Raw genomic sequence first — 141,119 nt, 5'->3', positions numbered from 1 at the left:
ACTTTTTCCTTTTTTTTTTCTTTGTGTCTGTACTCATTTCAACTTCTAATCTGTACACTTTAAAAATAAAATTTTTTATATAGGAACTCATTATCACTGTTCTAAAGTAGTTTTAAATTTGGAGCAATTTCGTTCCTGTCCCTGTTTCGGGTTCTAATACTAATTTTACCCCTTATTTTTAGGGTTTTCGTATTTGCCCCTGCATTTTTGAATTGAACGAACCGATTGTCCCTCCTTTGGATGGAAGGGCTAACGGTGTTAACTCACATGTTAAATGACTATTTTACTCTTTCTCGAGAATTTCATTTTTATTCCTATTTTTTTAGTTATTTGTGTCGTTACCCTCCATTCTAAATTATAGCAATATTACTGTTAATTCATATTCAGTTTTAAAACTTTTAATTTTTTCCTAAAAAATTGATAGAGCTCTTGTATTCTTTATTTACCAACAGCATTTGCTTCTGTTGTAATTGTAGCAAAAGCTCATATACACTTTTCTGCATAATTTAGAATAGAATCCAATGAAAATTGATAATGGCATCATAGCCACAGCTAAAATCAACCTTAGCAGAAAATGTCTCTATCCAACAGAGTCACTACTAAATTACCGTGCATTGCGCATATAAATCACAGTATTTCAAAGGCTAAATCATGCAGTAAATCTTTAGAGGTAATAGTAATGCCTTCAAGAATTATTGCGTGACCCCGATCAGTCAAGTCAGCTAATCAGATACTATGCATAAAAATTATCTAGACCAGCAGAACTAGAGCTTATTGCCATATTGGGTGATTCAAGATGATAACCAGTGCTTAAGCTTGAGACTCGTGAAAAAAAAAACAACAATGTGATCAAGAAATGCATCTTATTATACACCTGCTCAATCGAATTGCAATTCAATCAAGGAACGCACAAATGCTGCATCCTCGATCTAAGGGCATAATAATAACAGAAAAAAAGACGAACCCTTTCCACCGCTCGGGATGAATCGAGCGAGCTTGGCCACGAGCGCCTCGGCCTCCTCCTTGGGAAGCCCGGAGCGCACCACGACCGTCGCTTGAATCAGCCGCCGCCGAGACCCCTCCCAGTCGCCGCCATCTCCCCTGCCCAGCCACTTCCGCCCCAGCAACCGCTTCCGTCGCGCGCCCCTCCCTTCCGCCGCTGGCGCCGCCGAGCCCCGTGAGCACCGCCGCTGACGCCGCGCCCGCCTCCCAGCCGCCGCCAACCCGACGCTGCGCCCTTCCCAGTGCTCACATTCAGAAATTTCCCCTCTCTAGTTGTAACAGGGGCAAAATTGTCCTTTATAGTTTTGGAAATTAAGTTTCTTTTTTTTTAACAGAATATATTTGACAAGTAACAGTCTTCATAACTTTCATAGAAATAGGGGCAACCAGTTAATTCAATTTTAAAAAATAAGGACAAATACGAAAATCCTAAAAATGAGAGGTAAATCAGTATTAGACTTTAAAATAAAGGTAAAAACGAAATTGTCCCTTTAAATTTTTATTAGTTAATTCAATGTTTATAACATTAAAATAGGAAACATTTTTCATCATCTATACAGCAGGTAGTATCGCTACATTTGATAATCAATTATAACACTTACAAAATCGTTTATTAGCTAGTTCAATGCACCGTTATAAGATCAAATACTATGATATAAAAAAAGAAATTTAAAAAGAAAAGTTGTTTTTATACGTGACAACCGCGGAGAGTTAACTCTTACGGTGGCGGATTCCGATCCAAGGGCTAGGAGACTAGTTATCTTTCTTCTTCCTCATCCTGTTTTTCCTTCTCCTCTCTCCTATATTTTTCACTCGGAATCCAGCGTATAGGGGCTGAAGCCCTACTATCCTCCCGTTGGATCCCTCGTCTCTTAGCATTTTTTTAAAAAAACTTCGATGCGTAATTAGGGATATAAATGAAAAGACTTGGTGAAAAATATTTTATGATACGTTTCCAATATAAGACTTTTTAGTCTTGTTTTTATTCATATGAATACTAATGAATCTAGACATAAATATAAATTATATATATTTATCAATGGATGAATATGAAACGGAGATAGTATTAATTAACAGACCATGTCGGAACCATACGGAGTACATCGGCCGCGTTCGTTTAACCCAGATCCCTTCTCCGCGCGCACGCTTCCTCGTGATGAGGGGCTCTAGCTAGCTCGTCGTTTACCAGAGAGCAGCACATCGGCGATGAGCCTCTCAAGATTGGCGAGCGACGGGCCCCTCGATCGAGCGGCGGCCTCCTTCCACTCCGCCGCCCTCCTCCTCATCTCCGCGCCCTTCCCGCCGCCGCCCATCGCCTCCCTGATCCTCCCCTCCACCGCATCCCGCCGCACGTTGTCGCCCACCTCCATCGCCACGCCCCACTCCACGCACTTGTACCGGCAGTTGGTCTGCTGCTCCGCGAAGAACGGCCAGCACAGCATCGGCACGCCGCTGCACAGCGACTCCAGCGTCGAGTTCCACCCGCTGTGCGTCAGGAACACGCCCACCGCCGGGTGCCGCAGCACCGCCTCCTGGTCGCACCAGCTCGCCAGGAGGCCCCTGCCCCTGGTCTCCTCCGTGAACTCTAGGGGCAGCGCCGCGGCGCCGGCGGTGGCGGCGGCGGCGGCGGCGGCGGCGGCGTCGCTCCTCACGACGTCCGGCCTGATGATCCAGAGGAAGTCGTGGCCGCTTCCGGCGAGCCCCCACGCGAACTCCTCCAGCTCCTGCCCGCTCATCACCGTCACGCTCCCGAAGTTCACGTACACCACCGACCGGGGTTTCCTCCCGTCGAGCCAGCCGAGGCAGGCGCCGTCTTCCATCCAGAGGCTAGAGCTTACCGCGTCGAGGGGTCCGCCGGGCGCGATCTGCTCCGTGAGGAACGCGAGTGGGCCGATGGTGTAGACGGCCGGGGTGATGGCGCGCATGGCGTCGAGCGCCGGCTGCTCCAGCTCGTCGAACGTGTTGAGGATCACGGCGTCCGCCTCCTCCGCGCGCTCCACCTGGCGCAGCTGGAACGTCATCAGGATGTCGTCGCGGTCCGTCGTGCGGAGGAAGGTCGGGAAGTCCCTGAGCCGCATGTGCTTGCTCATCCCCGGCGCCCAGTCCACCGCCATGTCCATGAACCCGTTCGTCAGCTGCTCTTCCTCTGCTTTCCAACCAAAACATCCGATGAATCGATGGCGATTCGCAGTTACAACATTTCAGAAAAATGGGCATACCTTTGAAGGGGATGATGCCCATGTCGATGAGCGGACGGAAGTTGCGGTAGCCCATGTAGCCGCAGGCGCTGGCCGTCCAGAAGAGCGCGCACGGCACGCCGAGCTCCGCCGCGGCGTCGAGGCTGAAGCCCATGAGGTTGTCGGCCACGACGCAGGTGACCGGCGGCACGGCGTCGACGTCAGGCGCCGCCGAGCGGCTGGCGTGGTCGGCGAGCAGCCTCCTGAAGTGCGGGAGGCAGGCGGTCATGGTGGAGTAGCTGAGCGACGCCGGGTCCTGCGTGGCGTCGGCGTCGGACGCCGGCAGGCCGTCCGGGATGGTGGCGAAGCGGAACCCCGGGAGGCCCGCGACGGCGGCCGCGCCGCGGGAGCGGACGAGGCGGCGGTGGTTGTACTCGGTGCTGACGAAGGTGACGTGGAATCCCCTGGAGTGGAGCACCTTGGCCAGCTTCATCATCGGCGTGATGTGCCCCTGCGCCGGGAACGGCAGGCACACCGCGTGCGGCGGCTTCTCGCCGGCGGCGACGCCCGCGCTCATCTCTGCTGCTTCGTCTACTGTGTTTGACAAGAGTGGATATGGATCAGATTTTGGTCACCTCCAAGAGAGAGAGAGAGAGAGAGAGAGAGAGAGAGCTAGTTTATGGAAGAAAGCAACAACGGAGAATTTCGTGCCAGATCGTTGACTGGTTCCAAGATTTTGGGGTGTTTAATTATTGCCACGTCGCAAGGTCATCGAATCAGCGCACACTTCACCTGAATTTTGGATAAACAAAATGGCGCAAGAGTCAGCAAATTTGGCGATATTCAAAAGGGTCTTACCCACCGCATCACAAGCGACATTTGAATTGATGACCAGATCAGCATTTACGGCTTGAACCAAACAAAAAAAGTTTAAAAAACAAGCAACGGAAAGAAATCGATCTTTTGCAAATTTATCACTATTTTTTCTATATTATAAAGATGTCAGTATGATAATAGTTTTAGTGCTAGTTTTGTATTAGTGATTCAATGAGTTTGAGAAACACCAGTGGTCTTCTGGCTGAGCTAGTCAGTTTGGGTTCAAAGTGTCACTTCTACCTATTTATTTGTTATTAGGACCTTGTCTAATATCTAAGTTTTGATTCAGTGAGTTTGCAATTACTCCAAAGAAATAGAGCTCCTCCCACTGGCCATTCCTTGGGATCAACGGTACTGTAACCCAGCCGACTCTAGATCGTGGGAAGCAAATCCTGTGCCACTGCAACTATATAAGTTATACTGTTGCGAATAGTAGTATAGCTTCCTACTAGCTCTAATAGCAAGTTCCATAATATAGTTAACTACTAGTTCTAAGAGCAAGCTTAATAGTATAGCCAACTACTAGCTTTAACTTATCTATAGTCAATCTAATAGCCAATTCATATAATAGTTACCTATAAAACATCAATACGTGGCTTCACATGTCATACACATTTTTTGACTTGGACCTCTCTTCTCTCTTCCCTTTATCTCTTTAAAATATGCTTATAGCTAGCTTATAGCCTACTATTGTATCTACTCTAATTCATCTATAGTCAGTCTAATAACCAATTCATATAATAATTATCTACAAAACATCAATACATGGTCCCATATGTCATACACACATTTTATCTTAAAGCTCGTGCTGCAGCTGGCTACACATCCCTTCTCTCTTCCCCTTATCTCTTTAAAATATGCTTATAACTGGCTTATAGCCTGCTATTGTATCTGCTCTTAGAGCATCTCTAACAAATAGCCTAAATTAGACTCTCCAAATGACTATTTTGTCACTCTCCATTTAATTTGGCCACTTAAATTCATCTTTTACTCCATCAGTCTCTCCATCCACCCTCTCTATTCCGAGTCAATGACAGCTGAACCCCACATGTCATCCTCTTTATTTCTTCTCTCCCTCTCCATCAATCCATCTCTTTCTCTCCCTTTTTCTTTCTTTCTCTCCATCAATCCAGCTCTCTCTCCTTCTCCCTCTTTATTTCTTTCTCTCCGTTGCGGCAGAGGCAAGCGATGGCCAAGCCGACGGCGCAGCGCGGGGAGGCTGCGGCACCGGCGACCGCACGGCCTCCGCGAGCGACGGCGGCGACGGCGACGGCGTGGCCTCGTGTGGCTGCAACAACGGCGACGACGGCGACCGCGCGTCCTCACGCGGCGGCGACTACGGCGAGCGTGTCCTCCGCGGCGGCGGCGACCGCGCGGCCTCGCGCGGTAGCGGCGACAGCGACGGCGCGGCCTCACGCGGCGACGATGACGGTGAGCGCGGCCTCCGCGGCGGCGGCGACAGCGCGGCGGTCGTCCCTAGCGGCGTCGTCCCGGCAATCGTCCCCGGCGGTGTCGTCCTGGCGGAGGCTTGCGGCGGCGTCATCCTGGGTGGTCGCACTGGTACTTCCCATGCGGGACCCACGTTTGGCCACTCCCAGTGAGTTTGGCCAGCCGAATGATTTGGTCATGAAGTATAAATTTTAGATAAAATTTTAGGTAGAATGGTCAAATTTTAGTTTAGAGAGTCAAATAGCCATGCTATTAGAGATGCTCTTATATGAATGACCAGGATTTGTTTCGATCCTGCTCCAACTCACAGGATAAAAATAATCAAAGCACGAGTGGTGAACAAAGACAAACCAACACCGGTATTAATTATTAACCCACTCTGTTCCACTCTGTTTTATGTTAGAAGTTGTTTGACTTTTTTTCAAAGTCAAACTTCTTTAATTTAACTAATTTTATAGAAAAAATATTATTATATTTTTAGCAGAAGACCAATACGGAGTATATTATAAATATTTAATGTTAGATTTAATAAAACCAATTTAATATTTTAAGTGTTGCTAATTTTTTATATGAACTTGATTAAACTTATCAAAGTTTGAATAGAAAAAAAAAGTCAAATGATTGATAATATGAAATGGGCCGCGTCTGGTACTAGGTAAGTTAACTTACACCGCACGAAAAGCGAAGTAACAGATTAGTACATGATTAATTAATTATTAATTATTAAAAAATATATAATATATTAATATGATTTTTAGAACATTTTTTCTATAGAGATTTTTTTGAAAAAAATATACCGTTCAGCAGTACGGGAAACATGCGCGTGAAAACTGATAAAACTAAGTTAACTTACCTATGCTGGCTAACACAGCCATAGAGGGAGTAGTAGTTATCTAGGATACAGATAGGTAGAAGTAGATTTTTAGATTAGATAAGCGGCTAGACTGGGAAGGGAAGCATCGAAGTAGGAGGTCGTCGAAATCACAGAAATTAGAGCATGAGATTAGGTAGTACCTCGTAACGCTGCTGCTTTGTAACGCTATTATTGTCTCTGTTGGGGCTCGAGCTAGCCCCACAAAGTAGTGAATTTTTTTATTTTTTAAACCCTTTTTAAGAAATAATTTTATTATTAAATCTCCGGGAAAAATATTTTTACCGTATGAACCTTTTGGCCACGCCACCAATATTGGCGTGATAACATTGTCTTGCCACACCAGGCATACCATGCCATACCGATTAGGCTGCGTTGCATCGTTGTTTTGCCACGCCATTGTTACTGGCATGGTCAAAAAGTTCAGTTTTTTAAAAAAATTGCCCAGAGGTTTAGTAATAAAATCATTTCTTAAAAATATTTATTTAATAAAAAAATTTCTCAGCCAACTTGACAGGCCTACGTCCATAACAGGATGGAAAATGTGTACTATGCCTCTAATTGTTACCCAAATCAATTTCGCTCCTTCACCTGTAATGGTAGAGCACCTCTTTCAACTATCAATACCGATTCAATTTGCCTCCTAAAGCAGTTTTGATGGTTGTTTTGTTCTAAGTGGCAATAACGTGGCATGACAATTTGGTAAAGAGAATATAGTAGGGCGTACTTGGCAGTGGGTCTTCTCCTTTGTTCCACCCTCTTCGCTCTTCATCCCGTGAGCATGATTGCATGGTGTTGGTACGTGAGGCTCCACCAATTCGAGGAGCAGCTCCCTATCCCCAAGCGGTGGTTGTGGTGGTGGAAGCCTGGCGGCGCCGTTCAAACCTGAGGTAGTTACTAGGGGTGGTAGCTCGATGGAGAGGCCTTGTTCATCTAGATCTTGGCTAGCAACCTAGGAAGGGGAAGCAATGGAGAAATCAACATGGTCCCAGTGAGCCGCAAAGGCCAGAGAGAGCGCTACCCATAACTTATATTGTGTTCCTGCTAGATTTTGCCAATAGTGACAAGCTCCACATGCTGCCACTGTGCACACGTGTTCCACACGAAGTGCATTGACGTCAGGCTTCGCGTAGGGTGATTGCCTATTATATTATGTTGCTGGAGGTGTGGAGCTTCTCCTCCGACCATCCTTAGCAAAATAATCAGTGAACTCTTACCGATGGAGAATTGGCTCCAGGGAGACAACAGTGATGATGGAGCCTCCCAACTGATGACTGATTATGATGAGAAACTCAACCTCATCCGCGATTGTCTCTACCGCCAACAAGCTTGTCACCGCCTCAGCCTCCTGATATGGGGGTGCGCCCAACCTTCATGGCATAGAATCAAAGATATTTGTGAAACCTAACGAATCTTGTGTGGCCAACCATTGCATGTATATCCAACAAGCTGCAGTACGGAATTCACCCAACCTCACACTCAACCAAGTCAAGTGGATTACAATCCTCAATCACTAAGAGCTTACAAGAACAACAGGAAGGAAATGCATAGTCTTAGAGATGATTTAGCATGTGACTAGAATACTCAATAAAATGCTTAATATGACATAATTGTTTCAATCTAAAAACAATCACCCTTGTACATATTTAGAAAGATCCTATTAGAAAGGATGGAAAGACAGATGGAGAGGTGTCCACATATGATCAGAACGTTTTTCATTGCATTAAGCCAATTAGTACGCATCACCCTAATTAAGGCAAAATAAATGTTGACAGTTTTTGTCTCCTTATTAATTAGATGATATTCTCTGGTCTGCTAGAATTATTGAATGGGGCCAGATCCATTGGAAAGCTTGTGAGATAAGCTTACCAAGTAGTGGTCGAACACATTTATTGGATTTTAGATGCAGTTTATATGAGCATTTTACTCTCAGTTGATCACTAGTACCCGAAATGGTCTTCATGACATTCATTGCCTGATTGATGGTTGTTGATGAATTAGTGTTGATCCTTGGTCTCTCTTTCAAGTTTTCATAAATGAGGACAATTATATTATAGGCATTATATATCAATTGATTTTCATGTGTAATGTTGTTCTTGTGTAGGAGCGAGTTTACCTATTGATTTATTTGCTTTGCCGAGCATGGGTTATTGCTACTTCAAAATGATTTGGAATATCTTGATCAGTAGAGGAAGGAAATGACGATGATGGTAGGTTTGCCCGTATCACCTTCAATACATCTTTTCACTTTAAATCGAGTTAATTTACTATTGTTTTGGTTTAGACCACCCTTGATTACATTTTTAGCCATGTGTAACTTCCCTTTTGGCAAATTCATGGACTATGTATAGATGTAAGTTAATCGGTATACGAAAATGGATTTTGTTTCAGGGCATTGATCTATGCCAAAAAAAAAAAGGTTGTTCATATGGTCCAAACCACAATAATTGCAAATCTATCTAGTGCAAAGTGAAAAATATAGGTTTAAGAATAGTCCAAAGTAAAACATGAGCAGGAAAATATGGTCCAATTTGCAATCTTATTAAATGTATATATTCAATATTTCTTTTAAAATAAACCATCCTAAAACTTATTTATGAAATATGCATCATCTTATCGTGCTAGCCTTGCCGTGTGTGAGAATACAACGCTGCTACACTAGTCCCACTATAGTGACCGCACTGTCTTGGCACCTTAGTCGCATTGTCTTGCCATGCATAGAACTATCGTGGCAAAGGTTTGCCAGCCAATGGAACCAGCATGGTTAGAAACACTGCCATACCAATAAATTATGGTCCAACAAAGATATATTGCCACATCAAGTGATATTGCAAAGTCAAACGGTGCAAAAATTGAAAGTTACCTTTTAGCATGATTTTTTTATAAATAAATATTAAAAATATGCATTTAATAAAAAAATCACAAGGCACGACAGTTCTACGTAGGGAGAGGATTTGATTTGCCAAATGGTGGGATGCTGAGCTGAGTCTTAACTCTCACTCTCCTCTTTTCATTTCTACTTATGCTTATAAGCCAAATTTTAAATTTTTTTAACCTTAAATTTGGAGGTGATTTTGGGTTTTTCGTTGTAGTTTATTTTTCAGTCTTGGCTTTTAGATCGCTAAGAACACGTATAGAATAGTTTTATTCACAAATTATTTTTCATTTGTAAATATGTCAAACGAAGCTCGTCGTAAATCGGAATAACCCGAAGATTCAACCGGTACATAAACACATGGTTTGATTCTAATATGAACTCTATCAAATTATATTAGTGTAACAATATTTTATATTAGCAACATACAGAAACTCATGCTTTTTATAGAAGCATTCGGTTCCTTTATTTTTATTTTAATTTCTATTAGTTCCCATGCACCGATCATTCAATGGAAAAGCCTAAAATAATTTAGTGATCAATTTTAGACCGCCTTAGAAGATGCTCGTACATTTCTAAAGCAATTATTCGGCTGCCAGAGTGTTAGACTGCCGTTTTTAGCTAGGAAAACTGACATTAAAGAAACCGAATGGACATCCTACTTGACACGACAGGCCCGGCCCGACCAACGTAGCACGCGAAGCACGAGACATGATCCACGACAGCGCCATGCAGACAGGCGACAGCAAGGCCGGCCTAGCACAGGCAGGGGGGATTTTTTTAAAACTTTTTAAAATGTAATTTTATAAATATTTTATCATCTGAATATTTTTGGTTCCGTTATTTATCTTGGGCGTGGCAAAATATCTATCACGTCACGCATCACTGCGACCTGACATAGCGAGATAATGTTGTTAAGCTAACTACTTCACATAACAGTATTATCCTATCACGACAGCCAGGGTAGCATGGCTAAAAAAATCGCTGGCAACCTTCGATGTTTAGTGATAAAGTTACTTATTAAAACTATTTTAAAATAAAAAATCTCAGGAAGGCCAGCCAATCCTTTTGTTTTTAGTACTCGAGAGAGTCGCTGAAACACGCACGCAAAAATGCCAAAGACAACAGACAGCAAACGCAACCAAAATTAAGCACATCAATATACATAAGAGCATGTTCAATAGTATAGCCAAATGCTAGCTCCAATTCATCTATAACCAATCTAATAGTCAATTTATAGTACTAACTCTGTCCCCTAGCTCTCTGTTTGATATAATACAGGTGTAGATCCTCTCCCCCGGTGAAAATTAGAAAAAGAATACTTAAATTCATATAATAGCTATTTACAAAATATATACTACACTGTCCTAACTATCATACACACATTATGTCTTAGAGTTAATGGTACGTACCTTCTCTAATTCTATACCGACATCGAGAAGAAGAAGAAGAGACTGCTGTGAGCAGGGCCGGCTGACATGGGATCTGTCGATTGACCGATGGATGGCGCTGGAGAAGAGAAACATAACGGACCTGGTGGCTTTGGGGCCGTTTAGTTGCATGCACCGAATCTGGCTCGTACCTGTAGATGCAAATTTTCATTGTTGGGGCTGCCTGTATCTCCCTCCTAGCCAGGCCCTGTGCATGCAAAAAAAAAATCCCAGCCAAGCCGAGCGGTAACGCTGGATTCGAACATCACATCCCAAAAAAGGCAATTTTAATATAATTTGAGTAATTTGGAGTTAGACAATATTTCTATACATACTATTTGTGAGTTTGGTGGCAATCTTACCATCGATACCTGAACTCATATCTCGTGCATTCAACCACACGATATCTCCAGTGTACGGGTGTCTACATATCTTTCTATTCAGGTTCATGGAATGCAAGTAACAACATATCTCGTTGCATCGTTCTATCCTGGCTAAACTTAGACTATATGAGAGATATGGGCCAGGCTGAGGATATCCAAGTAACCAAACAAACCCTTTGTGGTTAGTGCCAACATTTTACGTAGATGTGAGAACTATCAACTATGGTATCATGAGATTGTGTGTAGCTCAGGTGAAACTCTAGGGTCTCAAACACGTTTCACGTAAAGAATCATAGTTTACGTGAGATGTAACAACCATATAATTTATTTAGGTCTAGCTAACACCACACTGTATTACTATTCATGTGACCTACTAAAGATCTTGACTGAGACCAGTAGTTAAAATTTCTTGGGTTGAGGATGCGCTTACATTGGCAGACGACAAATTTGAAACCTCGGCGTCGTTTTAAATGTGGGAGCCTAGGAAAAAAAGAAACATATGTATATCTTGGTTTTGGATTATTTCTCTTTTTTACACGTACACTATCCGAACTAATTAAGAAATAATGTAGGGTAGATTTTTTACTTTTATATTAATTAATTTTATTATTTATACTATTAAATAAACATCAGAAAATCAAATAACATTTTATCTTTCATTCTCGTTGAACAAAGAACGCAGCCTCAACTCACTAATTATTTCTGCTATGCTTTTGTCAAGGCCAAATTATGGAAAACAGAGTGTGAGATACTGGAAATGTTGGGATCAAACTCTAAACCGATCCACGACGATAGATCGACGAGCTGACAAACTCTGATTGGTCTGTGTCTGGAGCGTCGCTGGAAATTTGTTGCCGAGTTCTTTGCGTCAGTGGATCTCCTGCATGATAGTAACCTGAAGGTGGTACATATATTTTTTGTCGGTTTTCGATCGCTGGCCTGTGTGTAGTTATCCCCGTCTCAGCGTCATGAACCTGAAGGTGTTCGATGGAACCTGACGCATTCAGGGGACTATAATAGGATATTGATATCGACGTGTTAACTTTGGCAGCCAAAGACGCATTTTCTGCAGAAGGTCCGAGTCCTAGACATGGCACTGTTGCGGTGCCCACTATCGTGTAAGTATATGTGCATATGTGTGCTAGTTGTGCGGCGTGTCTGAACAAGTTTACCCATGTTTAGGTCTTGTTTAGTTCTCAAAAAATTTTTCCACGAACATTACATCGAATTTTTAGACACCTAAATAAAACATTAAAGATAGATGAACTAAAAAACTAATTGTACAGTTATGGAAGAAATCTTGAGACGAATCTTTTAAGCCTAATTAGTCCATGATTAGCCATAAGTGCTACAGTAACCAACATATGCTAATGACGGATTAATTAGGCTCAAAAGATTCGTCTCGCGGTTTCTAGGCTAGCCGTGAAATTCGTTTTTTCATTAATGTCCGAAAACCCCTTCCAACATCCGGTCAAACGTTCGATATGATGTTTTTGCCAAAGAATTTTGGCAACTAAACACCACCTTAGCTTGCTCTAACAGTTTCATGTGCATGGAGAAGATACCTATGTATGTAAATTATATATATATATATATATATATATATATATATATATATATATATATATATATATATAAGCCTCAGGTTATAAAATATTTTGATTTTTATGAATTTATATTAATACTAATGAATCTAAATAAATACTCAAACATAAATACACGTATGCGCATATTTTATTTATATATATACATGTGTTTGTGTGTTTGAGTATATTGGTTCATTGCTGAATTTTAGGAAAGCCTGAACATTTTATAGGGAGTACAAGCGTGCGTATTTAGTATTTGTATTCCATTGCACCCTTGAAATTGTAATTTGACTAAGTTATAGAATATATGTGTAGCAAATTTGCATTTTAGTTTGTGACTCCCTCGGAATATATTGAAAATTTCCCCAATTCCTAAGAAAACTAAATATGAATCGTGCGGTTCTTTTGAAATTTCTGCAAAATTTCTTTGTCCGAAAGGAGGCCTCAGCTTTTCTCTTGTTTTTGTGTAGTACATGATCTTACCAATACTTGTCTCCAATTCTGAACATATCTGTCATCCTGTTTCGCAATTGTGCATTCCTTCGCCAAGTTTAAATATTCAATCCAACAACGGATAGATTTATCATTTTACGTAGAACTGAGGGTAACGGATCATCATTTTAATAATTAGTTGCAATTTATCTTAAAGCAAATACCGGGGTTCTCTTCTATAAGCATAGAAGTATTATTGATCTTCTCTGAAAGAAAGAGAAAGAGGTGCAGATAGATTTTTATAAATCGATTGAACATCCACCAATTTCTTGCATGTCACATATAGAGTTATTAAAATTTTGAGGAAAAATAATGATTTAAGGTATGTAGATCGCTCCAGAAACGTGCAAGCTCAAATTCGAATTATACAAGTTGTAAAAAAATTAGAATAAAAAGGTATGTATAAGTCGAATTATTAGTTTTGTTACAGCCCGTAGAAGTTAAATTTAAACTTGTATATGTTCTCGTATTGATTTATCTTGTTAATATCTTTAAAAAATAATAAATATTTAAATGATATGCATAAAAATAGGTATCCACCGGAGCTATGATAATAAAGACATGACTCGAATTCCAATAGATAAACAGGGGATTACGAAGATAGCATGACCCCACATAATTAATCCACTCCAATCTCCCGGTAATCACCTGCTTCCAAGCAGGTAGTAGCATTATTACTCATTTATTCTAGCAGAAATCCATAAGTAAAATACAGTAAACATTTTTCCCCCGGAAGCAAACCAACCATGCCCGCGTAGGCCTTTTTTACACTTGTTTTTTACTGGGGAGCAAGACTTCCGCGATGAGTTTGTCCAGGTTGACCAACGACCTTCCGCCACGTCGCGTTGACCGTGCGCTTAGCTCCATCCACTCCGCCGCCCTCCGCTTCATCTCCTTCCCCTGCTCCCCTCCCATGGCCTCCCTGATCGTCGCCGCCACCGCCTCGCGCCGCACGCTGCCGCCGACCTCCACCCCGATCCCCCACTCGGCGCACGAGTAGCGCGAGTTGGTCTGCTGCTCGGCGAAGAAGGGCCAGCACAGCATCGGCACCCCGGCGCTGATGCTCTCCATCGTCGAGTTCCAGCCGCAGTGGGTCAGGAACGCGCCGACCGCCTGGTGGCGCAGCACGGCCTCCTGCTCGCACCAGCTCGCCAGGAGGCCCCTCCCTTCCGTCGCCTCCAGGAACTCCCGGGGCAGCACGGCGGAGTCGCCCCTGACGAGGTCCGGCCGGACGATCCACAGGAAGCCGTAGCCGCAGCTGGCGAGCCCCCACGCGAACTCCGCCAGCTTGTCTCTGGACATGGTCGTGATGCTCCCGTAGTTGACGAACACCACCGAGTGGGGCTCCCTGCCGTCGAGCCACGCCAGGCAGGCGTGGTCCTCCCTCCACAGGCTGGGGCGGATCGCGCTGGCCGGCGCGTCGTCGGTGACGATCTGGTCGGCGAGGCTGCCGAGCGGGCCGATGGTGTAGACGGCCGGGAGGATGGCGCGCATGGCGTCGAGCGCCGGCTGCTCGAGCTCCTCGAACGTGTTGACGATGACGGCCGCCGCGCGGTCCGCGCGCTCCACCTCGTGCATCAGGAAGTTGAGCAGGATCTCGCCGCGGTCCGTCGTCCAGATGAAGCTCGGGAAGTCCCGGAAGCGCATGTGCTTGCTCATCCCGCGCGGCGGCCGCGCCACCGGCGTGTCCAGGAACCCGTTCGTCAGCTGCTCTTCATCTGCTCGTCGAACAACACGCCACAAAATGCATGCGAACGATTGAACTAGTTGTCGTTACAGTATCTAGCAAGCTTCTGCCACCATGCATGGCAGAGCAAGGTAAGAACTGTAGATGAGATGCATGGCCATGGACGACGGAGTGCCATGGTGATCGATCGCGTACCTACCTTTGAGAGGGGAAAGGCCTTCGTCCAAGAAGAAGCGGAAGTGGCGGTAGCCCATGTAGCCGCAGGCGCTGGCCGTCCAGAACAGCGCGCACGGCGCGCCGATCTCCTTGGCGGCGTCGACGGCGAAGCCCATGGCGGCGTCCGCCACGACGCACGTCACGGGAGGAAGCCCAGGGGCGCGGTTGAGCTCCTCGAGGAGCCTCGTGAAGTGGGGGAGGCAGGTGGTCATGGTGGAGTAGCAGAGCGACGCCGGGTCCTGCGTGGCGTCGGCGTCGGACGGCGGCAGGCCGTCGGGGATGGTGGCGAAGCGGAAGCCCGGGAGGCCCGCCACGGCGCCGGCGCCGCGGGAGCGGACGAGGCGGCGGTGGTTGTACTCGGTGTTGACGAAGGTGACGTGGAAGCCCCTGCAGTGGAGGACCTTGGCCAGCTTCATCATCGGCGTGATGTGCCCCTGCGCCGGGAACGGCAGGCACACCGCGTGCGGCTTCTCGTCGGCGGCGACCATGGCGTCGTCGACGACTGGTGATGGAAACAAAGCTTGGATTTTTTTTCTTTTTTTGTTAATTTTTCGCGTGCGTAGCCGTGTAGTTTAGCGGTATAGGTGATGCAGCATCTCCCTGCTCGCAGCACTGCACATATATACGAGCAAAGAAAGTCAATTTACTAGTTATAAACTTATATTATGATTAACACATATAATAGATTAGCTATAAGATTGAGTATAACTTTTATCTCTTATGTCTTTCTCTTACATTTGCATTTAATGTATTTTTATGGAGTTATTGTATATCTAACTCTTGCATGAGAGTCAACCCCACTCCTTTTTTATTACCTTTTTTCTCCGCATCAGCTTATAGCCAACTACTGTTATACTCGCTCTACCGCTGCCTCTCTAGCGTTAGTTGGTAAACTCCCTCCCTTTCCATTTTACATAGTGTAATTGCCTTTATTATTTATTTTATTTAAAATTATAATCTAAATATAAAATTATAAGTCATACTTAAATCCTGTAATAATAAATTATATTATAATAAAATAATTAATAATTATATTTTTTTAATAAGATGAATCGTTAAATATGAATATAAAAACCAACGACTCCATATAAAAATATATATATAAAGTAAGTATGCATTATCCTCCTATATTTGTAGTAGCTCTTCAGCTTTTTCCTAAAAAGACATCAGTTTTTCTTTGCCAAAAATCAAGTTGTTTCTTTTATTAAACTTCACCACGAATTTGTTAAATTTGCTTCGAAGGTGATTATGGAACAGAGGCAGTACCTCTCTTATCCATATCATCGTTAACTAAATGGGTGTCTGACGAGTGATATTACCTAAAATTTTATTGATTCCCCAACTTCTTGTACGTAAGCTCATTTCCTTGGCCCATGGGTCTCTGACGAATGATGTTGCCTCAAATTTTATTATGCATTATTAATTGTGTACATGCAAAAACCAGTGTCCTCATCTTTTGGCTTATTGGCTTGTCCATATGCTTAAAAGCCAAAAATTGAATTGTTAACCTTAAATTTATAGTTAATTTTATAATTTTTTATTATAGTTTGTATTTCACTTGACTTTTGATCACCAAAAACATATATATATATAAGTTTTATTAATAAAATATTTTTTGTTTGTAGTTATATAGTTTGGCTTTTTTTTCCCTTGAACACCAAGACATGACCCCGTAAGTTCGTTTGAAAGCGATTTTTGAGTGGTTTATCAATGCAGGTTGTTTAGTTGATTAATGTGATGGATTAATGTTTTGAAAAAGGCTACCTCACTAATACCTTTCGGAAATCTTATTTTTAAAAAGCCTGAAACAAACAGTTGTTTCAAAAATTTAGAAAATAATCAGAAAACAGGCCATATGTTTAAAAATGATTCGTTTCGCTCCCTCGAGCTATGTTTTATTGAATCATTTAACAGTGATTTTATCCCTACACTATTGAAAATGGATCACCTTCTTTTAATGCCATTTATCTATTTTCTCTCTCTTTACCCATGTCATATTTTAAGCTAATTTTTGTAAGCAATAGATGACATCATTATAAATATTTCAAAAAAGTTGTTTATGACCGTTTGTTTGACTTTAAAATTTGATGTTTAAATCAGTCTTACGTGCTTCCAACATATGTAAATAATAATAATAAATTATAAAAAATATTGGGACCAACTTTAAAGTGACGATCCCCTAAACACCCTCCAAACTACCGGTGACTAGTGTCTCCCAGTTTCCCTGACGTAATGGCGTGCACAGGGATTTACACGACCCTATTTAACCCTTAAAATTTTGTGCTAAAAAATCTATAGAAAAATCAACTCATTCTATTTTGACCTAACCGTAAAATTTGAAGGAAAAAAATTTAAATCAATTACCCCTTTAGACGCTCATCGACTGGGGGCTACTTTAGTTCCCAAAAAGTTTTTCTTTAAAAACATCACATCAAATCTTTAAATATTTAAATGAAGCATTAAACATAGATGACAAAAAACTAATTATATAGTTAGCGGGGAAATCGTGAGACGAATCTTTTGAGTCTAATTAGTATATGATTAGGCAGAAGTGCTACAGTAATCCACACATGCTAATGTCAGATTAATTAGTCTCAAAAGGTTCGCCTCGCGGTTTCCAAACGAGCTATAAAATTCGTTTTTTTATTCATGTCTGAAATCCGTCCTAATATCCGATCAAACATTCGATGTGACACTAAAAATTTTTCTTTTCACGATATCGGCCGTCGCTTTCCCGTTTGATACTTGGTGAGGAAGACCGAGGCTGAATGGTGTTACAACAAGCACGCAGCACGGCAGCAGGGGCAAGTGACAGATGCAACGGCAGATTTGGCAGCACCACCAGCATAGCTAGCATTGCCCCTACACACAGTTTCAGCGAAGAAGGTGACAGATCGTGGTCGAGGGCCAGCCCGCCCCATCCCAATTGCATGCGGGGCCGTCTCACCGTTAGGTGTGGCTTTCTCATGCTTTTTCAAAGGGAGCACGTGGATGTGAAAGCCATCTATATAATATTTAAACGTGTCTATATATGCATGAGATTTAAAGGTGTTTACGTTTTCTGTCAGATAAGAGTAAAAATATGTACAAAAGTGTTTATGCATATTAGACGTGAAAGAAGTAAGTACACCTAATAGTATATCTAGTAGTAGGATCAAATTTTCATATATATATATATATATATATATATATATATATATATATATATAAAGGCTCACACCAAGTCACTCATCCTACTGTTAAGTTTAAAAACATACTTAAAGCATGAAAACAGACATAACACATCCCTAATATTGCAAAACCGTTTAAATGAGGCCCTTTGACAGATTGGATGCATGAATTTGCTGACAAGCATCCTATCCATGAATCTCACTCTCTCTCCAGCTCACCTTCTCTCCTCTATATCACCTCTACCCACACATGACAGTTACTATGGTCTCCTTATATCACTCCTCCATTCGCTCGCCTCATCCTCGCCCTGCCAACAATCACCTCCTCCACAACCATCATCTATCTCTGATGCCATCATTCACCACCACGCGTGTCCCCCCTCCCCTCCCCTTCCCCCCCTCCCACACACGTGTCTCTCAAAGCCCATGTCCAAAGCATCCTCAAACATGACACCGTAGCTCACACGGGTTGGATCTTCGATCGAGCTCACAGCCACCGCCTCATACAACAAGGTCGAGTTGAGAGACACCGCATCAATAGCTTATCCCCTGCCTTCCTCCTCCATGATGACAACCACATTAGATATGGCATGTCCTCCATTGTCATGCCCTCCACACACACCCCTCCTCATAGTGTGACTCTCGACCTCAAAGGATATGCCACAATACCACCGAGCTACCAACCAACATCGACATTGTAGGAAAATATGGTGGTCATGATCGGCGAAGGGCAGCAAGCTAAGGGCCTAGGCAGTAGATAACTCGCCATGGAGGGTTGGGCCCATGGAACATCATGGTGGCAGTGGGGAGGGTGTTTTGACAACATGGTGGACATGAATATTGTGTTAGCCTCGAGCTTGCCACGGTCTGTGCTGCAGCCCAAGCCAGTGTTTCGTGAAACTGATCTATCCAGGTGCATCATTGTCCCAATGAGAACGACTAGCCAGTGAAGATGATGGAGGAAGAGGTAAGAGACTAAGAGAGAGAGTTAGGATGATCGGTTGTCCACTGACACTGCGTCCTTTATGTGCCCAAGCTAAAGAAGGCTTGTCGACCACCACTTCCTCACTGGAGCTCTAGGAGAGAGGATGGAGACAAAGGAAAGGAGAGGGAGAGGTGAGAAAGTGTGAGAATGGCATGCATGTGGGCCTACATTTATTTTTGCAACATAGGCGGTTAGTCAGCACGAGTAGAACTCCGGTCTACTTTGCCATGCTAGTGAATCCAGCTATACATACTATCGGAGGACCTAATTTAACCTGGTTTTGCAGTTTGGGTGTTCAAGATTTCATGTGTGTGCAAGTGTAACCAAACAGAAGTTTATCTTGTCCAAACAGCAAAGTGAACAGTGGGAAAGGATGACCCCGCCTTCGGTAAGAAAAGCTGGCCCATACACTGTAATTCAGTCATTCGTAATATTTATATCTTTTGTTCTCTTAAAAATAATTATCGTTTTGCTATGTCTCGGTAGATGCGTACTATTCTCTCTACTTATTTTTATTTGATATCATTGTTTTTTAAGGGCTTCTTCGTTTCACATGAATTTTACCGGAATTTCAGAGGAAAAAGTTTAATTCCTCTAATTTTCCTGTAAAAATCCTTTAAAACGAAGAGGCCTAAGTCTATATTTAACCATTTGTCTTATTAAAAAATGATATACTTATTAATTATTTTTGTTAAGATTTGATTCATTATTAAAAACACAATATAAGCATGACTTATAATTTTGCATAGAGATTTTGAATGAAATAAACTATCAAATATGGGTCCGCCTATTGATCAAATGTTTGAAAATTTTAATTTTATCAATCAAATCCGGTCACTTCCATTGGATGATAATTTAAAGGCATACATACAAATCAAAAATCTCATACACATATTTCCCTCAATCTCCCGCAGCATTGCGCGTGTGTTTGACGAAAAAAAATCAAACGTTTGATTAATAGCAAAAGTGATCAAATATAGATCTAAGATTCAACACCGTTAAATAAAAAAGATAGAAGGAGTGCTATTATGATTGTATTCATATTTTACGGTGTTGCAGTTTCTGAATTTTATTGGCAACGGATCATAAATAAGATAAATGATCTAACATAAATTTAAAATTCAATGATGTCAAATAAAAAAATTAGAGATAGTGCTATTACGACTGTTCATATTTCAGGGCGTGCAGTTTCTGAATTTTATCGGCAACAAATCAACCCAATGCATTCTTCCTTCCCTAATCCCTCCTGCCAGAGAGCAGCACGTCTTTGATCAGCGAGTCCAGGTTGCCAAACGAGCTGCCACCGCGTCGTGTTTTTTTTAGTTGTTGTTGTTGAAACAAAGCCAGCTTTGGCTGGTGTTATATTAAAGGAGGCAGCAGTATGTACAAAGGGCGCGTTCGAGAGAGCTTATCCGGTATAATAACTACATATTTTTTTACACGTACGCTTCTTTAAACTATAAAACGGTATGTCTTTCGCTAAAAAGTTTATGTAAAAGTTATTTTAAAAATCATATTAATCTATTTTTATAGTTTATAATAGCTAATACTTAATTAATCATATGCTAATGGCTTTTCTCGTTTTGCGTGAACCATTAATTCCTAACTCCAACCTCTCCTTTCGAACACGCCCAAAAGCGAGAAAACTTGAGAGAAAAAAGGAAAAGCCAGCCGAAGCTAATTCGGCTCTCTGCTCACGAAAAGAGCAGCTCCAGGATGATGCTTTAACTGTCTATTCTCATTAGGTGTTTTGCGCCGCACTGTGCCCACATTCGAATCATGTCTTGAATCATTGCCACCATTTGCTGTTTATCTCGGAATTCACCTTGGAAGATTCTCCTGTTGCGTTCACTCCATAGTTCCCAAGCCAACAGAAGTTGCAGCGATCTCACGGCCTTGGACAGTCGCTTCGTCTGCTGGGAACCAGCCTTCTCCCACCATGGTAGCAGTCCTCCATCGGTCACCTGGTCGTCTGTAGCACTTGTGTAGCCAATACTCGGCGACAGTGCAGTCCAGAGCTCCTTTGTAATCGGGCACTCCTTGAAAAGATGTTGCGTCGTTTCTAAACTTCTAAAACATAGTTGGCAGAAGTAGTTGTTTGGCCATTCTTTGATTTGGAGTCTATCGGCTGTCCAGATCCTATTCTATAAGAGAAGCCATGCGAAAATTTTGCATTTCGACTATGCGCAGGCCTTGCAGCGTCGTGTTGCTCGTGCGGCGCTGTCGCTCCACTCCGCTGCCCGCTTCCTCATCGCGCCCCCCTTCTCCCCGGCCATTGCCTCCCGTATCTTCGCCTCCACCGCCTCCCGCCGCACGTCGTCGCCGACCTCCATGGCCACGCCCCACTCCACGTGCTTGTACAGGGAGTTGGTCGGCTGCTCCGCGATGTAGGGCCACGACAGCATCGGCACCCCGCCGGACAGGCTCCAACGTCGAGTTCCACCCGCTGTGCGTCAGGAACAACCCCACCGCCTCCTGCGGGCACCAGCTCGCCAGGAGGCCCCTCTCCCCGGTCGCCTCCAGGAACTTTGGCGGTAGCGCGGCGGCCTCGCCGGTGGTCACCACCAGGTCAGGCCGCACGACCCACAGGAAGGCGTAGCCGCTGCCGGCGAGCCCCCACGCGAACTCCAACAGCTGCTGTTTTGTCATCACGGCGATGCTCCCGTAGTTCACGTACACGACGGACGGGGGCGCCCTGCCGTCGAGCCAGCCGAGGCAGGCGCCGTCCTCTCTCCAGAGGTTGGAGCCCAGCGCGTCGAGTGGCCCACCGCCCGCCGGCAAGACGCTGTCGGCCAGCAGGTTGAGCGGGCCGACCGTGTAGACGGTCGGCGGGAGCGCGGCGCGTAGGTCGTCGAGCGCCGGCTGCTCAAGCTCGTCGAAGGTGTTGTAGATGATGGCGTCCGCGTCCGCCATGTGGTCCGTCTCGCCGAGCACGTAGTTGAGCATGGCGTCGCTGGGGTCTATCATGCGGAGGAAGCTCGGGAAGCCCCTGATCCGCGCGTGCTTGCTCATCCCGGTCGCCCAGTCCACCGGCGTGTCCAGGAACCCGTTAGTCAACTGCTCTGTATCTGATCGCCACGACACCAATACAGCCATTGTCGATCATGCAATGCAACTGGATCGCCATGAACGAAGAACTGAGATAGAAAAGAAGACGATACCTTTGAGCGGGACAAGGCCCTTGTCGATGAAGAGGCGGCAGTGGGCCTAGTGGCGGTAGCCGAGCGAGCTGCAGGCGCTGACCGTCCAGAGCAGCGCACGCGGCACGCAGAGATCCGTCGCCGCGTAGACGCCGAAGGTGAGTCCAGCGCGGGTCACCACGCACGTCACCGGCTCGGTCTAGTCTTCGAACAGCCGATCCTTAAGAGCTTCTTCGGTTCGGACGAATTTTACGGGAATTTTGAATGAATTGAACTGTTTTCTCTAAAATTCTTGTAATCCGAAGAAACCTTAAATATTTTGTTGTTTTTTTTCTTTTTATATGAGTGTGTTTTGGTTGTGTGTACTTTCATGGTACAGAGATCGGAAGTGTTTTCGACCAAAGTATCGTTAATATAACTGACTGAGATCAATGAAATCTTTAAAAAAAAAAAAGAGTATCCCAGCACAGTCGCAGTAACACAAGATGAGGCGGTTCCCCTTTCCAAATAAGATCAGCACCGTCCATCGCTCGAACCGGCGGCCCACGGGCTCTCGGCCCGTACCATTGCAAATGCCCGCTTCGACGAGCAGTGCCAGTCGATAACGCATCCGGGAGCCTTCTCGGTGAACTCCGGCCTCCGTCCTCTTCCACTTCCTCTCCTCCCCCAAAACCCAGGGAGACATCCACCACCGCGATGCTCGCCGCCAGCACGCGCCTCCCGCCTCCGCCCGCCACCTCGACACCTCCCGCCCGCGCCGGCGGCGGCGGCAGCGGAGGCGGAGGCGGAGGAGTGGAGTTCCGCCGCAAGCTCCACTTCCTCTCGGCGGAGCTCCACCTCGACCCGTTCCCTCTCCTCGCCCTCCACCCGCCGCTCCGCTCCGCGCCGCTGCCGCAGCTCCGCGCCTCCCTCAGCCTCCTCCTCTCGCACGGACTCACCGCCGGGGACGCGGCCCGCGTCTTCCAGGCCTTCCCGTCGCTGCTCACCTCACCTCCCGACGAGCCCCTCCGGTTCCTCTCCGCCGACGCGCCGCTGCCGCCCCCGCTCCTCCGCGCCGCGGCCGTACGGTCCCCGCGCCTCCTCGCGGCGTCCGTCCCGGAGACCCTCCGCCCCGCGCTGCGATTCCTCCGTCGCCGGGTGGCCCTCCGCCGGAGGCCCCTACCGCTCGCCGCCGCGCTGCTCCTCGCCTTCTCCGTCGACCGCACCCTCCTCCCCAAGCTCCTCTTCCTCCACGATGTCACGGGGCTGCCCGACCCGGCCGTCTGTGCCATCCTCAGACGCGCCCCGGCCATCCTCTCGTACGGGATCGAGACCAATCTCACGCCTAAGCTCCAGTTCCTCGCCGACCGCATGGGGAGGGACCCCGCCGTCGAGCTCCCCGAGTTTCCCCACTACTTTGCCTTCAGCTTAGAAGGGAGGATCAGACCAAGGCACGAGGCATTGAGGGAGAGGAGAGTTCAGATGTCGCTCAAGGACATGTTGACAAGTAGCGATGACGAGTTCAGAGAACGGCTGGTCGATGCGGCACTCTCTGCTGCCAGGTAGAGATGGTGTGCCAACTTGAAAGCATGATATGCATTGACAGAAAGATAGCTGCAGTACTCTGGGTACAGGAATATCAGCGCTTGAATTCATATTTGATGAAGAAGATTACTTTCCGGCTGGATCAATGGCATCAGCAATAGTTTGAAGAATAAAATGGATTTCTTGTGTTACTCTGGGTTCAGCATAAGGCTTAAATGCTAGGAAGGGATATATGAAGTTCACAGGGTTATTAGAGATCATTGGGATTGAGAGCCGCAATGGATATTATTTTGGTATTGTCTACGCATCATTGTAGGAAGTAAAAAAACGTTCAATAATTAGAAAAATGATCCTGCTGCTAAGGTCATGATGGGTTTACAGTTCACCTCATAGCCTTGTAAAAAATGGTGCTAGAGCATGAGCTGTTCGAGGAGAGGGAATTTCAGAATTGATGACGAAGATGCAAGGTCTCCTCAAGGTTAGGTGCGTGGTAACCAACCAAAAATGTTTAGTGATAGCATCACACATCACTGTTTTATGTGCAAATACTTTATGGAATGGTGTGAATTTTATCATTGACCCAGTGAATATGCTAATTAACTTTGCTAGTATTTTGAGATCATGAAGGACATGTGATCATGTCATGAGTCGTTTTTTTATTCACCTTATGGCATCGAACAATTGGAAAATCTGAATTAGAAAATTCTGATTGTCTTTTAAACAACCAGCTCCTTTAAGATTAGCCACACTGGAAAATCAGGAATCTAGAAGGACATCCTTAGCTTAGTTCTGGGATTAAGAATTTAGCTTGGCTGTATCGTTGTTGTGTGGGTGGGTGGGGGATTAATCGGAAACAGTTAGCTGTAGACCTCTAGTATTTAAGGTTGGCGTTTACCTTGTTTACCACTTCTTAGAGGACTACAATACTTGAGATAATCAGTTGCGTGGCACCTTGTGCCCTTACTGTGTATAATTATTGTATTCAAACTCTTCTCTTCTAGATCAAGCCACCTAGTATCCTACTATGCTAGTAGTTAATACACCTGGCTGGATCCCCAAATTTTTCTCCAGTTAGTGCAGAAGGTTTGATCTAGCATTGAGAACAAGTTGTGGAAGATAATGATTTGCATCTGTATAAATTCAAACATATTTTACAACAGTGTGGACACTACCTACTGCCTCTGTTACATGTTAGAGCCGCCTCTATGTTACATGTTAAAGCTAATCCATTATCAATGGTGGCAACCAATAGCATCATAAAATTCTGGCCAACTAGATCCCACTCCTTTGATGGCCCTTTTGACATCGATGAATGCCCTGATAGCCAAAGATAAAAGTGATGCTCGAGGCATGTACATTCTTTCACATCAGTCAGTTGCAGGCTTGCAGCATGTTGCTTGATTTGTCCTCAGGAGTTTCTCCCACATGCATAGCATGTGCCTTGGCTCTTGGTAGTGAGCAACAATATAACCATCCATGCATCCTTCACTGTTAATTCTTTCTTCTGTTTTGTATTGGACAAGTAGCCCATCTTTCTTCATTTCATCAATCCATATGCCCATTGCCACATCTTCTAGTTTGAACATCTGCATCAGTCAAAGGTTGCAAACAACATCTGGTTTATCTTTCCTAAACTTGCTCCTGGTAGTAGAGAAAAATCAGGCAAGTGAAAGCTAAGCTTTTAGAAACTGTAATAATTTGCTATGAGCTTGCTGGACTGCATGCTAGACTAGATAAGACCTTGCTGCAGTTTCCATAGCAGATTTTCAAGCTACATTTAGCATGAAAGTTCAGAGCCACAGCTATATGTCTACATTAAATACCTTTAGATGACCTCTTTCGTACCAACTATTGATTGTGCTTGCAATGTCTTGTGATACCACATATCCTGGTCCATGTGCCCATGGTGGGTATTTCTCTTTAGGCCATTCCTGCAGAGAGCAAATCATAATTCATAATGAGCACTTGCATGTCTTGACAAGCCAAGTGTATCATCTATGGCCCCCTTTGTGTTTTACTTAGTATGGCGACTGGTTGAAAATTTGATTCGGTATAAACATCCTTGGACAGATTGTAGCTTGATTTTGATGTATTTGGATTTTTTTTGTTTTAAAAAGAAAATGATGAGTTCAGATTGAAAAGGTTTACAATATATATATATATATATATATATATATATATATATATATATTTTTTTTTTTTTTCAGGTAGGGAATTAGAAATTTGATGGAAGAGAACCCACTTTTGTCCAGACATTACCTCTGGGCTTATGTACCATTTGCTTTCAGGATTTCTGTGTGGACCTGAGTCAGAATTGATACGTCCATAAAGTAGCCCATGACTGACATTAAGTTGTTTTACTGAGGAGTGGATCTCATCCACACGGACAAAAGCATCATCGTCTGTTTTCATCAGATATTTCGCTGATACAGCACTGGTCTGTTCTTGGGGAAAACACTGTTAAGTGCCAAGCAAGGAAATAGAATTGGGGAATAGGTAGAACGTGAACGTTTACCCCGTATATGCATATCGCCAGCGTCTTCCATGTTATCAGACTGTAGTAATCAACAAAGGGCAGCACTTGAATGTCGCCATATGTGCGTGCTTCATCCCAGAGTTCCTTGTTTACCAGGAGATTTGTATGCTTTTAAAACAAACAAAAAATTGTCATATCATGTGAATGTTAAGATGAGGCAGTAAAAAAAAACTTCTCAACAATTGTCAGTTAATTATATTTCTTGTTTTGTTTTATTACCAGGCCAACAAAAAATCGGACCACTACTAGTCCTTCGTGCACAGCATCATATTGCATCCATGTCCGCCGGATCACCATCCTCCGCTTGAAGTTGTTTGCTGTTGAAAAGATACCAATCAGAAGGTCAACATCTTTGCCCTCCGGAATAGGTGATGACTTCAACATTGCCAGGTCGAAACTTTTCTCCAAGTCTTCTGATGTGGGCAGGCCACTTGCAATTGCACTCACTAGCTTGAAATCACCAGAAACTCTTACTTCAGTAGCGAACCATGGTTCCAAGCCCTATGAACAAAAGCATCTATGGTAAGGAATTAAAGAAGTGAGTATATGTTGGATTTATCATGGTCCACATAGAAGAAGGTTACCGCTCTATATGCAAATGAGGTAATATGTTTTCCATCCACTGTCATATGAATCCCTTCTTGCCCTATCCGAAGAGTTGAGATAGCAAGGTATCCCTGCTTAAATGGAAAATTTGTGCTTGGGTTATCACCTTTCTTGGTATTCAGGTGCTGTTTTGAGTTTATAGCACTCTTTTCTTCTCTACCCACCATGGAATTACACCGCTCCAAATCATCCACTGAAATATATCAGATAGCTACTGTAACAGGCCACAAGAAGAAGCAATAAAGAAGCAAGTTGAAAGTACCTTCAGTTGCATTATTACAGTTATGGCAGGGACATCTATCCTCATAACCCCACCCATTACTTGCAGTGAAAGCATTCTGCACTATGACCGGATCTCCAGTAAGTTCATCACTGGTTAGACGAACATTGTAGTGCAGTACGATGGGTTTTCCAGATTCCCCTGGCAATTCTGTCCCAACAAGATCAATCCTGAAGTTACCGGATAGGGTACCTGGAGTGCCAATAATAGTTATTGAAGAACCTACAATCAGCCCACAAGGTATAGTAATGGTAAAAGCTCCATTGTCTGGCTTGGAAGCATTCATTCTGCGTATAGAATATGGACACTGCCTCTCTCTTTCAATCTGTTTAGAACCTGAACTATGAACTGATATCGTCAGGTTTTCCCATGCAGTTCTTGCATTGTCTATAGACTCATTTGCGTGAGGAAGGCCATTGGAGATGTTTGCCAACCGCTTCATGTGATTCCATGTATGTACCCACTGAAATCCTTCGAGAGAGGAATTTCCAGAATCCGAGCCGCTTGAAGCTGAAGCATCTATTTGTATCACTTCTTCTGGTGTGTTTTCTGGATTTTGATCTACTGGTTTTCCCAATGAGTCAATGAACCATGAAAGGGGATCGGCATGTGGGACTTGGTACTGAGATAACCCTGATGCTGGGCTAATCACTATCAGATAATGCACAATCAGCGCAGAGAAGAGGGTGATCAGAACTGCAATTCCGAGTCGCTTTGTCACCATCTGCATAGTTGTTTCCATCAGTTATCATCAATCATGGGAGTTTAATGGGTAAAAAGCCCTGAGTATTCAGTCCAAGCTTCTGACGGAGGTCACCTGTCAATGCAATTGATGCTACTGCTTCTCAGGAGCTAGCACTACAATCTGTGAATTTCTACTCAAGACATAATTTTGATAAACAGGTTAAGTTAATGACATGCAATGTTTATAGTAGAGTTCTCCAGAACCCCTTCTCTTCAAGAAGAGCACATAGACTGGAAGTGGTTTTGACTTGACTGAAAAAAGGTAGTTGCTGCTCTTTCTGTGCATGATAATGACCATGTCAAATCCGACAGCCTTTACGAAAGCGCACCAGGAATTGTCAAGCATACCATGCACCGTAGCGGAACAGGCATCCCCAAGCCACAGTCAAGTCCTGCACATGTCGTTGCTTCGTCTTTGAATTTGAACCCGTGTGTGACATTCTGACTGACAATTCTAATCTACAGTACGGGTTGCTATTTTCTTCTCAAGATGATTTACTCCTGCTCTCATGTGATCTTTGCTCTTCACCAGAGCATGACCAGCTGTTTCTTGAGGTAGCAAAGCTACGAACTGCCCAAGACTTACATCTAGCAAATTTTTGACCAAAAAATGGATGCTCGTGATATAATGGAAGGGAAATATCTGGTTATCTATATCATATGGAATTTCTGGAAGGAGAGAAATCGACGAATTTTATAGCATATCATCACAACGGTGTCAGAAGGGAGCAAGTGGTCACTAGCGGTATAGTTCATTTTCTTTCCTTCTATGATTAAAACCTTCATTGTAACTTGCTACAAAACCCCAAGTGAGTTGGGTCATTGTAACACTGGCCACCCATTTTTCTTTGAAAAAAGAGTTCTGCATCGGCAAAACCGCACTGCTATGTTACCAACGGTGACAACAAGACGGTGGGGATGAAAACTAAGCCTGCCAGTGGATTGTAATCCAATCTAAATCCGCTCCAATCCATTTCATTTCTTTGCTAATTAGTCTACCAAATTAACCCGTACCAATTATTCTTCATTGGGATCCAATCCAAACCAATCCAACTTTGATTTTAGCCCAACCCGCACCGACCCATTTGGTTAAAATAGATTCAACCCACTCTTATAAAATGGATGCACCATTTGATATGTATAAACTTGGACCTAAAATTTTAAAACTCGCATTCACACTATAAAAGTTTATCAAATTTAACTGAAATTTAGTGGGATGATCTATTATGTATAAAAGCAACTTTGTGCAAATTTTGGTCGATTTCTACATGTGGGCTTCACGTATGTCTATTATCTTATCCATTAGCTATCCAATTAAAGGATCTATTTACCGTCCACTGGTTAAATCTATTTAGAACCTAAAATAACCTAACCAAATCCAGTGCATACCAATCCATTTGTCTCTTTAACCCAATCCAATTCAGACCATTTGAAGTTACAATCCATTTGCACCCAATCAAACACAATCCAAATTAAAACCAACCCATTTAACCTATTTTCATCCAACCATTAGCAGGTCTAATGAAAACTAGCAAATGAAATACGAACTAGCATGATTGCTGGATCAACCACAGGGGTTAAAGCTATATGAATTCTGAAATCAACGAAAAACCAAGGAATACTCGAATCAAGTCCATGGAGATGTCAGATGGAGATTAACGAAGTGCTCCAGGCAGACACAGAGGAAAACGAACATCAATGATCTCACACACACACAGACAAGAAAAAGATCATCACACACAGAGAGGCAGACAAAGATATGCTTTACCTAGGTAGATACGACGATCATCCAGGAGAGTAGAGGAGAGAAGACGACGGGGAGGAGCAAAACACAAAAACGAGAGGGGCAAAAAGCGCTGCAGCGCACACACTGCAAAGGGCGGCAACCGGCGCACGTTGTTGGCCTGGTCGTCGATCGTTTCCCCAGGTCGTTTTGTTTTTTTGAGAGAGGAGATGCACAAGCTCCAACCAAATGCGAGGAAATTGATGCATCATCAGTCAGTATCTTCTCCTCGTTGACCATCTCGAATCGAATCGAATCAAGGACCAGCCGGCCTTTCGATTATACAACAAGTTACACGACCAAGCTAGCAGCTAGTTGAAGTAGCTTCGGTTTAGTTGACGCGCGCCCACGTACTTACGCCCGCCACCGTCGACCACGTCGCCGTTTGGGACGGCACTAACCGCGCGCGGCCGGCCTGGCATCCAACGTTCGGAGCAACAGATTATGGGTGGCATCACGTCCCGGCAAGAGCCCACCACGGTACAGGCCTCATGTGGGCGGTGGGCCGGAGGCCACCACGGTTTGCGCTCATCGTCCACAGATCGAAACGGTTTTTTTTTTTTTTTTGAGGTGGGCTCGGAACGGGCATTCCCACCGCTTCGATGGGCCACGCTGCGGCCTCTACCAGACTACTATTAGGGGAATTTTTGAATTTATTTATTAAATAATTTACAGATTCAATTTTGTATTTTAAAAAAATCACAAAACTAACCCCCCGTCGCCCTCCAGTAGGGCGGAAAGATGACGTGACAAACAGCCACTGATCCATGAGTGACGGCGCCCGAGCTCTTTTGTATTTAGCCCCTTGTCATCCTGGGAAAATGAAAAAAGCGCAGCCTAGCTAAGAGGTGAGGGAGGGAGGGGGTATTTCGTAAAAACCCCCTTTTCGCCCTTACAGATGGTGGAAAGGGGCTAAACGTAAAATCGCTGAGTCACCGTTATCGTCCGTTCCTGCCGTTCGCCTTATCATATGCCACATAGGCTTTCTGCCCTCCTAGAGTGTCACGTAGGCTTTTGGTCCTCCTAGAGGTTGTAAATTATTTAATAAATAAATTCAAAAATTCAAAAAAAATACTATTAGTGCAATGGATGAATGCTCTGAATGTCCGCTAACTGGTTTTAGATGTATAGAAAGTTTATCACCCCTATTTTTTAGCTTTTGCTCAATCTTATATAGGTTAATTTTGAGTTTCTTTCATAGTAGTTTATTTTTAACTTTAGCTTCTAGATCGTTATAAACATGTATATAAATTTTTTTATTCAAGAATTATTTTCTGTTTGCAAATATGTCATTTGACTTTTTTTTTAAAAAAAGCCAAAAGATATCCCTATATATATATATATATATATATTTGTATGTCTAAAATTTGCCTTTTTACATATGAAAAAGATTATACATAGACATACATTTATTATATAAAATATATAATAGAAAAATATCTACACTAAAAATATCATCGTACAAATAGGTGTTTGTAACAATTATACATTCAAATTATATATATAAAAATTTTATATAGGGAGTCGGATTAACAGACGTGTGGTAGATGGAAAAAGGTTAACCTTCTCGTACCATCATCACCACTACCATAACATTCACCGCTTTGTTTACGCCGGAGAGTTGCGTCCTGCCGGCGGCCGGAACCACGACGATCGGCCGGCGACCACACACCACACGCCGCAAACGCCCGTCAACTAATTGGAGATTACACCTCGTTGTACCAAACCCTGATAGGTCCATCGAGCTTAATTGGTCTCTCCAAGATTTCGCTTAATGCCATAATCATTCATCGTGGCACATGCATGTTCTCCTCTTTTCAACACGTCGTCAAAGCTACTGGGTCTAACTATACTTTATTGTTAGAACAAGTACCGCTACTATTCTTCAAAAAAAAAAATTAAAGCCAATGGTGAAAGGGTCTACAATTACGTGTAATGTCTGGTCTTGGGATTAATCAAGCGTGTTTGTATTGGAATTGGATAATCTTGTTCCACGCCTTGTGGCGTTTTTAACATGTCAAATGCATGACCTATCAGAAAACTATACGCATACGATCTGATCGAAGCCGCATGACTTATCGGCGTCAGTTAAGTCAAAGTTTGAAAAACATCACGGACAGCAATTTATTTGGGGGTAATTCACTATATGCGCCCTCTTTAATTGCCATACAAGCATGCGTAATTTATAGAGTTTAAATAAATACCCACAAGGAGTAGGTTAAACACTACCTTTGCCACATCCTCAAGACCGTTGGAAAATGAACAAATCTAGGGTCGGTCTAAATGTTTGAAAATTTTAATTCCACCCATCAAATCCGGTTAATGCTATTTGATGATAATCTGAAGATGTACGCGCACGTTAAAAAGCGCATACACGTTCTCTCTCAGTCCTCATGCATTGCCCACGTGCTTAGCAGAAGAAAAAAAAATCAAACGTATGCTCAGTAGCAAAAATGACAAATTTATATCTATAACTATTAATCAATGTTTCTTCACATGGTTATCTGATAATAGAAGTGGCAGTAGCATAAGCAAATTCGCAACTTCATCGGTCCCAGTGTATCAGTTGATGGTTGATGACAGCTTGGCAAAGTTACAATTCGCCAATCACTATGGCCACATATGCATTCTCCACGTTATTTCCTGTTTCTAAACACGTCGCCTCCTAATTTAGCCTCACCTCTTCAACATTCTACGACCGAACCTATCAACCTCTCCTGAGCAAGTTTGATTAGCATCAAGTGTCTCCTTTGGAGATAATCTCCCTCTTCCCAATTCTATGCTTCTCCCACCCATGTCCTAAAATCAAAACCCAACTCAGCATCTATTGGAGTTTACGGCGATAGAGCATAAGATCAATGGAAGAGGAGACTTTTCACTTTCACCGTGTTAACTGCTACTAAAACTAAAAAATACCATTTAGAAATTAAGTAGCGAAATATCTTAATTTTGTATATTAAATACCATTTAAAAATTAAAAAAAATAAAGTCAGTAAGAAATATTGTTATTATAATTCGCCTTTGCCTAATTCAGGGTCCATTGCCTTCATGGTGTTAACTGCTATTAAAAGACTAGGTTTAATAATAAAAGGCTATCAGGAGCAGGGTTCACTTACCAGTAACCACATGGCAACCCACCGAATTCAAACATTTTCTTAAAAGTATTATTTTATATATATTTATGCGTTTTTAATGATTAGGTTATCGCTGGTCTCGTCCCAACAGGAGGGTTAACCTTGGACATTTATTTTGGCATTGAGTAATGGTGACCATTACAACGTACCGCTAGCAAATATGTTCTGCATCGATTAATAGATTCTGGAATCTGGATAAAATGTCCTAACTACACGGAATAATAAGAATCCGAAAACGACCGTTCTTAATCCAAAAAAAAAAGTAACAAAAATGGCAGCGCAACACCAGCTATAATTATCCAACCTAATCCTGACTGACGCGTTGGCCCCACATATCAGTTACAGCGCGGACAACACCTTTGATGGCGAGCCGCGGACCACCACGACCCGTCAGGGTTTAGACGGCGCCTGCCCGGTGAACCGACGGCGTCGTCACGGCGGAGCCGCCTCCCGTCACGCTCTCACGCGGCGAGAGAAAAAGAGAGAGAGCGAGCGATAAAAGCGCCGCGCGTTTCGTCGCGAGAAGAAACGCAAAGACGAGAAGAGAGAGAGAGAGAGAGAGAGAGAGAGAGAGAGAGAGGTGGAGATATTTCGAGGAGGAGGTAAAAAAAAAAAGCGCCTCCTCCCTGCCTTTCCTCTCCATTTGGGCGGAATCAATCGCGGGCGGCAATCCGCGGGGGGGCGGCCGTCCGTCTCGTCGTGTTCCACGACGCGGGGGGAGCTGCGGTTTTGGCCCAGGAATCGCGCCCGAATCCCGCCTGGATTTCAGGTTTTTTTTTTCTAGGGTTTTAGCCGGCTGGTGCTTCCCCCCAATCCGTTTTGGTTTCCGTGGGAGTTCGGCTTTTTTGACGATTCGGAGGGTTTGTTGGATTGCAGGTCGTAGGAGATACATACTTTTTAATTGTTGTGTGTGATTTGCTGAATGGGGGATCATGTTGCGGTGGATGTTGTGGGGATCATGGAGCCCCGGGCTGGCGCCGGGGAGGGAGCGGGCGAGGAGGTAACGGAGGCGCTGATTGGGATGGTGGAATGCCGCATTTGCCAGGAGGAGGACCTGGCCAAGAACCTCGAGAGCCCCTGCGCTTGTAGCGGTAGCCTCAAGGTATGGTGTTCATTCTGTCCAAGCAAGGAGTTCTTGTTCCGTTACATATTAATAGCATTCTTTTTCCACAATTTCATGCGATCATGTTGATATATAATGATCTCTAGTGTGACAAAGAATGTCAAGGCCGGAAACCATACAAAAGCATGTGTATAGGACAAGATGTGTTACCCGCCCAAGTTATGCTTTGAGGCTAAAGCCACTATTTAGGACAAATAGCTTAGCAGTTGGACTCATGCTGATTGGTACCTCAACATCCCATAAACAAGATATTACTCGGGTATTTGATATGACTTTCAATCACATCCGTGTATTTGTTGGGTCTCTAGTGTTTTGGGTACAATCTTTTCTGGTGCTGTGGCTACTGATGTTCTCAGGAAAAGTAGCTCCATAAAGTGATTCTAGTATATGAGTAAATAGATGCATGCTCGCGTTATCATCATTGTTGCTTAAAGAGCTGGGCATCCTTTTTTATTAGTGGTAGCTACTTGAGGCAAGCTTATGGATGAAGTGATAATGGCTAGATATCTTTGTTGAACTGCCTTCAATTTAAGGCACCCAAATCACTGTCATGATCTAACTGCTCACCAAAATTTACTTTTATAGCATTTTATTTAAGGATTTTTTGTTTAAACGTCTTGTCTGTTTTGCTACATGTTGATCTACAATATTTTATTGTGCAGTACGCTCATAGAGAATGTGTTCAAAGATGGTGCAATGAGAAAGGAGACATAGTCTGTGAAATATGCCATGTGGTAAGTAATTGTTGCATTCTTCAGTTCCTTGTGCCGTAACAAGACCACAGCACATCCTGTTCTTTTGTTCCTTCTACTCCCTCTGTTTTTTATGACTTTGGGTTTGTCCTAATACAAATCTTTTCAAGTTTGACGAAGTTTATAGAAACATGTACTAGCATTCACAACACCAAGTTAATTTACCTAAATCCATCATTGAATATACTTTTGTATTATATTTATTTTGTGCTGAAAGTGTTGGTATGTTTTTCTATAAAGTTATTCGAAATTGAAGATGATTGACTTAGGACAAACCCAAATCAACTTATAATATGAAACTGAGGGAGTATTTAACAATAGAGTCATGGGTGAATTGAAGAGCCTCCTAAGTGCTAATTGTTGATTTACTCAATCCTATTGCGAATAATTCTTTTGGCATACGAATATTAGTAAGAAAAGCTTTACTTCGTCCCCCCTTGAAGTATGCTATGTGGTAAGTACATCCTTTACTCAAGTTTCTCTTGCTCAGTAGCATCTTGTCAGGACTCCGACATTTAGTCTTTTGACCCCTTAAAAAATGTTTGGTAGTTTGAATGTGTGGAACTTATTTAGTTATTTTCATATTCTAATGCATCATATTCATTTGCCAAATATCCTTATTAGGATTATTTTTTGAAACGTGATGTCTTATGGAAGTGCTAGGGACTACCATTAGTAAAGTGTGGTCATGCATCTACATGACAACTGATGCTAAACTTTTTAAAGCCTGGATCAATTTGGAGAATTACATGATTTCATATGCATTAAATGGTAACGATTGTATTAAATATTTTTCTATGTGTACGTATTCATGCTTTCTTGCGATTCAAGTCAGTTAACTGTGAGCTTTCTTGCTGTAAATCAGATTATGAGTTTTTCTTCTCTGTTGTTCAGTCATACAAGCCTGGTTATACTGCCCCACCACAGGTACATCATGATGAGACTACTATAGAGATCAGGTTGGAATCTTTGTTCATGGAACTCTTTTTTTCCTATGCTGGTATTTTTTTATGAATAAATTTCTGAGTGAATATAAAATAATCCCTAAGCACATGATTCTTATTTTCTCATGTCTCTGTCCTGTCCTATCCTCCAGCAGTGGAGATTGGTCCATCTCTGGCAATCGGCTGGATCTACATGATCCTAGAATCTTGGCTATGGCTGCTGCTCAACACCGTTTACTTGAAGATGAGTATGATGAATATACTGCAACGAACAATAATGCTGCTGCCTTTTGCCGCTCCATATTTCTGATTGTAAGTCTTAAAAGGGTTGCTAGTTTATATTCTAGAAAACATGCAATATTTTAGCTTCTATTAATGTAAATTCATGATCATTAAAGAGGACAATCTTATGCAATTGAATTCCTTTATGTTGGAACAGCTAAAGTTTTTTTTCTTGTCCAACGCTGTCATTGCACAAAATTTTATATTGGATTGGATGATAATTGACGTGTCCTTTCTCTGTCTATATCCAGCTAATGGCTCTTCTACTCTTAAGGCATACACTAACCATTACTAGTAGTGATGATGAAGATGATGCATCCGCTATTTTCTCGGTAAGTTATATTTTTTTAATGCAGTCATCTGCTGCTTTCAGTTCACATTTTAGCTTGGCGACACTTAAATTCAGCAAGTTATGACTCTGTGCAGTTCTAGTGTTTGGTCAACATCGGTTGTATTTATTTAGTTGCTCCATCATTGTACATTTCACTAATTGCTGATCTTTAACAGTTGTTTCTTTTGCGGGCTGCTGGATTTTTGCTGCCATGCTACATCATGGCTTGGGCTATTAGTATCATGCAACGTCAAAGACAAAGACAGGTTGGTGACTATTGGAAGTAGTTTTGTTCTTTTATGTATATCCACGATCCTCAGGCAACATATTCCAGGTTATCTACAGCTCATCAGTTTGCACTTTTCATGAACATACCGTGATATAAAACATACTAATCAATCAAAGTTTCCTGCACACCATGCATGATCACTTGGGACCTGGTAATTGGGTTGAATCTAAATACTGCCTGAACATGAGTTGCTATGTCAGAAAATTTTGTCTTGGTTTGTTTTAAGTAATCTCCTATCCATCAGCTGCGCTGAGCAGGTTGGATATGCTGTTTATTCCGATTTTCTAATGAGCAAAGTATACAATTTATTTGAGCATGTGAATCAATCATTATCACAGGATATCTCCTTTTCACCTGTTTATTAATAGCTTACATTACTTACTTTGGTGAATCAGGAAGAGGCAATGCTATTACCGACTGAAGTGGCGATTATACTACACCGAAATGGAAGGACAATGCAATTTGCCGTAGCACCAGAATCTCCTACCGCGCCTCATCCAGAACAAGGGCAATAGAATTTGCCAGCAACAGGCACATCTTGTGAGGGCATACAAGATACCCTTGAGCCTTCTACATCCGTGGTTAAGGTGAAAGCGTAAAACTACCAGTACACTGCAAGCCTGTTGCACCAGCCACTTTTAATGGCCAAATTGCAGTAAAAATTGCGTGTCTACCTCAGAGATTTGCATAAACTTTGCAGCTGGGCTTGAATGCTTTTGTGATTGGCTTCCAGCTTCTGTACATAAAGAGATTCGTTCAATAAATGAATATAAGCTAAATTGACAAAAAAAGAAGAAAAACTGCGCCAGTTTGGTTTACTAATTTCAATTGTGTCCAGAATTCCCTCTTCTTTTATTTAAATGAAACGTCATTTAAATGATGGACGGAGTATCTATTTGGAATGGAACTAAATTTTGGCAAAGCCTAAGAAATAGGCCACTTCAATAGTTAATTTGGTCTATTTTGGCTTTAATCTAAACACAGTGTTGCCTTGTCAAAAAAGGACATTCCAAAACTTCCCAATATTTAAGTATCGGTAAAAATGGCCATTTCAAATCTTCCCAATATTTAAGTATCGGTAAAAATGGTAAAGTTAATTTTAGCGTTCAAACCAAACCGGCCCCTTGTTCAAGAGTAACGCATTCCAACAATTTATCTAAATTTGGTTCCAACAATTTATCTAAATTTGGTTTGTCCATATCTTATTTTGATGATCATCAGCAATATACTCGTGCTAACGCTACAGTGTCATAATATTTTCATTCATACATTATTTGATTTTTTGATAGTTAAATTATTTTTACCAAAATATGTCTAATTGCAACTTAATTCGATTTAACTCATGTATCAAACATATATGTGCTAACGTAGGGTGATATTTGATAATAAAAATCAAAGTATTGAAATAAAGTTTTTGTTTCAGAAATTGCACACTAAGCTCTCGACATACATAAGAGACACTAGTACACTTATTCCATTCTAAGCTCTCCTCACCTCACATTGCTCCACGCTCTAACAGCTCCCATCTGAATGTTGGTGCTGCATAAACCTTGGGGCTGGTGTGGAGTAGTATGCCGACGCAGACGCAGATCACGGCTCCCATCTCATTATTTCATATTGTCAACCCGATCGTGTGTGTCTATATATATATATATATATATATATATATATATATATATATATATATATATATATATATATATATATATATATATATATATATATATATATATATATATACACACATATATATATATACACATATAAATATAAATATATATATATATACACATATAAATATATATATTTTATCAATTTGATATAAATACATATATATACATATAAATATATAAATATATATATGTACATATATATATATATTATTTATCAATTTGATTCATTATTATTACTGTACGAATGACGTATAATATTATATGTTTCCAAAAAACTTTGAAAAAGACAAACGATTAAGTGATGATTCAAAATCAAGTGTTGTGATATAAAAATAATGAGGGAAAAATATAAATATCGCTGTGTGCAAAATAGCTCTCATTATTCCTTGTTTGTCAAACCAAACATATATTAAATTTTAGATTATATATAATATATTTTCTTAATTAATATCCGGTCTATTTTTGATTTAACGCAGTTGATTTGGGGTCTAAGGGTGATCATTCATGTTGATATATACATATAAATATATATATTTTTAGATAATGGATTATATATGTACACATATATTATATATGTATATGTATACCTATATATATATTATGTAATTAATTATCTCTTTATGACTTTGATTTATTACCCTTTCAAAAAAATATTCATGTATGATGGCTAATTGCGATGGATGTGCTAGATAGATCAATGGCTGTCATTCATTTTTCATCAATTTGGGTTAGTTAGCATGCACGGCAAGTTTTCTGCATGCATGTAGGATTTGTGTGCATGATTTGCATGCATGCATGATCTGGCAGAAAAGTTGGAAAGTAAATGGTATCAATTTCATATATGATCTGAGTCGTTCGTTTGATACAGACGATTCTGTCCGTTGGATTTGTCTCATGAGTTATGAGTCTTTTGTGTTGGTATACTATAGGATAGATTAGTTTTATCCTTCATATCTCTTTGTACCTCACTAGATCATCCATATATGACATCCTCTGTATCTGTTTAGAGGATGAAGAGAGATCATCTAAATACAAAGGTTCTCTCTAATCTCTCTTAATATAGATGATATTTAAAATTAGATGATAGAATAGTCGTTCTGTTAGAGCTCAATTTGTAGTCTCCATCCTCCTCTATTTCTAGGATAGAGAATAGGATAGATGAGTTGTTGACTCTAATGACTTCATGCTATGACGGACTATCTACAGTTCCTACAAATATGATCTTGCTTACGAAACTGGATCCTGTGATTGGTGTGGGAAGCCATTGACTTTTAGTTTTATATCTGAATATACAAAATTATAAGATATATTTAAAGTTACTACAATAATATATTATATTATAATTAAATAATTAGTAATTATATTTTTTTAATAATATAAAGGATTAAACGTGAATCTAAAAGTTAACGACGCCATGTAAAAAAGGGAGTATTTTTTATGTCTTGGTCCGTCAACCAAATACTTTTGTTTTGAGTACCATATTGCGTCTACTAGAAAACCAACCGAAGACGATTTGACTTCCTTATCTTTAAATTTTTATACTTATGCTTATAAACTAAATTTAAATTTTTAATGTTAAATTTACAATTTGGTTTGGAGGTTTATTTTTTAGTCAAAGCTTTTATATCGCTAAAAAATATATATAAAAAAGTTTATTCATAAATTATGTTTTGTTTATAAATAGGAGCATACCGTTTGGTTTTTTTCCAAAGAAAACAAACAATCGCCCCCTGAATCTGATGGCAATGTACACAGGAGGGGCAATACCATACAGCGATAAGCGGGATACTTTCCTGAATCCTGATGTATCGGTTAGCGACGAACAAGGAACACGCAGTCCATAATAGATGTTCAGTGAGGTTGAGAGTTAGATTAGATAAAGCATCAGTGACTCGAGGTATGGCACGTCAAGATGGCCGAGTTGGTCTAAGGCGCCAGTTTCAGGTACTGGTCCGAAAGGGCATGGGTTCGAATCCCATTCTTGACAACACTTTTTTATGTGAAATTGTTTCTTCTGTCACTTTTGTTTTTCTTAACCAGAAGCTCGATGAGAGTTGATACAGCAAACAACCAATACCAGTTATTACTTTGATGATTGCCTGCCCTTGACCTTCTGGATCTTAAGATTCTTCTTCACAATCCCCTGCTCTTCCACAGAGAAAACTAGAATGATCCTGCACCACATTTCATCTCTAAGATGTAATACAGTATGTTTCACAGTTTATCTAAACCCAAAAGCTTCACAGATCAAAGGCATAAAAACAAAGTTCTTGGATGAACTGGTGAGTGCACACTCCAGGCTTCTTGAACATATACCTACATCTACATGCTACATAGAGAAGTCTCAGAGTTGAGACTTGAAACAGGACACAGATCTTCATCTTCACGAACCAGAGGATCATTTCTCCTGCAGGTCTCATATCGATGCAAAAGCTCTTGTTTATTTTGATTTACATCGCCGGTGTATACATATTGCCTCAACCTTTTTCTTTTGAGGGACATATTTGCCTCAAACTTGTTACAGCCTTGCACACCCTTCCCTCGACTATACAAGTAATCCTATAATAAGAATTTCAGGGAACAACTGAACAAGTGAACCCAAAACACCCCAAAAAACACACGACTTGATATCTGAAAGATCATCCAACTTAGCATTTGTTGTGAATCGGATCGGATCCTCTTCGGACACGCCGCTTGCTCATCCTGTCGGGATCGAACACCGTCGAAGGGGAGGAAGAGCCCGTCGCCGCTGTGTTCGTCTTCTCCGTCGACGTATCAAATCTTGCAGCTGCAGCAGCAGCAGAGACAGAAGCATTGCCCTCTGCGAGCTCTCGCGGTTGCTCTGCCGGTGAGGCGTTTGCGCTGCTTGTCCGTGCAGAAATGCCCAGGCTTCGGACGGCAAGAACCTCCGGTGAAGAAGAGGCCAAAAGAACAAGCACGACAAGAATGGCTAGCTGATGGCAACAAGCCCCCATTCTCATCTCAATTTCTTGTGAAGTTGTGATCTAGCACTAGAAGAAAGCAGTAGTTTTTGTGTCGATGTGATGCTGTGCTTATCTGAACTCGAGAGTTTTGAGACAGAAATATGCAGACTGGAAGCTCAAGGAACATCCTGGTACTCTGAGCTGTTTGTGTCTGTAGATATAGGGCTTCTTGGATTGCATCCATGATAGTGAAGGGCGAGAGATCTTGGTCCAAAAGAGTAAAGCTCAAAGCGATCGGCCCCAAGAGATCGCTTTATACCATTACTAACATGGCCATTGTGGCAAGCAACAAGGGATTATTCTCCAAAGCGAAAGAAAACTGCTCTCTATACAAACTGAAGGCTGTTTTTGTAGATTCTGGTTCTGCTGGAGTTTCTCCAAAAAGAGAAGGTGTCACAACTCATAATACAGCCTTAGAAGCCCCAAGTTCATACTATTTGAAAAACGAAACTATAATGCTTTCTGCTCCATCAGCTAGGGATATCATTTTTTGTTTGATCTTTGGAAGCTTCTCTCTGAAGCAAGGCAACAAACACGCTTCTCCATGCAAAAACAGCAACAGGAGAACACACATCTCGTTCTGTGCTTTAAGGCCCCCGCAAAATTTTTTGGGATGGGTCACATCGAATGTTTGATCGGATGTCGGAAGGAGTTTTCGAACACGAACGAAAAAACGAATTTCACAGCTCGGCTGGAAACCGCGAAACGAACTTTTTGAGTCTAATTAAGCCATCATTAGTACATGTTAGTTACTGTAGCACTTATGGCTAATCATGGACTAATTAGGCTTAAAAGATTAGTCTCAAGATTACCGGCCGGATAGTGCAGTTTATTGTTCTGTAGCTGTTGCTTTGTGGCCCTTTTGTTCTTTTATCATTCCTGGCTTGTTCTGTGCTGCCATCTCCTTTTGCTGTGTGGATTTAGTGGGGTCCCAAAGCAGCCAGCACCCCCGTTCAAAGATCCAAAGAAGCAGCCACAATCGAAAGGATCCTGCCGATAGTAAATCTAAGCAACATTCCTTATTCTTATTCCTGCTCTTTACCTTTGTTCACGACATGGATGGATATATGATCCTTAATTTTGTTAAGCCTAAAGCTAAGCTAAAATCCAATGTGGCATGGCAATCTTATTAAGTGATAAGTAAGACCAGAGATTTTTTTTTTACAACAGCATCACAATGACAGATAAAACGTAGCTTAACGAGAGGATTCCATGTTAGCTGCTGCTCCTGTTTCCCCATCCGCTGATATTCTGGACTTGTGATTGGTAAGTTCAGAGGGCAACAAAAACAGATAAATTTGACACATTCTTCGTTGGCCAATTGTTTATATTGACACTCATGAGTATGATATGTAGGATCATCTGAGTTAATGATAGATCAGGATGTCAAATAATCAAATCTCAATCTTATGGGTGTCAAAACTTCAAATCCCTCAAGCCTCAACAAAAACACAACGGATGCCCTGCAAGTTGGTGCGAATCGACAAGTTGTCAATCACGTGCTAGATGCCTATGCGACCAAGAAGTATCCTGATTATGTTGATGTTCAGCTTAAACAATTCTACATTTGAATGCAGAAGTAATGCCGTGAGCTTTGTTCAGTTGAATTCTAAATACGTGTTTTATGCTAAAGTCGTGATATATTTTCAGTCTTGATCATGCAAGTTCAGTTCATAACAGTGATACATGACATACTTTTGGAATGATGGCTTTAGGATGTCGAGATCATTTATACAAGGCTCCCGTTTTTCTCGATAAAGCATATTGACATTATATAAGATGCGATGTAGGATAAAAATAAATTAGCCTAATTTTCATATGTGAGATATTAGAAGTAGTAAAAATTATTCACTTGTTTATAATGTTGAGTGTGAGAAATTCTTATACCAAATCCATATAGATTAATTTGTCGCAGACTGAACATCAATTAGTTGATACCTATAGAATCAACATCAAATACGGAAATGTAGATTGAATCAACAAAATCTACCTAAGCAATCTAGATTAACAATTCAAACAATTTACATCTCTCAACATTGGTTGAGATTTTGATTTTGACACACACATTGTACTGCACCATTTGCGCCATTCAACAAGAGGTCGCCTCTTGCAGAGTGCTAATTTGGTTAGAAATTTCTATCAAAATGAGTTACAATTTAGAAACCCTCCACCGTTGCTTTATTAATGATGTAGTATTGCTTATTCAAATAGTGTGAATCAACTATTCGGAATGGAGTTATAATTCAGAAACTCTCTAACATTGCTTTATGAGTACGTAGTACTACATATTCAAACGGTGTGAATCAATCATTTGAAATAGATTTATTTTGAAAGATACTTGCAAGATTTTGCAAATATCGACACAAACTGTATTTACACTTGTGCTATACTTAACAGAGTCAAATACTGATACTTATTTGTAAATACAATGGTTAGACGGGATGGTCATGAATTCATGATAACAATTGGTAACCGTGTGGTAAGTGATAATAACTGTATAGTAACAAGAGGAATGCAGGAGGCTAGTGTCAGTGATATGTTTTTGGGAAAACTAAAAACTGGCGGAAACTAAGAAAAGGTAGGAAAAAGATCAAGAAAATTGTATATAATTTCTGAAAAAAAAACCCAGGAAGAATTTAGAAAATACAGAAGACTTTGTGTGTAGTGCATGACCTTTGTTATATTATGGACCCTAAAACAAAGTATGAATGGCATTTTCCCCTTAAGTGGGCCTAAATGGCTTCATGAATAGTGCTCACTATTGGCCTATCATATATTTTTTTCATTTGTAGTTTTAATTTTGGTTTGGCTGCAAAATATGATGTTAACCTTGTGTTTTTCACAAAATATTTCACCAAATAGCACCAGAAAATACATATGACTTGTAGAATTTTTTCATCTTTCTCAAATATGAATTTACCCAAATTTCATCACACCCTACTAGTGATTTCCGCTACCCCGCGTGAATTAATGAGTTGGGTGTGTCATACTAGATGCCTACGAGATTAAGGGATGTGATCTGATTATGGTGATGTTAGATAAGCAATTGCAACAAATTCAACCTTTTTTTTTGTTTTGTTGAATGCCAAATGCATGTTGTATGGTAAAGTTATGATATACACCCAACCCTAGTCATGCAAATTTAGCTTATAACATAGCTTTGAAATCATGTCTACACCTTACCTCATTCAAATCCCTATCTAAGGCTCTTTCTTTTCCGCATACATATAAAGTTATAGAGTCCCTTGTAAGTGCTAGAGTGATCAAATGACAGAATTAATGTATTTTTTCTATATTTGAAAGATTATTCTATTCTCAATGGAATCTTTGGATGTGACAGAGCCTCATTACAAACAATGTGAACATCAAATAATAGATACAGTTCTTCACACATATAATACATTAATAGAGATAATTCAATATAACTATGATTTCTACATCATTTTATATAATAGGCTAGTGTAGTTTATGCAAGGTATTTATCATGGCATATGTCACTATTCTACATTTTTGTGATTGGTATATATGTGGAATATCACCCGACCCAATCTAATTAGAAGTTTATACAAAAATATCAGAATAAGTACTCCCTTGACGTTTAGAGTTTCTTTTTTGCAATGATTAGTGTCGAGATGAGTGATGCTTGGGATGCAGTGTGGGATATAATGGATAAATTAGATGTGCGAGAAATTTCAAACTTAGATGTCCTCTTTTTGGATAAAGTGAGTACATATGACATGGCATTGTGGTTGGAAAATACCATCTAATATTGCAAATACATTAGTGATTATTTACAATTATTTCGATTAACTATAGTAAAATGGTAGTGTATTAGTACTTCGACAATGCCATAATATTGCGATAATTTGTCGATTTGTTAGAATAGGAATTGGCGTTCTTGTTGTGTTGAAAAAATTATGTTAATATTCAACACTGAAACTTACACGTGACTCAACTAGACAACTACTAAAGTGATATATTACCAATGATGAGTGATAGCTGAGAGCTTGTTTAGGAAAAGTATCACAACGCTGTTAAAATAACAAAATCACCAAGATTTGCCAATATATTGGGAGAGAATGGTGAATTGAAAAATCAAAAAAAAGGAGTTGATGGTTTCAGTTAGTTGCAACCACAGGTGGAAGAAATGCCTATACAATTGTATTACAAGACTAAGAGATGCAAGAATTTATATCGTTTGAGAGTTCCCTATTGCACATGCTCTTAATTATTACAAATGTTACAATGGCGATGCTTAGTGATTGAGATGAACATGTTTGGGGTTAGGGTTGGCAACGGGGTGGGTCGGAGCCAGGTTGGGAAAGAATAGCCTCGACCCCGATCGGGGCCCCCGCGGATGGAAGGCGAGGCGGAGGACACATTGTGGTGTCGACGACCCTAGAGGCAGCAGTTGTCGGCAATGGACGGGGCGACAGTTGCGGAGACCGTGCCGACAGTGATGGGGACGAGGATGGGCAGGGCGACAGACGTGAAAACAGGCGTGGAGGCAGCGCCGACGGCGATGAGCATGGTGATGGGCGGCGACGACAGAGAGGCGATGTGGTTGCAGCTGCAGAGAGGTGAGGAGTGAGGAGATGGCGGATTGGTGGATGGTGACGAAATCTGAGTAGAGAGGAGTAGGGATTGATTGGAAAATTAGGGTTAGCATTTATATATGCATTAGTATTGGGCCTATTGGGCTGATTGCTTAGTGGGCTACGGTATTTCGAGTCCCTACGGGGGAATTTTTTGCACATCCTCGGGTCCGTCAGGACAGGGCCCAGGCAAATCCCTGGCCCCGACGGGGGAATTGACATCCCTACTTGGGGTATAAGTACCATTCGAAACTTTATAAATAAAACGTGGTTGTTCACCAACGAGGTATGTATAGGACAAAAATAGTGGAGGAAATTCTTGGTTGACCTAGTATGGTTTCTGTAAAAGTGGAATTGTTTGCGATTCTAGCCATAGTATAACAATTGATTCTTTTCTTTTTTACTTTATGTCAACATCATATTAAAGTCACCACTAAATAATTAAATTGGTGAATATAGAAAATTCCCAGTTGACCTCCCGAAGAGCTATATACTCTTTTTGCTGATCGAGGACGATCACAACGTCAGGCAACCTCGTCATATATTTGATCCCGCCGAGATATCTTTGCAAGGTAGATAATTTTCTCTTCAAGATTGCCACATCTCTTTTTGGGAGATGGTGGAATTTTTCCATCTTTTCAAGAACTAATTTCCTTAGAAGTGATATTGCTCATGTCCATTTTTATTTGCAGTTAATATCTGATCGTTCCTTTTTTTTCTATGGAGGTGTTCTAGGGTCATAAAGAATCGATGATTATTCCAACATCTTCATAGGTTTGCTGTGGCGATTGATGAATGATGATACATTGGTCTACAATACTTGTAAAATGTCTACCATATTCAGTCCATGATTGTCCTTAGGCCAACATGTCTGTCTACCATCATATTCAATGCATGCTAACCCAATCAAATATAGTCATAATCAGATTGTATCAACAACTAGTGTGTTATTAGTTCCTCGAGCATGGTCCCTTCTTGTCGGTTTCAACTTTGAACATTGCAACTTCTTATCATTGAACATCTAAACTCCCTAATCACGTCCGCGATCATCTAACTAGCACGAGCATGTCATCCTAGAGCCCTAAAGCCCTCCACTACAACGAAGCCACATGAAGTAGCCATACACACTCTACTTCCAAATATGAATTCTCCTTAACCTTTGTCATTTTTATTATGGATGTGAGGACAGAGAGGAAGAGCAATATGAAAAAGGAGAAAGAGGGGGCATAAATAACATATAATATTCTCTAAAAACAATTTATTATAAAAAAATCAATGTATTATTGATGCCTTAATGAGCACAACGTACTACGGAAGATTCATGGACATTTTTCCTCAAATGCATGTACTATAGCAAAGAGCACTATTGTATGACACGACTTCGACTTGAAAAAAAGTCCCATGATAAAAAAATTTTTTGTAAGGAAAAAATAACTTAACTTTATTTGATGTGTAGCAAATTCATCCTTTCTCCCCTTTCATTAAACATAGAAAAATGCGTTAAAAACTAACTACCAATACACTTCTTATCATAAAAATATTATAATTGTCACCATCTAGTTATGCTTGAGGAAACAACAAGTCTAGGCCGTCCATTGCCATCCTAACAATCTAACGGTGAGCTAAGCATGGAGCCATGCAGATATTTACCTTCTACGATTAAGCTCCATACATCAGACGGAGTGGTTTCATCTGAGTTGGAATGTGCGTGTCATTTATATAAAGACGTAGGACTATCTTACAAAATAGCTAACATGGTGTGTGGTATTCTCACCTGCCTACAACATTGAAAAATAGATTAATAAACTTACTAATATGTTTAACATTGACTTGAATTGCTTATCCTTTCATCTAAAAAAGTAGTCGGTTTTATCGCACACTAGCTTTTAGACGAAACCGACATTTTCTATCACTAATACTGTAATTTCTTTGACCCACTTAATACAGCGAAACAATAACAGTTAAACCTATATATATATATATATATATATATATATATATATATATATATTTCAATACAAATCCACTGTAAAAGCCATGTGCACGGGTCCAATTCCAGCCTCCAGCCGGCCCAAGCCTCTCAACACCAAACGCAGTGGCGCGTGCCGGGGGGGGGGGGGGGGGGGGCCGAGCTCCGCCGCGACGCGAGACGCACGCGGCCGGTTCTTAGGGTTAGGGTTTTAGGAGAGAAAAAACCTCCCACCCGGCGCGTGGATAGGCCCACACGCCCGATCCGACGGCCCACCCCTCCTCCAAATCGCCTCAACGGCTCACCCCCTGAGCCGGCGCGAATCTCCGCGCTGGCCCGCTATAAAATGCGCCCCCCATCCTCTTCCTCGCCGCTCTCCTCCTCCGCCTCCCCCACTCCGCTCCTGACGCGCGCGCGCGCGCGCAAGCACACGCACGCCTCTCCCTCTCGGCTCGCCTCGCGGGGAGGACGAAGGCTAAAACCCTAGCGAGCGAGGCGGTGGTTTGCTTTGTGTCGGGGAGGCGATGACGGCGCCGGCGGACAAGGGGAAGAAGGCCAAGACCGACGCCGACGGCGCCGAGGAGAACGAGCAGATCGACGGCGCCCTCGTCCTCTCCATCGAGAAGCTCCAGGAGATCCAGGACGAGCTCGAGAAGGTGAGCCGCCACTCCCTCTGCTGGGCTGCCCCCCTTCGTGTTTGGGAGCTATTGTGGGTGCCGTGGGCACGTGGGTTTCGGCAGCGGGCTAGGGGTTGTGAGTCCGAATTTGGGTGGAATTCAGCGGTGGAGTGAGCTGTTGTGGTTGGGTGGAATTGCTTTGGTACGGTGTTGTCGCGGGATTACCATGAGGTGCGGAACATTGGGGTATTGGGGCTCACAAAAAGGTTTGATGCAGGGTGAATTCTCTTCTATTAGGAAGTTATAGAATTAAAGTGCGATGTTGCATTATAGAGTACGTAGAGTCGCGCTAGTTCATGCTTTGAATTGGTAAGCACACTATATTGAAATATACTTATAGATGCTATCATCAATTCATGGGAACAGAGTTTTATATGTTAGGCAGCATCTTCCTATAAGAGACAAATATGAGATCTTCTTTTGTCGAATAGCGGCACAGCGCCGGTCTTGTTTGGCATCATAAAAACCCAGTAATACCTTGTCCTACTTGTTGAAAGCTTGTTAATTTGTTAACAATCTGATTTTTTGGACAACTCAATAGTTTAGTGATTTTTCAGCTCAAGCTCACATGTAAAAGATACTAAGGAAAATCATCAGTCATGTGGCTCACTACAATTTCACCTTTGAAACAATGCGTTTGAATCCTGAGGGGTCTTTTCATTAGAACTGTGTAATATCCCAAATTGACTTTTTTTTTTACCATCTTCAACCTAATATGGAGCTTTCCTGTGTTTTTATCTATATACTCCTACACCTTTTTTTTTCCTTTGCATTGTGTTTTTATCTTTATTTCCTACAGCTGTTTCCCTTTGCATTGTGCTCTAATTGTAATGCTCTAATTGTAGTGACTTCTTTCACTGTCATGGCATGTGGGCCGTCTAGAATATGAATATTTTAAGAGAAGGTAATGAATCATGCTTATGCTAATTTTGTATATTGTTTACAGGTTAATGAAGAAGCTAGCGACAAGGTTTTGGAGGTCGAGCAGAAATACAGTGAGATTCGCAGACCTGTCTATCTTCGAAGGAGTGATGTTATCCAAACGATCCCTGACTTCTGGCTGACAGCGGTTTGTGAACACATCGTTTCCATAATAACTAAAAGGACTGTTTTTTGAAGCCTTGGTCAAACAAGGTCACATTCTTATAACCTTACTTATTTTTGTTATGATCTGATTACAGTTTCTGAGCCATCCTCTACTTAGTGAGCTTTTGACTGAAGATGATCAAAAGGTACCTTACTTCTTTATTGTTAGTATTACTTGTTTGTATGACCACATAGTACAATTGGAGAATATTTTCCCATTTTTTGGATGCATTTAACTTAGAAGTTTCTCTGTTGCCTTATTGCAGATGTTCAAGTACTTGGAGTCTGTTGATGTGGATGATTCTAAAGATGTTAAGTCAGGCTACTCCATAACTCTTGTAAGTATCATTGCACGCATGTATGGTCTTATTTTTTATTGTTTTGCTTGTGCTTACAAACATATATGAACTGGCAGACATTCTCTGAGAATCCATACTTCGAAGACAAAGAGCTCACGAAGACATATGCTTTTGCTGATGATGGAACAACCACAATAAATGCTACTAGCATTAAGTGGAAGGAAGGAATGGTATTATGCTCTTTTAGAAGTTGCTTCTCAGTGGTTGTCGAGAAATTGCAAATCTAATGTCTTTTGGAATAATACACAGGAAATTGCAAATGGAAACGCCAAAAAGAAAGGAAGCAAGCGGCCATTGGTTGAGGAAAGGTGAGTTTCCTCTGTTCATCTCTTGCCTCTAGCAGTATTGGGGATAATTGTTCCCAGAGTAATTCAAAACAATTTATTGCTTTCAGTTTACTTCTTTTTTATTGTATGCTGATGTTAATGTATTAGACATTTGTATTTTCTATTTGTACTTTGTTGCTTTGCGCCTCTGCCATTAATCTGCTGGGTTGTTATTCCAGGCTAACATAACTGTAAACAATCAGTACCTTTACTTTCATATAGCTATCTGTAATAAATACACAGTTATATCATGTTCATCCTCTAGTAATTTGTGAAAAGATAATGGGACTTGTGACTTGTGAGCAGTCCTGTTAGATTCTATGCTACTGAAATCATTCACATTTTATCAAGATTTGCACCAACTTTTCGAAAGGTGCCATATCACTTAAGCAGCACAGATGCTTGAATTGTACATGGGTATAAAAGTGGGTCTGATGCTTCAATTATGCATGGGTGTAAAATTGGGTTGGTATTTGCATTAGAAGACTCTGCACGTCTTGATTTTGCACTCTGTTCTTCATGCTGTATATATACTGTATTCTGGTCTTTGTCTTAGTACAATTTTTCTTGTTAATTCACAATAGGGCCCTATTTTTGCAATTCTATTATGGGCTGCAATAATGTTCTATGAACAGTAACTTTGTGCACCATCACCATTGATTGAGACTAGAATAATTAGTTTCTATTTAGATATTTCCTTTAAGTTAACTGCTACCTTTCAGTTTTCCCTTAATTAGTTTGGCCGTTGTTACCATCATTAGGAAAGAAAGAATCAATATAACTGCCCAGTAATGTTCTCTCTGGTCTAACAAGATAGTGCAGCCTGGCCATCTCCTGGCTGTGTTCAATGTTTTCAAATCATAAAGTCGAGGCTAGTCATAAGGGGTCTGATCAGACGATTAGTCGTCGATCAGGTTCGATTAGTTAGGGCTAGTTGGTGTCTAGACGTCCTACCCAGGACATGTGTGTATATTTATAGTTGTATACTAGTAACTACTATACTGTATAAATGTATAGTACTATAGTATGTATACATAAGTATAACTATACATTACATTACTCCTATACTAGACAAGTACATTGTAAAAATGTGTAAATAAAACTAGTATAAAGCATTTTTTGGTGGCTACTTTGAGGTCTCTTTCAGTTGTCCACCTAATTGCATGACTAACCATGATTAATCGATGACTAATTGGATGACTAGTTTCCTGGTCGAGCTGATTGCCTTGAGGTGCATGATTGAGGCACAGATTCCAACTAGGCTGACTAATCATGATTAATCATGACTAATAGGACAACTTAATAACATCATCGATGCTATGCGTACGAATGCAGCTGTACGACCGTGGTACGATCACGGCGCTCGCCTGTCCGCGCCCGCTCGTTCTGTCCGCGCCGTTCGTCCTCCGTCCGTGCTCAGTGCGGCAGTGCTCCGTCCGCGCCGTGATCGTACACGGGTCGTACAGCTGCAGTTATACGTGAAGCATTATTGTAATAATATTGGCTGTGTTTGCACCATATTGTCAAGGCTGATAGCACAATTCGCTTAAAAGATTATTCCTAGGACCAACAAAATAATGGCTTGCTTTATTGTTAACCATTTAATTTATGGCCAATTGTTCTTTTGCCCCCTTTTCAGTTGTAGTTGTGATTTTGTCTTACATTTATGTTCATTCAGCTTTTGTAATGATGTATAGACATTAATGCTAATCTCATTACTGTGGTCATGTGCGGAGTCCTTGCTGCCAAACAGCAACTATTGGACGCCTTATTGCATGCTTGATACTATAAAAAACCCTATATCAGAAAAGAGTTCTGAAAATTTCTTCTGCTTTTCTTGCAGTTTCTTCACCTGGTTTACTGATACGGAGCACAAGAGTCTTGCTGATGGCGTGCAAGATGAGGTAACATACTTGTGTCTAACCTTTCTTTTTAAGAAAAATCTTTTGCGATGTTCTTCTATTCCTCTAGCATGTTTTTCATAGCTTTTATTCTTGCAGGTGGCTGAGATCATCAAGGAAGACCTGTGGCCCAATCCATTGAAGTATTTTAACAATGTTAGTGACTGTTTTTATGAATAATTTCATTCTGTATACTTTGTTTGGGCCTTATGTATCTGTCATTGCAGGAGGCGGAAGAGTTAGGAGAGGATGAAGATGAGGAGGTAATATTTCTCAATGCAACATGATGGCGTTCTTATGATTCCAGGACGAGAAATCCCTATGATTGGGTTTATTTGCATATGGATGTTGTAGCCCCACATTTCCTTAAATCTAAACACTGGCTACTTGAGTGAATTTAACCAGTCACATACTCACATGCAAGACAATTTGGTAATTCGGATTGAAGGATGTTAACCTTATTTCTACCATTTTACTTGTTCGTTTGCAGTTGTCTGAAGGCGATGAGGGTGAAGAGGATGAGGAAGAGGAAAACTGATCAAGCGGTTGTCACCAGTTTGTGGATGCTGTCACTCCGAAGGGCGAAGTTCCGTGACCCTCTTTCTTTCTTTTTTTGACTTAGCTGGAACCCTTAGGAACTGCTTAATGCCTTATGGAGTCCGTCGTATTTTCGACTCAAAGGAGACCTCTATGTCATAATCTGGTTATAACCATGAAGACATTTTAACCTGCTGATGTGATCCCCGGCTCACCGCGCTGACTCTGTTGTCGCTGCTCTTTCGGTTGACTCTTTTGGCTCGTTGCATTAGTCTCAATGTTTCTGTTTGCTTTCTGCCTGAACTTCTTGTGAATGATCAACTCTCCTCTGTTTTATTCTGATTTATCGGATCCAACATGTGTTGGTTTCAGAGATCGTATTTAGAGTTGCCGCTCATGGCCTCATAGGCTTTGGCTAGTGATTGGTGAATATTCCATCCAAAGGTGATGGCCCGGGATGATGGCTTATCTTCTGCCGGTACTGTAGCATAGTCAGTCATCACTCTGCTGTGTCACTGTCATACAGATCACTCGTGTCACGCTTTTTTTTCTTTGCTAATATCATACAGGGAAAGTAACGTGCTTTCTTTCTTTTTTGCGCTGGAGTATTGGAGGGATGATAATGGCGCATGTGTGGTTTGGTACACATCAAGAAAATAGGGTTGCTAACCTAATCTTTAGGTCCAAACGATAGTTTTTGCACGAAATTCTTGGTTTCTAAAGTTAACTCTAATATATTATATATTTGTAATGCTTTAAAAAAATAATTCCATACTAATTTTATACCTGATATATATATATTAAGTCAATTTTATACCCAATCTATATTTAAGGTACTTAATATTTTGGAAAGCTTGAAGCACAAACTAGAATGTGAGCTTAAAAGAGCACAATTGAAAATAGATGGTAGAACATGTCACTCAACTGCAAATACAATAACAAGAAAGTTGAGAAATGCCAAGTTTTATTTTGCTAAAATCAATCTAATCCTATTCGTCACTGTAATAGGTATAAATCTTACTTGATATGAAAACATCTATAAAATCATACTTCTACTCGATATAAACACATCCATACGGGTACTTGATATAAATACATCTATACGGATATTGTTTAATCAACCGTGGATATAAATATATCCATATAATCTAGATCATATAATCTAGATATAGTAGTATGTACCCGCAATCAATACCATAGCCTGAGTAAATGCCATGATTAATTCTATCCAAAAATTTATCCATGACATGGAAGCAAACAAAAGGATATGGCCGTCCTAACTTCAAGCCACAGTTCCCCAGACCGATAAAAGAAACCATTTAACCATAGGCACGAACAGAACAAAAAAACAAAAACACACACAAAAAAAACCACCCCCCGTTCCTGTGCCACTGCCCGGTGGGCCACACGCCATCAACCACCCCACACCAGACGCCTCAGCTCTCTTTAAAACCCCACGCTGCGGCCTCGCTCGCTCTCCGAATCAAATCCTCCCTCCTCCTCGCGCTGCGAATCCGCGCGCGCGTGCTCGCCTTCCTCTTCCTCTTCCTCCTCCCGCTTTCATTCTCTGGCTGGCTTGGCTTCGCTGTCCGTGTTTCTCACTCTCGTCGAGGTCAGGACGAGTGGACGACGTACGACAATGGAGGAAGGCCGCGGCGACCGCGAGAAGTGCACGGACGGCGGGTGGACGGCGCAGCGTGCCAGTAACGGGGGCGTCGTCGTCGGCGGGAATGGCGACGGCGACGGTGACGACGCCGGCAAGAGCCTCCGGAGGATCGTGCGGCTGTTCTTCGCGTGCATGGTGGCCGGCGGCATCCAGTACGGCTGGGCGCTGCAGCTGTCCCTCCTCTCGCCCTACTCGCAGGTTATACGGCGGTGTGGTTGCTTCCGTGCTTACACACTCTCTCTCTCTTGCTCTTCTTCTACCTTGGATTTGCTCCTCCATTGGAGCATACATTCAGCTCGTGTTCTTGGCTTCTTGCTGTATTTTTTTCTTATCATTTTTCTTTCGCTAATTAATCTTGTTTGACTGCAGACTCTTGGGATTTCGCACTCCTACGTCTCCCTGACCTGGATCTGCGGACCAATCGCTGGATTTGTGGTGCGTGTTTTCCATACAAGTTCATCACGCCAAAAAACACACAAAAAAAATCCCATTTTTAAGGGCACCGTCATAAAAATGGAATAGCAGGGAGTATATAAATAGCCAGGAGGAACAAAAAGGGCAACGAGCCGTTTCATATCTACATTTTTGTTCTCTCTTCCTTATCCAAATCCACAGTAAATGCATCGGATTCTCCGTATATTTTCTCCTCTTCTCCAAGTCATAAATGCAGATTTTGATGAAAAATAGGTATGCGATAAACGTGCTCACGCATTGATTTTTAGGTGCAACCCATCGTCGGTTACTATAGTGACAGATGCACCATGAAGATGGGCCGGAGGAGGCCCTTCATCCTCGTTGGCTGCCTCATCATCTGCATCTCTGTAATTAAGCAGCTTCATCTTCTCTTGTTTTTGTGTTAGTAGTACAAAATAGCTTGTTTTCACTCTGAATTTTTTGTGTTTTGTTCTTTGTCGATCGATTTTGATTGGTCAGGTCATGGTCATCGGTTTCTCGGCGGACATTGGACGGCACCTCGGCGACACCAAGGAGCACTGCAGGTCTGCCTTTTATCTTTTGCCTTGTCTAGGTGATTGCAAGCGTGTGTAATTTAGCATGTTTACACGAATAGAAATGATCATGCAATGCTAAGAAATCTGAATGTTTTTGTTGTGTACAGTACGTATAATGGCCCTCGCTGGTCAGCAGCCATGGTGTACATTGTTGGCTTCTGGTTCCTTGACTTCGCTAACAACACTGTTCAGGTAGCCTAGCTATTAATCTCTCTGAAATTTGTAATCAAACATGAGTGTGCACGTAGCTTGCTGATCATAATTTTTTTTTGCTGAATCTCAGGGCCCGGCTCGCGCCATGATGGCAGATTTGTCAGGTGAGCTATTTACCGGCACACCCGTGGACTGAAGCTTTGCGAGATGCTCTCGTGCTAATTCGATCCATCTCTGCAGCGGGACGCCATGGCCCCAACGTCGGCCAGTCGATCTTCTCGCTGTGGATGGCCATCGGCAGCGTCGTCGGCTACCTGTCCGGCGCCAACGGGAAATGGCACGAGTGAGTCGTCAAAAAAATTGAAGTTTTCCCCTCTGTAATTCTCAAGCATTTGTGCTGTGTGGATAACTGGTGTTCGCGCCGTTCGTTCGTTCGTCAGGTGGTTCCCCTCGCTGAAGACCGCGGCGTGCTGCGATGCCTGCGCGAACCTCAAGGGCGCCTTCTTCACCGCCGTGGTGAGTGAGGCACTGAGCACGACGGCATTTGTGATTTCGTGGTTCGTTCCATTCGATCGACGGTTGGATTCATGGTTCTTGACATGTACTCCTATGTTTTACTTCTTGGTGGTTTTTAGCTGCTTATCGTCGTCAGCATGTCGGTGACAATGTACCTCGCCGACGAGGTGGCGCTCGACAAGCAGGACGTTGGCGCCTCCTCCGGCTCCGGCGGCGGCGGGTGCGCCGTGTTCGTCGACCTCTTCAAGAGCCTCAAGAACCTTCCTCCCACCATGTTCAGAGTGCTCGCCGTCACGGCCATCACCTGGGTACGTTCACTTTACGTTGCCGCCGCCTCGTCGCCTGTTCCTGTTCGATCATGCACATGCGATGCGAAAGTCGCTGATCAATTTTCTGTTTTGTCGCCGCAGCTCTCGTGGTTCCCCTTCATCCAGTACAACACCGATTGGATGGGGCGGGAGATCTACCACGGCGACCCGCAGGGCACGGCGGCGGCGGCCGACGTGTACGACGCCGGCGTCCGCGAGGGGGCCATGGGCCTGCTCTTCTGCTCCGTCGCGCTCGGCGCCACCTCCTTCGCCATCCCCAAGCTGTGCCGCAAGCTGACGTCCAAGGTGGTCTGGTCCATCAGCAGCTTCCTCGTGTTCGCGCTCATGGCGGTGATGGTCGTCGTCGGCACGGTGTCCATGCGGGGCTACAGGCCGTCCCTTGCCGCCGGCCTCACCGGGCCGGACCCCACGCTCAAGGGCGTCGCGCTCGCCGTCTTCGCGCTCATCGGCATCCCCCAGGCCGTATGTGTTACTTCATGTCTGAATTTCTTTTGCTCATTGTTTCTTCGTGGATTGCTTGCTGCTTTGCTGAATTCTTGAATCTTGCAGGTGCTGTTCAGTGTTCCATGGGCCGTCGCGTCTGAAGTTACTGCTGAGGAGGGTGGTGGACAAGGTACGTAATCTCTTCATCTAATTACTCTGAATTTTGTGGCACTTTTGCCTCATTATCGAAGAACTGACGATCCTGGCGTTCTTGGATTGATTGCTCAGGTCTCGCCATTGGTGTCCTCAACATTGCCATTGTCGTCCCACAGGTAAAGAAAATTTGCTCTTTTTTTTCCCCTTCACATATGGCATTGTCTTGTACTAATTCATGTTTCACCGTTGCTCTCGTCATCAGCTGGTGATCGCGCTCACCGCCGGCCCGATCGACGGCGCCTTCAACAAGGGGAACACGCCGGCGTTCGGTGTCGGCGGCGCCTTCGCCTTCATCTGTGGAGTCCTTGCGCTCATCTGGCTACCCAAGACAAGGGGTGTCTCCAATGCCGCTGTCGTCGCCGGCGGGCACTGACCGTCAAGCACGGCCGGCACATCGCCGGGGTCGCTCTCGAGAGGAAGAAATTTGGACTACAAAACTTAATTATGTTGATCGATTTTTACTGTGTTTGTCCTTTGTTTTCGTTCTCGTTTCTGTCCATTTGAGACGTACTGTTCAGCGGTAGAGGACAAGAGGGATTCTTCCTGGCTGCGATGTTTGGCAGCAGATCAGGAAACCCAAATGTGTTAAGATGAACAATAGTTCTCTCTGCTGTAAATTGGTAGCAGCTTCTGAACAGCTAAAAGAATAACATGTGCATGGCAGCTTGTTACTTTGTCTTGTCCAGTGATTTGGATATTAGGACTAGATCATTAACACCTTTTTTACCCATTACTGATAATAATATACTCAAGGTAAAGTTCTGTGGAAAGTCAAAGGGTAAATAAAAAACAAAGAAATGATGTGACTTCTTGTCGCTGACAAGCTTGACTGTGGGCCTCTTTGGTTGATGGCTAACTTTTCAGATTAAATTGCAAGCATTCTTTCGAGATTGAATTGCAATAACTTATGCCGTGTTCTATAACTAATTCATATTCTCTCATTTTTCGCATATACGATTTCTAAAATATGTTTTATGTGAAAACTTTGGATATAAAAGTTGATTTCATAAAAACATAACAATCCATTTTTTAAGTTTGTTATAATTATTAATTAATTAATTATATATTAATCTACTGTTATATTTTTCGCGTCAATTACTTGCCCCCCTAAAGAACATATCTTAGTATCAAGTCTATGACTTGGACCTGGGTGGTCAAATTCTATCCGCCGAACATAACCGAATTATATCGAGGTACCATATTTTTTAGCGTAAAAATTTAGTATCTTAAGCTACAATATATTTTAAAGTAATAGAATTTTACACTAAAATTTTAATATCTTAAAGTACTTTTCAAGAATGATAAATACCCTAACGAGCTTTAATACACTAACATTGTCTTGGGTAAAGTTTTTTGCGAGGCATGCCTGTTACATTCATATTTCAAAGCTCTATTTGAAATTTGGCTTTATCATCTCACCCAATTACAACGGCTGAAAAAATGTACCAATAACTGAACTCATACATAGACTTGATACGCATTAGGGACACACCAATGGAGAGAGATTGGCAACTATTATCTATTTATCTGCTTGATTTAATGAATGGTCATTTCTTCTATATCCTGCATGCCATGCACGGTATTATCCAGCTGATCTGTCAATTTTGAATTTGCGTTATCCTTGTTTGTTCTTGACACACTTTAATACATATTGAATTGCTCATAAATGAGTAATCTTGCTTTGATACCAAAAGTAGACTATATAAACTTGTCGCATGAGCATCCAATCGAATTATACACTTCTGCGGCACATACATGCTTGTAAGGCTAATCTCAATGCATAGTTTCATGACATAGTTACCAAGACTGTAAACTATGTAACCGAGCCAGATAAGTTTTATGGGAATGAAACTCCTCTCTTATCTCATGAAACTCCCTCGTTTAGTGATCCTGTCAAGTTAGCAATTTTGCTGACATCTTATTTAATATTGATGATATCCCCATAAAATATGCATTGAGACTTGCCTAAAGGCTCTACGTATACTTATAGGGCACCAAGATTTGGATCCTTTATAGTGGCAATTGTAGATGTTTCACTGGCTCAAATCATTATTATGAAAATATCAATAGAAATTATAAATATATCACCAGAACTCTCATTCAGGTAATATTCTAGCACAATAGACAAACCTCGTGGCAAATTGCAAATACTCCCTGCTGCAAAGGCTACGGTATGTACACTAATATGAGTTTTTCACAACGGCTAAATGCCATGAACAATACCGGACACTAGGGATGTGTATTCAGTCTACTCAGTTAATTCAATTCGGTCGTCGAGGAAATTCAATTATCTAAAACTCAAGATCAAGTTATTGCAAAAGAAAAAAAGATACTCTCAGAACAAGCAGTTTTGTTTCGATTAGTTCGATTCGGTCTTCGGTTTGAGGAGATAAAAATCAAGGAAATTAAAATAAAATTTTAGTGACACTTCTATTCTTTATGACATGTTTTGTAAATTAAATAGCACATGAGACTAACAAACGATATATCAAATAGAACAATTTTATCATCCTTGAAAATGTACCATGATATACCATACCTTAAGATATCAAATTTTACATAGAAAACAGTGGCATCATATAGTATCTTCTAAGAATGGAAAAAATGCTCTAATAACACGCAGCAGGAAGAATTTTGGTTAGTGAAAAAGGCTAACGAATTTTTTTTTCTGTCTCGGTCCAAGGTAGTTTGGTTTGGCTTCTCATTTTTGTCCACCCCTACTAAACACTCTGGTTTTTCAAATAAGACACAGTAGGAAGAATCCTGCTTTTTATTGAGTGATTACAACTCACTCATCGATTCACGCTTGAAAGTTGGCATAGGGTAAACATACGTACATATTGTCAAACATTTTTTTACGATATCACAGTATATGTATATATGGTGTTGATACATGGTTTCTACTTGCACGTGCTGATGTAGTCAAGGGCGGATCTAGCGTGGGGGGCTATGAGAGTTCCAACCCCCTCCATGCTAGATCTTTCATAAAAAATAGGAAAAATGCGAGAGGAAGAAGAGAGTAGGAATAAGAAGATAACTAACCTCCAACCTTTACATTCTGGATTTACCATTGGGTATATTGTTATATATGTGTATACAGCTCAATGGCATACGTATCATATTTTTCCAAGTATAAAATTGATACCTATAGATTCTCAAGATTCTCCTGTAAAATATCTCACAGGGCCTGCATAATGCCCGAAGAAGTATCAAATTAATTGGGAGCATGCATCGAGATATACATGTCGATTTGATAGGGACAACAATAGGGTAAATATATGGCAATTACATTTACTCCCTGGCAAAAGTCTTGATCATATCTCATATCCTGGCATGTATGGTATATCCAGCTGCCAAATTTATCCTTCTAATTATGTGCTATCCTGGTTTGATTTATTCTTGGCACACTTTAATGTACGTTTTGATTCATCGATAATTGAGTAATAATTGGTGGACAAAGAAGTAATCTCTGCTTTGATATGTAAACTAGCCTCTATAAAGTTCTAGAGGATATCATCCAATCAAACTATAAACTAGCTGCTGCATGCTAAGCAGAATACTACGAGAGGAGATTAGTGATCGACAGTTCAACACCCAAAGCAAAGCAGAAGGCATGGCAATGGCTTCCAAGATCGTCGGTGCCCTCGTGCTGGTGCTCCTGCTGCTCGCCGCCGTGAGCGAAGGCCAGGTCTTGCCGACTCCCTGCTGCCGCATCGACTGCTGCGACGGCCAGCCCGAGTGCTGCGATCCCGGTGCCGCCGCCGACGTGTCCACGGCTGTCACCTTGCAGGCGGCCGTGGCCTCCATCGCCGGCGCTAAAGCACGGCCAGCGACGACGGCCGGCACCATGGCTCGTGAGGTTTCTGCCGGAAATTAGTGAGGTGTTAAGAAATGAATGAGACTAGCTCACTCTTTGGGATGTTTAGATGTTTCTGGCACCATTGAAGTTGAAATCCTCTTGGAGTCAGCCTTACCATCCTTCAAATTTTCTTCTTCTTCTTCTTCTTCTTCTTCTTCTTTTTTTTTTTTAAACTTGGACAAAAGAAACTGGTGAGCAGATGAGCCCAGGTGTGGTTACTGCTTGCATTGTTGCAGGTGTTCTCGCTAAGTTTACCTTGATTTACACGGTAGCTAAGTAAATTTGCGCGTTGGTTATGCGTGTTATCTTCAATTTTATTCTGATCTTTCGTTGACAGTAAATATTTACTTTGGTTATATATCATACACTATGTTTTGGACACAATAATTTGAAGAAATTCTGCCCAAATTAAAACATGAACAAATCCTTGAAGTTTACTCATCTAAATCCAATTATGGCTTTTGAGCTATTTGGTTGACCTTTGGCAAAAGCAAAATCAAAAGCAGATTAAAAACCCAACCTAAGGCATCATTAGACTTGCGTCATAGCTCTTGGCAACGTTAGCTTTAAAACTAGGCCTAAAAACTGCTGGGCCAAGCAAGGCCCATAACCCCAATTGAACTTCACCCACTTGAGACTAACTTGGAAGCGTGACAGAGTCTTATAATACTAAATTAAATTAGTAATGATAAAATATTATACATATCATTTTTTGTTGGAAAATTTAATACATTCCAAAGATAATAAGAGTTAAAAGATTTTACACCAATAATTTTAGTACGAATGCAAAATTTCTCTACTATGCCAGTCTAGTGCAGACCATCTTCAATACATCAATAAGAAGAATGTGGAATTCATTTTTCTAGATTATTACAAGGGAAAAAAAGAAAGTAACTAATTCATCCATGATGAAAACAAATAATTCGGAAGTTTTTTTTTTGTGTAAATCAATAATTAACATAGAAACTAATGCTGTTCAACTGCAACAAGAAATTAACAAAAGAACCGCCGTTACACAATATCTGGCAACGGATATCCTCTAAACGGATCAACAAATTAAACTGAATCCAATACATTAATTATCCTTCAAGTTCAACAACACATGAATTGTTTGTGGTTTTTTCCTATACCATATATATTTCTACTGCCGTTAGGAAAGTGGCACAAGATTAACTAATCTCCTATGCCAGTTTTCCTCTAAAACTGGTTGTCTTTTTTTCCCCTTAAATAATGGAATTTAGGGGGCTTTTGCATTAAAGAAGCCACAACCAACATATTACCTTCTAGAACCCACCTTGGAGTTGGATAATCTATCAAATGTTGGGTAAGTGTCAGTGTGGAGTATATAAATTGTTTAAGAAAAGAGAACTATTGGTGTTTTTTATAGTCATTTCTTTTTTTATTAATTGTGGCAATTCCTCTCCCCCTTAACAAGAGAAAAGTTGCATGCATGAGAAGATCCATCTCATATTTGAGAGAGAGAGCGCGTGAGGAGGAGGGGGCGAGGGGGGGGGGGGGGGGGGGGGGGAGTTATTTGAACTATGGATTGGTCGGTTGTGGTCTCTTTCAGAGAGAAATTTAAGATATATATCTTATATAGCGAGAGAAGTCAATTACGGTTTTCTTTTATAAGCGACAATAAAACCATTTATACAAACTTCAACGTATGCGACAAACTATGGTCTAAAATGTATATGATTCTCTGAAGGAAAGCTGTAATATAGCCATTTATGCAAACTCCAACGCATGCGACAAACTATGGTCTAAAATGTATACGATTCTCCGAAAAAAATGACAATATAGCCATTTATGAAAACTCCAACATATACGAAAAAATATGGTCTAAATGTATACAATTCTCCGAAGGAAAACGACAATATAGCCATTTATGCAAACTTCAGCGCATATGACAAACTATGGTCTAAAATGTATACGATTCTCCGAAGGAAAACGACAAAGCATGTAACGGTATTTGCCATACCCTTCTTGAGACCGCAACATAAACTGTGCAATTTACCTATTGTGTGGAAGAGTCATCTTACATATCACATTACAAGCAATGTACTTTTTCCCCTGTACTCCAGTAGCAGTACATTTGATCTCACATTTTGTTACATTTTATGACCCCCCCCCCCCCCCCCATCTCCAAAACAGAAACACACATGAATCACACATCGCTGCTAGCTTTAACAAAAGGGTGGCACGGCCATCAGGACTGAGAACAAAAAACTGAACGCCATGCATGCGCCCCCACGCCGACGTGCCTTGCTGGTACACACATCCTTACCCATCCAGGTCGGAAAGTAATAAAAATTAAGCGCGCATCGTCACTACACACACCCCAACACACACCAGCCGCCGGTTTTGCTGCATCGAGCTGCAGGGCATGCACTACACGACCGGCCGGCCGGTTCACTTCGTCCTCCGCACGGCACGCACCCACGAGCAATACCTCGCGCACAGCACAGCACAGCACAGCCGGCAAATTGGCGTAATTGCAGGCGAGGCGAGCCGAGCTGCTACTTACGTTAACGACGTACGTCGATTTACAGCTTAGCAGAGAGACACGCCGCGCCGCGCCGGGCGCGTGATCCGTCCGGCCGTGGCGTCGACGTGGCCTCCTCCTGCTCCCGGGGCGCTTGCTTACAAAAGGCAACACCCCCTCTGGGCTAGCTAGCTACTCGTCTGATCGATCTGTTCCTTTTGGCAATCGATCTTCCGGCTGGCCGGTGTGTTGATTTTGTAGGGGAGGTTGGGGAGAGGTTGAGATGGCGTCCTTCGGTGGTGGCGGCGGTGGTAGGCAGCAGGGCCCGTCCGACGACGGCGGCGGCGTCCCTGCCAAGCCGTCGATCAACGGCGGCCGCCTTGGGTTGCCGCCCCCTCTTACCCCCGCGCAGTTGGAATGGATTAGGGTACGGTACATGCACGGCCTCCACATATATACACATGTGCAAACTTATAATTTGGGTCGTTCTAGATATTTACGAGTAGTATAGTTTGTGTACTTGCAGTATACACCAATATCGATCTGCTCATCTGCATGCAACCAAAATTTTCATGTATATGTCAATTTTTCTTTCGCTTATAGTTAATTAGTTAATTCTTAATTTCGTCGTCGTCACGACTCATGAACGATTATGCGTGTGTGTCGGCCGTCGGCTAGCGCACCAATCTAACTAGCTCGGTTATATTTCTGCCCAGAGTTTTTTTTATAGTTCTTGATTAGTATACCAAAAAAATTTAGTACGAAATTTTAGTATCTCAAGATACTAAACTTTTATATTAAAACATATGATATCTTAGAGATACCTTTTTAAGAATGGTAAAAAAACCCCTGGCTTCCAAATATGGTTAACACCGTGTGAACAGTTCAATTTATCTGATCGACTCTTAAATCTTAATCCGTTCACTGGATGCATGCAGGAAATGTATATCAAGACACTCACCTCGCCTCAGCCCCGCGTCAATCACCTGGTACAACTACCGGCGACGCCATGAAAATTAATAGCATATCCGTCCAAGTGTTTGCACCCTCTCGAGAAAAAAAACGACAAGATGTTCATCGAATAATAAGAAATTAATGCTCACTTGTACAACACAATTCCAAATTTTATTCAATTCAAGGAATATTTTTACATTTTGCTCGTAGACGAAATAGAGTACCTATTACATTCTAATTAATTCTGATTACACAAAAAAGGTTAAGCTTACTATTTACTAATGAACAATTTAGGTATATCTGCGTACATACATTTTGTGTGAGGTTTCTGTTTCTCTGATTGGCATGCATGCACAGGGCCCATACCCAGCTGGAGGAGGCGTCGTCATCCCTGCTGACGAGTACGAGGTGGCGGGGGCAGCGAGAGCAGCGAAGAGGATGAAGCATGGTGAGAGCTCCGGTGAAAACAAGCAGCAGGAGGAGGCAAACACCACAGCGCCGAAGAAGTGAAAAGTGATCGATGCATATATATGTGCATCACGGCATGCACCGATCCGGCCGTCGTGTGCGTCTCCTCGATCTGTCTCTCCTGCGTGCAGGCAACCAGCGATCGAGTGATGAAAGAATAAGCAGGGGCGCCTCGATCTGAGAGCGTTTCCCCAGCTCCTCCTACCTTAGCTAATGTAGTTTTGGTTTTGTCAAGTTCAGCGTTAAGATCGATCATATCGACTCTAGAACTCGGTTCCAGTAAGTGTGGTGTGGTCCTATTGGGGTGTGTATTTCTGGACTCTGGTAGTATGGTTGTGGCTTCTATATAGGTTTGGCAATGGCTGGTTATGATTAATGATGGCTAGTGGTGTAAGCTGACGTGTTTCTTTTTTTCCTTGTTATAGCATTCTAGTGTTACAGTCATGCAATTTGTTTGCCGCTGAGATGTTGCATCTGTATGATACGTAATGTTTAATTCCCTTTTAGTTATGACGATATTCTTGCCTTTCCCCTTGACACCATCAAAGCCAGCCAGGTCAAACTTTGTTAGTAGCTTGAAATAATAATGGCCTAAAAATACGCTGGCCTAGCAAGGTATAGTTGACCCAATTTGAGTTAACTAGCCCCATGATAACAAACCCACAATCCTAATGTTTTGATGTTAACTGTGAGGCTACACTTCACACTGGATGCTCTAGCTTAGAGCATCAACAATGTGTAAGTTTAAGGGATGCTAATTAAGGAAATCTTTCTCATGTAATCTGGTCATGTACATTGTACAACATAGGACTTGCACAAAACATAAATTAAATGAGTTTTCTGTTGGACTCATGCTTCACACTAGAATAATACTACTTTTGACCATCTATAAGAGGAGAGAAGAGACGGGAGACTAGAAAAGGATTGAGCTATATTTTTAGGAAGAGAATATAGAAAGAGAACTAATATATCTCTATAGTTTTAGTACATGCATGTCTAGTGTATCTTTTAGGGAAGGCATCCACGTGAATGACATTCCTTTGCTGAAGACTACTTCAGTGTGTAGAATCTACAAACATCTATGGTGGGGTCTAGCTAAATAAATAACCTTTGTGAATCTTTTCTCTCCATCTAATTATTTCTAGCATTGTTCTGACAAGGGACACATGTGTCCTATGGAGCCCAGCTCTTTGCATAGTCTTCGACACTATGTCAAAATCAGTTAAGAAAGCATGTGCAATGTATGAAACCGGTCCTATCTCCCTCTCTCTCCTGTTAGGACCCCTCAAAATACAATAATCTAGATGCTCTATTACCCCCATAGTGAAATCTTAGCATCATGAAGGTAGTCCTAAGCAAGGTAGGCTTCAACTTTACTATGCCAACCAATACCACCCATGTTTGATGCAATAACAAGAAGAAGGGCTCATCATTCCCTGCTCTCCCCAACCCCTCCGTACCTCTCTCAGGGACAACACTCCCTTTGTAAATATTGCTTCTTCTTCTTAATATAACACCAATTCGGTTGGCTTTGCTTCAAAAAAGGGTGGAATTAAATTTCTAGATTATTGCACAAAAGCAATTTACTTACCCATGAGGAATGTTGCATGAATGTGCACCAACTAATTTAATAAAGATACGTATAAAAACTGGCATTATCCAACTGTAACAGAAAGCGAGAAAGTAACGACGGTTACATAATCTCTGTCAACAAGTACCCTCCAAATGAAACCGATAAATTAACGAACTTATGGAAACACACTCTTTTATGAGGATGACAAAGAAAAACCCAATAACCTATTTGCTTTGAAGGAAAACAACAAAGCATGACTTGTTTATGACCTTTTCTCTTAAACGGATAGATTGTTGCCGTGAGGCTAGATTGCGGTACAACAATAGCTACCACTGGATGATCTCTTATATGAGTGATCGGCCAACGGTTTTCTCATAAAGAAGCTAACAATGTAAGAATTAATGCAACACATTTTGTGTGTTACAAGTAGCATCTTCTACGGAAGTAAAGCCATAGTTTTGCTCACTAAAAAAATGACATAAACAACCAACTATGACCTAATCTAAAATGTCTACGATTCTTTAAAAGAAAATGTCATATAATAGTATTTAGGATGCTCATAGGACGCCTAGAACATATATAAACCATGCAAATTATATATTTCGTGGGAGAAACTTATTTTATACGTATTTTCTTACAACAGTTATATGGCTAGGGTAACATTAGATCCTCATTTTTTTTCCTTGAACCGTATTTTCCCAATGTCACTGCTAGCTTTTCAAGAAAAAGACAAAAGGCTGCCTGTCCGTCCGGTTTCAGGGGTGAGAACAGCAATACAACATATTGAGAGAGAACAACAACCGCATGCATACGCCGTGTGCTGGTGTGAGGTGTCCTTTAGCCATCGAGGTAGGAAGCCAAAAAATAAGCACGCAAATGTCACACCGGCCGGAAGAAGGTACTCTGCATGCCTAGCTTCCGTTATGCATGGCTTGTTGTTGCCTGCATCGAGTGTCGCGGAGCAGCTACTGCAGTACGTGTACGTGCATCCGGCGCCACGTACTTTCCTACAGGCAGCAAACACACGTACCGCCACTACTCTAGCACTCCAATAACCACACGGTTGGTTCACCCTCCACGTACGCGCCCAGTCACCAGCAATCACACGGCGTCGTGTGCGTGCGTGGTTAATGGCGGCTAGCTACCCAGCTCGCTCGCTCACACCACGCAGTATACGCGCGAGTTTGTCCGGCTCTGAGCCGCGCCGTGCCGTGCAGTGTGCAGGGTGCGGATGCTGCTGCCGCGTGCCGCGTGGTACGTGTTGCCCGAATGTACCAATCCAATGCGCATCCGGGCGTCTGCCGCGCCGGCCGCGTGGGGACTAGACTCCTCTCGCGTGGCGCGCGTCGTCTGCACGCTGCTCTCGATCGATCGGGCGCTTACAAAAGGGCCCGGCCGGCCAGTGCTCTTAATTAGCCGCTACCAACCGCGAGTCCACGTGCAAGCGGTACGTCGCTGCGCCGTTGAGTTGTGCAGGGTGAAATTTGGTCGAGCCGTCGAGCTAGGCCTGGTCCGGTTAATTTTCTAGGGGAACTGAGACCGATGGCGTCCTCTGATAGCGGTGGTGGTAGTGGTAAGCAGCGCGGCCCGTCCGACGGCCACGAGGGCGGCGTTCCCCGGTCGTTGGTGAGGGGCCGCATCCTGCAGGAGGAGATGAAGCTTAGTGCCACACAGATGCACACCCTTAGGGTACCACACTTTGATTTATGGGTTGGCGCATTTTGTATTATATCTAATTGCTATAATTAATATTTATAGGCCGTTTAGCATAGATTAAGGAAATACCAAAAATAAATAAATTTTAATCACTTCGGTAGCTAATTTTTGAATTTTGAAATGATTAAATTTTCTTTCTAAGCAAGTGATTGGCTCCAGAATCATTAGAATGATTGAAATAGTGAGAATCATTACTTAGATGCTTATATTGTGGTATAAAATTAATATGCTAGAAATGCTTATATTTTAGAATGGGTGGAGTAGAATCCTAGAGTCTTTATATAGGGAGAGTATTTTCATCGCTCGGTTAGATATCCACTAATTATTTTATATCATCTAAATAGTCATTAAAATTTTAACAATATAGATTAATATGATATATTTCTCTCTATAAACATATAAGTTCAAATTTGACTTCTACTAGTTATAACAAAAATAAAAGATATAATTTTAAATATGTGCATACTAGTTTTAGTTTATTTTATTTTTGTTATAATTTATAAAAGTTAAATTTAAAATTACATGTTTTGGAGTGATATATCTAATATTAATTGATCTTGTTAGTTCTTTTAGAGTATTTTTATAACTATCTAGGTAACATGTCATAAGTGAGTGATATTCAACGGAGTGATGAAAAACCATCTCCCAGTATATATGTGTTTGTTGAGCACCAAGATAGCTGAGCTCAACCATATTTACATAAGGAAGTAGTCTCACTAGATAGGGGTCCATGGTTTTAATCTTGTCGCACCTTATTTTATTCTCAAGAAAGTCATATCTTATTCTTCATTTTTCAACACCATCACACCAAATTCTTTCCTTGATTGTCTAGGGTATATATTTTCTTTTAATCGATCACTCTATGCAGACGCAGGTAGAATATCTCGTGGCTGTCACGAAGATGCGGCAGCAAACCTACGGAAACGAGGTTGTGAGTCTATCCATGTTCATCGAATACTTCCTCCGGTCATAAGAACACGTTATTTTAAAATATATATAATTAACATGAGTATTTTTTTTAATGTAAAACACAGTACAAAGGTGCTCAGAGCAAAATTTACGGTAGAGATCGCTATCACCTCTAAGACATAAACTCCAACACCATTTTATTTGTTTACTCGCACGCTAATCTTTATAATTTTTTTGCACTTGTTTAAAGGTTGTCTCTGAATGAGAGGGGGTTCACCCTCTTTATCCTTACTTCTTTAAGCCAATCAGACGAACACTTTTAAATATAAATCATAGGCTTGTAGTACTTGCTCTAAGGCAGTATGCTCACCCCATTAATACACACATACATAAGTATCCCTCTATCAACAGGTACGTCACCAATCATAAAAAAATTAACTATAAATACAAATACCGTGTCAAGTCTAAGACTTGAAGTTAGGTGAGCAGTTTTTATCATAAGGAGTATAACCAGTTGAGCTATGTTACACCCTATTAGATCCCCTAAAATAGGATCATCCCCAAATTACACTCACAGCCCCCAATGTAGGTGTCATGCATTTGTGGATGTGCTTTATGTGTTTCATGTGAGGAAGAGAATTGAAAAAGAAGTTGATAGAGTGTCTATTCTCTAATTGAATGTAGTCGGTGTACATTGAAATAGAAAAAAGAGAAGAAGGGGGTAAGAAATGAGGGGCATTGCTAGAGTTGGACATAGTTTTAGGATCTTGAAAAAAAAGAGGGCGGACCCATTTTCTGAAAAAGAAGATATTGCTAGAGATGCTCCACGTTCACTAAAACGAGTTAAATTTGATAATAAATACCATTAAAAAAATACTAGCCGATCGATTGCTTTCCAATGGATTTAAAAACATTGGCATTAACCCATTTTTACCCACTCATTTATATTTCTCATCTATTTATTTTATAAAATTTAGGTAATGAGCCCCCAAAGCTTCCTTATTTTCCCATGACAATGAAATTGGTGATGTGGCTGGTGGCATATTCACCGTATACCTTCACCAACGTTTGTTCCTTAAGAAAGTATTACGAATGGTTTTTTTTACTATCCTTTGTGAGAAGTAATTTGAGTTACCAAAAATTTTAATGCAAAATTCTGATATATAAGATACTAAGTTTCTACATTAAAAATTATGGTACCTCAATGTATTTTTTTAAGGATGATAAAAAAAACTCATTACAGACAGGTTTAAGTATATGATACGATGTATTCAAGTTTTTTTTTCATAGCAACGACTTAGCTTGTAATATTATGGACCGGTTATGTAACTTCTTTTCAAAAGGATTGGATAATCAAAGCTTATAACGTTGATTTTGTAATGTCCAAAATAACTTATTTTTAACAACCTGATAAAATATTTAACTACATTTAATTTTGTTCCCATAACTGACATATGGACATACATGCTTTGATTATCCAATACTTTATCGTAGACATAAGGAGTGGTAAATTCATAAATGAGCCGCTTGATGCAATCGATACGACATGAGTGTATGAGCTTTTGTTTATAATCGATTTCGAAAAGAAATGTATTCGGTCCTAAGGAAGGTAAATTAAAAAAAAAAGAAAGACTAGTTCTTCTTTTTTTATCACTTAGGAGTTATGGAAGATAAAAGTCTCATACACGGTTTTGTATGAGAGAAAAAAAAACGAGAAATCTTCTTTTCGACTTTGACTTCGCCACTCCTCTCATTGTTCTTTTAGTTACTTCGAAAGTTGTTGCTTCGGCTTAAGCCATACGATTTCTCGATAGTATTTAACTTCATTTAATTTTGTTCCCATAACTAGCATATGGACATACAGGCTTTACTTATGAAGATCTATCGCTCAGCGTGTATCATATTTTGTTTACATGTACGTGGATACGTTGATTGGCATGCACATTTTTTCACAGGGCGCAAAACCTGCACTGGCCATCCCTGAGATGTCGGCGGCAGCGGCGGTCCGCGCGGCGGCAGCGGCAGAGAGAGTGTGAGCGAAGCTGAAAATTCCGGTGAAAACAAGGAGGCGGCGGTGACCACCGCGCCTGCTGCACCGGAGGAGTGATCGAACAAGCAACCAGGGCACCTTCGGAGCGTTCCTCTTTATGTATATCTCGTAATAGTGCAGTTAGCTTATTTTGTGCTCAGCGTTAAGAGTGCGTGTGTGCGTGTGTGTTGTGGTGGAGTGGATATCGGTTAATTGGCTCCGCGTGATCGACGCTCGAATGGATCGATGCCGGGCCGGCATGCTGCGGATGACGGGCCACCTATGTTTTTGTGGTTTCAGATGGCTTGATGTCTGTGTGATAAACTGTAGCTAATTAATTATTAAAATGTTATTTATCTGTTATATGTAGTTATATTTTAGGATGGAACTTTCAGTTTTTTTAAAAGTATCTTAAGGTACCATTTTTTTATATAAAAAGTGTGATATTTTGAGATACATTGTATCTTGAGGTATCAAAAATTTGTACTAAAATTCTTGATATCTTGAGATACTTTTTATGATGGTAAAAAAACCCTAGAACAAATATTTTGTTTGCTTTCGTTCATTTGTTTGGGATTCTCTTTTTGGTGGTTTCGGTTGCTTCACTCTTAACTAATGCTGCATAAGTAATCAGCCCCCCGGCACTTTGTTACATGTAGCAGTTTTGCATGAGAATATCTTAAAAGTTTCCATAAGTCTTTGAGAAGAAAATATTCTAATATTAATATAGCATAATTATAGTAACTACGTTGTAACTATATTTTAACTTCGGGTACATAAGTTGTAGAAAAAATGTGTCTTATGATTTTTCTTCTTTTCTCTCTATACAAATTTTGACGTAATCTATAATTTTTTTCCTATGTGCCACGGAAATCTAAATGTGATGTGATGGTTTTAAAAAGTAAGATTATATATGTTATATTGGGGGTGGATGCAGAAAAAGTAATAGTGGAGTTGAATATCTCTTCTTCAATCTTTAGAAAAAAAAGTTTTTTTTCCATCCTTAAGAAGCTATCAGGAGATATCATTTTTTTTCTATATAACATTTGATATCTTCTAGTACCTAAGGTATCAAGAGGTACCAAATTTTACGTAGAAAACAGTGGTACCTCTTGATACCTACTCAAGGATGATAAAATTGTTTTTAGAAAGAACTCTTGCTTCTCTTTCTATAAACCTATGAATGAAAATTTAGTGGAGACTTAGGCCTTATTTAGTTCTCAAATTTTTTTTCCAAAAACATCACATCAAATTTTTGGACACCTAAATAAAGTATTAAACATAGATGAACCAAAACTAATTGCACAGTTATGGAAGAAATCTTCAGATGAATCTTTTGAGCCTAATTAGCCCATGATTAACCATAAGTGCTACAGTAACCAACATGTGCTAATGACAGATTAATTAGGCTCAAAAGATTCGTCTCGCGGTTTCTAGGCTAGCTGTGAAATTCATTTTTTCATTCATGTCCGAAAACCCCTTCCGATATTCGGTCAAACATTTAACGTGACACTTCTCCTAAAAATTTTCTCAATCTAAACACCACCTTAATTAGAAGGATCTTTATAAGTGGGGGCTAGAGACCCTAGCGTGCACGCATGGCAGATTTGCCACTGGCTATATTATAGTAATACTATTATGGCCTCGTTTGGCAGTGGATTGGGTGAGGGTTAGTTATCCGGCGCATAAAACGTAGTAATAGATTAATACATGATTAATTAATTATTAAAAAGATATGAAATAGATTAATATGATTTTTTAAAATAACTTTCTTATAGAAAATTTTTTTAAAAAATATAACGTTTAGCAATTCGAGAAGCGTGTGCGTGGAAAACGAGATGAGTTAGATATGTAACTTGCTACGTCGAACGTGGCCTATATCATATAGTAACATTATGTTGAAAGTTTAAGTTTTCCATTTAAAGATGTTTTTGGAATTTCATGTTTTTAACGTCGGTATGAATAATACGATGGAGAAGTTTTTTTTCCCACTACTGGAGAGCAAGACCAAGCGACGATATCAAGAGAGTTTCCAAAACACCTTCAATTGTTGACTGAAGTCAAGGAGGACGAAGCACAGAAACATGCGCGTGCTATTATTATTCTTCATTTCTTCTAGCAAAAACTCTCAACGTGACAGTGCATCCGGCGAGCCGGATGCATGCATATGACTAGCGCTATAGCTTAGCTAGAAGAAGGAGAACCTGAACACCATGTTGTGCTCGTACACCTGCCCCGGCCGGACGATCTGCGACGGGAAGCTCGGGTGGTTCACGGCGTCGGGGAACCCCTGCGTCTCCAGGCACAGCGCGCCGTACCGGCCGTACACCCTGCCGTCCTTGCCGCGCACGCCGGCGAGCCCGTTGCCCGTGTAGAACTGCACGCCGGGCTGGTCGGCCCACAGCTCCATCGCCCGCCCCGTCGCGCCGTCCCGGACGACCGCCACGGGCCGTAGCCGCCGCTGATGACCGCCCGCGCCGGCGCCGTCCACGGCGTAGTTGGTGTCGTACCCGGAGACGCCGCCGGGGACGCCGACGCGCGAGCCCACGCGCGCCGCCGCCCCGCGGCGGAAGTCGTAGGGCGTGCCGGCGACGGGCGCGAGCCGCCCCGTCGGGATGAGCGCGGCGTCCACGGGCGTGTACCGGGACGCGAAGAGCTGCACCGTCTCGTCGAGGACGGTGCCGCTGCCGTGGCCGCCGAGGTTCCAGTAGGCGTGGTGCGCGAGGTTCACCGGGGTGGCCTTGCCCCGCGCCGTCGCGTTCATGCGCACGGCCAGCACGTACGGGCTCCGCAGCTCGTACGTCACGTACACGTCCAGGTCGCCCGGAAAACCTGGCTAACCGATGTTAGTTTATCTTACACTAAGGTTACTGTATTAAATTTAAATCTAATTATGTAACTTTATAAGTATGTTAAACATTTTATTTGAATCTTTGATAATATATATTACCAATTTATTTATTTTAACATAATATATAACACACAAATTTATCACGATGTTATATATTTTACTTTCAATTTTACCATTATAAAATTTCTACTGCACGCGTAGTAACGCTCACAATTAAAATTTTAAAATTTTTGAAATGTTGGTTTATAAATTGAATTGATCCCTCACATTTATCTTTTTCCTCTTTCTTATGTCTGCAAAATTTTCAGAACGTGCGATGATATTGTACACTCTAACATCACTATTGTTTTCAAGATTTTTGTCCATAGTGCACTTGATAGGTTGATTAGGTTCTCTGAATAAAATGAGGTGCATGCATGTACTAGTATATGCATATTGCAGTAGTGCTCTGCTGCTTTTCTGTCCTCAATTTCTTTTTTATCCTCCAGAAATGTTTGCCATGATGCCTCTAGTAGTGTATAGTGTGCCTGTGTGCGCATGAAGCTCGCTGTACCGCTGCTGCACATCGTGGGGGTTTAGCAAGCTTTTCCACGATGAAAAAGGAGAAAAGCGCGTTGCATATGCAGGGAAATATATCCCACTTCCGCTACAGGGGAAACTATTTTATACCATCGAGTGGATATCCACTCGTTTATTGCATGCTATCTATAGTCATTAAAAAATTTTAAAAAAATCATAAAGATAGATCAATATAAGATATATCACTACACAAACATGCAAGTTCAAATATAACTTCTATAATCCACAAAAAAAATAACAAATATAGATTGCAGAAGTCATATTTGACCTTGCATGTTTGTGTAATGATATATCTTATTTAATCTATCTTCACAATTTTTTTTTAAATTTTTTAATGACTATTTAGATAGCATGCAATAAATGAAGGGACGTGGACGCAGAGCAGGATGCCGTTGGCATGCAGTGCTTGGCTGCTTGCTAATATATACCAAAGTTAAAAATGCACAGCAAGCTTGTTTGATTTCTTAAAGAAATGGAATACAAAGCATTTCATCGTTAGGCTATCACGAAAATCATCGGTGGCTATTACCTTGCTCACCGTCGAAGCTGTGGTAGAACAGCGTGATGCACGGCGAGGCGCCGCCGCCGACGTGCTCTCTGACCGTCCACACGACCTTGCTGAATCCACGGTGACCGCCTGAGCAAGCGAGAGCAAAGACGAAGCGTGAACGACGAGTTGGTAACAGAGACAGAGTTAGCCGGCGATCGATCGGAGCAACACGGAAGGAGGAGGAAACGCTGCGTGCGTGCGTGCATACTACCGTGGAGCGAGTTGTTCCCGTCGTTGCGGAACAGCCGATAGGTCTTCCCGTCCAGCGTGAACCGCGCGTTGGCGACCCTGTTGGCGACGCGGCCGATCAGTCCTCCGAAGTAGGCAGTGCCGTTCTGAAACGAAAAACAGTTCATGGATTTAAGTTCTGTTGATCTATATATACAGCCAAGGTACTAGTATCTCACGGGTACCAAATCATTTCTGATCGTTAGATCTAACCGTGCACATCTTACTTAGCTAGATCTAATGGTAAAAAATAATTTGGTATCTCCAAGTACCGGTACCTCAAAATACTTTTTATTGGAACAGAACAAATCTTATGCAGTATAGTAGTATACTGCACAATGATACATCACTTAACAAGGGGAAACTGTTTTAAGCTCTCAGCGGACGTCCCCTCGTCTATTGTATACTATTTAAATAGTTATAAAAAATTTGTGAGGATAGATTAATATGTAATATATCACTACACAAACATACAAGTTAAAATATAACTTCTGTAATCCATAGCAAAAATAACAAATATATGATTGTGAGTATGTGTATACTATTCGCAGTTTAATTTGTTATTTTTGTTATAAATTGTAAAAGTCATATTTGAATTTGAATGTTTGTACAGTGACTTATCACATATTAATCTATCTTCATAATTTTTTTATGTTTTTTATAACTATTTAAATAGCATGCAATAAAAAAAACCGAAAAGGGGACGTTCCTCGAGAGCTTAGAATCCACGCTTCTCAACAAGAGAGAAGAGGATGGAGAAACAGAGGGGAGGGCTATGATCTTACAACATATTCAGCAACCGTATCATAGCCCAGCACTACATCACCCAAGTTGCCTGCAAGGAAATTCGGGATGTGATATAAAAAAAACAGTCCAACTGTGCAAATCAAAACCTGAAATACAGCCTCTACCTCTCTAAAAAAATGTGAAATACAGAGGGAAAAAGAACATACCATTGGAGTCAGGAAGAACCACAGACATGAGAGTAGCTCCCCAGTTGGTGACCCTGATGGAGAAGTCCCCCTTCTTCAGCTCATACACGCCGACCATCTTCCTCCCGGCCGCTGCATCGGCACCGGCGCGGCTGGAGAAGACGAGCGCCGCAAGGCACAATGCAAGAACAGTCAGTGGAAGCACGGCTCTCGCCATGTTGACAAAATGACAGGCCTAGCTTTGCTATGCAAGTCCTCTGCACAGTGGACACCTGCTACTTATGCAGACGCAAAGGCAACGGGGATGTCTCAGGATTTATGCCCCTTGCCAAATTTTGAATTTTTAAACTTAAAAATTTAGAGTTGATTTTAAAATTTTTTTATCGTTGTTTGTTTTACCATCTTTTAGATCGATAAAAACATGTATATAAATATTTTATTTATAAATTATTTTTGTTTATAATTATGTCGTTTGTTAACACCCTTTAGAGTGAAAGCCATCTTGGTTTGTGAGACCTACGGTTCCTTCCATTCTCGAGGTTTTCTGCGTGAGAGGATACGGTGGTCCGTCCAGCGCCTCGTGCTGCGCATTTTCGCCGTCTGCTTCCGGTGCCTAATCTATCTAGCGTGCATGCAGGCTAGTGCGGTTGCCAATTCATGCGTTTGCCTGATCTGCTATAGTGTTTGCGCTGTCGCGCACCTGTGTTAGCTGTGTACTGACCCGTCCAAAAAAGTGGATTTCTGGGTTTTTTAGTCGAGCGGTTGATCATCTGTTTTATTTAAAAATTTATTAAAAAATTAAAAAATTAGTCACACGTAAAGTGCTATTCATATTTTATCATGTAGTAACAATAAAAATATTAATCATAAAAAAATTTCAAATAAAATGAAGAGTCAAAAATTCTAAAAAAAACACAGAAATTCGTTTATTTTGAGACGGAGGTGGTACCGAAGATCTCTGGCTTGTGCACTTGCTACAGTGCTACCAACACCTGTTGCTAGTTGGGATGCTGCAATTGCAATGTATGGGACTAGTTGTTTCAACATTGCAACGCAATTTGATTTTGCAAAAAACAATGATTCGACAAACATTAAAATTCTTATCAGCAACGAAGCCATCGGCATAGAGAAGCGCAAATAAAATGGTTTTAGATATCAAAGACATGCAAACCAGTTTTCACGGTGGTCTCTGCTTGTAATATTTTCCAATAAGTATTATCATGTTCAGTTAGACTATCGGGGGTTTGAAGTTAAAAGGGTCAGGATTGGTCTTGCTGCCAGTATAGCCTATGTAAAATTGGCGGCGAAAAGGGGGCTTGCAAAAATAGCCATGGATAATAAATGCTCTATTTATGGGGGACTTATGATAGCTGATACTCATAGAATATCAGTTTTCCCTAATAGTATAGATTCTCACTCAAATCACGAGATTAAGTAAAATACATAATGGAGAATGAACTAATAGCAGTTTTCCCAAATAGTATAGATTCTCATTCAAATCACGAGATTAAGTAAATACATAATGGAGAATGAACTAATAGCAAGTAGATAACCCTAGGCCGCGTTCGTTGTGAGGGTTGGTAAGTTAATTTAACTGGCACGGAAAATATAGTAATAGATTAGTATATGATTAATTAATTATTAAAAAAATATAAAATAGATTAATAAGATTTTTAAATAACTCTTTTAAAGAAAATTTTTACAAAAAATACACCGTAACAGTTCGGAAAACATGCGCGCGGAAAACGATAGAGAAAATTAACTTATATGGGGGCAACGAACGCGGCCTAGTTTCTCCAATTCCCAAGTGCATGTGTTTCTTCGTGTTTAGATCCAATTCCCCTAAAGAAGGGCATTTGTTTCTTCGTGTTTAGATCATGAGCAATTTTACAATCAAACAAAAAGTAACAAAAAGTGCCTCACGATACTAAATCATTTTTTATCGTTGGATCTAACAGCACACATCCTACTCAGCTAATCCAATGGTGAGAAATGATTTGATACCTCGAGTTACAGGTATCTTGAGGTACTTTTTGTTGAGCATACTCCGTACACAGTATGTGTTGTCTAATTCTTTTAGAATTTTTCATAACTACTCAGGCCGTAAACAAGAAACATGATAGTAGCATTTAAAATCCATTTCCAGAAGACATATCACTCACCACAAATTCATCTTTATCTTTATTCATGAGAATCATCAGCTAGATGATTGCTATGCTTATCGTAGCACAAAGAAATGTCTGATTATTACTGCATTTACATTTTGTTCACAAGAACAGCAGCGTACGTAAAAGCCTATTCCATCCGAAACTCCCCTGACAAATTCATGTCGATGTCGTCGAAATTAACATATGAAATGCCCCCCTGACAAATCCATGTCTGCATGCATTTTGTTCACAACGAACTCAAAACATATGAAATCCCCCAGAGAAGTTCATGTCCCGAGTCTTGAATCTTGACATAATAACATCAAAAACAACCTATGAATCGTAGTTCCATACCAGTCTAACATCTATATAAAGCTTATAGAATTTGTCTTTTTTTACTCTTCAGTTTTTTTTCCCATTTTTTGAAGAACAGCTATAGTAGAACTGTAGAAACTGACATTGATTTTAACGAGTGGTGCTGCTTCAGAGCTTGTCGACGTCGACGTTCCTGAAACTCCCGCCAAGAAGCGACAGGAGGCCGCCGCCGTGCACCCTCCCCTCGGGAACGGCGATCCCTCCTCTCTCTCTGCCCCTGCCCGACGACGACGGCGGCGGCGGCGGTGGCGGCGCCGACGAGCAAGACGACTTCATAGAGTTGGGAACCAGCACCTGAGGAGGTATCAGCTCGGGCATCGTCGTGGCCACCGGAGTGACGTCGCAGTCTGACTCTGACACCGTGCTGACGCCGGAGGAGGAGTACCCGTTGTTCATGGCGACGAGGCCGTGGAAGAGGCCAGGACCGATCATGCTCCCACCACTGCCGCCGCCGCCGCCGCCGCGACGCTGCTGTGCGGCCATCAGCGTGCCGTGCGCGGCGCAGAGGCCGCTCCTCCCGCGGGCGAACTTCTCGCAGCCGGTGGCCCACGTGCACCGCTTGCCGCCGCCGTGGGCCTTGCAGAACTCGGTGCTGCCCTGCGCGCTCTTGGCGCAGCCGTCGACCTTGCAGCGCTTGCCGCCGCCGTGCTTCACGCAGCAGTTGGTGCGCCCGCGGGCGCTCTTGGTGCAGCCGGCCACCGTGCACCGCTTCCCGCCGCCGTGCGCCACGCAGAAGCTGGTGCCCCCGTGGACGCTCTTGGGGCAGAGGCCGCCGCCTTCGAACATGCACCGCTTCCCGCCGCCGTGCGCCTTGCACAGCGGCGTGCTGCCCTCCGCGCCCTTCATGCATCCGTCGAACACGCACCTCTTGCCGCCGCCGTGCGCCTTGCAGTAGAGCGTGCTGCCCTGCGCCCCCTTGCGGCAGTCCGGGAACTGGCACCGCCGGCCGCCGCCATGGGAGATGCAGAGCCCGACCCTCCCCTCGGCGCTCCGGATGCAACCCTCCACCGAACACCTCTTCCCTCCGCCGTGCTTGATGCACCTCCCGGACTTGCCCCGCGCGGCTTTCGGGCAGCCTTGGTGCCCGCACCGGCGGCCGCCGCCGTGGGCGATGCAGTGATCCGTCTTCCCCTCGGCGCTCTTGGTGCAGCCGAGCTGCATGCACCGGCGGCCACCTCCATGGGCCTTGCAGTAGGCCGTGCGGCTCTCGGCGCCCTTGTGGCACCCGGGCTTCTGGCACCTCTGCCCGCCGCCATGGGCGATGCACAGCCCCGACGCACCTCTCGCGCCCTTGGAGCACCCTTTGAACCTGCACTTCTTCGGATGCCGCCGCTGCGGTTGCGCCGCCGGCTGCACAGGATTGGTTGCCACCGTGACCACATCGGAGCTCACACCAAACGAGCTCTCCGTCATGGTCGCCGAAGGCTCAGGGCTGAGCTGAAGGCGACGCCGCGCATGGTAAGCGCCACCACTGACGGTGTTGTCCGTGTGATCTACCAGATCATGCGCCTCTTCAGGAGCAGACAGGCTGGGCCGAGGCGCGAAGAGCAGCGACGGCATGTACCCACCGGAGCTCCTCCTCGCCGACGTCGAGCCTTCGTCGACCGCGGTGGCGGCAGCAGCGAAGGAGATGATGTTGCCAGCAGGCGCTTCCAGGTGCTGAATCGTCCCACCATTACCTCCCCGATGAAGCCCAAGGCTCAGCATCCCTGGCTCGGTGAAGGAGAAGCTCTGCCTGAACAACGTCGCCGGCGGCGCTTTCGACCTGCGCGCCGGCGCAGCGTTGCCAGTGTCCGGCGACGGACTCAATCCAAGAACCAGCCCGCAGCCGTCATCTTTCGCAGACACCCCATGGTTCGACCTCCGGTTACCTCTCCTTCCATGGATACTGTTCTGCATCGATGAATCCAGGTGGTCCATGCAAGACGAGCTCTGTCCATGGCTGTCCAAAGTGTAGCTTGCTACAGAGTGTCCCATTATCACAACCACAGAACTATCCATCAGAGGCTGGTTTCCACGCCGAATGATTTCAGCAAAACCGTTGTTCATCTAGGCTATCTACGTGCTTCACCGCAGTGTGTAAAAGGTGGAAGAAACAACAGAAAGATCAGGGCTTTCTGATCTTCTTCTATATGTGCACCGGAGAGTAGACGAAGTGAAAGAATATCAGCAGGAGTGAAGTGCAGTTGAGTCCACCACTGACAAAACCCGATGTGTCAGCCCTGTCCATGAATTTACTATCTCTGGTTTCAGGAAAAAAATTGAGCCAAAATGTACTTCAACTCTGAAAGGCTAGACCATCTGAGACAGTGATGTTCTTTGGTAGCTGAGCATCAAGTGGAAGCAGGTAGAGCCAGATAAATGCTAGTGTCTGCTGGAAAATTCACCAGACTGAAAAGTCCTGCAATACAATGGAAATGATAAGCCAGCTACAGATCATATGCTCCAAAGAAGGACTAAAAATTAATTAGTGGAAAAAAATTCATATAGACTTGAGGGTAACTAGGCGAAACAGAACGATGCCAACTATGAAGCTGAAGGGATGATAGTTAGAAAAAGATGTATAGACTTCTTTGCACAGGAATCTTCAGGAAGAATAAATCATCAGGAATGGTTGAAACTGAAGACTTTAGGAGCTACAGGTTTTATGTGCTTCTAATTTCATTTGTGAAATAGTGCTCATGAAATCTCTGTTTCTTTGACTGATTATCGGGATCCCCTGAAACTTTAACTACATAATCTTCCCAAAATTTTCAAGTTAAAACTTAGTTGCAATCAGTTAGTCCCAGTGACTAGTTTCGTTGAACAAAACAACGAAATAATCATCAAAAGAAGCTTTATTTTGGTAGACTGACTAATGTATTTGGTAGAGTGCTATAAAATTTTAAAAGTTTTACTTATTTTCGTAGTCAAACCAATTATTTCATTCATCAAGAGGGGAGTTAAACACAATAGTCAGATACAATTAAAGCAAGTCCCAAGTTTTCACGCAATAAAATAATCACTACATGTTTGTTCTATCTAATTTTAGTTTTAGCTCATAATTACCTATACTTTCTGAATATTTAAGGAATAGAAAGGCGTGTCAAATACATAATAAAAGTCAAAACTTCCCCAGAGCCACATATCAATTGAGACCGCCATCATTTTACTTGACAAAAATGGGTTGGCTAGCAGCTTGACTGAAATTTTGCCTTTCCAAACGTCAAGCTAATTAAGTTGCTAACTATGTTGACAATTGAGAAGAACTGAATCTCATAAGCCTCATGCTGCAAATTATGGATGAATCAGTGCAATTAATCCTCACCTTCTTATAGGATTACTACTTAATATTAATTTAGATTTGTTCATGTCGCACCTAACATAGCAACTGTGCCAGATCATTTCTTCACGGTACAAACAGCACGCTACCATGAGCAGATTTTTATTTTTAGGACAACTATAACCGCTGGTTCAGTTGACTAGGCAATCAATCGGTAACCGACGAAAAGAACATCACAAGCATGAGATGCTACCTGTGCATGTGATGGTTTATTGGATTCAACACAAAATTCATACATATGACTAAGCGAACAGCTAACTGACCAACCGTGACCACAAACATAAGCGTCACCTTGAGCCTCTTGGCTTACATGAGACAGCTGAACAGCTTGCTGGTATTCATTCTAGTAGGACCCATACCTGTGAAAACCATTTCAGATTTACGTGCAAAAAATACCTGAACCAACCTAAACCGCATCAACTCGGACACAAATCCTAGTATATATGTGTTATACACGTCCTGGAAGATTTTCTAAGGTGTTCTCCGACATGGAACCAGGCAAAAATCCTTCCTTTTTTGAGATGAAAAAAAAAAGAACTGATTAAGGAACAGTATCAGTTCATGCAGCAAGCGACAAAGTGGAAGATACCAAAAAACAAATTCACATACATAGAAATTCCCTACAAACATGCAACTCAAGAGAGCTACTGAACTTTGTCCAACATCTGTCACAAACTGTAAACAGTACATGTACATGTCGCAGGCCATATCTGGCAGCTCAAATTTCCGAGCATACCGAAGTTTCTTACCGCGAAGCAAAACCTGAGGGAAAACAAAGAGAAGAAATTCCCGAGATTTTGTTTATACTCATACAGCACCGATCGAGACTCGAGAAACCCAGCAAAAAGACGCTCGTGAATTCGATCTCACAAACCAAACCAAACAGCAAGAACAGGGCACAGGCAGATCTACCCAAACCGCGCAAACAATTCTCTAACCGAGGAAATCCATGGCCGGGCAGCGAGCTGAACAATCGGTACAGGGAATGAAGAACACACCAAACACACATGCAGGTCTCACCGATACACCGGATACACACATACCAGGACACAGCAACAGATGGGATGAGAGAGCGAGCGAGGAAGAAGAACCAACAGCCAAAGATTTCGCCCGAGGAGGAAGAAGAGGGAGAAGAAGAAGAAGCCAGAGGACGGGAATCACCTAGAATCTCATCTCAGAATCTCGAAACGGAGAGGGAGAGGAAGAGAAGAAGAGAGAGAGAGAGAGAGATTTGATTAGAGAGAGGCGAGAGAGTATTTATGGCCGTCAAGCCGAGCCGATCGATCGATGGGTGGCGTCTTGCGGTGGCTCGGCTCGCTGCCCGCGCCGACGTCAGTTGCTGCAGCTGCCTGCGTGGCATGGCTATTGGATCGGCTCGAGCCGATAAGCCGATGGAGCCGGCTCTCGCTGTGGTTGCGGCGCGTGGGGAGGTGGGGGTGGGACTTTTCTTCCTCCGCCGCGAGTGGTCACTGGATACTTTTGTTCAACCGTGACAGCATTATTTTCGAACGGAAGTTGGATCGCGATATTGGTGTTTAGCGCCTCGTTTGTTCTCACAGTTTTTGCAGAGTAGAAATAATTAAAAGGACTATTTGCTGCATCATCCGTCGACGCATACATACATGGTGTCGTAGGAAAATCAAGTGGAGGTTAAGATGTCAGCGACACGAAGTTGTCATGTTTACATAAAAAAGAAAAAAATCTTTAAAATATAGTGTCAGTAAAGCTGTGTTCTTCATTCAAGATTTTTTCTTGATTTTCATGTGCATGCTTTCTGAACTACTAAACTAATACATTTTTCAAAAAACAAATCTATATAGAACTCCAATTATCTTATCTTTGTAAAATTTATACTAGCTAATTTCATCATTTACATCATTAAATAGCAATAACAAAAAATTAAATAATCTTTTATTTTTAATAAAAAAATATCCAAAATAAACACTGCCTAAATGTTTAGAGGTTCCAACTACATCAATTTCCCGCGACAAAATAAGATGTAGCATCAGCTTGAAAGATCTTGATCGATCTGCAAAACTTTTGCTACTAAAGCTTTAAAAATGGCACGAGTCCGAGGTTTGCCTCTTACAATCTCTTCCCATTTTCTTTTCTCCCACGGCTCATATCCAAAGGGTACATGTTTGAATAAACAGTCGAAAGAGTATAAGACAACACAAGCAAAAAAGAAACAAAAATGCAGCGATCCGGCCAAGCAAATTGATCAGGTGAGGTGAGAATGCTTGAAAAACGGCAGAAATGTGTCAAGAAAAACTCTGGTCCGTTCGTGCCCGTGCCGTCGTCCCTTTCAGCAAAAAGTAGACCGGGGCCACGGCGAAAAGTCCTCCGCAGCGACACGACGATGCGATTGGGCGCGCCATTACGTGCCCAGGCTGCATCTCCCAGGGCCTCTCGTTGGGTTCTTTGGATCTTTTCGAACCGAGCTGTGAATTTTGGTTTGGTTGGTAGCCAGATTCTTGCCCACTGGACCATCTCTCCCAATTATTGTTGCCCGCCGTGTCCACCTGCATCAATATATACTCCCTCGGCTTCTTTTTTATTAACATTATTAACTTTTGGATCTATTTTTAATTATTTGTCTTATTAAAAAATGTATAGTTATTGATTATTTTGTTATGATTTAATTTGTTTTTAAAAAATTTAAATATGACTTATAATTTTGTATATTTACGTAAATATTCTGAATAAGATATATGATCAATCGTAAATCGAAAAGTCAATAGCGCCAAATTAAAAATAAACACGATGAGAGTACTATAGTTGTACATCACTGATGTTTAGGTGTGTTACTATGTAGGAGTATTATACTGTGTGTTATGTGACTGCTATTAATTACATGTGTTCACATTTGGACCATTGCATGCTTATAGTTATGTGTTGATGGCTTAAATTGGATGTGAATTGTTCGTTGGCCTGGATCTCTTTGCTGTTGTATATATGTGAATGGGTGTGGTGGATGGATGGGAATTTTAGTACATGCATATGGTTTGGATTCACTTGGTTGCTGATGATATAAAAATGTTAACTATAGCGTGTTAAATTCTAATGGTATTTTCATAACAACTATATCCAATCTTGTCAAAGGCAAAGTCTAACTAAACAACAAAAGAGCACTGGCCTTTGTGATTTCCCATAATGTTTCCCTTTCCTCAATGCTTTTAAATCAGTTATTTGCATTAATGCAGACTTTTCTTAAGGGAATACATCATGACGGACGTGGTTTTCCATACCACACAGTTACCATGGTAACAGCATCTTCGAGAGTTTTGTAATTTTTGTTTTTCAAGTCCTGTGTTTTGGCCAGGTATGTAAACATTATGACAAACGAAGATAAGATTTGTCTCCAAGAGTTAGGGATAATCCACTTGCCAAAAAAAAACTTCACAAGCTGTTGCTAAATTTGGAAAAGTCATTTGGCAAACTATTGAAGGGTGTTTTCTTTTCAGATTTGCCAAAAAACAAGGATAGAGAGTTGATATAGCAAACTCTTGGAGATGCTCTTAAACGGTGCTTGTTGTCAGGTACAGTAATGGTAAAAGCCCAGAAACACCCCCACCAAGTACAAAAGAAATCTGAACAAAACTTTACTTTTTGGTAATTTCATCTAGCTTTTGCAGTTGTGTTCACCACAGTAAGGATAGTTACCATGGCGATTATGCTTACCACCCAATTGTGGTAACCCTTCCTCCTCAGGCCCTGTACGGTAAACCCTAGTAGGGACTAGGGACTGGATCATTCTCTCTCATAATAGAGTAAGGAAATTATCATCTGCAAGGCTCTACTAGGCAATATGGTGGGTTATCATACTCTGTGTGACCTTTTTATATTAATGTTTATATAACCATAGTTTCACTCATATCTTTTCACTTATGGTTATGTTCATATGTTAAAATTTAAATCTTTAACCTAAATTTAGAGTTGATTTTAGAGTTTTTTCACTGAAATTTATTTTCCAGCATTGACTTTTAGATCGATAAGAATACATATATAAAGGTATATTCATAAAATATTTTTCTTTTCAAATATGTAATATGTTTTTTATAAAAAAGACAAACAATCACCCATTTGATTCCTCAAAACACACACGCACAAGATTAACTTGTTTATGTATCTTCAAAGCTGCTAAAATGGATTGAGCACACCAGCTGCAAAATATCGACATGCATATTATATTATCATGTAGAAGATAAAAGGCAGTGTTTCATATAGCTGAGATTGAATGGTTGAAAGATGATATGAATTTCATAATAGCTACTTAAGGATATAAATGACTGAATTAATTAATGCAATGTTAAAAATCTTACTTTAGAAAGGTAAGACAAATACTTTCATATATGAATCTTTTGCATAAAAAGTACTGTTTAGAATATTAGAAATAGTGCCCATGAAAAATCCAAAATCGATTAGAGAAAAACAAACTGCTCCAAAATGCATGTAACTGTATAAAGTTTGGTGCACATATAATTGATTATCCTTAATTAATTATGTTGTAAATCCTCCAAATTACTTAGTTCCCTTTAAGATCAAATCCCCTACGGCCAAACAGCCCCATAGAAGTTCCTTTCCTAGGATTAACTCCATTTTTGTCCAAACATCCTTTCTCCCAAATGATGCCCCCAAATATTTCAATACAACTTTTCCTAGGAAAAGGTAGGCAAAGCCACCTCACCTACAGTGACACACAAGCACACACAACAAAGAAAACTCTGTTCATGCTCTCCTAAGATCCTATCCCATGCGTATATACTCGTTCCGTCCTAAAATAAACTAATCATTCACTTTTTACCTATCATTTTTAACTCTCTGTGTTATTTAAAAAAATTTAAAATTAACATTTTTATTTTTATTAGATGATAAATTATGAATAGTACTTTAAATGTGACTATCTTTTTTAAAAAAATTTTAAATAAAATTAATGGTCAAATACTGGACATGGAAAGTTACCTTATCCTGGCTGGGACGAGGGAGTTGCAGTATTGAACAGAAACCCGGATTGGGCAGTAGGATTGCTAGTTTGCTACTGACACAGTATCGCCCACTTCTCCCATAATTTTCTCCTCTGGCCGCGCAAACGCACGGATGGAAGCGTCCCAAAAACGATGAAATCATGGTGCCGCAAATAATTGCAGCGCTTGCTTGGCCCCATCCGTGCTCCCTCTCCAGAAAGAGCCGCGGCGCATCGACGGCTTCACGGCTCGGCTCACTTGGGTGTGGGGGAGCGGCTCCGGCTTTGGACGTGCCGTTCACGCGCCCGAGGCGCTCCCCCGGTTAGAAAAATACCGGAGCGCGCCCTCCCGCTGCCACCGACATGGGTGGCCCACGCGACGCCGTGCCCCCACGCGTCGGCGACGGTGGTGGAATCTCTCCGCTGGGATTCCAGGTGAACCCTCCTCCCTCCGGTGGGGCGCGTGGAGCGCCGCCATTCGCCTCCGCTGTCACCGGCGGTGGGGCCCGCCCGGCGCGGGCCCGAGCTCTCGACTCGACCGGTGGAGTCGTTCGGCCGGGGCGGACCGTACGGCGGGTGGAGGGGGTTGGTGGTGGAGGGTGACGTCAGGGGCGGGGGAATCGTCGGCGGGTGGGGTGGACGGGGCGGAGACGCGGGCGCCGCCGTTCGCTTTCGATCGCGGGCTCGCGGCTCTGCCTCTCGCCGGAAAAATGCTTGATTAGTTAGTGATACTCCTTCCGATTTTTAATTGACGCTGTTGACTTTTACATCTACGCATGATTTATTCTAATTAAGAAATTTATATAATTATCAATTATTTCATTATGATTTGATTTATTATTAGAGTAGATTTAAATACAACTTGTAATTTTACATATTTGGACATATTTTTTAATAAGACGAATGGACCAACGTAAATCCAAAAGTCAATTACGTTAATTAAAAAAATAGAGGGAGTATATTTTTGATTTCCACCCTTAATTTTGTCGTGTTAAATTAAGACTCTGTTGTATAGGGATTTTTGGAGGATTTCTCTTTCTTGCAATTAATTGTTCGGTGGATTTCTTTTTTTTTTTCTAAATGATCCTTTCAAACAACGGAATGGGCACTACTTCATCATATGAAATTTATATAGAATATTTTAACACGGGTAAGTTTTGGAGGAAAACCAACATTAGGTTAGAACATGAGACCTAATCTCGCATAAATTTTAATCTTTGTTTCTCCTATGGTCATTGCTATATTGTTCTTCATGTTTTATGATTCTATTTTAATTTTACATTTTCCTACCCATTTTTTCTATATTTATCTGTTTTCTCGATCCTGCATTACACATGAAAGAGAGAGGGAGCGAAGAGGATGTCATAGATGGACTGAGATTCTTTGATGTTCCTATTTAAAGTATTTTTTTCATCTTTGAAAAGGTACCATGAGCTACCACTATGATACTACTGTTTTTCATTTCATGTATTACCTCCCCAAGAATAGAAAAAAAAATGCTCCACCATTTATCATCATAATAAAACCCATATATCAGTTGCCATATCACCAAAAAATCAAGTTAGAACTTAGAAGAGCCGCGTGTGGATGGTTAGTAGTTGTTGCCGTGTGGCTTTGCTGCTCTGCTCCATCTGACCGTCCAATCGGGGCGAGGTGATCGGGTGGTGCGGGTCAACACGTAATTAGGCCTGGAAAAATATACGAGTGCTAGCTAATACTGCTCTAAGCCGGCGCCCAATGATTGGTTTATCTTTTGTCAGGGTTCAGCAAGGTTGGTGATCGATAATGAGGCCGTTTACTTGCGGCACAAAAAAAAAATCAAAAAATCAAACGAACGAATTCATGGTCGCCGTAACGTATTAATTTGCACATCAAATGCAAATCTTTTCACGTGTTTTTGTGGTTTTACCGGCTCGGAGGCCCTGGCCAATGAAGATCGATCGAGATCCAGTATGCACACGGTCAGTTCGATGGAAATTTGTTCTTTCTTTACAATATTTATTGGAAAGCAATGAATTAAGTTCGTCACTTTGCTTTATGTGTCACAAAAATTCACCAGAATCTCGTTCATTTGCTATGAAAATTGACTCCCTTTTTTTTGTCATATCCCTCTCCTTCTTCTGTCTTATCTATCTACAGGTTATGAAAGCGGCGAGAAGATGACCATGAGCAGCTCGAGTGGAGAAGATAGGAGGATGAAAAAGGAGCCATAATTCTCTCCTAGAGTAAAATGGTTGGATCGGTAAACACGTGAATTATCAATGAGTTTTATATACAGTTTTAATTAAAAATGCTTATATACTGCTCCATCTGTTATGATATAACTTTATTTTTTGCTTACCTCACACGTACCCATACAAAAACTAAAAGGCTTAATATTTTCTACTTTATTAAATCTCAGTGCATTTATCTCTTACTTTATTTAGTTTCAGTGTATTTGTTCTTGACTTTTGTAAATTCTAATGGAGTGATGGTTTTGAAAAAATATTTGGTGACAAATAAGAGTGACAAAGATGATCTTATTTTAAAACGGGTGAAATATTTATTATTTGAGTATGTGAGCTAACTATCATGCGTTGGCATGCGCATCCAGTTTCATACCATTGCCCATTTACTGCATCAACAATAGAAGGTGCTTAGAACCTGTTCTACAAATTACCACTAAGATACTACTATGTCTCTAATATAAAGGATTCTATAAATAAATCTAAATAAATCTAGATAAACCATTATATTCTAGGACAGGGGACCGGGATAATGTTTCTCTACCTTCATATAACTTCCTTCATATAACTTTGTCACTGTTAAGTGAGTCTAATAAACCATGAGCCCACATTCTAGTGATAAATGTATGGTGTTTTTCAAGACATAGAGCTCAATTCTTAGGATGGAGAGAGTACTTGTTTGTCTTTCAAAAAGATTGCAGCGTCTCTCGTAGCACGTCATATCCGAGGGCACCTCCAACGTAGATTGCTTAGTGAGGTGCTTAACAACATGATTAAGCTAAACACTATACTTAAGTAGCTCACTTAAGTATAGTGATTAGATTAATTATGTTGTTAAGCACCTCACACTTAAGTATAGTGTTTAGCTTAATCATGTTGTTAAGCATCTCACTAAACAATCTGTATTCTGTATTGGAGGTGACCTAAGAGAATGGAAGGCAAATGAGGAAATAAAGACCTAAAAATAATTTACTAAATAAGGCAGTAGCAATTTCTCAAGCAGCCACGAAAGTAGTGGAGGCCTGGTACGTAGGTATTGGTTGATGATGGTAGTGGCCACTAATCCATGATTAAATGCCGATTCCTTTGCCGTGCTTTAACCAATAAATACCTGTGACTGACGTGATATGCCACTAGGCCACTGCAGGGTGCAAAAGGCATACTACCATTTCTGAATACACTAAACCCTTGATCTACACCTGCCGGGCTCCATGCCCCGTTCTAAACTACTAAATAAACAAGATCAGGTACTCTCTTGATATCATTTATTATGTTTTTCAAACTGTTAAATGGTATGGTTAGTATGAAAATTATCTGTAATACGAGTTTTTTTAAAGAAATCAAATGCATGCATTTTATATTTCTCAATAGTTAATTCTCAGTTAATTATATGCCTATTACATTTCTCGTTTTGCGGGAGATCAATTGGTTAAATCTAACATTATTAGATCCTTCCCTTAATTTACTAGCGCTGGCTGTACCAGATGTCTGCACCAAAAGAAACCGCTTGTGCAAACTGGACACTTGATCCAGTGGTCTAAATAGTATTAATTAGTAGCATGCACCTGTGCTTGATCTGCTTGTTTCAGAGTAGCATAGATGCAATGTTGCCCTGTTGATTTTATTTAGTGACAAGTGTGCAACTTGAGTTACCAATAATGTCCAACTATAAAGCTCTTAGCAAAAAAAAAAAAACCTACAATAGCAAGTTGGAAATTTTGAGTTCAGAAAAATCAACACAACAGGTTGGAAGATTAAACTGCAATTCAGCAATTTCCTGCGTATTCCTACAGCACAAAAGCTAGTAGCTCAGTGACAGACACTCACTCAGCTAGGGCTAACCATTTTCTCGGCACTGTCATTAGCTTCAATAGCTGACGCTAATTAAGTTGTGGTTTAACGCGACATTAGTTTTATACCAGCTCATTTAGTTAGTGCCACCCCGATTTATTAAGAAACGGATGCACTGTCATCATGATCTTTTGGACTGAACCATTGGGACGAAGGATTCTTCCAGATTCAAAAGGACAAGTTTGCTTCTACACACATGCCGATTAAAATAAAACCCGGGAGCAAATTAATTAAGATAATCACCCTACTTGCGAGTCTGTGACGCAAGCAGCAGCCATTGGCCCGGCACAAAGTTTTCCCTGAATATATAAGCTCCTGCTCAACTATCAACGCTTGCAGATTTCTCTAACAATTTAAGCATCCAAAAATGCTCCGTGTACACATGAATCACACAGAGTTGTCATGAATCTATGTGCCCTGAGTTAACATCACTGACACAGTGGACATGTTAGGTGTAACAGATCTTACACACATCAGGCATGCATGGATGGCCCACATGTCAGAGAGTGATTAAGGATGATTTATTTAGCTGACACATGACAGCTTAATTAACTTGTAGGCATGGCAATTAGCATGCAGCTGCCACAGTATAATACTAGGGCCCAAGATGTTTGTATTGGTGGTGGTGTTTCATGCAACGAGATGTGCGATTACACGCACACCTAGATCGATTAATTAGCTTAATTAGCTAGCTAGCTGCCTAATCATACATGGGGCATGTTACCCAGCGGGAAACCATCGGAATCGGCGGTTTCGGTGGCGAGAGAATTAATTAAACAAATCCAATGGCAGAGAGTGATGGATCAGTGACGTAGGGTTTGGTACATATGATTAATTAATTAACCAATTAATTAATCAATCATCGGTTAATTTGTGCTGCTAGGACAACTAAACAAGTTGCAATCCACGTAATTAACAGGTCATCGCATGCTCGAGGAAAACGGGAGACGAGCACCACTACGAACACACGTAATGACGGAGCTATTTAGTTGGCGATTAATTAGTAGATAATCGTCTCTCTCCTTTTTTTTTTCGGATGAAGAATTTAAGTATATATGTAATCTCTCATCACGTAAGTTTGATTAAATGAATTATTAAGCCAGTATATGTGTGGTTCTAATGTGTGTACGTTGGCGACGGCGGAAAGGCGCGGCGAGCGCCAGGTTTTTGGCTTTTGGTGATAAGCAAAAGGGTAGGAAACGGTGCGCTGCATAAGAGAGACGAGCTTTTGCTTGGATTTGGTCTGGTTTTGTTTTGTTTTGATTTAGTTTTTGATTCTTTTTTGGGACAGATTGGCTTATCACAGTGCTTGCGAGGCAACACGCCAGATTTCCTAGTCGATTAAATCGTGCAACAGGAAGGGTGTTACAGCGACATCCAATCATGGAGATTAATTTAGGATAATGGTGTGTCCCTTTATTAGCTTATTTAGGGCAAAAAATTTTTTTGCTGAGTTGGCGGTGACAATTTTCTCCCCTGCAGGCCATCACACTCTGATAGGGTGAGGAATTGTTTGTTTTTCGATTCTGTGGGCAAAATAACTCTTCCGTTTCGGAAGGAGTAGTTTTGCTCAGTTAGTTTTTTTTTTTCTTCTATGGAGAGTTGGTTCGATCGAAAGCTCTGTATAATTTTGGTACGTAGCGTGTGTGTTTTTGAATGATTGTTTTATTATCTTGAAAACGAGAGATTTGATTTCTGTTTGGCATAGGTTGAACTTCTCGCCGGAAAGAAAAACAACAGAGGAGTAGCTGGTTTATTGAATCAATCTCGTCCCAGACAAAACAAAACATGCGTTGTTTTTCTTTTTCTTTTTTTCCTTTTTTGTTGCCCTACCAGGGAAGGTTAATCCACGAATTAGTTCAACTAATTGATGAGCTCAGGTGAAGGGATGCAACTATAACAGACTAATGACTTAGCTGGAGATAGTTCTTCTTCAGATAATCAAAATTTATTATAGCTTTTGCTTCAAATTATTACGGAGCTTACGTGAGAAATGACGATAAATTATAAAATCACATCTTGATTAACCACAAGAATACTTAAAATGCCACCCTACAGGAAGATAGATAGTGCTGCTAAGATTGTTTTTTTTTATCTGGACTCAAATAATAGAAGGTACGTGTTATTTGGCCGCTAAAACTGACACTGTAGATCCAACTCTGCTTTTCAATTTCAACAGCTATGGACTCGCTCTTGCTTTTGCTCGACAAAGGGCATGATACAAGTAACCATGAAACATGGTCGAGCCAAACAATCCCTATTACGTCACCTGCCCTAGTTTTGCTGCAATAAAAATGTCCAAGATCCCAGGTGCATGCACCGGCATGAATTGATTAATGTTGGAAGTAGCCAATGATAGTGAACACTGGGTCAAATTTAGTTTAGTATAGAGCTGAAGATTCCTCCCCGTCGACTAGAATCCAGCTCCTCTAATTAACTATTCTTGCCGCTGGACTCCTTTTCTTTTTTCAGGACATCACATCACAAACTAAGCACAGCGCAGCAGTTAGCTTAGCCAGCATTTTTACTATTTTAAGCATCCGTTCAGGAGTATAAATCATAAAGTTTGGGCCGGTACGGACGTGCCTCCGTTCGGGCTGGGCCGCAAATTTGATGCGTGAAAGAAAGGAACTACCTACACCTGAGGAGAGATTGAAGATTGAATTACAGCCACAAAAGCAGCTTGACACCTCAGTGAATGTCTATTGTACACTATATGTATGTACATTTGCATCTATTAACCGCATCTACATATACATACAATTATTGTACACGGATGGCTATGCTACAACGTGAGGGAGGGGCTAAAATTTGGACACAAAGAAAACGGGGAATATATATATATATATATATAGCCGCTGTGGATGACACCAAAAAATCACGGGTCAGCTCTCACCAGTTTTGTCTAAACTCAAGCAGTGCCGGTTATCAATCTCTCCTGTTGATCCAACTTCTTGACCTTGATAAGGCCGACCAGGACTTGCAGGCCGAAGAACGCGCAGAGAGAGTATGCTATGGTCGCTGGAAACTGCAGTGGATGATTGAAAGGTGCAGTGAAATGGCTGTGCAAGAGTAATATGCGATGAAGGGTGAATCCGGCTTCTTTGGAAACTTGTAACTTACCCGGATTGAATTGAGGTAGAGAACGGTAGCGAGGTTTACCAAACTACCTGCAGCAACTCCCTGCGTGATACACAAGCAGATTTCACTATTTCAGGACAAACCATAAACACATATGCATTACTCAAGAAGATATCATACAAACGCATGTGCATTACTCAAAAAGATATTATACAAACGCATATACCTTACTCAAAACGCCAAAATAATTTTATTCCAGAAACAAGAATTCATCTTAATAGAATAGGCAGAGCTCATGTCAAACTTTCAAAAGGAAAAAAACAGAAGGATCCAAAATTTATGACTGGCTTATTATAATTTATAGGCAGTTCCTCTTTAAACAGAAGCACCCTGCATTAATAATGCTTCTAATCTCTAAAAAGGTTTTAGCTCAAAATTTATTATCTACATCAATTCCGACTAACTCGGTCCTAGAAAAACCTTGCTGTTTACCCGAAGCAGCATAACGACATACAAAGAGCAAACGAATCGTTAATATAATTCTGAACTCACATATCCAATTGTTTTCTGTACAGCTGCAACTCTTTTGAATGCTCTTTCTGACTCCAATGTTCTGACACGAAGCTTGAGATCACCTTGCTCCTATAAACGCAGAAAAACAGCTAATTGTCTAAGACAATTCTACAAACAAAAGCATCAAACTGCAGAAAATAATGGAGAAAAGAGGTGCTTTTACCAAACGCTCAATGATTTGCGCAAGCTTTTCAACTCGGTCAGGCTGGCGAAATAAATTATAGAATGCACGGGACTGCCTTTCCCATCTCTTCTTCGCATCCTGAGGTAAAATAAAATCAAGATCGCTTCTTAACATGCATAGTCATATTACAAGACGTGCCATCAAATAAGGGGATTAAATTATGGACCAAAGTTCAAACTTGCCTTGACAATTACTTCAACTCCAGCTTCATTAAATTTTAGCAACTCCATGGCATATCTAGCAATTCATTATGTATCAAGTCATAACCCAAAATCACGACTTGAAACTTAAAGTTAATTAAGAAAGTAAAATTCTAGTGAAGGAGAAAAGCACTCACGGTTTAGCAATCTCTGTGATATCAAATCTAGGATCAAGGCCCTTCCCGATACCATCTAGTACTGCACATAGAGTGAAGAATGAGGAACCATAGCATTACATCACAACCACATTTCTTGGACACGAATCATTGCATATCAGACCTGAGAATGCTCTGACCACAAAAGTGAAGGTGGCAGGAAATCGAAATGGTTGATCAGCAGCTATTGCCAAAAGATCCTCTCCTGCAAAATTTTAATTCGAGTAAACAAAAGGAAAACCGGCCAAAATACATACACCTTGACATGTTTACTTGTATCCTGTCCTCTAATAGGCAGTAGAATATATTGATGCATTACCGATAGCAGCAAGCCTTTGCTTCTTCTTTTCAAACTTCTCCTCCTTAGTCAACTGCTTCTTAAATCCAAGTTGTTCAGTCGCCATCTCTCTTTCTTTCCTTTGTGCTGCCAGACGCTCTTCGAAGCTATAAAGTAGATATACACAACAAAATGAAACCAGGTGTTACTACCTGCAAAACTTGATGTATAAGCAATTTCGAAAAAATATCCTCTCAGACAGAAGTTACTACCTATCAAGGAAAAATTGAGCTGTTCTTCTGACGGCCGTCATATCCCCAGTAGGAACAAGGACACCCATTTGTATCATTGATTGAAGCACCTGCAGGAAATGTTATTGGATGTTTTGCAGAACTTACAGTATTGAAGTTATTGTTTGAAGGTTATGCCCAGAGAAACATACTCTATCAGGATCTTTTTCATAAACTCCATAGAAAGCTTCAAGCAACCCTTCCCGGATATTTGAACTAATACTGAAAGTAAGACGAATGAAGGTCAGATTAAACTTTCTGCAACTCTGTAACTACTTCAAGGAAAATATACTATTGAACAAAATTTAACTGAATGAAAGCTTATGGAAACAAAGATATGAGATGCAACCTTCCCATCATTCCAAAGTCATAGAAGATAAGCCTCCCACCGTTGACATCATCAACAGCAATATTTCCTGGATGCTGTAAACAAATCACTATTAGATTTCTAGAAGTTGCTATTCTTTTTTAAAGATGGTGCCTTAAGGAGCATCACAGCTGCATTTAACTGAGATTTTTTTGAGACAACAATTAATTTAGTAAAAAGGAGGAAAATGACAAGAATGGTTGTGTCATGAAATTAGTAACACTGGAGGCAATAGCGTATTGATCTTTAAGCCTATCATTGATACGCATGTAGCTGCAGCAAGTACAACTGAGGTTACATAACACCTTGCAAAAGATTCAATAGCAGCGCAGATCTCAAAACTACAATGATATAACTTTCTCTTAGTGTAGAATCATCTTCATGATTCATTTGCACGGTATAGTGCAAGAACAGAACGTTGTAAAAATTATAAGTAACCATAACAGGATAAACAAATATAACATTGCTTTTGGAATATGTACAATAAAACTAACCGGATCAGCATGGAAAAATCCATGAGATAGGATCTGCTCCAGGTAGGACTCAACAGCATACCGACCCAACCTGAGAGGGGTTCGAGGGATAATAAACAACCAATGACAATTGGTAAAGCAAATTGAAGCTATGGCTCACCAGTATATAGCACATACCTTTTCCGATCAACTCCTAATTTATCTAGTTGCTTTATCCTATTTATTTTGATTCCTGGGACGTATTCCATTGTTAAAACCTGCATAGAGGACAGAAACATAGTGTTGTACTCTATTCTATGTTACTCAAGGTTCTTTTTTACAAGTTTTCTGAAGAGTAGGAACCTGAGGTGTAGTGTACTCCCACAAAATCTCTGGAACCTTAACATAATCCATATTTTTGAAGTTTTCAGAAAATTTTTCAGCATTAAATGCTTCCTTTGTATAGTCTATTTCCTGAAAACCACAATTCCATGAGCCGGTTAGGGCATAACTTCTGTACACAGAAATACCCAAAGGTCAAATAGCTGACCTATAAGAATTTATCTAACATAATCTGACATACATGTCAACGTGAAGAGCTCAGGGTCAGAGAGAGCATGATGAAATGCATTGTCGTACAGAACAATGCCAATTCAAGAAATGCATATTCTGAATTCATGGCTGAGCCTCACATTAATTTATTGTCAATGGCAGCAAATTAGGAATACACTTTTTTGTTTTTGATTAATTCATAATATGCTACAAAAATCATATGGTTAATACCTGATACAAAACAGATGCACACTCGTCATAGATGGCAACCCAGTCCCTCTTGGCACCATCTGACTTTGGGTCCACTTTCTGAAGGTATTCTGCTATTACCTAGAATAGACCAGTTGACTCATCAACAGATGGTATCAAAATAATCATATTTGAATTAACAGTAATGCTATTCCAAGCTGTGCATGTAATAAATAACAACAGTGTTACAATGTTAGAAAAATACAGAAGAAAAATTAAATTACTTACTCTTAAGTTCTTCAGATCAATATCAAAAAGGTCCTTCAGACCAGGCCTTTGTACTTTGATGACAACTTCTTTCCCATTCAAGCATGCCCGATGAACCTGGCCTGCCAAAAATGGATATATTGCAATATCAAGTCGCTTACCAAAATGGTTTAGTTTTAGTTAAGTAGTAATTATATCATGTCAGCTTGTTACCGAGGCTAGCAGCAGCTATTGGTTCAAAGTCAAATCGATCAAAAATCTTATTCACAGATGCCCCTAGCTCTTCCTCAATAATTGACACCGCTGTCTCTGAAGGAAATGGAGGAACTTGGTCCTGCAGATGAAAGAAAGGTTCCAGTATTCCAGCAGAAAATGAATATAAACAGATCTGTTTAGTGTCAATTTGCAAGAGTCTAGAAAAATGTCGAGCACGAGCAAATTTTGAACTATATTACACAACAGAGCTGCAATTTGTTCCTAAAGCTACGGTACCCAAATATAACTGAGCTTTCAATATGGTAAATCCTAATAGGAAAGAGCAGAATTAATATAGCAGCAGATTTGCAGCTAACCAATTGCTACCACAGCTGTTATAGGATCTGGCTGGTCTAAATCGAGAACGTGTTGAAGCACATCTATAAGGTTCAACATACAGACCTGTAATTCAGATAACTGATCCACATATTCCTGTGGAAGAATGTCCACTCTGGTGGAGAACTGCTGCCCAATTTTGATAAATGTGGGACCTAATCTCAAAATACTCTCCTTAAGCCACTTGGCGAGAACTTTCCTCCTCAGTACCCTTTTCTCTTCCGTCATCCCTCCTGAAAAATATTATTCTAAATGTTTGACGGGAGAGTACACAATGTTGTCACAAACATGTAGGTGATAATTCTATGTGATCAAGTTATGTATTATGCACGTGATTTTACACTGAACATATAGAAGATTTCAGGACTTAAATAAACATCATTGGTTGAGAAGTAAATAGTCCATGCATATGCAACATACACTAATTTATGGTTTGATGAATTTTATTGAAGTGCAATATATCTATGAGTTTCTCAAAATGTCTTTTCCTGTGATCATAGTAGCTAAAGTAAATCTGATTACACTGCACCATGAGAATCATTGGCTTGTCTGTTCTTTTCCACAAGTAAAAGAAAATATTCTTCTTTTTTTTTTGCAAGGAACCAAAAACATTCTGAACTTGCCTCAACTCTTTAATTTTTTCCCCTAGCACATATACAAAGATAGAAATCAGGACCCCGGCTTTGTTGTATATATTCATACTATAGAAGTATCACTTTTGTTGTTTTGACAAATCACTGACCTCGATAAGTGAACTTCTGGTTATTGAGCCAAGCTCTGAATATAAACTTAAAAACAAAGCCCCATATTTCCAACGTCCTTTGAATTGTCGAATAGGTTTTAAACCGATTCCAGCGACCACCAGGAGCAACGGACACCTGCAAGATTTAGATGTTCAACCCGAAAAGGAAAAACAATAATGATGACACAGTAACTTTTTCACTAAAAAATGATACTACAAAATAACTGTTATTTGCTTCATCTGGTTGAAATGAACAGCTGTATTCCATAAGATAAAACAAACAACAGTAGTTACACAAACAATTGAAGGCCCCGTCGCTAACCTATATAAAACTCAGAAAAAAATAGTTTTATATTGGAATTGGGAAAAAATTGCAACCATAGTCTCAAAATCCAAATGCAAATAAGTTCCATATAAAATTATTTTCAATATGACACAATACATTAGCAATAAGCCAAGTCATCAATACCCCTTGTTAGTTTTCTCCCACTAAACATCAACTCTGCCACGCTGCTTATGATGGGTTTTTTTTTTCTGGAAACAAATGTAAGCCACCACTCATTGCTCGTCCATGCATTTGATTACATCCAAACTTGAAAAAAAAAACACAAACAAACGCCTAAAGTAAAACTGAACTCTTGCTTTAGTCAAGGCAACATCCAACTCCAGCTAATTTTAGTGGCTACTTAGCATTTGCCACATGTTAAAAATGGTACAAATGCATGATCGTACTCACAAACGAAAGGTCATACTCCATCCTCTTATTCTATCAGGAGCTGGTAAACATTCGCATATCTCAAATATGGCACAGCCCTATGATCACACAGTTACAACTGGAGCTGAACAACGCATGGAGCTGACAAGCAAAATAACAATTCACCTCGGGCATGGACTCCCCGCCGCCCTGCTTGAACCAAGCGTCCTCCCTGCCGATCTCCTCCACCCGCTCTTTCCTCCTCCTCTCATCATCCCCCGGCGCCGCGGAGGCGGAGACCAGCACGGCGCTGGTCTGTGACTCCGCGGGCGGCTTCATCGCCGCACCGTTCCCTCTCCCGTTGCCGTTGGACCCGAGGTACGCCTCCACGGCGGCATCGTCGTACCCGACCCCGCTCGCGCTCCCGTTGAGCCCGTACCTCCTCGCCTCCTCCTCCGGCGAGGCGGAGGCGGCGCGGTCCTCCTGCAGGACGGCGAGAACGAAGCGGCTGCGGCGGCGGTGGCGGTCGCCCCGCAGGAGCTGCGTCGGCTGCGCCGTTGGCGGCGGGCGCGGGTGGAGGCGGAAGCGGCGTAGGCGGAGGTGGTCGGGCACGGACAGCGACGCGGAGGTGGCGACGAGGGAGACCGCCCCGGCCGCGGCCGAGGCCGACATGGCGACGGGTGACTCGTAGGGTTTGGGCCTGCCGCGTGGGTTCGTGCGGCGGCGACCGGTGAGAAGCGGAAGCGAGAGGAGGAGGCGGCGGAGGAGAGAGAGATTCAGAGAGAGAGAGTGGTGGTGGAGAAGCGGGAAGAGGGGGAGGTGGTGGGAGAGGAGCCACGTGGGAGAGCACGGGGGATGAGGCGATCCGACGTGGCGGGAAAGCATTGGGTGCCAGGGGAGGCGGTGGGGCCCACGTGGCGGGGAGAGCACCGAGGCCTCAAGTTTTTTCTAAAGTATTTTTTGTATTCGTTTGTTTTTTTATTATCTATTTTTTGGTCGCTTTTTGTGAGCTTTTTTGGTTGGGGGTTCGTGTTGCGATGGGGACGGGGACGCCCGTGTCTTGGATTTTGGTCTGCTCCAAGTGCCAAGTGGGGGTGTGGTGGATTGGCAGTATTTGCCAAGCACCCGAGCGCGACGAGTATATTTTACAAGTGTGCGTGCGTGTCATGCATGGAAAACACCTTCGGAAACATTAAGGCATTATTCGTTTTAAAGAAATTACAAAAGAAAAAAATTGTAAGAATATGAAATCATGTGAACTGTATACTTTAGCAACGTTCGTTTCAAAGGAATGCATTTAAGGAAAACTATAGGAAAATTTCATATCTCTCCACTATTGTGGGCAAAAACATAGGAAAAAAGAATCCACTCTAACCTCATTTCGTAATACTAGAGGAAAAATTTCTTCTTTCTGAATCCTATAGATTTGCGCATGTATTTCTATTATATTTATCCTATGAACTGAATAAGCTAATAAGTACTTTGTTTTGTGCGCTTCATCACGGCCGGATCCGTGGCGCAATGGTAGCGCGTCTGACTCCAGATCAGAAGGTTGCGTGTTCGATTCACGTCGGGTTCAAACCCCCGATCCTAATCCGCATCATTTTTTAAAAATATTTCTGCTGTATTTTTTACGCTCTATATCATACCATTTGTTTTTTTCGTAAACTAATGAAAGCCGATTTTTTTTTTTAAAAAAAAAGTCTCTTGATTCCTGTCAATGAAGACAAGAAGCACTCCCTTTTGATAATCCAACGAGACTGCGAGACACGGGAATTTTTTGAATTTTTAATTTTATTTATTAAATAATTTACAAATTTAATTTTGTATTTTAAAAATTACAAAACTAACCTTCTGCCGCTCTCTGGGAGGGCGGAAAGATGACGTGGCAAACGGCCACTCGGTCACCTAAATGCAAAATTTGCTGTGCCACCGTTTCGGACCTTTCATTGCGACTAAGTGACCGTTTGCCACGTCACCTTTTCGTCCTCTTAGAGGGCGGCAGGAGGTTAGTTTTGTGATTTTTTAAAATACAAAATTAAATTGGTAAATTATTTAATAAATAAAATTAAAAATTCCAAAAATTCCGAGGCACGGATGGCAAAAATACACCCAAAGTTTGGGTTTGTTGCCGTGTACTTTGGCTGTCGGCCTATACGGTCGGTGGGCTGGCAAGCCCAAGGTGCTGGACTGCTGGCCATCGTTATGTCTCTGGGCCCTAGGACGAAAGGAGATAGTACTAGAATTGGCCCATCCAACCTCATCCGGCCTGGCCTGCTATTTTGATATTTTACCCCCTTCTATAAAACTATAATTAGAAGTACCAGGCCTCGAGCAGAGGTTCAACGTCTGAGCACCATCATGATTCCTCGCATTAATATTTGTGATAGATGAATCAATTTTAGCAAGTTCAATAGTATAGCTATATGTCGGGTCCAAATCGTTTATAGTCAATTTAATAGTAATTCATATGATAGTTATCTATAAACATATACTACATAATTAATATCCGGTTCCATCTGTCATACACACGTATATTTTGGAGTCCGCGCTACAGCTAACTATAAATCTATAGCATGTTGCTCTTCTCTCTTGTCTTCTTAAAATATGTTTATAGTTGTTTTATAGTCTGCTATTGTACATGCTCTAATGCAATAGGCTCAAGCCCAAATGCCCAATCAACAAGCAAACTATGTGTAGTTTAGTGACAACTATTATTATTTTATTTAAAAATTAGTCATATTTAAAATATATTTAATGATAAAATTAATCAAAATGAAATTAATAATGCTTACGTAGTTGTTTTTTATAAGATGAGTGATCAAACTCCATATCTAAAACATCAAGAATGTCATTTATCTGAAAACGGAAGGAGCATATAAGTATACAGTAGTAGCTAAAACCACTTCTAGAATCTTAACATGCATGCACAGTGATTTCGACAGCGGCGGAGGACCATGTGGCAAGGTCCGGCACTCGGCATACCTTGCCGAGGCCATCAAACACGGCTTCCTCTTTTCCTCACAATTAATTACTAATAAATATAGCTTTTGCTCACCATCCAAAACTGTCAGCAACAAGCTGCTACAATGCAAAAGGTCACTCTAGTGATAGAAGAACGACAATGCCACAAAGCTCTATCAGCAAAATCATCAAACGGCATTGGAATTCTATCTCATCATAAAGCATCTCTACAGACGCACCACACAAGAATTGTCATGGGGCACTTAAAAAAAAGAAGTATGCTTAGCTTCCTCGTGGCTATTACATAACTGAAGAAAGATCAGAGCCCTCCCAGCCTATTTTTTTACTCTTTTACAATTATCTGTTTTGTATCCATATTCATGTCGAAATCATGTTTTTTTCGTTAATTTCTCCTTTTTGTCATTTTAATTAGAAGAAAGACGCGTACGTACCTCAGCGCCGCCTGGTTGGGCCCACACGCCGATCCGGGGCGAAGAGACGAGTACTCCTACCCGACACGCATGATCCAAGTCAAGCGATGAATGAGCATATACCAAACGGCATTGCCGCCAGTGCGTGCAAAAAAACCCCCCAGCTAGAAACGCAGGCGCTTGATGGCGGGAATGGACATCTCGATCATTTCCGTAATACTTGTAATCTGGTGGGAATCCAAACGCAACCTAAAAAATGCTTAGATTAAATATAGCGTATTTTTTGTTATCGTTAAGAAAATACTTCGAATTACTAAAATTCACACTTAAAATTAAATTTAGATACGTTGAGATACAAAATAAACTAAAGCTATTAAATTTTGATACTATATACATGAATTGAATATTTTTTAAGTACGATAAAATTGCTTTTAATATATATGGCCGCCGACGAGGGCCTATACAGTGCCCTACCCCCCAAAAGGTTCTTCCCAGCAGACAACGCCATGCATGGAATGGATCGCACGCACGCGATGGCGATCGACTAACCATCGATCGCTGTTGGTTACGTGCGTTTCGTGATTTCTTTCCGAGCCTTATTAATGGAGGTGGTGGCCTAAGTTTTGGAGTAGTTGCGCTCGATGGAGTCATGGATGAGGAGGAGGGACGGCGGTGGTGACAAGCGCCAACCGCGGATTTATGGCGCGAAGAGGACGTACGCGCCGCCGTAATGGCGGGAGTGACGACCGATCCACGCTCCAGGAGTCGTCGTCGTCGTCGTCTTCTCCTTCTCGTCCACGTCCAGGTTCCTTGGCGGTTGGGGCGGGAGGCGCTGAGGCGTGCCGCGTCGCGCGCGAGCGAGCTCTCGCCTTTAAATACTCTCCCCCACCTCCGCTGGCTCAGCCACACGCACACCCACACACGCAACGATCGGTTGATCGGCGGCGATGGTCGCCGCGGAGGAGAACCCGGAGTCCTTCTTCGCCGCGGCGCCGCCGCTGCGCGACGCCGACGCCTTCGCCGCGAGGCTGGCGGAGTTCCTCGCCCGCAACTCTGCAGGTATACGAGGTCGGGCCGCGCGCGCGCGTTAGATGTTCGACGAAATGACCGGCCCGGCGGGCCGTTGACGGTTTAGCGGGTTGTGCTGTGCAGAGGGCGGCCGTCGGCGGATCGTGTGCGTGACGTCGGGCGGGACGACGGTGCCGCTCGAGCAGCGCTGCGTGCGGTACATCGACAACTTCAGCTCCGGCCACCGCGGCGCAGCCTCCACCGAGTAATTAACACGCACTTCCACTCTACTGTTCTTTTCACCTGAAAAAATGCATGCTCGATAAGTCGATCTGTATATGCGTTACTGCTCTTTTCGCCTGAATGTATGTTCGATCAGTCGATCTTTACATGCGCTTCTGTTGCGATCGTGGCAAGGACCAGAGAGGCAGAGAACATTTCCATCCTGAACACTCCAGCTGTACTGTAACTCCATGTTGGCACACAAAAGCATTTCCTTAGATCACAAGTACCTTCATGCATTAAATTTGTATAAGTACTCAATAGTAAGCTGGTCCCATGAAAATGCGACGTACACTAGGACGGTAGGACCACTCATGCAGCATGTTTCAGAATTCTTTAATGACTTCTTTTAGAGCAGTGAATAGTTTTTTTCTCACTTGACCAGTTTGAAGTCTGTACATAATGCTAGTATGTGTTCTTGTGACAAAATGCAGGTATTTTTTGAAGGCTGGCTATGCAGTAATCTTCCTCAATCGACGGTACATGCAAACAAATGTCTTCCCGCAAAGAAATCGAACCTGTTTATCCCCTTTCAGTTTTTGTCAATTCATTTGTGTCTACGCAGTGTTAAGAGATTTTTAGTTATTCATAAGCAGATTTGGGCTATCTTCTCACTGTGAAATAACCTGTATTTTTTGCTGCTTGAAAATGTGTGCAGGGGGAGCTGCCAACCTTACTGTAGGTTCCTCCCCGATGATTCATTCCTCAAATTCTTTGATGTCGATGCAGAATCGAAGGTTCAAGGTTGGTAACCTACATTCCTAGTGTAAGTAGGAAAGGTAATGTTTTCCTTTTGTGAAATTTTAACTTTAATGTGCTTACTATATCAGTGGCGGAGTGCCACGCGCCGGTGGTCAAGAAAGCAATTGGAGACTATTGCAAGGTATGGCATGTACTGGCAGTACTGCTCATCAGCAGTGGCATGCTGCTTATGCAAAAATTGGCTGACAATTGAACTCCTTACAGGCAATTGAAGGTGGCTCTCTGCTGAAAGTCCCATTCACTACAATATTTGAATACCTTCAGGTCATTTATCTTTGACTTCTTGACCAGAATTAGATGTTATCTAAAACAATTTTGAAAATCATAACGCAGTATGTGATGACAGCTATTGAAGCTGGTCGCTACATCTATAAGCTCGATTGGGCCACGCGGAATGTTCTATCTTGCTGCAGCTGTGTCTGATTTTTATGTCCCTTGGGATAGTATGGTATGATTTTAACAAAAGAATGCTATGATTGAGAAATTCAAGTGTATCCTTTGTATTAAGTCTTAAAATATTGAATAAAAAAACACTCATCACAATACCGATGCTTTGATGGATATTCCTTGCATGATCAATGGAACCTTCTTTTTTACTATTCTGCAGGCCAAACATAAGATTCAGTCAGGTGGAGGTCCTCTGGACATGAGACTTAGTCAAGTCCCAAAAATGCTTTCAATGTTGCGGAACCAGTGGGCCCCCTTGGCATTCTGTATATCATTCAAGGTAAGCTAATTTCCAGGACCACGGAAGAATGAAAGCGTTCAACACTCAATAATGCTGCCTTTGTGCACACTCCTGCCACTTTTATTTAACTCCTTGTAAAATAAAAATGTCAGTTGGAGACAGATCCAGACATCCTTATTCAGAAAGCAGATATGGCTCTGAACAAGTACAAGATGAACATCGTTGTGGCCAATTTGCTTGCGACGTACAAAGAGGAAGTCATCATTGTAACAGACAAAGAAAGGAGTACTATTCGGAAGATCAACAAAGACGAGGATTTGGAAATGCAGATGATCAAGATTCTATCACAGAATCACTCGAAGTACATATGTGGCATCACAAACGAGTGCAACCAGAGTCCAGATTGAAATGCCACAATCTGTACTGTACCGTTTCACATTAGATTTTCATTTACAAATACTAAAAGCGTTTGTTTGTTTTCTGGGCGTTGGGATGAAACGGAAGCCCTGCGAGGAATGAGAAGTCAGTATGTGTTACTAGTAAATCGGTAATGATGCTGATAGGTACATCAACAGCTAGCGTCATCAACAATTTTAGTTCCATATTTGGAATTTCCGAAAAGAAGGTGAAATTAACAGTGATAGCCCAAATATAAAGGGCTTATTGTATTTCGATCAAAATTAATATACCATGATAATGTTTTTAATTATTTAAGTTCAGAATTTCTTCATGGGACTTTTTTTTTTGAAGATGAGGCAGGAGCGCTGCCAATAAATTAATAGAAGGAGAGAAATAAAATGTACAGCCCCTAGGAAGCAGGCATGGTTACTTAGAATTTAGCAAAAGCTAAGTGTCTCTCGTCATATAATTCTCACGCTTTCTGGGCCACATCCCTCGGTCTCGCATAATATGCGTGATTGAAAATTTTATTGTTCCTTTCTAACCAAATTGACCAAGATGTGTAGACAACAAGGCTGTCAAAGGCTTTTCTCACTTCCTGTGGTATTATTCACCTACACTCTTTTTATCAGTGCATGAATTCTCCCTGCGCGGGTAAGGGAAGGGGTGCTGAGAGCCGTAGTCATTGGAATACCTGACGTATGCGCAAAACTACATGTTCCGATGAGATGATCAGTTGTCTCGTTATAAATGCCGCAAAGTGGGCAAAGGACATTGTTTGGCCAGTTCCTAGGTGAAGTTTGTCTGCGTCAAGATCTTTTCGTGTGCTACTAGCCAGTTGAAGAACCTGCATTTTCCCTCTGCTAGGGCTTTCCAAATGTAGAGGAATCAGTTGTCTGGAAAGCCTGCGAATTGCATTTTGTATGCTAAAGCTGTCGAGCATGGCTCGTTTGCAGTCCAGTTCCACCTAACCTGGTCCCTGACCTGAGTTTGAATGTTGATCTGCCTAATTGTTGTCCAAAGACCTAGGAATCCTGGGACTTGGTTATATATATATATAATTAGATCCTACTACTAGGTTTAGGTGTAGCTACTCCCTGCACGTCCATGATGAAAAATATTTTTATAACTGTTTCTGCTCCCACTCAACAGGAAGTATAGACACTATTAAATCTCATGTGAATGATACAACTATATGTATAGAGTTTGTACTTTCTGTTAGAAGAGAGAAGAAATATATATATAGGTGTTTCTGCACCTTAGACGTGAAAAGAGTAGCTACACCTGGTAGTATGATCTAATTTTCATATATATATATTCTGAGAATGACCCGTTTGAATCCAATAAAAAAATTTGGATTTTTATAAACACGCTTTCCAACCTTCTAATCAGTATGATATGTACAAAACAAAAGTTACTATAGAGTGGATTTTCAATTTTATACTAGTTAAATTAATTGTTTATCCCCTTAAATAGTTATAAAAATCAGACAATATTTTAATCACAGTTATATAAAAACTCTACATCTTCATCTCATGCGTCTCTCTCTAAGATCTATCGCTGTCGCCGGATAACACACGAAAGAACACAGAAACCCGAGTTTCAATCGCTTTAACCGGCGTTACATAGCTTCAACCCGAAATTGACGAAGGGTTTTCCCCCAAACCAGCAGAGCGGCAACATCAACATTCAACAACAACAAAATCGCCTTTTCGTTTTCCCTTCTCACTTTTCAACGTGCATGCATTTGATGCACACATGACACATGTAGTACTACCAACCAACCAAGCGTACGTGCTATGAACGATTGAACAATCGACGAAACTACGACGAGCACTCGGTTGCAGCTTGTGTGTGTGTGTGGGCTCTCAGGCACTTGTGTAGTTCGAAAAACGGCACATCGAATCTTTGTCTAAATAAAACATTAAATATACATGAACATTAAAACTAACTATACAGTTATAGGAAAAATCATAAGATGAATCTTTTTAGCCTAATTAGGATATGATTAGCCATAAGTGCTATATTAATCAACATGTGCTAATGATAGATTAATTATACTTAAAAGATTCGTCTTGCGATTTTCAAGCGGAATCTAAAATTTCTTTTGTAATTAGACTACGTTTAATATTTTAAATGTACGTTCAAAGATTTGGGGCCTCTTCGTTTCAAAGTATTTTTACAGGAAAACGGAAGGAATTGAACTGTTTCCTTTAAAATTTCTATAAAATTTCTGTGAAATGAAGAGGCTCTTCATGTGATGTTTTTGTAAAAATTTTTGCACCAAGGCCTCAGCTGCATAGCCACTCATCCTGTCATCCATCACAGACAAACGCACACGTTTACTTCGCTTGACCACACGCTTTTGCTAATTCTTACTTTGGTGGTACTAGCTGCCCATCTTCCTCACCATTTCCCTCGCACTTCCACGTGCCCAACCTCAAAGGCCCAAACAGCAAAAAGAAAAGAAAACATATACTCACTCGGTTCCCAAAATATAAACATATTTTGGTTATTTTAGATTTATTATCATTAGTATAAATCTAGTGAAAACTAAAACATGTTATACTATAAAATAAAATAGAGGTAATTTCACAATATAAATTTTCCTATGTTGATTGCTATAATTATATTTATTCTAAGAGTTCTAATTATCCTTCAACAAATCAGGTGCTTGAAAAGTGAAGTTAACCAATTCAAAATTTAATCATTAAAGTGACTTAAACACATCTTTTAACTAAATCTTAGTAATTACTAGTAAAAGAAAGATCTAGATATGCTTATACTACTCCTTTTTTTAATTTATGATTGTTGACTTTTAAATCTATGTTTGACAATTTGTCTTATTTAAATTTTTTATCCAAATATAAAAATTATAAGTTCCTACAGTAATAAATAAAATCATAAAAAAATAATAATTATATAAATAATCTTTTAGATAACGAGTGGTTAATCATAAACCTAAAAGTTAACGACGTCAAATAAAGAAAAGAATGAAATAGTATTTTGGAATTGATATATTAAGGAGGTGATTCTATGGTTTCTCGCATATTTGTAAATATAAATAATTTATGAATAAAACTTTTATATGCACATTTACGGTAATTTAAAAGCCAACACTAAAAAATAAACTACAGTAAAAAAGCTAAAATACACTCTAAATCTAAGACTGAAAATTAAAAGGTTTATAAGCATAAGCCGAAGTGACGAGACGGGGCTATAAGTACAGACGAATCGGACGGCCTGCTGGCCGCCACGTGCGCAACTCACAGCCACAGATCGATCGATCGGCGCGTGCGTGCACCCACCGGCCGGGCCGCCTACTAGTCAAAACAGCACGGCCGTCGCCGTCGCGAGAGCCACCGCCACCGTGTGCGCGCGCGCGAGCGCATGCAAAAGCAGCAGCAGCAGCAGCAGCAGCAGAGCTCTCCTCCGCCACGTGCGTCACCCGTGACGCCGCGATACGCCCGCCCCGCCCAGCTTCCGTGGGAGCCAAGTCGACTCGACCCGAGCTAGCTCTGCTCGATCGAGCCCTATCGTCTCCTTCGCTCCTTCCCCGTTGTCATCTTCCCGGACGTCACCTTCGCTTCGCCCCTCCTCGCCTTGCGTTGCGTGCCAAGTCTACGAGCTAGCTCCGGCAACAGCCAAGCCTATAAATACGGGAGCACCTCCCCCTAGCCCAGCCGTACCTGAACGGCTGAACCTGAACCAGATCAACTTGATCGATCAGGTTTTCTTGGCGATCGGGTCGAGGACGAAGCAAAGAGGTGATTGATTACAAGTTTTTTGGAGATGGCGTCCATGATGGGAGGAGACTTCGTGGAGGCGTACGTGCTCAAGAACGCCTACAAGGAGAAGCTGAGGCGCATGGAGGCGGCGGAGGCGGCGGCGGCGGCCGGTGGGAAGAAGGAGGGCGGCGTCGCCGTCGCTGGCTCTGCAGGGGAGAAGAAAGCAGCTTCGGCCGGCAGGAGCAGAGGCGGCGGCATGTTTGGGCTCATGAAGAAGAAGGTGCACCCCAAAGCGGCGCCGGCGACGGCCATGGAAACCAGTAGCGCTTGATCGAGCTGGCCAATCTTCTTCTTCTTCTTCTTCTTCTCCTTCTTCTTCTTCTTCCTCTTCTTCTTGATTCCGCTCTTGATACCAGTTAGTTATGTGCTGCAGCTCGCTGGGTTGAAATGCTACTCTCCTGGCAGGTGGCTGCAGGTCAATAGGATGAAGATTGTGTAGTGTTCTTTACTTCTTTTGTGTTTTGCTCTTCTCTTGAAGAGGTGTGTGTAGGCGTGTAGCTCACTCAAATGTAATCTTGGCTCATTTGTTACTTTCTTTACTTTGAAATGGGAGTAAAAGAAAAGCAATTATGTAAAGAAATCTCCTTTCCCAACTGAACTGATATGTATTGTTGCTCGTAAAAAAAAGAACTGAGATGTACTGTTCTCCATCAGATTTTTCAGTTTTGTGTCTGCTCAAATCACCATCAGTTTTGTTCTTATAGACGGACAGATGGCCTATTTGTCAATTCGATTCCCTCGCGATCACTTTTGTTCGAAGTTACTCTTTGCTCATAAATGTTAGCCTGTAGGATAAGAATTGGTTAAAAACTTCGAACTTTGACCATCAAATTTTTTTTTATAGTAGGTTTATGTAATCTAATAAGGTTCACTTCAGCTAGAGTGTTGGTTCACTAAATGACCAAGACCGCCACGGAAAATACTTATCAAGCATCATGGTAATTGTCGTTTGGAATTACCTATAGGATAACAATGCGTTCGAGAAAAAAGAATTGGTTAACAATATGTACCGTTCTGAGTTGGAATGCACGGATCTTCAATCTATTCATAATGACAGCAGCGTTAATATCTACATAATAAAATGGTAATTGTCGGTTTGGAACCATCAGGTTGTTTTGCTCCAAAATACATGACTACATACTGTTATATCATTGTCAGATCACTACTAAAGTCTTCTCTAAAATAACAGAGGAATCACATAAAGTCAACTAATGATTAAGAAATTAACATTCACAACTACGTTTTTTTCTTAACAAGCATGCATATGCTGCCAAAGTTTGTGGATCACACTGATCCTTTTCATTTCTTATTATAAAACCAAAGTCATCTCTCGCACGTACTCTCTCCAAGCATCGTCATGCATGACATTTGATACTGCACAATCAATTGTTTTTTTTGAAAAAATAATAATAAAAGATCTGACGATTGTTTCAAACCATAACGTGATCAATGACTATGAGGGAATATTTCCTCTCCCGCTGGTACTACGTTTGGACATCAACGAACTATAGAGTGTACGTGTGGCCATCGATTTGCATGCAGTAGGAGCAGCTAACAACTATTCACTCCGTCTTTGCATATGTATGTTTAACGTTTGACTATTCGTCTTAATTAAAAAATAATTATTTAACGTTTGATTGTTTGTTTTAATTAAAAGCTTTTATGATTAGTATTTGTTTGATTGTTTGTTTTAATTAAAAGCTTTTATGATTAGTATTTTTATGGTTATTAGATGATAAAATATAAATGATAATTTATGTGTAACTATTTTTAAAAGAAATTCCTATAATTTTTTAAAATAAGACGAATGATCAAACGTTAGACGTAGAATTTCAAAAATACAATTAATTAATTTAAAATGAAGGCAGTAATTTAGCACACGGTGAATACGTGGTTCTTTCTTTGAGAGAGAGACCCCGATGCAAACGAAGGCATAGCGACAAAGCCAAACCTGTACGTCATGCCACCATGTCTGCCTACTTCATTGACCTTCCCTAAACAGTGCATTGTCCAGACAATCGCAAAGTCACAGAAGCATGCTTGTCTCGCATGCTTAAGATGTGGGTCCTCATATAGATTCACAGGGAAAAAAAAGGTTCAAGTAGATAGGAAAAATCGGTGTCACTGTTCATATCTTCCTTGGTTTATGGCAGGGATATGGCTCCCCTTGCACTCTGATGCATGCCAGCCAGAAGAATGGAAATGAGCTGTTCCTTTACTAATCCTTTTATCATCATTTCCAAAATTTCAGCATCAAGCAATTATGGGACCATCTATTTGTCAGCAAATATGTGGGACAAGTGGCATCAGAATTACACAGAGAAGGTCAAAAGGATCGCAACAACTTTATGGTGTACAGTTGATAGCAGAATGGATAAAGGTTCAACAAACTGGGAACCTTCACTGTGTACAAGAACACTTACTATATATATGTATATATATTAATCATGCATACTTATGACCTACTATATAACAGTATTTGTGCAAGAATCAATTTATACAAATTTAAATACATGTAACCTATGTCTGCCTCTTCCCTCATCAAATTATAGAGTTAAGTCAAAAATATAGTTGAACCATAGGATACCAGCATCAGTAACTGAACTTATCCCATTTTAGACATCAAGAACTTGACAGCTAACGATCTCAGCAGACCCAAAGTTCTTCGAAGCCAGTATGTTCCATATGATGTTTTCTTCAGATGGACTGTTCTCAATGTTATCCTGCAATACAGCTTGCATAACTTGAAGATTGTTGTTTGCCTCTTTTGTAATAACATGGACCTTTCCATGAAGGCCAGCAAGTAAAAAAGGAGCCTCTGCATCGGTGAAATCATGAACAGGAACCTGCGGTACACTAGTTATCCAGGTGTCTTGTTCAGAATCATATCTTTTTATCTGGCCACTGTCCAAGGAGCTCGAAGGCTCCAACGTATAAAGTTCGTTATTCACGACAATACCTAATTTTGTGCCTGCCTGCCTTGCTGGCCATCCATCACCAAGACCATCTGGCATTGTTTCCCAAGAATTCGATTCTGGGTCATAAATTTCACCTCCAATGTCAAAAAAGAATGGCCATGAGTATAAGCTCTGAGGAACATATAGCTTTCCCTTGTATGATGCCATTCCAGTGGCGATAGGCTTCAGCACATCAGCCAAGAAAGCTGTTGGTAGTACCTGTGCTTTCATGAAAGGCATTTCAGGCAACTCACTCCATATACCGGTTTTGGGATCAAAAACTTCACCCGACCGTAGAGGAAGCAAGCCATTCCGACCCCTGCTAACTCCACCAACAACATATAGCTTACTCTGCAGTAATGCTGCCTTTGAGAAAGCTCGACCTGAGATCATCGGGCTCATTTCCTGCCACACATTGAGGGAAGGGTCATATCTAAATACACAGTTGAGGGCAACAGCTCTGGAAAATCCCCCAAACACATACAAGCAACCATCAGCAACTCCAACAGTGCAACCACAGAACGGCATCTGGTCCAAACCATATCGGCGACGAAACCATCCTTTTATGAAGTCAGCAATCCTTATACTTGAGCCCACAACATTCCACATCTGGAACCAAGACGACTGTGTCCTCCCAGTGGATTCCTCCTCACTGACAAAAGATGGCATTGGTGGCAACCTTTGCCATTTGCATAACAATGGATCAAGAGCATAACAATTGAGTTTGTTTGGCTCAAGTTTGGTCAGTACATACAACCACTCTTCAGTTAGGCCAAGCTCTCTTCTCAGCTGCGAAAGTTCACTGCTGGTGATTGCCACCTTCCAAGCTTGGCTAACCATCTTCATCTTTAGATAATAAATCCGCGGTAACCTGGCTAGAATCTGAAAGGAGAGCTCATCGGGAAGAGTCGGAATTATCCTCTGAAATGAATCATACTCATATCTGGAGATCTTGACCCTCTTATTAGAATTAAATCCAGATTTTTCGTACCGGTCCATAGATCGACCATTACTATTTGAAGCACTTAGAACAGAGCCCATCAGATCCTCCTAATCTTCAAACTCAAGAATAAATATACGGTTTCACGCCTCTAATCCATCAGAGATGGCTCCGAATCTGGTTTGAGAAACAGTAGTTGTATGAGATACACACCAACCCGAAACAGATACCAGCAGTGAAGAAAAACCAGTGATTAACATACCGTATGCATTTTTTTAATTGAACATACTACCAGGTTCGGTGTTCCAACTATCCTACTAGTGCGTATAAGAAAAACACAGTAATAATCAATTCGTTCGAGTTGGAGAAGCCTCCCAAAATTTCGAGCCTAGGGCAACAGCAACAAAATCGCATAAACCCCAAATACGACCCAAATTGCATCTGCGACTCGACCAATACTAACCTGAAGACCTCTAAAGTCCAAATTCCACCCAAACCCAAACAGACCAAACCTAAACACGACGGGGGCAATCCACGAACCGATTCCCACTAGAAATCCCCCCCAGCTAGCGCGGATGCGACCAGCCCAACCGGACGCCCCCGCAGGCTCCTCCTCCTCCTCCTACCGCATGAGACAGGCATAGAATCGGGAGGATAGGATCAGTAGTCAGAGGCTTTACCGAGGCACGGAACGGCACGGTGTGGTCGATCCCCCCCTCCCCCAGGTCGGGCTGTAGAAGTCAGGGATTGGGGCCGGCGGTGGTAGGCGCTTCGGCGGCGGGCGGGCGGGCGGGCGGTGGCGCAGCCGCGCGCGGGGTGGGGGAGGGGGGAGGGGAGGGGAGGGGAGGAGAGAATCGAGATGCGTGGTGTGCGTGCGCGGCTTTGCGTGCGAATCCGGCGGCCTGGGGGATTCCGTCATGGCATGGATCAGATGCCGCTCTTCCTCTCTTCCTGCGGCATGGATCTGAGAGACTATCTCACGTGGGCCCGCCCCGCCCGCTCCGGACGGAAATCCGGGCTCTCGTGGGCTACGGGAGAGGCTGCCACGGACCAAGGCTGAGGAGGCTTTAGCTACTAGTCTGACCTATTTGGTATTTACCTCCATAGCATAATTAACATCTTTTTCCGATTTATATACCTAATACTTTGATCATTTGTTTTATGTAAAAAATTTAAAAAATTAGTTACACATATAAGTACTATCATATTTTATCATCTAGTAACAATAAAATATTAATCGCAAAAAAATTTTAAATAAGACGAAAAGTCAAAACATTTTATCTAAAAACTAAAAAAATGACCTTATTTCGAGACGGAGGCATTAACATGTTTCTAATTTTTATACCAAAGTTTCTTTGGAAAATTTGAATTAATCTATTTCATTATTTTAAAAAAATTAGTAATCAAGTAATAATATGTTAATTATGCTTCTCGTTGTGTATACTGTTAATTGGCTAATTATAATGCCCGAAAAGAATGTGACCCAAGTCCAACAGGATTATCTTTGGTCTTTTGCAAAGAAAAGGCCAAACAAGATATTTTGCAAAAAAAAACTTTAATATACGTATTCATAGCGATCTAAAAGTCAAACCTGAAAAACAAAATGCAACAAAAAAATCCTCACAATCAACTTCAGATTAAAGTTGAACATCTAAATTTTGGCTTATAAACATAGCCAAAAGATGATGGTGCTACTCCTTTATACTTATGCCACCCTATAACACTCATGTCACGTATGGTTGCGAGCAGACAGAAGGATAGGAGTGTAGATGGTGGAAAATGACATTTACTCTATCTTTTTACTTCTGCTTATGCTTATAAGTTAAAATTTAAATTTTTAATATTAAATTTAGAGGTAATTTTGACTTTTTTTCACTGAAGTTTATCTTGGAGTATTGGCTTTTAGATCGCTAATAATACGTGTATAAAATTTTATTCACAAATTACTTTTCCTTTACAAATATATCGTTTAGCCTTTTCCATTAAACACTCAAACAATCATCCCTATTGTTTTTATAGAGTTGGTATACCTATGATTGGAAATTCATGTACCGATTTTGTGCTTTCAGCGACGGTAAAATGTGACGTAGCCGAGGATGATCCTATGCTAGACTACGTAGCTTCATGTGGAATAATGGCCTTGCTCGATGATTTGATGAACATGAAAAACATTCTGTTCCATGAGGGCAAGTTCTGAATGAGTAACCGGTCAAGTATGCAAGTTACAATAATCACCATGTGTACCACAGTTCGTGTATATGCCAATGGTTGCATTGCCCACCATGTTAGATCAAGCGGAAGCTTCACTCACGCTCCCAAGGCTGTAAGTGTGGGGTGAGCATGTGTGATATGAGCTATATCCATCTTTGAGGACATTACCATAAGAGCTTCAATGTGGTCATGTGGGCACCATTTGTGAGTGTGCAACAATATCTGTGTTCCAATTATCACATTCTCTTTTTTCATGCACACCAAAACATTAATTCATCTACATATATACATGGTTGTGCCAAATTAGGAACATAGGCAAGATGGCATTGCCAAAGAAACATCGATGTTCATACGGTCATACCATTTATATTAGAGCAAACCCAGTAGCTCATGCATCTCATCCTTGAAGGAGTATATCAAGGCCTAGAGGGGGGGTGAATAGGCGATTTAAAAAAAATAAACCTAAAAAGCAGAAGCTGAGATTTTCGAAAGTTCCGGTCAGTGGCTTCGGAACTTTCGGCCTTTGGAAGTTCCGTTGATCTTCGGAACTTCCGACAACACCAGATCTAGAACGAGAAAGGAGTAGATCTAGATAACCAAACCTCAAATAAGAAAACCACCTCCAAGTTTTTCACAAACAACAACTAGAGTACGCGCTGCAACCAAAAACAATGCTTAAATAACAAGTTAGAGAGATTTCACCACGAGTGTAGACGGAGAATTTTTACCGAAGTTCCAATCCTTGAGGGGATTGTACTCTCCGTTGAGGAGCTCAAACTTGAGCCGGGTTCCACAACCCTTTCCTCGGGGTTGCACTCGTGCACTCCCCCTCACTCGAGGTATCTCTTCCCTTTCGGAGGTGAGACCCAACCTTCACAAACTTTTTTCCGGCACACCACAAGAGCTTCGGTGGCTCGAGGAACAACGTCTAGCCGTCTAGGTGTCCTCAACCACCAAGAGTAACAAGCTAGCAAGGAGATCTTGGGATGAATCTAGTGCTCACGAAATTTCTCACGAAGTCAACACCAAGCACTCAAACCAACTCAAAACAACCAACTCTCTCACACACAAAATCCAAATCACTTAGATCCGTGGAGAGAAGAAAGTGAGAAAGCAAGGCTCAAAGTGAATCTCAAGAAAAAACAAGCCAAGGGCCAAATGAATGAGTAATAGAAGCAGCAACCCTAGCTTGAGGGGTTGGGGGGTATTTATACCCCCTCTCAATTTCTGCCCGTTGGGGGCAAAAGATTCCTTCTTCGAAACTTCCGGAGGTCTCCTTCGGAACTTCCGGTCAGTTCAAAATAGCAGCCCCAACACTTAGAAAATTCAAAGTCAACTGCGAAAAGTCAAGTCAACGAAAGTTCCGGTCAACACCTTCGGAACTTCCGTGAATCTTACAGAACTGATTCTGGCTCCTTCGGAACTTCCGAAGGTCTCCTTCGGAACTTTCGTGAAACTTACAGAACCGATTCTGGCTCCTTCGGAACTTCCGAAAGTCTCCGTCGGAACTTCCTTGAAATCCAGCACAACTTCAAAAAGATAACAAAAGATGCACTTCAAAAACATTTCCGAGCACCGGATTCATTCCTAGATTTCATTTGCACACCCCTCTTTATAGTACGGCATTCCTAGTTGACTTAAATTCAAGGTAAATACACACGCCAACACGAATATACCGACTTTACTTCTATTTTTACGTGGGCGGCGCAACAACAACTTTTTTATGAGGACTATTTATACCTTCACATTCTCACACACGTCATTAGTCTTCATCATTTGATTGTCATTAATCACCAAAATAAATTAGGGGCCTAGATGCACTTTCAATCTCCCCTTTTTGGTGATTGACGACAACCATATGATTCACAAGAGATAATTGAGTAAAATTGACGAAATTTTGACACAAGGTAAAGATTGAGCTTCCCCTTAAGGTATGCATTATATGCATGGAGTAACTCCCCCTTACACCTTGCGTCTCACAGTAAGAACAAATGTGAACAAGCATAGATATAGCAGGCTCACAAAAGATATTACATCACATCACATAGTCTTAAACGAATAGAAACTAGCAAGTGTTCCACTACATAGACAATGCACATTAAACATGTGATGCAGATAATTCGATGAATGCTATGCAATGTAAATAGTTCAAGTGTTCCAACCAACTCGACACTAAGGAAAGATAGAAGATAGACTACTTCTCCCCCTTTGGCATCAAGACACCAAAAAGAGAAGAAATGAAGGAACATGGTGAGAACTCAGTTGTGGGGTGCATATGTGTCGGGATCAAACTCCTCTTCAAACTCCCACTGCCACACCTCTGGCTCACTCACTTGGCCTTCAGATCCAGTGTTAGAATGTGGCAAGTTGAGATGTTTCTGGATCTCCTTTAACCTCTGAGTGTTCTTCTTTCTTGCATTCCTTTCTTTGATAAGAATGCTATGGTTGGAGGAACAGATGTTAAAGATCTTCCTTAAGAACTTGGTTGGGGAGGAGGACTTTTGCTGACTTAAAGCTCTGGCGCGACCCCGGGAAAAGGAATGTCACGCTGTCGAGAACCGCCAGCCTGGCTAGAACCACCAGCCTGACTGGTGCCTCCTTGCTCCCTCTCTCCTCCAGACTCATATATTGGCTGATCCAGGCGAAGACCAAGTTTGGTGTGTTTCACTTCCTTGACGAAAGTGGTCCCGGTGACAATCTCAATCAAAAACATGATGTAAGGAGAGTAGCCCAGACCCTTTCTATGACAGACAGAGGTATTGCATATTTCATCCCAAATGAACCTAGGCACATTGAAGGGATTTCGGAGCCTCATTCTGTGAAGAATGTTGCTAGTGTAGGAGTTGATGTGGCTAGCATCACCATCCTTGGGAGTAAGGGTCTTCCTCAACATCCTGTTGAGATAGACAAAGGTAGGCTTGAGTCTTTTTACTATCCCCAGGTCTGGACTGCCTCCAGGAATATACATGTGAGACAACATCCCATCAACAAGAACATCTTCGCTGTGCACTTTGTTGTAGATGTCAACAGGGTACTTATCAAAGTCAAAAAAGACCAAAAAGTCAAGGTAGGTGATATTGTACCACCTCCCCTGAGTCATCCAAAACATGGTGTTCCCCTCAGGTCCTCCAAAGTACACTGTGGCATAGAACTGAGCTATTATTTCCTCACACCAATCATACTCAAGTTCCATGATCTCTAAGAGATATATGCGCCTGCAGATGCTGATGATCTCATTGACCACAGGAACATCCAGCCGGCGCAGTCCATCCCAGTCTATCCACTGCATGGGGACAGTCTTGTGTTGCTTTGCCATGATCACTGTCTCATAGAAATCCTGCTGAAACTTGGTCCAGAAGCGACTATCTGAGGCAGACCTTGTCGCATCTGGCCCACTCTGAGATCTGGCCCTCACAAGATGTTCCACTTTCTTGTTCCAGTTGGTCACACTGTCTCTGTTGCCAACTGGCCTGTGAATGTACAGGGGACCAACCGCGTCCCCAATACGAAAACCCTGTCTGGTTGGATCAAAGCGCCCTGCTGGCACCTTGGCTGCGGCCCTTCTTTCTGGCAACCTTCCTCCAAGATTCACCCTCTCTGTTTGAGGGACGTGCTCATAGTCGCTGGAAGACCAATCACTGTTAGTGGCATTCTCTGAGGAGGAGGTGGGAGTGCGAACCCTCTTTCCTTTTTGCCTGCTGGAAAGCTTCTTGGTTGGAGCCATGATCCTTTCACACAAACAAGAACAAGAAAATAAGGATTGGAGGACTCTAGGAATGCAAAGCATGAGATGGTGCTCGGGGTTGAATCCTCTTCGGAACTTTCGAAGCAGCCGTCGGAACTTCCGGTGACCGGAAATTCCGGTCAATCCTTCGGAACTTCCGAAGGAGTTCAAACCCGAACCCCAAAACCCAAGATTTGTATGATTGATCCGTGGAAACTGTGAATAGGCTCTGGGAAAGTACTCTATAACCACAGATCTATGGTTCTACCAAGCGGAATCCAAAGGCATTGTCCCAAGACATGTAGATCTGAGGAAGAATCAAAGAGAAACGGAAGAAAATACTTTTGAGACGATGAACTTGTGAATAACTCGATGGGGATCGTCCCTTGAAGGCCTCAAATCCCCCTCTACACCACGTGGGATGAGGAGAGTCTCCAAAGAACTTGGATCTAGCCCTAGGTGAAGTTGGGGAGTGAAGAACTAGAGTTAGAGCCGTGGGAGAGAGGTAAAAAGTGAAAAACTTTTACCCTCCCCACGGCCTCCCCATTTATATACTTGGAGGCCCCTTCGGAAGTTTCGGTCACTTTCACCGGAACTTCCGTCAAAGATACAGAACCGAAATTGGAGGTTTCTGAACTTCCGGTCGGGCTGACCGGAACTTCCGACGGAGTGGAAATCCGTTCTGTAAGATCTCCGGAACTTCCGGTCAGCATGACCGGAACTTCCGACGATTTCAGGAGGACTTTAAAAAACTTGTTTTTCGAAAGGGAAGACTCGACTAAAGACATTTTGATGACTTGGATGAGTATGATTAAAACACATTGATCCATTATGAGAATGCAACTAGCTAAACCATAGACATTCATGACATGTTGCGATTCAATACAATGAAGCAAGAGATGAATTTTGCACATGCATGTTACCCTTCCTAAGAAGGGCATGTATGAATCCATATGAGTTGTGCTAGAACCTAACATTTACACAAAATGGAGCTCCAAAAGCACAAGGATTCAATTTATGCACACAAGAGTGACTAGTGATCATTCATGAATTGAATAAGCAATTTGTCACAATATGCTAAGCATGCATACAACATATCAAACCACATTTCGAGAATCCAAGATATTTAGCTCACTCCTTAGAGAACAAAACCTATTCTCATCCAAGGGCTTGATAAATATATCCGCCAATTGTTTTTCGGTTCCCACATGAGAAATTTCTATGTCGCCCTTGGTGGAGTGATCTCTTAGGAAGTGGTGGCGAATATCTATGTGTTTTGTGCGAGAGTGTTGGACCGGATTCTTGGCAATTTTGATGGCACTCTCATTGTCACATAGAAGGGGCACTTTGCTCACATTTAAGCCATAGTCTTGCAAAGTTTGCTTTATCCAAAGCAATTGAGCACAACAACTCCCCGCCGAAACGTATTTCGCCTCGGCGGTGGATAGGGTGACGGAGTTTTGCTTCTTGGAAGACCAAGAAACAAGGGACCTACCCAAGAATTGGCAAGTTCCCGATGTGCTCTTCCTATCCACTTTGCACCTGGCATAATCCGCATCAAAATAACCAATGAGATTAAACCGTGTGCCCTTAGGATACCAAATACCAAGATTAGGTGTATGAATAATATACCTAAGGATTCTCTTAACGGCCACAAGGTGACATTCCTTGGGAGCGGCTTGAAATCTTGCACACATACATACGCTAAGCATAATGTCCGGCCTAGATGCACAAAGATAAAGCAAGGATCCAATGATGGAACGGTATACCTTTTGGTCGACGTCTTTACTTTGCTCGTTGAGGTCAAGATGCCCATTTGAAGGCATGGGTGTACGGGCCGGTTTGGCATTCTCCATGTCAAACTTCTTGAGCATGTCCTTAGCATATTTGGTTTGACAAATGAATGTTCCCTCCTTTAATTGCTTGATTTGAAGACCAAGGAAGAACTTCAGTTCGCCCATCATGGACATCTCAAAGCGCTTAGTCATCATCCTACTAAACTCATCACTAAAAGCTTGGTTAGTACACCAAATATAATGTCATCGACATATATTTGGCACACAAATAAATCTTTCCCATGTCTTTTAGTAAAGAGAGTGGTGTCGGCTTTGCCTATTTCAAAGCCATTTTTCACAAGAAAATCACGGAGGCATTCATACCATGCTCTAGGAGCTTGCTTAAGCCCATAGAGCGCCTTGTGAAGCTTGTACACGTGATTTGGGTACTTGGGGTCCTCAAAGCCCGGCGGTTGTTCTACAATACCAACTCATTAATAGGCCCATTAAGAAAGGCACTCTTCACATTCATTTGATATAGCTTGAAGTCATGGTTAGTTGCATAAGCAAGTAATATCCGAATTGACTCAAGTCTAGCAACCGGCGTGAAAGTTTCACCAAAATCAAGTCCTTCGATCTGTGTGAAACCTTGCGCCACTAACCTTGCCTTGTTTCATGTAACAACACCGTTTCCATCTTGTTTGTTACGGAAGACCCATTTTGTACCAATCACGTTTTGTTGTGGTCGTTCTACTAGCGACCACACTTGATTGCGCGTGAAGTTGTTGAGTTCTTCTGCATGACCATCACCCAATCGGCGTCTTCAAGTGCCTCTTCCACCCTAAGTGGCTCAATAGAGTAAACAAATGAGTAATGTTCACAGAAATTTGCAACACGAGATCGAGTTGTTACCCCTTTATTTATATCACCAAGAATGTTGTCGGTGGGATGATCACGATGGATGCTTTGATGAACTCTTGGATGTGGTACTTGTGGTACATCTTCACGGCTTTCTTCATCTTGCTCATGGATCGTTGGTGACGGTGGTTCTAGTACTAGTGATGTTGATGGCTCAACATGTGTTGATGTAGAAGGGTCATCTCTATTTGACACTTGAGGACGTACATCCCCAATAGCCATCCTCCGTATAGCTTCGTAGAGTATTTCTTCTTCATCTAGCACATGAGAATCAACTTGCTCCTTTTGGGAGCCGTTAGTTTCGTCAAACGTCACATCACGCATGATCTCAACAACACCGGAGGTCTTGTTGAAAACACGGTATGCACACGAATTTGACGTGTAGCCAAGCAAGAACCCCTCATCCACTTTAGGCGCAAATTTGGATGCTCTTGCCTTCTTGTTAAGAATAAAACACTTACTACCGAAAACTCGAAAGTATGAGATGTTCGGTTTGTTACCGGTAAGAAGCTCATAGGAAGTCTTCTTTAGAAAACAATAGAGATACAACCGGTTGATGGCATGGCATGCGGTGTTGATGGCTTCGGCCCAAAACCGATCCGATGTCTTGTACTCATCTAACATGGTCCTCGCCATCTCTATAAGTGTTCTATTCTTCCGCTCTACTACACCATTTTGTTGTAGAGAGTAGGGAGCGGAGAATTCATGCTTGATGCCTTCATGATCAAGATATTCTTCAATGTTGGTGTTTTTAAATTCACCGCCATTGTCACTTCGGATTGCTTGATCTTGACATCAAACTCATTTTGGGCTCTTCTTGCAAACTTCTTGAATATTTCTTGCGTCTCACTCTTGTCATGCAAAAAGAAAACACAAGTGTAACGTGAAAAATCATCTACCACTACAAGACCATATTTGTTACCTCCGATGCTTATGTAAGCAATCGGCCCGAAGAGGTCCATGTGTAGAAGCTCCAAAGGTCTTGTGGTGGTCATCACATTCTTGACAGGGTGTCACGCTCCAACTTGTTTTCCGGCTTGACATCCACTACACACCCTATCTTTCTCAAAATGTACATTTGTTAGTCCTTCAATGTGATCCCCTTTTAGAAGTTTGTGAAGATTTCTCATTCCAACATGGGCTAGTCTCCGATGCCATAACCACCTCATGTTGGACTTGGCCACTAGACATGTCTCAAGGTTCGCTTCTTTCGAAGAGAAGTCAACAAGATAAAGCTTGCCCTTAAGAACACCTCTAAAAACCACGGAGGAATCATTCCTTCTAAAAACGGTCACACCCACATCGGTAAATAGACAATTATATCCAAGCTTGCATAATTGAGAAACGGAAAGAAGATTGTAATTTAGAGATTTACTAAAAGAACGTTTGAGATAGAGAGGTCATTGGAAATTGCAATCTTACCCAATCCAACGACCTTTCCCTTACCATTGTCTCCAAAGACGATGTTCTCTTGAGAGGATCCATTTACATCAAGAGATGAGAACATCGACTTTTCTCCGGTCATGTGGTTGGTGCAACCGCTATCGATCACCCAACTCCATCCACCGGAGACATATTCCTACAAGAGATCAACTTCTTGCTTTAGGTACCCATACTTGCATGGGTCCTTTCATGTTAGTGACAAGTGCTTTTGGCACCCAAATAGCTCTCTTGATGGAAATATGTTTGCCCCGAGGACCAACATAGCGAGCCACAACACGACCATTGGCATTCCTCCTAAGAACATAAGATGTGTCAAATGAACAATGAGGCATATGAGTAATAGGGAGGATACTTTTGGCCTTGACAAAGTTGTCAAGTCCTTTGATCTTCTTGATCATCACACTCCTATCAACTCTTCCCTTAGGTGGAGGAATGTATCCAAGGCCTTCACGATTGTGGTTGTCACGTTGGTACCCGAGGTACTCCTTTAGGGCCTTACTACCCATGTGGCACTTGAGAAGCCCGTTGTTGAGTAACCCCATGAGCTTCTCATTTTGAGCGGTCAAGGCTTTTACGGCCTTGGCGTTTGAGGTGCAAGCATCAAGGTCATGGTCCTTGCATTTAACACATGGCTCATTGCTTGACTCCTTTGAGTTTTTAGATATCTCACTAAGGGAGGGAGAACACTTGTTGAGTGTGTCAAGCTTATCCTCTAGAGAGTGGTATGCCTTTTCCAAGCTTTCCACCTTCTCTAGAAGCTTTGCATTTGACTCCTCAAGTAGTGAGCATGAGTCCTTGGTGTCTTTATAAAGACGCACAAGTGTCTCATATCTCTTTCTCTCCTTAGTGAGTTCACTCTCGAGTTCAAGGTTACGCTCTTTCTCACGAATGAGCATATCCTCTTGCTTCTCGAGAAGGGACTCTTGACCCTCAATAGTATCAAGCAATTCACACATGGTTGGCAAGGACTCCTTGCTTAGCTCATCGACCAACTCATCTTCAACCTTATCATCATCACTCCCACAAATTTCATCAATCAAGTCATGACTAAATAATTTTGAGGAAGGTGATACCTTGCGCTCTTTTGCCATAAGACAAAAAGGAGCGTCATTGTCGCTATCATAGTTGAAGAGGGTTGGTGGCGGTGGTGGTGAAGACTTGATGGCGATGGTTGCCATTCCATCTTCATCACTTGAGCTTGAGTTGCCCTCGGTGTCGGAGGTCCACTCATCACCGATATGAGCTTGCCCCCTTTCCTCCTTCTTCCCATGCTTGCTCTTGTTCTTCTTGAAGTGCCTCTCCTTCTTCTTCTTCTTCTTGTCGTCATCGAGCTTAGGGCACTCGGCGATGAAGTGTTCGATTTCACCACACTCAAAACACTTGCGTGATGAGTGCCTTCCCCTTGACTTGCCAAAGTTTGACTTGGAGGCGCTTCCCTTGAAGAAGCCGCTTCTCCTCATGTACTTCCCAAGCCACCGGACGAACAATGCCATGTCATCCTCGGCTTGAGAAGTACATTCTTCATCAACCTCGGCCTCCTTGACGGCTTTCAAGGCTATGTCTTGTTTCTTCGGTGTTGAGCCTTCAGAGATGAAGTTGCAAGCATCCTTGGATTCTTGCTCCATCAAGTCATGAGCGAGGTTTCGCCCAAGCACGTCATGAGGTGTCAAGGTGTTGAAGTCGGCACGCTCACGTATGAGAGTTACCAAGGTTGAGTTCCTTGGTGTGATGGCCCGGAGCATCTTCTTCACAACATAACTATCCGTCATGTCCTTACACCCAAGTCCCTTGATCTCGTTGACGATCTTGCTCAACCGGTCGTACATCTCACTTGAGGTCTCCTCCGGCTTCAACACGAACCTCTCCAATTGTCCCTTCAAGATTTCCACCTTGGATTCACGCACCCCGTCGGTGCCTTCATGAACATTTCGGAGAGTGTCCCAAATTTGCTTGGCGCTCTCGATCCCATCGACCCGGTTGAACTCACTTGAACTCAATGCACTGAGCAATGCATTGGTGGCTTGAGCATTCTTATGCTCATTCTTGTCATCTTCTTCGGTGGGCGCGGTTGGATTCTACAAAACATAGCCATTTTCGACTATCCTCCAAATAGATGGGTTAATAGACTTTAAGTGCATCTTCATCCTATGCTTCCAAGCGGCATACTCCGTACCATTGAAGTACGGTGCTCTTCCGTTATAAGAGGAATAGGATGTAGATGTGGAGTATTCATGCCCGACGGCGGAGTAATCACCACTTCGGCCATGAGGAATAATAGCATCATCACCCTTCCTCTCTCCCGACATGATCTCTCCAAGCGGTTAAGGCTAATAAGGAGATTAGGCTCTGATACCAATTGAAGGAGTATATCAAGGCCTAGATGGGGGTGAATAGGCGATTTAAAAAAATAAACCTAAAAAGCGGAAGCTGAGTCTTTCAGCAGTTCCGGTCAGTGGCTTCGGAACTTCCGGCCTTCGGAAGTTTCGTTGATCTTCGGAATTTCCGACAGCACCAGATCTATAACGAGAAAGGAGTAGATCTAGCCAACCAAACCTCAAATAAGCAAACCACCTCCAAGTTTTCCACAAACAGCAACTAGAGTACGCGCGGCAACCAAAAACAATGCTTAAATAACAAGTTAGAGAGATTTCACCACAAGTGTAGACGGAGACTTTTTACCGAAGTTCCAATCCTTGAGGGGATTGTACTCTCCGTTGAGGAGCTCAAACTTGAGCCGGGTTCCACAACCATTTCCTCGGGGTTGCACTCGTGCACTCCCCCTCACTCGAGGTATCTCTTCCCTTTCGGAGGTGAGATCCAACATTCACAAACTTTTTCCCGGTACACCACAAGAGCTTCGGTGGCTCGAGAAACAACGTCTAGCCGTCTAGGTGTCCTCAACCACCAAGAGTAACAAGCTAACAAGGAGATCTTGGGATGAATCTAGTGCTCACGAAATTTCTCACGAAGTCAATACCAAGCACTCAAACCAACTCAAAACAACCAACTCTCACACACACAAAATCCAAATCACTTAGATCCGTGGAGAGAAGGAAGTGAGAAAGCAAGGCTCAAAGTGAATCTCAAGAAAAAACAAGCCAAGGGCCAAATGAATGAGTAATAGAAGCAGCAACCCTAGCTTGAGGGGTTGGGGGGGTATTTATACCCCCCCTCTCAATTTCTGCCCGTTGGGGGCAAAAGATTCCTTCTTCGGAACTTCCGAAGGTCTCCTTCGGAACTTCCGGTCAGTTCAAAATAGCAGCCCCCAACACTTAGAAAATTCAAAGTCAGCTGCAAAAAGTCAAGTCAACGGAAGTTCCGGTCAACACCTTCGGAACTTCCGTGAAACTTACAGAACCGATTCTAGCTGCTTCGGAACTTCCGAAGGTCTCCTTCGGAACTTCCGTGAATTCTAGCACAACTTCAAAAAGATAACAAAAGATGCACTTTACAAACATTTCCGAGCACCAGATTCATTCCTAGATTTCATTTGCACACCCCTCTTTATAGTACGGCATTCCTAATTGACTCAAATTCAAGGTAAATACACACACCAACACGAATATACCGACTTTACTTCTCTTTTTATGTGGGCGGCGCAACAACAACTTTTTCATGAGGACTATTTATACCTTCACATTCTCACACACGTCATTAGTCCTCATCATTTGATTGTCATTAATCACCAAAACAAATTAGGGGCCTAGATGTACTTTCAATCATCCATATTAAAAATAAATGATATGAAGGAAAAAATAGGCTGCAACAGATCATGCATCATATCATGCAAAAATAGACAGTCATCCAAATTAGAGAGAGGTCATCCAGATTTGGATATTCTCTCCTCCATGCATATATCAACATCCAATTGCAAGAGGAGAGGGTAATATCAACATGAGAGTAGGTGGTTGCCAAATATTAATAAAATAAATATGGATGATGTATTATGGATGATCTCTTGGAGTGCAAGGTGATATGGATGTGAGATCTGTTTTGGATGGACATCCAAATGACCAAATAGATGATCAAATATGCATGAGCTGTTGGGTTTACTCTTAAAGAGGTCCAGTGTAGTGACTTTTCAAAGCAATGCATATTCCAAGCACAACGACATATAATAATTGATCAGGATGTAGTCTTTGCAACCTCATGAGCCTAAACACCCTCAAGCCTCCCTTTAGTTGGGAACTCTACAAAACTGAATATCACGATGTTGCATGCATGACACAACCTTAAGTTTTTGCAAGACTTCTCAAAACATCGTAGCTATCGTTGAAGCATAAACACTTAGTGTACAATGATATAACCGGCTTGGCCACATAGAACATGCCAAGAAATATGTTCTTGACTACATCAGTGTGCATGTGTGTGTAGGGGGCCATTCTTGATGTAATCATTGGGTTATGCATCTATCCTCATGAAGATCGCCAACACTAGGTCCGATCAGTTGGCTTGGCTATGGCTGGAGATGAGCAGGGCACCAACCACAAAACTAGGCTTTAGTAAGGCATTCCATCAAATATTTGTGCATTAAGGGAAGAGAAACAACCTTGGGGGTATGTGTTGAGAATATAATTGGAGAGCTCATGTCTACATGCGGCAAGGTATGATAACAATTGTGTGGATAACTATCGCAGCATTACGAGCACAATATTTATAGCATTATGGTGGAGGAGGTCACAAGCCTGGTAGTGTCATGCGCGAGGGGTGTAGTATGCATGTGATGAAGGAAAGTCGTGTGTGCTCTTGATTTGGACTCAAATTGGAAATCCATCGACTTTCTTCTCTTTGCAATTTATGAAACTTCAACCTAACCACTAACAAAACTTTTAATTAGAACTATAAAACTTTGATCCAAAATCTTAAACTTTCAATTAAAACTCAAAAACTCTATACCCAAAACTTTCAATTCAAAATCTGAAACTTTGAACTATAACTAGACTTTCTATCCTTAAGTACCAAACTTTCTACTCAAATTAATGAAATTTCAACTCATAGCATCAAACTTTTAAGTCAAAACCACATAAACATTCAATCAAGGACAGTACCTCACATATGTCAAGCAGAGCTAGGCCGCGTTCGGCACCACTAGTTAGTTAACTAACCCCCTCGTTTTCCACGTGCACGTTTCCCAAACTGCTAAACGGTGTATTTTTTGCAAAAATTTTCTATAGGAAAGTTGTTTTAAAAAAATCATATTAATCTATTTTATATTTTTTATAATTAACAATTAATTAATTATATACTAATCTATTACTACGTTTTCGTACTAGGGCATAAGTTAACTTATGTCCCATGCCGAACACGGCCCTAGACGAAGGAGGAAGAAGGGATACTGATGCCTCGATGGGGAGGAGAAAAGAGATGTCGAGCTTACCAACATTAGCCCAAGGCATCTATGGTTAAATTTTTCGATGGCAAGATGTGATTGAACTTATAATGGTATTCTGCCACATGGTTATTGTTTAAGTATAATTTGCATGCACTTGTGTATAAATATGGGTATATAATGAGTACCCATAAAATGGGTACTTTCCAAATAAAAGTTGGGGGTACAAATGTATCCCGTGAATCACACTAGCTCTAAAACTAGTCAACATGTCTTAGAAAAACTGGTATATGGTTGGATGAACATCACACCAAGAAGGAAGAAGGAGATCTAATTCACTGGTATCGAGAAGGAGCTCATCGAGGATGGAAAAAATGAGTCATGGAGGTGAGAGTGGAGAAGCATTCAATTGAAGACGTTGCCGCATGAGCAGGAACGAGCAGTCACTAGCTAGGATCAGGGTATACAAAAAAAAGAGGTTACTGCGCTAACCGCACAATCACTAGTGGGCAGTAGCGGTAAATCCAAGATAATCACCCAAAATCCAAATAAAATTTGAAAATATTTTGAAATTTTGATCAAATTTAGTGTGCTTTTACACTATTCACCTATGGTTTTCACCGTACCGGTAGGAGGCAGTAATAGTTTTCCCCATGGTTTCATAAATCCTGGTCAGGACATGACACCATATAAAACAATAAGAGTGAAGGGGATAGGATTGAATAAGATGTTTGCTACATCTCTTTCTAGCGTGTGCACGAAATATATAGCAAGCTCAGTCATATACTGACTGATGTGGTACTCCTCCTCAAGTCTACACAATGGCAACGCCATAACAACGTGTATTCACGATCTTTGGCCACTCTTGGCCACTCTTTTGAGAGTTACCAATAACTTCCCCTCCAACACAAATAAACTATAGCTGCTCAGCAAGGGCGGAAACAGCTGAGAGCCACGTCTAAGGCTCAAATCTATTATTTTATCTTCTTTTTATAAAATTTAATTTATTTTAAAATTTGTATGAAATTTATTTAGAGTTTACATCCTAGGCCTAAGACTTGAGTCATATTTGTAATGTCCCTGATTCCGCTCGTGCTCCTCACTAACTAAGTATTCCATTCGTCTAATAAATATTCATTAGGAGAGGATGTAAGATTCATTGTCCTATAAGAGGTCATATTTCTTTTTAGGTTGAGTTTTTATGAGACGGAAAGAGTAATACCTTTCCTTGGATGAACCAAATTAACGAACCGCGTAACAAAAATCTCACATTGCTAATGTTACTACTGTCCTCTCTAACATGTGTTACTGCGTTGATGCATAAAACGTCTCGATCTCATGGGACCATCTTCTCTAATAACCATGTGACCCCTATCAAGCCCCTAAACCTATAAACAAATAATGCCCCATCATACAAACTCGTATCCACTTTCTCCACCAAAACCCAAGAGAAGAAGACGAGTAGTGTGGCTAGCAATTAAATTAAGCAACAAACCAACTACTACTAGTATAAAAGCATTATCCCTCCCGCCCAGCCCGGACAATCCCGCGCGATAGCGCCACGTCAGTCGTCCATCAGCCGCGACACGTCGTCCACTTCCGGACAGCTCCCAATAATATCGAACAGGACGTCCTGCGCCACCTCATCGACGCCGACCAGCACCTCCGGCGGGAGCGGGACCAGGGCGGCCAGGTCGCCCTCCGCGCCGCCGGCCCCCTCCAGGCAGCTGTAGTACAGCTTCATCAGCTCGTTGATCGGGCTACGCCCTTCGTCGGCCGCGAGCTCGGGGAGGATGATGGGCAGCTGAAGCTCAAGCTCCCCGCCGCCGCCGCCGCCGCCGCTCGGCCGGGGGAACTTCCCGCCGGAGCTGCTGCTGCTGCTGCTGCCGCTGTCGCTTCTGGTGTACTCGCGCTTGCGCTTGTCCTGCGCGCCGCGGACCACGTCCTCCAGGCCGTCGTTATCCTTTTCGTCGTCGTCGTCCTCGTCGCCGTCGAGCGGGGTGATCTGGAGAGAGCTCTTGAGCCGGCGGTTGAGCGCCTCCTCCTGCCGGAGAACCTTGGACCACGTGTCGGACTCCTTGACGCTCATCTTCTGCTGCAGCCGCTTGGACTGCCACACGAGCTTGCGCATCTGGTCGTACCGCGGGCTCATGTGCTTGATCACGGCGCTGAGCAGGGAGATCTTCCACGCCTTCTTGAGGTCGTGCGGCTTCCGGTACGGCGGCGCGCCCTGGTGCGCCTGCATCTCGCCCTGGGAGCCCCACCACGGCTCCTGCCCCGTCGGCCACCACGGCGGCGCCAGCCCGCGCTCCAGCGGGAAGCTGCGCTGCGGCGGCTCGCAGTGCTGGATGAGCGCCGAGAGCACCGACCCCAGCGTGCTGTCCTGGATGTCCTGCAGCCGGTGGAGGCAGGAGGCCAGGCCCTGGCCCTGGGGGCTGTCGCCGGCGGGGCCGATCAGCGCCATCGGCCCGGCGCGGTCGAAGCTGACGTTGTCCTTCCACCACCCGCGGAGGCTGTCGGAGGACCCGGACATGGGCTCGCCGGCCTCGTCGATGACGCCGTACACGAACCCGCGCGCGTTGCACGCCTCCATCATCTTGAGCATGTGCCGGAGGACGCCGTCCTGCGCCCGGAGCATCGCCTTGCGGCGGCACCGCACCTCGGGCGTCTCCTCCTCCTGCCCGTCACCCTCCAACGACATCCCTGCCGCCGCCGCCGCCGCGCCTACACCCCTTCCGCCACCGGCGCGCCCCTCCAGCTTCATGAGCAGCATCTGGTCCTTCCACATCCGCTTCTTGAGGTCGGAGATCTCGATAGATTCAGACCCCGACTCAGAGTCACTCAGCTCCTCCTGCTCCAGCTCCGGCGCGTCCGCCGCCGCATCCTCCTGCTCTCCGTCTCCACCGCCACGGCCATACTGGTCCTCCGCCACCCGCTCCATCTCCCACTCCTCGGAGAAGAAACGCGATGATTCCCTCTTACAGCCACCGCGTCTGTGCTCCGATCGCTGGCTGCTGGTCCGCGAGTTCAAGGAACGTTCTGTACCACGGCGAGCAAACGTGTTTGCACCGGCGAGCGATTCTTATAGACGCTTTTGGGGAAGGAAGATCTTTTTTTTTTTTTTGTGGGTCAGTGGGCCGGGGTCTCACTGTCTCGCCGCCGGCGAGCATGGTGACTGCGTGCGTGGCGAGCTACGGGGCCCCATGAGCGTGCGCAAGGGTCACCACGGAAATCATTTCCGTGCGTGTGCATATGCAGCTCGATGCTCCTCCTGCGTGTACCACCTAAGCTACTCTAGCTTCCTGTAGAACACCAGATATCTCAGTGGAGACTGCGGATGTCACCCCTGACGATATGAGAGCGACAATCTAAGGCCTCTTTTAATTGAAAGGAAATTCATGTAAATTTTAAAGGATTTTAGAAACTTTTTCTATAAAGTTCTTGGAATCAAAGGAATAAATCATGTGAAATTCCTATGGATCGTATCTTCCTATACAAATTTTGAAGAAAATTTAACCTTATGAAAAAAATCCTATGAGTCTTTTATCTCTCCTTAAATTCGTATGTTTTCCTATGGTCTAGTCAAACGACTATTCCTGCGTTTTTTCTGTGTTTTGCAATCCTCTGTTTTACACTTGTATTCTTACCGTAATCATATATTTTTTCTATTCCTCCGTTTTTTCCTTCATATGATTCAAAGTAGTCCTAATTAGGGGTTTTGACAGTGAATAATTAACTTTAGTCACTCGTACAAGGGGTGATAATAGATTTATTATTAAAGCCACGTACCATAGATACATGAGTATCCACGTGTAATATACAATAAATGATAAATTTGCAATTATTTAATTTTAAAGTGGCAAATAGTTAAATTCCCGATGGGACCAATTTTAACATTCTTAGATAAGTAACTTTAGTTATTAAAATTTGCGTCAAAAATTTTGGTCTCTCAGAATGCATAACTAAAAACTAAAAGATATCAAATTTTATAATAAAAATACGACATTTTTTGATACTTTGTCGAAACTAATAAAATCACTCTTCGATAGAACCCTTCAATAGAACCTATATTGTTTAAGAAATAGAGGACGAAAAACATATAATAGCTAGAAAATAGAAATGTCACGTGCTTATCGATTCTTATATAATTAGAAACATGTGAATTGTGTCAAACGTGTCACGGCTTATCAATTTTATGATGCCTTCTCAATTCACTCACCGTAGAGCACAAAATCAACGCATGATGCCGTTGTTTGTCGGGAAACTGTTTTAACCTCTCGAGAGGACATTCTCTTATCTATTGCATTCTATCCAAATAGTCATAAAAAATATAAAAAAAATTAAAAATAGATTAATTTGCGACATATCACCATACAAACATGCAAGTTAAAATATTACTTCTACAATCCATAGCAAAAATAACAAATATATGATTGTGAGTATGTGTATACTATTTATAATTTAATTTGTTATTTTTGTTATGAATTGTAGAAGTGATATTTTAACTTGCATATTTGTGTAATGATATATCACATATTAATCCATCTTCATATTTCTTTTATTTTTTAATAACTATTTGAATAACATGCAATAGATAAGAAGTCGACGAGAGTATGTTCTCTCAGGAACTTAGAATCCGCGCTCGTTGTTTGTCATGTATCCGACTACCGCGTGCGTAGGCTTGGCTTGTCATGGACCCATGGTGTGAAACAAAGCTCATTTGGATCAGTGAAATTACTCCAGCTGATTAATTTATTTCTTCTAAGATTGAAATTATGTTATTTTGAATTAAGTTAATTCTACCTCAGCTCATTGTATCGTTAACATAATAAATAACTGAGGAAAATAAATTCTAATCTCTGCAGAGGAATGTCCATTTATTTTTATATGTCATCTAAATAATCATGAAAAAAATTAATTTAACAAGATTAATATACGTCATATTGCTACATAAATATGTATGTCCAAATTTAACCTCTATAAGTTATAGACATTGATAAATTAAAGTCTAATTATTATAAGCATATTCAGAATTATATTTGTCTTATGTTCTAACTTGTAGATATTCGTGTACCGATATATTATATATTAGTTTATTTTATTAACTTTTTTATAAGTATCTTTTATTTATGGTGATAAAACTATGGGAGGATATTCGTCAAGGGTTTAAAGGAGCTTCCCCGTGACAAAGTCCAAACTCGATTTCCACACATCCTAGACCCTTATATCAATCCTTTTGTGCCTGTTGCCGTTATCCATTCCAGTCTAGAACTCTGGCATTATATCGTGAGTAGTATGTGTGGTCAAGTTGAGGATTTGCTCACCTGTGTTTGCTTCTTGCATGATATACTCAAACGATGTTGTAGATGTGGCCAATAGCTGTATCCTCGTCGATGGCTAGACACACTAGGATCCACGTTGTAGCTAGGTTCAGTGTCAAAAAAGGCAGTGTTTCTTGCATGATATACTCAACGATGTTGTAGATGTAGCCAATAGCTATATTTTAGTTGTGTTGTGTCACGCGTGGTTTATTACGCACCACAACTAAATCAGACCCCACATCACCCACTAACAGAGCAACCGCCTTTTTTTAAATGTTACAGTTAAAATTTAACTGTTTGAATTACTTGCGAGGTGCCCCCGAATAAAGTGAGTTAAGCTTTTGACTCATTTTAGTTAAATTTTAACTTACTAAAGCATGAATACACGCCAGTGAACGTGAGTTAATTTTTAACTCAAGTGCACGTTGCACACATACTAAGTTATTTTTTAATTGACACACCCACCAACAAGCATGCACATCACGCTGTCATACTATGCAGTTAAAGTTTAACTTATCGAACAACTCAACACTCGCATATGTTAGTTATTTTTAACTCCACTGGCTTTTATTGCAGGTGGTGGTGGGAGGGAGTGAGCTGACGTGGAGGTTACTTGGTTGATCGTTGTGTGACGCGCTATGTTGCTTCGTTGCGCGCAGCATTTCTGTGACACACTGTGTAGCGTCGCCGTGTGTTGTATATATATTTACACACGCGCGCGCACACACCCAAATTTCACTACTACTTTTTTTTCTTACACTTATAAGAAAATTTTAAATTTTACAAATTTAGAGTTGATTTTGAGATTTTCATCGTTGTTTATTTTCAATATTAAATTTTACATAAAAAGATATATATATATATATATATGTTTTATTTATAAATTATGTTTTTACAAATATATCGTTTGTTGTTTTCTAAAAGTACAAACAATCACCTATTAATATTTGGGACAATGTAGTAGCTGGTTTTCTTTTAGTTTATTGGCTACACTGCAGTGATAGCAATTAATGATGAACGATTTTTGGTTGGTTTGACGCATTCCATCATCTGTGCCGATTCTATTTACTGGGTACCACTGTTGCTTTTTTTCTAGATCTTTCTCATATTATTTTCGGATTTGACATGCACGTTTTCTAAGAACTAAATTATATATATATATATATATATATATATATATATATATATATATATATATAAATTACATGAAAGTTCAACATCTTAAGCAAATTTTTAAATTTTTAGTGATTAACTCTATTATTTATATAATTAAATAACAATAAAAAATTAGATAATCTTTCACCACGGAACGCAGCTTGCTTCACTTTTTTGTGATGACTTGTTAAATAGTCTTTCCTCATCATACCGGAGACCACGTTATGCTGCTGTAGTCCCTCACATTTTACACTACCCTGTTAGGCTGTTATTGGCCTTTTTCAAATAATTCATTTTCCATTTGTCTCTACTCCGTTCATATCCTTTTCAAACACATCTCATTCTCATCCGCCAGTACCTTTTCAAATAGGTCATTTTCCATTACCCATCTTAGGATATTTATTATCATGCGTGTAATGTAGTTCGTTGTCCGCGTGTTGTCGTTCCTAGTGGCACGATATATATTTATTGTTATGTTGTTATTGTCATTTTCTTTCTTTTTTATATACTTATAGATTGTGTGCATCATATGTAACTATGTAAAGAGCAGGGGTGAAACCAGGCCCTATGGCAGAGCTTGACCCTAGGCTCGTAATCCCGTTATAATCGTGTGAATTCACCATGTAAATTTTAGAAATAGTTAAGTCTATATGAACTTAGCTATGCTGTTTGAATATTTTTTCGATTCTACCTTTGGCAGAGAGTGAGAGTGATCTTAAACTAATTTTATCATACCCTAACGAGTGTAATTGTTCGAGATCAATTGATTTATCAAAATGTTGTGCTAGTAGAATTTAGAAAACGATACACTAGCTAGGAAAAATTATCAGTGATAATACGAACAAATATCTATTTCTCTAGAAGCTTCCCTTGGAGCGTATGCACGGTTCGATCCAAACATTCCAGTGGGATAGTGTATAGTAGTACATCGGTAACATGATCACATTCGGATGTTTATTCAAGACTTCCATGTGAACATGACTATATTATATACTCCCTCAGTATTTTTTTTTTATATAACGCTGTTGACTTTTAGTTATACGTCTGACCCTTCGTCTTATTCAAAAAAATTATATATTATTATTTCTTTTGTTATAATATGATTTATTATTATAGAATCTTTAAGTATACTTTGTAATTTTACATATAAATTTTAAATAAGACGAACGGTCAAACGTAGAATGAAAAGTTAACGGTGTCATGTAAAAAATATGGAGGGAGTATATGGGTACGTACGTGTGTTCTTGGGAAATTGGAAAGTCGTATCTACCATCAACCTTTCATTTTTTTTTCCTTGTGCATGCTTAGCCAGCCTCTACATGTCGGCACAAGCGATATGCTAACTTCGTAGTAGATGGTGTCGTGGTCTTTTTCATATGTTTGATAATTCGTCTTATTTATTTTTTAAATATAGTTAAGTTATAGTTAAAGTATATTTAGTAATAATTTCAAACGTAACAAAATGAATAGTGATTAAATAATTTTTTAATAAGTAATCTATTAAAACACGAAGGGATTACTTTAGACACCACACCGTGGGTGATAATTTTTGCAGCCCTAGAACTCGAAAGTGCCAATTCCCTGGGTGATTTTGCCGTTTTCATGTAAAAAGACAAATAGTATATATTTTTTAAAAATAATTTATAAGTAAAACTTTTATATACATGTTCTTGACGATCTAAAAGCCAAGAATAAAAATAAACTATAGTGAAAAACCCTTAAAATTAAACTCTAAATCTAAGACCAAAAGATTTAAACTCTAGTTTATAAGCATTAACAGATTGGAAAAGATAAGGGCCAGCGTGGCTGCGATGGGCGTCTAGATGTGACCTACGATACTGTCCCTTTCACAAGAGCTAAGAAGATAGCCGTGCACAAAAGTATAATTTGGCCAGCTGGTTTTGATCTGGGATTTGTCAAAGTACAGAGAAGTTGTGACACAGATTCTTTTATTGATAGGTATGGTTAAGAAAGGTCGGTTCGAGAGGCAGTGACGAGGTGGTACGCTAGCTAATGAACTCGTGTGTACTAGCACATTAATTTTAGACCCTAGCTATACGCCACAATTACGTACATGGTAACGTGTTTTCAACATGATTCTAGTGATGTTCTCATATTCTAGTGAGCCTCTGTTGGGTTTCTGACTTTTTGTAAGGCTCTCAGATACAGTATAAGTGCCGTGTAGCTGTTTATACGTCGGCCTAACTTTCTAGTGATTTTGCACGATACAGTAACCAGCCGTGGTCTCAAGTACCACGTAAACTTAAGACCACGTGCTAAAAAAATCATTCATAATACTGAGTGGTTTCACGAGTGTCTCTAACTTTTTATTTCAGCCCCCATCTTTTTTAGTCCTCATATTATTTTTATGTCCACACGATAAGTCCAAAATTTATAGTAAAACACTACCAACCATATACGTTAATGTAATATCCCTATATATACTCATACTTCATGACCTCTCCTTTCTTCGGTTCTCCGTCCATACCTTCATCATCTAGGAGGGGGTAGATCGATGCAAGGCGGCACAAATCAGGGTTGCAGCGGTCGGGGTTGTGCAGATCGAGGCTGCACGGCAAGGTCGGCGAGCTCTAGGACGAATTGAGGCCAAATCTAGCTAGGGTGGATCAAGTGGAGACTTCGCTGGCGACTCCTCTACCGTGGCTCAGGACGGAGCGGCGATGGGCTAGCGGAGCTCATGGCTTCACTGGTCGCGGAGGCTTTAGGCGATACATCGAGAGCTTTTTGCCAAGGCTTGCTGGGAGGGACCACACATATTTGTCATTTCTATCACGAGGCAACCGAGTCTTGTAGAAGGTACGAGAAACCTACATAAGCCACTTGATTTCTTCTCTCTCCTCCACATCTTCTAGAATCTGACGTATGACATTGAGACTACTCGTCAAAGTGGAGCATTGTACATGCCCTCAGACATGGCTCGGTAGGGGCGGATTTAACATGAGAGCGGCAGGGGCTTGAGCCCCCGCTATCTCCGGTAAAGCCTTTGGAGCCCCACGAAGATCCTCCTAAAACTTTATGGCTAATATCAATAAAAACAGAGACTAAAACTCTATCTAACTTGTTTAGACCCCCTAATCTCGTTGGCTAAATCCGTCACTAGGCTCGGAGCTTGGATACATGACGCAACAGACGTCCGAAGGTGCTATCCAGGTTACATGGGCCTTTCCTGCCCCCATGGTGCCTTTTCATTTTTATAACTTTGATTTGCTAATTTGTTTCAAAAAAATCTCGTAGAAACTTGACTATACCATACTATCTATGTAGAATATGTAGGTAACTTTTTTTGCGCCAACAAGTTGTTTGCTAGGTTTGACTACAAACTGAATGGGTTAATGCATTATTAAGATTAAGGAGGAAAAGCACCAATTTATAGGCAAATTTTATACTTGAACTTGGGACATGCAAGTGTCCTTTTTCTGTTTTAGGAAACTGATTCAGCCTGCAGCCCAAAAAGGACGAAGGACCAAGTATCCGATTCCCAATTTTGGGATCTCGCTTGGCTCATATCCATTTTCACGCTGTCTGTGCTTGCCGCGTGACACACCAGCCATTCATCGTTTTCTTTAATGCTCCATCAATTTCATAATATTTTCTCCGGTTTTCCTCTAGTTTTTAATACTCCCTTCATGTTTTTTATATGACGTGGGTTTTTTATATGACGTGGTTGTTTTTTATGTTTATGTTTAACCATTCATCTTATTTAAAAATTTTATTCAAATATGAAAACTTATAAGTCATGCTAAAGTTTTAATAATAATAAATCAAATTATAATAAAATAAGTAATAATTATATAATTTTTAATAAGATAAATTGTGAAACATAAACATAAAAGTCAACGGTATCATATAAAATATATGGACAGAGTATGACGTTAACTTTTGGACATAAACTTAGCGATTTATCTCATTAAAATATATAGAAATATTATTTATTTTGCTGTGCTATTTTTTATAAAGTAATTTAAATGTGATATATGTTGTAATTTTTAATAATTTAAATGTGATATATATCTATTGTAATTTTTAATACTTAGGCATTATTTTATCTATAAAACATGAGTGGTCAAACTACAACGGTGCCAAAAATCAAAATTTCTGAGTATTAGGAAACAAACCGTTTTGTTGGTTCTATTATCCTAGACTAGCCAATGTGTCTTATCCAGGCTGATACTGCCCTGGTTAGCGAGGTGGAAAAGGAGCGTATTTGATTGCATGTATTATTTTTTATTTTTAGATAAATATATTTTTACTCGGTCTCTATATCCAACCAGATATATGTAATTATTTTTTAAATTCAAAAAATTAGCTCAAGTAGGAACTTAGCCCTCAAACAACCCGATCTGAAATTCATGCTCCTATGAAGATTTTAACCCAGAACCTTAGGTTTCTAGATGCTCAGATCGCTGCAACCACTAGTCTACTTAGGGCCTTGGTTGCATATATTATTTGAGTCTTATTTGGTTGAGATGTTGTTTGGTTGTTCAAATGTGAAATCTTATAAGCATGAGATTGTGTGGTTGGATGTATGAATCTTGAGTATAGTCACTTCTATTTGGATGGATTACCCCAACCATCATGTGTTGAAATATTACCAAGTCCAAACTACTCTAAATTATAATAAAATATACATGTTTCTAATACAATGCAGCTAGACCAAATAAAAATCATTTTTTCAGAATGAATTCATATCCATATATCTATGAACAGTAAACCATTATTGCATATTAATACGGACAGATCAGTGAAAAGTGAAAAAGAAAAGGAAAGGAAAAACATACCAAAAAAAAAAGACGAGGGGGCAGTTTCATCATGGGCTGGGCTCATCGTCGGGCGGGAGCAGCTCGCCACTTGCCGGCCGGCTGCCGGCGTTCCCTCATTGTCGCAGCAGTCAGATCGATCCGATGGCTCGGATTTCTCGGCCGCTGGATCCGCAGATGGCGGATTCAGGGGCTGTGTAGTTTCCAATTTTTTTTCCTAAAAATATTATATCGAATCTTTGGATATTTAAATGAAACATTAAATATATATAAACATTAAAACTAAATACACGGTTATGGAGGAAATAGTGAGACGAATCTTTTGAGTCTAATTAGGATGTGATTAACCATAAGTGCTACAGTAACCAATATGTGGATTAATTAGACTCAAAAGATTCGTCTCGCGGTTTTCAGGCGAAATCTGAAATTTATTTTGTAACTAGACTAAATTTAATACTTCAAATGTGTGTTTAAAGTTTTGATATGATGTTTTTGCATATCTTTTTTGCAAACTAAACAACCCGTCAGC

General features: G+C 41.6%; 14 protein-coding genes, 2 non-coding genes and 2 pseudogenes across 21 annotated transcripts; 9 read left to right on the top strand and 9 right to left on the bottom strand.

Moving 5' to 3' along the window:
- Positions 1–2,048: 2,048 nt before the first annotated feature.
- On the bottom strand, positions 2,049–3,810 carry LOC102713052 (7-deoxyloganetin glucosyltransferase-like). The gene is made up of 2 exons (XM_040520814.1): positions 3,222–3,810; positions 2,049–3,148 (listed from the first exon to the last, which is right to left on the bottom strand). Exons 1-2 carry the CDS (start codon positions 3,754–3,756, stop codon positions 2,169–2,171), a joined length of 1,515 nt encoding a protein of 504 aa, XP_040376748.1. The 5' UTR covers positions 3,757–3,810; the 3' UTR covers positions 2,049–2,168.
- Positions 3,811–13,684: 9,874 nt separating this feature from the next.
- Positions 13,685–15,751, bottom strand: LOC102704674 (7-deoxyloganetin glucosyltransferase-like). The gene is made up of 2 exons (XM_015833556.2): positions 15,028–15,751; positions 13,685–14,859 (listed from the first exon to the last, which is right to left on the bottom strand). The coding sequence occupies exons 1-2, from the start codon at positions 15,530–15,532 to the stop codon at positions 13,907–13,909; spliced, it is 1,458 nt and encodes a 485-aa protein (XP_015689042.2). The 5' UTR covers positions 15,533–15,751; the 3' UTR covers positions 13,685–13,906.
- Positions 15,752–20,435: 4,684 nt separating this feature from the next.
- LOC102712783 lies at positions 20,436–22,711 on the bottom strand (annotated as a pseudogene).
- A 264-nt stretch (positions 22,712–22,975) lies between these two features.
- LOC102712507 (transcription termination factor MTEF1, chloroplastic-like) lies at positions 22,976–26,703 on the top strand. The gene is made up of 2 exons (XM_006648718.3): positions 22,976–24,346; positions 26,622–26,703. The coding sequence occupies exon 1, from the start codon at positions 23,036–23,038 to the stop codon at positions 23,882–23,884; it is 849 nt and encodes a 282-aa protein (XP_006648781.2). The 5' UTR covers positions 22,976–23,035; the 3' UTR covers positions 23,885–24,346; positions 26,622–26,703.
- Positions 24,972–28,036, bottom strand: LOC102712230 (beta-1,3-galactosyltransferase GALT1-like). Its single transcript, XM_006648717.3, has 7 exons — positions 27,268–28,036; positions 26,984–27,198; positions 26,619–26,900; positions 26,379–26,507; positions 26,123–26,302; positions 25,687–25,794; positions 24,972–25,449 (listed from the first exon to the last, which is right to left on the bottom strand). Exons 1-7 carry the CDS (start codon positions 28,025–28,027, stop codon positions 25,231–25,233), a joined length of 1,893 nt encoding a protein of 630 aa, XP_006648780.1. The 5' UTR covers positions 28,028–28,036; the 3' UTR covers positions 24,972–25,230.
- A 5,454-nt stretch (positions 28,037–33,490) lies between these two features.
- On the top strand, positions 33,491–37,493 carry LOC102704395. Of its 3 annotated transcripts, none has more exons than XM_015834030.2 (8): positions 33,491–33,715; positions 33,823–34,048; positions 34,732–34,803; positions 35,716–35,780; positions 35,921–36,077; positions 36,299–36,379; positions 36,555–36,644; positions 37,063–37,493. In XM_015834030.2, the coding sequence occupies exons 2-8, from the start codon at positions 33,869–33,871 to the stop codon at positions 37,180–37,182; spliced, it is 765 nt and encodes a 254-aa protein (XP_015689516.1). In that variant the 5' UTR covers positions 33,491–33,715; positions 33,823–33,868; the 3' UTR covers positions 37,183–37,493. The 3 variants fall into 3 exon arrangements, with proteins under 3 accessions (XP_015689516.1, XP_006647414.1, XP_015689517.1); XM_006647351.3 differs by having other exon boundaries at positions 35,918–36,077; XM_015834031.2 differs by lacking the exons at positions 33,491–33,715; positions 33,823–34,048; positions 34,732–34,803 and adding an exon at positions 35,398–35,592 and having other exon boundaries at positions 35,687–35,780; positions 35,918–36,077.
- A 2,753-nt stretch (positions 37,494–40,246) lies between these two features.
- Positions 40,247–40,327, top strand: TRNAL-CAG. Its single transcript has one exon. It is a non-coding gene; the product is annotated as a tRNA-Leu (tRNA).
- Positions 40,328–48,283: 7,956 nt separating this feature from the next.
- Positions 48,284–52,972, top strand: LOC102704120 (NAP1-related protein 2). Its single transcript, XM_006647350.3, has 10 exons — positions 48,284–48,544; positions 49,512–49,634; positions 49,747–49,797; positions 49,918–49,989; positions 50,067–50,180; positions 50,260–50,318; positions 52,180–52,240; positions 52,337–52,393; positions 52,465–52,500; positions 52,728–52,972. Exons 1-10 carry the CDS (start codon positions 48,413–48,415, stop codon positions 52,773–52,775), a joined length of 753 nt encoding a protein of 250 aa, XP_006647413.1. The 5' UTR covers positions 48,284–48,412; the 3' UTR covers positions 52,776–52,972.
- Positions 52,973–54,282: 1,310 nt separating this feature from the next.
- LOC102711949 (sucrose transport protein SUT5) lies at positions 54,283–57,747 on the top strand. The gene is made up of 13 exons (XM_040521008.1): positions 54,283–54,638; positions 54,810–54,875; positions 55,163–55,261; positions 55,374–55,438; positions 55,558–55,642; positions 55,734–55,767; positions 55,844–55,946; positions 56,044–56,119; positions 56,239–56,427; positions 56,530–56,910; positions 56,998–57,061; positions 57,160–57,203; positions 57,290–57,747. The coding sequence occupies exons 1-13, from the start codon at positions 54,414–54,416 to the stop codon at positions 57,458–57,460; spliced, it is 1,602 nt and encodes a 533-aa protein (XP_040376942.1). The 5' UTR covers positions 54,283–54,413; the 3' UTR covers positions 57,461–57,747.
- A 10,221-nt stretch (positions 57,748–67,968) lies between these two features.
- Positions 67,969–71,158, top strand: LOC107303533 (annotated as a pseudogene).
- A 1,940-nt stretch (positions 71,159–73,098) lies between these two features.
- Positions 73,099–76,448, bottom strand: LOC102711675 (galactose mutarotase-like). The gene is made up of 5 exons (XM_040521322.1): positions 76,242–76,448; positions 76,074–76,123; positions 75,272–75,395; positions 75,040–75,147; positions 73,099–73,912 (listed from the first exon to the last, which is right to left on the bottom strand). Exons 1-5 carry the CDS (start codon positions 76,435–76,437, stop codon positions 73,269–73,271), a joined length of 1,122 nt encoding a protein of 373 aa, XP_040377256.1. The 5' UTR covers positions 76,438–76,448; the 3' UTR covers positions 73,099–73,268.
- A 1,931-nt stretch (positions 76,449–78,379) lies between these two features.
- Positions 78,380–83,291, bottom strand: LOC102711408. 3 transcript variants are annotated; one of them, XM_040520898.1, is made up of 2 exons: positions 83,226–83,291; positions 78,380–81,143 (listed from the first exon to the last, which is right to left on the bottom strand). In XM_040520898.1, the coding sequence occupies exon 2, from the start codon at positions 80,789–80,791 to the stop codon at positions 78,851–78,853; it is 1,941 nt and encodes a 646-aa protein (XP_040376832.1). In that variant the 5' UTR covers positions 80,792–81,143; positions 83,226–83,291; the 3' UTR covers positions 78,380–78,850. The 3 variants fall into 3 exon arrangements, with proteins under 3 accessions (XP_040376832.1, XP_040376831.1, XP_040376833.1); XM_040520897.1 differs by having other exon boundaries at positions 83,108–83,270; XM_040520899.1 differs by having other exon boundaries at positions 83,160–83,270.
- Positions 83,292–93,749: 10,458 nt separating this feature from the next.
- Positions 93,750–100,493, bottom strand: LOC102711132 (protein ACTIVITY OF BC1 COMPLEX KINASE 8, chloroplastic). The gene is made up of 20 exons (XM_040520947.1): positions 99,904–100,493; positions 99,024–99,159; positions 98,348–98,514; positions 97,904–98,024; positions 97,712–97,812; positions 97,466–97,564; positions 97,046–97,156; positions 96,881–96,960; positions 96,725–96,794; positions 96,213–96,286; positions 96,016–96,085; positions 95,846–95,934; positions 95,616–95,740; positions 95,421–95,501; positions 95,279–95,339; positions 95,124–95,178; positions 94,921–95,019; positions 94,737–94,826; positions 94,227–94,286; positions 93,750–94,131 (listed from the first exon to the last, which is right to left on the bottom strand). Exons 1-20 carry the CDS (start codon positions 100,387–100,389, stop codon positions 94,015–94,017), a joined length of 2,292 nt encoding a protein of 763 aa, XP_040376881.1. The 5' UTR covers positions 100,390–100,493; the 3' UTR covers positions 93,750–94,014.
- A 731-nt stretch (positions 100,494–101,224) lies between these two features.
- TRNAW-CCA lies at positions 101,225–101,296 on the top strand. Its single transcript has one exon. It is a non-coding gene; the product is annotated as a tRNA-Trp (tRNA).
- Positions 101,297–103,634: 2,338 nt separating this feature from the next.
- Positions 103,635–106,320, top strand: LOC102710850 (phosphopantothenate--cysteine ligase 1). Of its 2 annotated transcripts, none has more exons than XM_006648712.3 (9): positions 103,635–104,171; positions 104,265–104,385; positions 104,837–104,881; positions 105,061–105,146; positions 105,233–105,285; positions 105,369–105,428; positions 105,511–105,612; positions 105,772–105,891; positions 106,005–106,320. In XM_006648712.3, exons 1-9 carry the CDS (start codon positions 104,060–104,062, stop codon positions 106,257–106,259), a joined length of 954 nt encoding a protein of 317 aa, XP_006648775.1. In that variant the 5' UTR covers positions 103,635–104,059; the 3' UTR covers positions 106,260–106,320. The 2 variants fall into 2 exon arrangements, with proteins under 2 accessions (XP_006648775.1, XP_015688815.1); XM_015833329.2 differs by having other exon boundaries at positions 103,635–104,180.
- Positions 106,321–109,725: 3,405 nt separating this feature from the next.
- On the top strand, positions 109,726–110,715 carry LOC102703839. Its single transcript, XM_006647349.3, has one exon. It carries the CDS (start codon positions 110,044–110,046, stop codon positions 110,308–110,310), a length of 267 nt encoding a protein of 88 aa, XP_006647412.1. The 5' UTR covers positions 109,726–110,043; the 3' UTR covers positions 110,311–110,715.
- A 1,673-nt stretch (positions 110,716–112,388) lies between these two features.
- Positions 112,389–114,759, bottom strand: LOC102703554 (F-box/kelch-repeat protein At1g22040-like). The gene is made up of 2 exons (XM_006647348.3): positions 114,617–114,759; positions 112,389–114,113 (listed from the first exon to the last, which is right to left on the bottom strand). Exon 2 carries the CDS (start codon positions 114,035–114,037, stop codon positions 112,655–112,657), a length of 1,383 nt encoding a protein of 460 aa, XP_006647411.1. The 5' UTR covers positions 114,038–114,113; positions 114,617–114,759; the 3' UTR covers positions 112,389–112,654.
- A 15,890-nt stretch (positions 114,760–130,649) lies between these two features.
- Positions 130,650–132,541, bottom strand: LOC102710562 (putative ETHYLENE INSENSITIVE 3-like 4 protein). The gene is made up of 2 exons (XM_040520626.1): positions 132,532–132,541; positions 130,650–132,417 (listed from the first exon to the last, which is right to left on the bottom strand). The coding sequence occupies exons 1-2, from the start codon at positions 132,539–132,541 to the stop codon at positions 130,901–130,903; spliced, it is 1,527 nt and encodes a 508-aa protein (XP_040376560.1). The 3' UTR covers positions 130,650–130,900.
- Positions 132,542–141,119: the final 8,578 nt, after the last annotated feature.

This window comes from Oryza brachyantha, chromosome 2, assembly GCF_000231095.2.
Source record: "Oryza brachyantha chromosome 2, ObraRS2, whole genome shotgun sequence".
NCBI lineage: Eukaryota > Viridiplantae > Streptophyta > Magnoliopsida > Poales > Poaceae > Oryza > Oryza brachyantha.
The sequence above is the reverse complement of the archived record's forward strand: the minus strand, read 5'-3'. Positions and strand labels throughout refer to the sequence as shown.

Bases quoted from the DNA above. Each gene is read 5' to 3' on its own strand.
- LOC102712507 (XM_006648718.3), top strand. From the start codon at position 23,036: ATGCTCGCCGCCAGCACGCGCCTCCCGCCTCCGCCCGCCACCTCGACA.
- LOC102711675 (XM_040521322.1), bottom strand. From the start codon at position 76,437: ATGGCGAGAGCCGTGCTTCCACTGACTGTTCTTGCATTGTGCCTTGCG. The intron at 75,396-76,073 runs GTAAGATCATAG...TTTTCGTTTCAG, and splicing joins ATACGGTTGCTGAATATGTT to AACGGCACTGCCTACTTCGG. The intron at 75,148-75,271 runs GTAGTATGCACG...TCGCTTGCTCAG, and splicing joins CGGGAACAACTCGCTCCACG to GCGGTCACCGTGGATTCAGC.
- LOC102704674 (XM_015833556.2), bottom strand. From the start codon at position 15,532: ATGGTCGCCGCCGACGAGAAGCCGCACGCGGTGTGCCTGCCGTTCCCG. The intron at 14,860-15,027 runs GTAGGTACGCGA...TTCGACGAGCAG, and splicing joins AGGCCTTTCCCCTCTCAAAG to ATGAAGAGCAGCTGACGAAC.
- LOC102713052 (XM_040520814.1), bottom strand. From the start codon at position 3,756: ATGAGCGCGGGCGTCGCCGCCGGCGAGAAGCCGCCGCACGCGGTGTGC. The intron at 3,149-3,221 runs GTATGCCCATTT...GTTGGAAAGCAG, and splicing joins GGGCATCATCCCCTTCAAAG to AGGAAGAGCAGCTGACGAAC.
- LOC102711408 (XM_040520898.1), bottom strand. From the start codon at position 80,791: ATGAACAACGGTTTTGCTGAAATCATTCGGCGTGGAAACCAGCCTCTG.
- LOC102703554 (XM_006647348.3), bottom strand. From the start codon at position 114,037: ATGGGCTCTGTTCTAAGTGCTTCAAATAGTAATGGTCGATCTATGGAC.
- LOC102704120 (XM_006647350.3), top strand. From the start codon at position 48,413: ATGACGGCGCCGGCGGACAAGGGGAAGAAGGCCAAGACCGACGCCGAC. The intron at 52,394-52,464 runs GTTAGTGACTGT...CTGTCATTGCAG, and splicing joins CATTGAAGTATTTTAACAAT to GAGGCGGAAGAGTTAGGAGA. The intron at 52,501-52,727 runs GTAATATTTCTC...GTTCGTTTGCAG, and splicing joins GAGAGGATGAAGATGAGGAG to TTGTCTGAAGGCGATGAGGG.
- LOC102711949 (XM_040521008.1), top strand. From the start codon at position 54,414: ATGGAGGAAGGCCGCGGCGACCGCGAGAAGTGCACGGACGGCGGGTGG. The intron at 55,262-55,373 runs GTAATTAAGCAG...TTGATTGGTCAG, and splicing joins GCCTCATCATCTGCATCTCT to GTCATGGTCATCGGTTTCTC. The intron at 57,204-57,289 runs GTAAAGAAAATT...TCTCGTCATCAG, and splicing joins TTGCCATTGTCGTCCCACAG to CTGGTGATCGCGCTCACCGC.
- LOC102703839 (XM_006647349.3), top strand. From the start codon at position 110,044: ATGGCGTCCATGATGGGAGGAGACTTCGTGGAGGCGTACGTGCTCAAG.
- LOC102711132 (XM_040520947.1), bottom strand. From the start codon at position 100,389: ATGTCGGCCTCGGCCGCGGCCGGGGCGGTCTCCCTCGTCGCCACCTCC. The intron at 99,160-99,903 runs GTGAATTGTTAT...TAAATCTTGCAG, and splicing joins GCGGGGAGTCCATGCCCGAG to GTGTCCGTTGCTCCTGGTGG. The intron at 95,020-95,123 runs GCAAGTTTGAAC...ATTTTACCTCAG, and splicing joins GAGTTGAAGTAATTGTCAAG to GATGCGAAGAAGAGATGGGA.
- LOC102710850 (XM_015833329.2), top strand. From the start codon at position 104,060: ATGGTCGCCGCGGAGGAGAACCCGGAGTCCTTCTTCGCCGCGGCGCCG. The intron at 104,882-105,060 runs GTACATGCAAAC...AAATGTGTGCAG, and splicing joins GTAATCTTCCTCAATCGACG to GGGGAGCTGCCAACCTTACT. The intron at 105,613-105,771 runs GTATGATTTTAA...ACTATTCTGCAG, and splicing joins ATGTCCCTTGGGATAGTATG to GCCAAACATAAGATTCAGTC.
- LOC102704395 (XM_006647351.3), top strand. From the start codon at position 33,869: ATGGGGGATCATGTTGCGGTGGATGTTGTGGGGATCATGGAGCCCCGG. The intron at 36,078-36,298 runs GTAAGTCTTAAA...GTCTATATCCAG, and splicing joins GCCGCTCCATATTTCTGATT to CTAATGGCTCTTCTACTCTT. The intron at 36,380-36,554 runs GTAAGTTATATT...GATCTTTAACAG, and splicing joins ATGCATCCGCTATTTTCTCG to TTGTTTCTTTTGCGGGCTGC.
- LOC102712230 (XM_006648717.3), bottom strand. From the start codon at position 28,027: ATGGAAACAACTATGCAGATGGTGACAAAGCGACTCGGAATTGCAGTT. The intron at 27,199-27,267 runs GTACTTTCAACT...GATATATTTCAG, and splicing joins CTGTAATAATGCAACTGAAG to TGGATGATTTGGAGCGGTGT. The intron at 25,795-26,122 runs GTAATGTCTGGA...TGCTCTCTGCAG, and splicing joins AATGGTACATAAGCCCAGAG to GAATGGCCTAAAGAGAAATA.